The sequence below is a fragment of the Numida meleagris genome, chromosome 20 (assembly GCF_002078875.1).
Source record: "Numida meleagris isolate 19003 breed g44 Domestic line chromosome 20, NumMel1.0, whole genome shotgun sequence".
Lineage (NCBI taxonomy): Eukaryota > Metazoa > Chordata > Aves > Galliformes > Numididae > Numida > Numida meleagris.
This window is the reverse complement of record NC_034428.1, coordinates 2,612,155-2,725,894: the sequence shown is the minus strand read 5'-3', so window position 1 is coordinate 2,725,894 and position 113,740 is coordinate 2,612,155. Positions and strand designations below refer to the sequence as shown.

The following is a 113,740-nucleotide window of genomic DNA, read 5'->3' as shown; positions in this document are numbered from 1 at the left end:
GACACAGCGCCGTGCATCCCACGTCACGTTGGCCCAAAGAGGCCATCACCTCTCTAGATGAAATCAGCACCGGGGATTCTAGGCTGTATGTAAAAGGTGTGCATGCGTGCGTAGATATATGTGTACATATAGATAGCATGATACCTATATGCTAACGTAGTGACAGCTTCAAAAAGACACAGGGCATCCAGAGGCTGTAGAGGGCAACAGGAAATCTCTCACCAGCTTCCCTGGAATTCGGATTCTGATTAATATCTGCTATCTCTTCTCTAACAGAAGCGCTTTTTTGTTTTGCTTTGGTTTGGTTTCGTTTTGGCTCAAGTGAAGAGGATAATTATTGCTAATGATTTATAGGGCGGTGACAGGCAGAAAGAGAACAGGGTTCAGAAGAATGGCAAAATGTTTTCTTGGGAGAAGCCACACTCGGGCGGCTCTCTGGCTTTGTCAACATTAAGTGCTGCTTTCTGCAATGGAATCAATATTGCTTTATGCTATCCTAGAACCAGATGCCCTGGTCTACTAATACAACAATACCATCCACGTTAATACATGCTGGTAGTGAGTGACTGGGACCATAACGCAGCGTCTTGCGTCAGTGCTAGTGCAAAAAGAGAAGTTCTTGTTATTCCAACCTGAGCTCACGGCAGCCTCAGCCTCCTAAAGCCCATGGGGCACACGGAGAGGATTGCCGCTGACTTTGCTCTCCAATCTGGGCGCTGAAATAAGCGAAAGCAGCACCCGAGGGGGAATGGAAAACACAGGGGGCGGTCAGGTTTCCTGAAGGTTAATCCTGCTGGAACCTATAGGCCGGGACAGGATCTCCTCATCCCCAGCTGCCAGCTGGAAAGCAAGACGGGGAGGTTTTCTCATTGTGCCTACAGCAGGTAGAATATCTGTAACGCCGCTGCTTGGCCGATGCAAATCAATGCGTTGTGCGACGTGCGCCTCGTCGGCCCAGCTCCTGGGTTCAGGAACCCGAGGGCTCTCTCTGCCTTCTATGTGAATTTGCATCTTTCGTAGCCCCTCTGCTTTTAATTGCTGCTTACAGCTGCCCATTAGAGCTGCCGCCAGCAGTTTCTGCCTTCGCAAGGGAAAATGTGACTGTGCATTCCTTCCTACCATCATAGTTTAATTCCTTACTTTGGGAAACACCCCCCAGCAGGAAGAAGTAAGGCTTCAGAAGGCAGGAACTGCCGCTGGAAAGAGGATTTGTGATTATTTTACGCTGATATCGGGCCCTTCCAGGTCACACAACTGTGGCAGGTGTGCTGTGAGAAGAGAGGAGAATACGTTACGAAAGATAACACCGTGAAACTCACCATCAGCTTAACAGAACCCTAACAAAGCAAGTAAAAATCAGAACAAAAGTGGAAGGTGGAAAGAAAAGCATTAGAATTTCTGCCATTCAATTCCTTTACCCGGGAAGTGTTGATGGCATCGGAGGTTTTAAGGTCTCGGGGTTAAGATAAGCGTTCTGTCTTGGAGTTTGGGAACCTTAGACTCTAGCAATTCCTCCGTGGGGTGCTCGTGGTAAGAACAGGGATCGAGAGGCGGGGTGTGACCTCGCCGTTACGAAGGTGTGGGCAGGGTATGTAAACTAGCACGAGAGTGGTATTTGTGCAGGCTTTCAGGAACCATCAGCTCAAAAACTTCCTGGAGCGAGAACGGAAGGCATGGCGGATCCCTCCCCACCAACGGTGTCTTAGTCCCATTAGAATTCCCCAGATTTCTGTTGATATTCTTCTTCATTAATGCTAACGATCTTCCTTGATGGGTCATAGGAGCCTCTCATGCCAGACTTATTCCCCCAGTGTCCACCTCCTTCCGCTCCCGCAGCGCTTTGTTTGCACGAAGGGCGCTGCAGTTTGCCTCGGGATGGATGTCTGGATCAATTAACCGGGGAAGCTACGTGCAACATAAAGGCCTGAGCATGGCAGGGAAGGCTGAGGTGTCTTTCCAACCCCTGCCACACCGTGCTGCCCTGCCAGAGCGGTGCGTAAACCCATCCTTGTGAAACATGCACATGAGAAAGTTTGAGCAGAATGGGAAATGTCACAAGGCAAGCCACGCTCTCGGCGATGGCAAGGAGTGTCTTCCTTTGTGGCCAGTGCCCCGATGAGGTCCTTTATTCTAAAAGTGTGGTCCCAAAATCTTCAAATATTAAAGATGCTCTCTCTTTCTGCGCTCGCTGAATGCAGTCTCTATGCAGTTCTGATTTAAAACATTCCACCTCTTCCCAGTCCCACCGCTCCAGCTCTGCTGCTCCGTCACCGCTCCCACCTGAGCCTCCTGCTGACCTTCGTGCCCGCCCAGCCCCAGGAACAGCCTTCCGTGTTCATTGTGCTCTGACAGACGCAGCACGTGGATGTGGGTCTGGGGTAGGAGATCCATTCTGCGGAGTGGTGGCCGGTGGGCAGCATCGGTAACTGTGGGACCGACGCTTCCAAAAGGGGGAGATAGCAAAGTGAGGGGTTAATGTGCTGTAGGTCAGTTTCGTTCCAGCTCAACCCCAACGGCCAGTGGATCCGGTTCCAGGGCTCCACCGAGTTCCTGCACAACCCCTGATTAAACAGGAAAAACCTGTGAATTGTTGGCTTTGGATCCCGGGCTGGGGATGGAGCGCGCTTGAGTAACATGCATGCTTCAGGATTTCATTTAAATTTCTCAAGCCTCGGAGGAAAGGGAAGAAACCTAGGCCTTTCTACAAGAAGGGGAAAAAGATCTAATCTGTTTACACCCCGCATTCCTTACGTTCCTTTGATAGTCTGCTACTATAAAAGCCCTCGGTCCCACCTACGGCACAAGGTTAGCTTTGCTGCAGCTCCACTAAATCTTTCTGAAAAGGCAGACGTGACCTGGTGTACCCGGAGGTCCGGCTTTACTCGGACACCGGTGCAGCAGAGTTGGCTGTGATTACGTACGGATCAGAGCAGACCCATTTTCTCCTTCAGAGGAGATACGCACCCGCCCACCTTGTTTCAGAAAGGCTCCTTTTCCTGGTAAGAACTTAAAAGTGTCCTGGAATGGGAATGCCCTTCTTGGAAGACGAAGCTCTTTCCCCTGCTCCCTCCCCTCTGTTTGAACGCGATGACTCAAGCTTGGTGCAAATCCAAGGCAAATAGAAGGTGCGGGCGCCGGCCGCTGGTTAACTCCTGAGTTGCTGCGAACAGAGATCACCAAGCAGACCCAAGCTGCTTCCTAGGGTGTGGGCTCTGGCCCTCTCTTCCCAATCCCTTCCAGGACTCTGTGGTCTGGACACTTTCCAGCCATGACGCTGGAGGAGTAGGTGGGAGCCGGGGATTTCGTATCTTCTGCTGCATCGGTTTTCAGACCATTCCCCCTGCTGCAGTCATAGCAGTGGAGTTAACAGCACCTGGCTCGCCGAGGTTTGCTTTCCCATGTGCGGGTTCAGAACGGGGCCAAACGTTGGGTTATTTTTGTTCCTGTAGTGCCACTGCGTCAAACCGTTGGAATCCATCAGCAGCGCTGCGCTGGTGGAAGTCGGGTCGGAACCCACGAAGCGTGAGCACGGGGCAACTATTCTGCCATGTCCAAGCCACGACAGTCTTCCGTGGACTGAAGCAGAACGTTAGGAAATGGTGTTGGCACGTGGGGAAGGGGCAGGGGGACCTACAGCTGACCTACGTGTAGCCAGGGCCGAGAGCCTGAACGCAGATGCAGGGCTTTGGAGTGAAGCTGAGGGGCAACGCGTGGCATGGTTGGGTCCATTTCGCTAGCAGGAGGTGAGGATGCTGCAGCGCTGCTCTCTGAGGCGGATGGGCTTCTTCCCCTTTTGGACTCGACAGCGTGAGCAGCAAAAGGAGGCTTTTCTTTGGGTGGTGGGAGGAAAACAGAACGGAACCCAAACCCCTCTGTAGCGATGCCACAAATGCCGAGTGAAATGTCTGCAGGGAGACGGTGCAGCCCCGGCGCTCTGCAGTACTTAACTCCTTGCTTTCAAAGTGCATTCGGTCTGTCTTGAACTCACAGGGCAAAGAGATTAACTTCTGCCTTCAATGGAAGGACAGAAGTGTCGTGCATTTTACTTATCTTCCCGTGAACACATTTCTCTAGCTTTGCTTTGAGAAGTCATCGAACAAATCAGCGGCTCTGACGATTAACATTGAAAATAAGGGTACATTTTGCATATCTAAACATTAATATCCTGTCAGGTGTCTCTGAAACAAAGACAGTATGAGGAAGAAAGGCCACCTGAATATCAAAAGCTTCCATTGGATCTAATCTAAGCTCGGTGATCAGCATTTCATAACCAAAAAGTGATTTGAATAGTACAGCTCAAATCACGACTTCCTTCCGCGATTTGCCACAGCTCTGATTTTTATTTGCAAACGAAGGCACGAACGCAGCAATATCTGCTTGGACATTAAAATATTTCTGGAAAACAGCCAGAATGTAATGGAACAAATCCTGAAAGGGTTCCAAAAAAATATAATCACCCATGGAAACAATTTGAATGCTCCCCAAGGGGACACGAGTGGCAAATCGCGTTGTTACAGTCATCTGTCAAAGGAAGAGAGAAGCGAACCAAGCGCCTTACAAAGCTCAAAATAAAGGCTCAGGAAAAGGCTGTGTTCCTAAAGGAAGAAGGTAGAAGTATTTCCTTCCAATATGAACACTTAAACGGACTTCTCCAAGGATAGTGTACAAAACCGATCTCAGCCCTTAAGTACTGCCTAACTTCTTACAGCGTTCTTCTTGTTTCATCATTTGCATCCCTTGGCTTCCATTTGTCATTTGTTTTGCTGCTTCTGTTTCCCCAGAGGTACCTCATCTCTAAGGAATGAGAGGTTTTGAGCCAATGCCTGGAGGCCCCGTGTTAATTTGTTTTATGGCCCTTTTCTCCAAGCTCTTCCCTCCTGTTTTCCGCAAGCTGCAATTCCTTTTTCATCTAGAGTAGCCATTTGAATCAGCGAGTTGAAAACATCGCCATCAATCACGTTCATGCTCCAGTCTAATTTTCAAGTGTCCAAGTGATTTAGAAACTGGATTTCCATTTGTAGGAGTGATCAAAGCCTCTCTGCCGGATTTGAAGGCATTTTGGAGTTTATGTCCATTTATCTGAAGGAGAGTTCAGTTCCTAAACACATGCCGTGACGATGTTATGCCTTAGGGCTGCCATCCTCAAAGGCATGTCGCTTTCCAGCATCTGCTGAAATCATAGGTTCTATGAGAGAAGAATTCAGGTGTTCCGAGATTTGTTTTGCAACATTATGCTCTAAATTCAGCGACAGACTATTTTTTAAATCCCAAGATCTACAGCTAAAAGAAATAAATATTAGCGCAGACAGAAGTTCCTCATCTCCTTCTCTGCCTTCGGTCTCTTTCCCCTCTCCTTCCCCCCATCTTCCCTTGTCTAGGCAGGATTCAGCTCTCGAGGTACGTGAAGGAATACTGTCCCCTAAGCCCTTATTTCAGGCACTACCTGGAAAGGGCTCGTCTTTAAAATAATTCAAGGCCACTGGAGAAGCAGCTGTTCCAAACTCACGCTCATCTAAATGATGTGGATCCCAATGACTTGACACCATCTGACCTAGGACCACCGTGTCCTTGTCAGAAGAGTTGGATCAGCCGTGCCACGTGGCATCTGGAAGTCCCATCCCACCTTTGGCTTTAACATACTTCGTTTTCAACAAACTGTTTACTGTTCTGCTTCCCCACAATCAAAGAAACAGCAGCAGCTATAGGCAGACATCACCCAAACAGACTTAGGCCTGCCATCGGGAACTTGCCAACCTGTACCCAAGCTGCTAACCCGGCTGTCTGGGCTACAGTCGTATCAAGATTGAATAAGTGACCCATTAAAAAAGGACAGGGAATTCAACTGCGCCGAGACCTCATCGGTCATGCTTTAAATGACAGACAGAATAAAGCATTCTCCCGCAGCTCTGAACTGCAGATTAGCTCATCTGTCATTCAGAGATTCTTTTTGTTTTTGTCAATAAGCTACAGGTTCGACAGAAGGAGGGGTTGAACCCAACAAAACTCTTCTGTCCAATGTCAATAAGCAGGACACACAGAAGTACCAAATAAATTATTAAAGTAGTTAATTTTCATGCTTCTTGAGGACTTAAAAAATTGGTACAAGATAACCTATTAACCGGACAGCCAACCTCTTGATGAATACCATACACCATGCACACAATTTTAAGCGACAGAAGAACAAGTGAGAGCAGACATCTAAAAACAAATAAGTACACTGATGCGTTGTTATGGGCTCATTTTCCCCCTTAAGTGAAAATTATTGCTAATTGCTAATACAACTGGATAAAAAGTAAGAGCAGAATGAGTTACGTTCCATTGATCCTCCTTCCCTTTGCTTCTTTAAGAAGACAGGGAATCAGGTGAGATTGCAAAAGAGAAATTGCGTATTCCATGATGTTTCAGTAGTCTTGCAGCATGACTCTTGCTTTACAAATAAAATGCAATAATCCCAGTGTGTTGCAAAGAGAACGGCCAGAGAAAGATGCAGTCTCCCTGGTGACCCCATTTACTGCTTCTGTTGCAATGGGAATTCTGCACGCTGTGGTGCTGTTTGGGTTGCTTCGTGGCATCTTGCTGTAAGCAGCAAAAGAAGCGTTGGATAGAAAGCAGCAAGATGAGTGATGGCTCTTGGCAGGTTCATTCATCAACAGCACTATTACTCATTTCATACATTGCCACCAGCTAACGTAGCAAAAACACGGCAAGGAAAACGTGCCTAACAAATGATTGCTTCATTTATTGAAAGGGTCGTGTACACCGGTGCAATAAGCTTTTACAAAGCACGTCAGTGCAGGAAAATGATCAGAAAGCTGTGGAATCAATGACAAAAAGGACAGGAGGGCCTTGATAGGTTGCCCCGTTCCCGTGTCCTAGGTAGGACGAACTTTCCTGTATCTTACTGCCACTCTTTAAGATGTACAATGATTAATTTTGAGAAAACCGGTTGAAAAGTTCCTGGTGTTTGTCAAACAGCACGTCGAAGCTAGCAAAAGGTTAATAATGCACCAGTCATGTTTTCCATCCGATAGTTGGTAATTAACAAATATCACGGCCAAGACACCTCAGATTAAGCAATCAAGAAGCCATAAAGAGATATCCAGTTGCAGTCATTCACATTTCAGCTCATTTGCTCAGAAAGAACCGTTCCGATCAGAGCAGGGTGCAGCGGCCAGGGCACCCCGCGCCGCTCACCTACAGCATGGCACGTGTGCTCGGCGCTCTGCAGCAGCAGCTGCACGCCTCCACCTCCAAAGGTTTTGTTCTCCTTTGTGGTATGCGAGCATTTCTCAGCGGTGAGTCAAGGCCAGGATTCCCCTACAGAGCGCCGTGCAGCACAGGGCAGCACCGTGCACCTGGCTTCGCCCTATCCAGTGGCTACTTAGGGTTTTCCAGATCTGCTTTCTGCTTGGAAAGAACTCGAGCCAAAATTCCTGACCGGTCATAGTTCACTTCATCATTAATAACTCGGGGAGGTCTTTTGTAAATTTCATATGCAGGGGAATGCTGGTAAGCACAATCACATCAGTGTTAAACAAACCAATGGTTAAAAACAGTCACTCTCGACTTAAATACTGCGAGCAAAAAGAAGATGTTGATCCCAAGCTTTTGAGCCTCGAGCAACTTGAAGTATCAGTGGAAGAACACCACCTGTGGAGCTTTGTCTTCCTTTAAATCTTTTTGTATATATACATATGAACAAAGAAACAGCCCACGACAAATCTAAAACCCCAGTTATGGTGGAGTTTCACTCTCCTTATTGTGCCGATACCTTCCTATCAGTTCTAAAGACACACAGACACGTGGTCATGCTCAGTCTGCATGAACACATTAAGGCTGAGCTCGTGATGCTTGATCTGCTTCGACACTGCTTCATGCTGGAGCAGATAGAAAGTGTGGTGACCTAAGGATGGTGAGCTAAGACAAGCAGACCTTCACGTTCATCTCCAGCGTTGTTTAGAAGAACTCTTCGCCACCCGCCAGATCCAAACTGTGATGACTAAGGTTGTTATCCTTAATGGATGCTGTGCAGTTCTGAGTTTGCTTGAGGCAGGGAGGGGGGAGGCAAGGAGGGAGCTGGGGGAGACGCTAGCAGGAGGTGTTCTGTGTAAGTGCCAAAGAAAGGAAAAAAAAAACAAACAGTAAGCAGATGCTTGCATGGTCCTGAAAATGCAGGAGAAAATTGGTAGTATGTGAAGTCACTGGGAAATTGGAAATGTCCCATTGGGTCAATGAGGGTTATGCCTGGGCATACTTGTACCCAGCTTTAACACCACAGCCTCACACTAAGAGTACTTATGCTGGGAACCATGAAACAGCTTGAGGAGAACTGCCAGAATCTGATTTCGTCCAGCTGGGTGGCGAGAAGGCGGTTTGGCTCCTACTCTTCCTCCTTTTCTTTATTTGCACTAGCTTCCACTGTCACGATCCTCCCCTCGCGGCCAGCCCTCAGCAAGAAGCCCGATGGGAGGAGTAAGGGTGCCAAGTTCCTCCCTGGCTGTTGGTGGGTGACTCACGGAGCTTCCCAGCCACCACCACCCCTTCCTGCCGGCGCTCGGCGAGGGCTGACTCAGGTGTGCCGGGAACCGCGCTCCCTGCGCCTTCAGTGGGGGCTACGTGGAGGGTGCCAGGAGGGAAAGGGACGTGTCGGAACTCGCTGCTTCGCCGGCAGCGAGGCTCCTTTTACATAGAGAGTGCTTTGTTCGGAGCTGGAAGGTAAAGAAGGAAATTCAGAGTCTCTGAACAGCTGCCGGACAGCGCCAAACGTTCCCAGTAGGGCCCAGTGAAAATCTCTCCTTGTGCTGTTGGGTGTCCCGCAGGGTTAGCGAGGTGACGGCCAGGGAAGGGAAGTTTCTCTTCCCCTGGCGCTTCCCCTGGATTCACACCGCACAGCCGCAGCTGAGCGCGGTCTGCCCGGGCACGCAGAGGGCAATCGCGCCCAACCACCACGTGGTGGGACTGAAGGGCAGCAGCACGCGACCCTATGTCCAAAGGATCCGCGTTCTGCAGGAAAAATAGCAGCTCTCAGGCCAGCCTTTTTCATCCCAATTAAACCTGAGTGGTGGTATAAGGACCAAAGGTCTGGGCTCCACGGATACCATCAAGCTAGAGAAGAAACACAGGAAACGAGCAGAATTCCTTTTTCTTTTCTGAAATATTTTATAGCAGTGTGCGGCACCAAAATCAGATTTAGATGAAAACAAGCTACCTCTCTTCACCTGGCCTATGAACCAGCAGATCCTACTCTACACGTCTGCTATTTCTCCTGGCTAGAGCATTTCCTATAGCCTGCTTTGTCCCCCAGTCCGTGAGGAAGACGTGGAAGTGGTGAATCATTTGAGAGCTAAAAAAAAAGACGTGTCATGACTGATCACTTCAGTCCTGCTGCTTTATCGAGCTCACAATTGCGTTTAATGTCCAGAGTGGCCTGTTCTGGCATGCCAGCATCACTTGGGGTTATGCTCTGCCTTCCTCTTCCCTAGATCTCTTTATTTTTTTTCACATGGCAGTGCTGATGACTTAAGACACATTTTATTTAACTCTTCTATTGGCAAAAGCTGCTGTGAGGTGTGCTTGCATGGGGCAGGCTGTGAACGTAATGGTCTCCCCATCTGCTTGCTTTAAAAGAAAGGGGAAAAAAAAAAAGGTTTAACCCCATCTGACAGCTGATGTAAGGCTCAGCCCTTCTCCCCTCCCCAGTAATCACATTATTCACTGGGATGGAAAAACAGAGCCGGTGTTCATTTCCTCCATTCCCACACCTTGCAACCCGGCACAAGCTCCTGCCACCTCTTGCCCTTCAGGGACCAATTACTGCAGGTGAAACCGAACGCAGGAGCAGTGTTGCTAGGGGTGGGAGGTGGGGACTGGGACTTAACGCAACTTTGGAAGCCCAGCAAGAAATCCAGATGGGCAACTGCAAGCCTCCTAGAAAGGAAAGCTGGGGGCGATTTGGAAATGGCATGTATAGGGGCTGCTGGGGCCGTCCCCAGGGCACGCAGCTTTGAGGAGGATGCTGCCTGCGCAGGAGTGGTGCAGCACCGGGGGCCTTCAAGCTTTATTCCTTGCAGTATTCTTTCCCATCCGTGTGGTGACACTGTCAGAATCCAACCTGTTACTGGAGGTAGATAGAGGGCGAGCTTGAAGAATTCGAACTCGGTGCATCTAGGCTTCTGTAGATGGGCCTCAGAGCGATGGAGTGGCTTGTGTTCTCCTCCTCATGCCTCTGACCCCTCTGTTCCCTCTGACTGAGACGGAGAAATGAGCCACAAACAGTTTTAAAAACATGTAAGAAAGCAAAAGCTGCTACCACGGAGGAGATGCAGGACAGCACCGCGTTCTCCCCGCTTCTTTATTTCTCAGTTTTCCTCCCTCAGCGCAGAGCACGTGGGCACAGCTCCCACTGTCTGCAAACATCTTGGATCTTGTGCGCCTGTATCACAACTTCTTCCTCGAGAAACAGCCCCTTTCCAGCTTTGTTCCTGTAATTACAGCGCGACACAGGATGGACGGGGAGAGGAGGGCCGTAATTAGGATCCGTTCAAAAAAGCATTTCCTGTGCTGAGCACAGATCTCCTGCCAGCGCTGCCGCTGCTGTCTCCCGACCGCTCATTCTGCACGCAGTGCCAGCTGTCACCAAGCCACGCTTCGCCTCCTTTTTGCTTTGTGCAAAACCTTGATTTTCCCTTTTTTTCCCCCCCCATCCCTTTCCCTGGTGGCACTGTCAAGCGAAGCTCGCTGTACGACGGCACTGCTCCGTGCGGCTCTAGCGTCTTTCATCTCAAGGTTTAATGCTGCATTCAAGCATTGCCTGTGAACTATCTACATTTTAATTTTTCTTCATTTTGTGGTTGGGCGCGCTCGTCTTTCTTGGGTTATTTTGTCACACTTTAGTCCAAAGCTGCGCCTTTGGAGACTGTGGATGCATTTCTCTCTGTGAATAGCTGCCATTTGCGGTGAGAGGTGTAGAAAAATGCGGCATTTTGACTCCTGGGAGCGTCCTGACGTTAAAGAACAGCCAGCGACCTGAAGATGCTCCTTCCAGAAGGGATTTTCCATGTTGGCAGACAAAGGACTGCTGTAGTTTCTGCAGCAATCTCCAAGGCAGTGGCTTCCAGTGCGGTGTAGAACCACGCCTACGATGGAGGAATAATCATAGAATCCTAGTATTGCCTAGGTTGGAAACGACCTTCAAGATCATCAAGTCCAACCTCAGTCTAACCATGCTGCCCTAACCCTAACAACCCACTGCATAGAATCGTAGATAAGGATGATTCCTTTTCCAAATCACCACATTGCAGGTTCCTGCAATGACAAACCCGTGTCACAACAAGAAAAATAGGTCAGGTTTTCCTTCAGTGTAACGCCTTGGGGACAGGCTGACATCTGAGATTCATGCAACTGATGCACCGCTTCCTTAATACTAATAAATTGTTTTTATGGGAAAGAAAGATCAGCACTGCTCCCCCGTCGGCGAGCTGAAAAGTGTAACATTGCTAAGCACATCTCTAACACTGAACGTGCAATTTGTAAAGCCTAGCATTTCCTAACACCTACCAGGTTGGATAAGTTGTTTTGTGTTTTTATTGTTTTTACTATTTGGCATCCAAATGTGCGCAGTCCGCGAAGCAGCGCTTAGCTTCCTCATTTGAATGATCCGTGCACAGTTGATCCCTGCTTTACAAATGGCATTCTGCTCACTCGTTGCTGGCTGCGTTGGTTCCGGGAGCTCATGGAGAACTGTGATGCTGTAGCTCTCTTCCTGCAGGCCTCATCCACACTACGTGTTGGTCTTCTTTCCTGACTTTCTTTCGTGTCCTCTTCTCTGAGGACAAGGCTTGATACTTCTTGCCCTGATAGAATCACAGGATCACTGAGGCTGGAAAAGACCTCTAAGATCAACCTGTCCAACCGTCCACCTACCACCAGCATTGCCCACCGAACCATGTCCCTAAGGATTATGTCCAACCTTTCCTTAGACACCTCCGTGACAGTGACTCCCCACCTCCCTGGGCAGCCCGTGCCAATGCATCACTGCTCCTTCAGAGAAGAAATTCTTCCTAATATCCAACCTGATGACACACTCACCATCTGAAACCCGTATAAAATAGATCTAAAAGGCATCCTATCAGGTCGCATGCTTGTCCCGCTGTGTCACTGCCTCGCTAATGCTGCTCCATGTGAGCAGGCAAGACTGTGTCAAAGATGAATGATCAAGGTAACTGAGCACCCATTCACGTGTTTTTCAGTTATCCCACATCTCGGGAACTCTCTCAGGATTCCAGAATCGGTTGGACTTACCTGAGCCTGCTCTACCTATTGAAACATACGGTTGCCAACAGTGTGGATAGCAGCAGGTAACCAGAGTTTCTAAGGAAAGAGAGGCCCTCTCCCATCTCGGTTTTAACATTGGAGACAGGTTCAGATCAAAACTAACCTCAGAATCTCAACCAAGTTCAGTCACCGGCCGCAAAGCAGCACCTGTGCCTGATGTTCCCAAGCATAAAACCTCTGCCTGTGTCACACGAGCAAAGGGATTTGGCAGCGGGGCCCTTGGAACAACTCAGGCTGAGACACAGTTGGCCCCTGGGCACAGAGCGGTGGCTGCAGGCTGTGACACTGAGCTGGGCACTGCCATGCTCTGAGCCAAACAGGTTTGCGTTGCTCAGCAAGATGACCTGCGGCTGACCCCTCCAGACACCGTCTCTGCGCTGCATGCTCGCAGACTAATGTTGTTTAGAGATTGGCCAAGCTCATGAGGTCATCTCATTCTTACAGACGCTTTTGGACTGCTGTGCGTGGCACTGGCGAATTGGCTTTGAAATACCCCTTGCATCCCACTTCCATGATGAAGACTCCATTCCCAGGGCCAAGTTCTCTGCACCGCTCCGAGCGTTCCCTTTTGGATGGTGGCTGCTCCGTGGCTGCTTGCCCACCCAGATGACGGCTTAGAAAATGGACGTGGATCTGCACTGACCTCTGCCTCAGGAAGCAGGTGAGTGCTGCAGCTTCTGCAGATGAGAAGCTTAAGGTCTGCTCAGCTCTCATGGCACTAGGAAAATCCCAGCGTGGCTCAGGAGGCTCGGATCAGGCCGCTCACTGTTCTTGCAGAGCCCTCCTGCCCTCGCCACGCAAACCCCAGCTCAGCATGACAGCGCCTTTCTTCACCCCAGACCGGTAATCAAACAATCAATGTGCAAATCCAGCCCAACCCAGAGAAATAATTTGCACAAAACAAAGCAGCAGGGTCGCCCGTCCAATAAGGCAGGGCAGACTGCTTTGATTTCTTCAGTTTTAAAGCGTTTCTTAGCAGGTAGGGCTGAATGCAGCTGATCTTTGCTGATCAGGGCGTTAGGTCTGTTTTTGCTATGCAGCGGTCTGTTGTTTTAAACAACAACCTGTTGGTAGCAGACCCGAGTGAAAAAGCACCAGGAAACAAGAGTTCCAAAGCTGCTCAGGAAGGCGGTGTGTTTGTTCAGCATTGCACGGATTTCTGTGTCAGAGGAGATGGTTGCACGCATCAAGCCATGAATTAGCCGAGGCTTTTTTTGTTTCTTTTGCCTCACCATTTTATCATCATTAAAAATTGCAGGCTCAGAGCTTTGAAATCGCTTCGTTGCGTTATTGTTGCAAGGGGAAGGTGTGTTTCTCTCGGGTAACGCAACTGGTTTCTGCCTCCACCAGAGTGCACAGCAGGAGGAGCCGGGAGCAGGTATTCCTGCAGCGCTGGAAAACAGCAGCAGCTCTGCAGGCACGTCTCTGAGTGAGATGCAGGCACTGCCTTCTGCTGTGGCTTGGCATGTGAAAGCAGCCCAGCCCAAATCCTGGCAACACAGACCAGCAGCTTAGAGATAATCCTCAAGGACCCAGTCTTTAAGAAAGGGGCTCATTTTTCCTCCCAGTTGGTCTCTAAGTATCTGCAGGTAGGAAATACAGCGGGAGCTGCTTATCAATGACAGTCATCTGTGTTTGTGGGTGTGAATCAAGGCTCAGCTGCACACAGGACGTTTGCTTATCCACAGCTATTTGAACACGGAAAAGAGCAGGCAACTTCTCAGAACCCAGCTTGGCAGGGGTGTTAAGGACCTGTCTCAGTGCAGCTGCCAGGGCCTTTCCTGCACATTCAGAGCCGCTCCAAACAGAGGAAAGACGTTCTGCGTGTGGTCCGAGGAAACCTCGGCGAGGAAGGTGCAGCCAGGCTTTGAGCTTCATGGGAAAGATATGAAAAAAAGCTATGAGGGATTGAGCAATGCCATGGCCAGGTACCAAACTGCAATGTGCAGGGAAGGAAGTGGCCAGCCTACGTTGTACCCGAGTTGGCCATGGCCATCCTTAGATGTGTGTTCCCAAAGCCAGCGACCAAACTCCTGCAGTCCTCAGTGTGAGCAGGTTTGGGTGTAATAACGTAGCCAACATTGTCCAAAGTAGTATTTCAGATGGGTGGGTTTTTTCCCACTGATCCCAACAATATACAGCTTTTTAGGTTCTTTTTAGTATGTTTTGGGTCTTGCAGCTGGCTCTGCGTTACAAGATTCTGCTCCCTCTGCTCTTGCTGTAATCTGGAGCTTGCGTGCTCTTGGGAGTGAAAATTATGCCCATTGTTCTACTTTTGTGGGTACTTGTGCTGCAGTTCACTGACTTGATCCGCAGCAAACCTGTTTGTAACTGCAGATCTCAAGTGGAAGATTGTTCAAAAGGTAAGGTGTGTCTCCCTGATTAGCTGAGTTGAAGTCACCTGACCCTGAACAAATAGTTCCTGACCTGAATTTTACGTTGACTTTATTTACTTAATATAGAAACGTTAAAATTGGGCTGCAGTGGGCTGTGTGCCTTTAACCGTTTCCTTTCTTTCCTATCATTTGTAGGCTGATGGAGGATCGAGCTTAGGAACAGTCGTGAAACACAGAGCTGTGCTGGGGATGTGGTGATGCTGCTGTCGCCTCAGTTTTCCTTTACGGATTCATCAGCTTGCCAGGTGGAGGGTTTCAAGAAAGCAGGTACATGCAAAGCTGTTACAACACCCAGTGGAAGCCCAAGGGGAGGGAGACGCTTACTCATGGAGCCGTACCACGGGCTGATGATTCAGAAGCCTGCGTGCCACCAGCTCTGCACAGCGAGCTTCCTTGGGAGGCAGCGCACGAGCAGGAGGAAGGTGCTGACTCTCCTGGTAGTGCTCACTCCTGGCACGAGGCGGTGGTGAAGTCAGGGCTCTATTTGCACTGTCACGCGATGCAATTAGGAAAGATCTGCTCCTTCTGTCACTGCTGTCTGAACCAGCAAGCCTGTATCGGAATGGAAACCGTCTCCGTGTGGGCAGAGGTGTTGACGGTGCCACTTGGTTGCCCAATAGGTTCCTGATTACATATTAAGCTGGTCCAAAGGGAAGAGGAATACTGTTTGCTCTAATGAAAAGATACAGTTTGTGGGCGAGGAGAAGGAAACCAGATCAATGGTCAGAGTTTCTCTGCTGGACTGTGACAGCTGGAAGAGCTTGGCTGCTGCTGCTAATTCTTGATAGGCATGTATAGACAAATAGCGTGTGAGCCATTCCTCCTCCTCGTGTGATCTTCACTGAGCTTTCTCTCAGCCTCCCTTTACCTATAATACATGCTATAGTGTTTGAGGAAGTCGGTCCATCATTCCAGTGGTAGTGTGGCATTTGCAGCTGGTGCCTGCATTGAGGCCTTGGTACTGGGGTGCGTCCACGTGCCCTCCTGCAGGCTCACCCAGCCTTGCCAGACTTGGCCCGTCCACTCGAGCAGCTCGCAATCTCACTTGGTTCTAGAAATCCGTATTTTCAGAGCAAAGGTCCGTGTGAAGAGGAAGAGTGATGAGGGAGACAACGTGAAATGGAAGTGCAAGCAGAAGGGAGAACATTTGTCAGAGCTGCTTGCGGAGCCATTGATGTGGCCACCAGCGCTGGGCTCCATTTACCTGCCCAGTTGCTGGGCCTGCCTGAATGTACCAGAGATTAGTAGGGCAGGAAAACACCTGCTTCCACTTAACCGATACAAGAGGAAACAAAAGGCAAGAAAAGCTATGGCCTGAGCAACGCAGGACTGGATGAAAGGTAATATGCAGCTTCAGATTGGCAGTTGGCAGCCATAACCCTCAATTTAAAGCAGCTGAGAGTCCCAGCTCTTTAGATCTGAAATCTTGCTGCTATGAAGATGAAAGACTTTGTTTTCCCTCCTTTTTTTTTTTTTTTTTCCCCTCCTCCCTTTTTTTCTTCTTCTTTTCATTCAACTGTGGCCAAATGATGAATAGGCAGATGGGAGTCCGGGCAAACCCAGGTGCCAGGCTGCTATGCTGGATAATAGGCAGCAAGGAGGGGCAGGTAACTGCCAGAAGGAAAGGCAGAAACATTCAGATCCTCATACACGAGCTCAGGGACCCCTTCCTCTTTCCCCTGGGGGAAGATGAAGTTGTCTGGGACTCTGATGTCCACAGAATAGGCTTCAGTGTAGACATGGGACTGACATTCTGGTGATAGAAAAGAAAGGAACTGAGTTTGGCGAGGGATGCTGCTCAGCATCTCTTCAAGCAGGGCTTTGAGGAAGGCTTTTTAAGTTTGAGTCTCAAAATTAATGTGTTGAACTGACTATTCAGAAGGTGAGCAAACCTGGGCTCAGCGTCGTTTGAAGTACGCCGTCAGGAGGCTCTTGGTTTTCCTCTGTTTGCTTTGACCGGAGCCAGAACGCTTCTTCTGGCTGCTAACAAACAGGTTACACCAGGGAGACCCACCACAACGCCGCAGACTGGGCCCCTTGAAGTGATTAAAGGCAGAGCCCATGGGGCTCTCTTTGGTGCCAGGGTAGGGTTTTTGTGCTTGTGTATAGGGTAGGGCAGGGAGGATGCCTTACCTTTCCCTTCTTCACCAGCTTGTGCCCCGCGGAAGTGTAATTTAAGCCTGGCAGATCGGACGGTTGGCCTTAAGTTTGTGTGTTTACAAAGAGGGGGGCAAACAGAAGGGAAGGACTGCAAGATTATAAAACTTTCTTTCCGTGTTCAAATAAAGCCTGACTCACCTGCCCACCACGTGTGTCATCACTGGAGCAGTAAAGAAACAGTGAAACGTACCTGAGACCTTGCACACCACCACTGGCTAAACGTGTTTTAGCTGCAGCGTTTGGCTGCATGCAAGCTGTCCCTCCAGGTTATTGTACTGCTGCAAAGAGCAATACGCTTCTCCCCTCCTCCTTTGCTTGCTTAACTTGTTAAGACATGGAAGGTTCCTCCTGCTATGACTCCTCTTCCTGACCTGACAGGTGGTGCCTTGAGCTGAACTTTGCTCTCACAAACAGGGCTGAGTTTCACAGATCAGCCTCCCATGGAGTGGACTCACCCATCTGCCCAGAACTTAGTAATTCCAGCAAGGTGCACTGCTGCGGCCGTGCCCGGTGCTGAGCCGAGTGCAGGCGCTCGCTGCACAAGCAAACAAGGTGCAAGGATTCCACGTGCTTAATCTCATGCCTCTAACTCTATAGACTGTGCAACGAGCTGCTGGGCACAGGTACGGAGATGAAAGAGGTGGAGGCGATGCAGGAAGTGATACTGCTGTCTGCAGCCCTCAGATGAAAAGAGCCAACACCTGTATGGATCTGCCCCGCTGTGACCCCTTCCTGCAGGGCTGTGCGAGGAACAAAGAGCTGTAATATTGGATCAGAAGTCCGGCGTGCTTGGCAGCCTGTTTTCCGCAGCTACATGATAGGAACTTAGCAAAAAGAAAGAGGAATGAGCTGCTAAGAAGAATGGCTGTGAGACGGTTTGTTGATAGGAGGTGTTTCTTCCCAACATGAGTAGTGCTCCATTGGAACCCTGTGGCGAGGAGCACTGCATCCTTTCTTTATCCAGTCCAAAGCCGTTCTCTATAGCAGTGGTTTGTGTTTTCATGTGAGCATCCACTTCCTACCAAACTTTTGGTGTCAGTGACATCCTGTGGTGTAGGGCTGTATGGATCTGTACCTGGGTTTGGGGTGGTTTTCGGGGCAGGGTTCCCACCTGCTTTAGCTTATCTGCATTTATCCGAGGAGGAATTATTGATGTGTTTGGTGTGCTGCCGAGTGCTCGTGGCCCAGATGCAGCCCATTCGTTCCAATAACGGCAGAAACGAACGTTTCAGCAGTAGGTGTAACAAGCAGCACGTTAATCTTTTTAAAGATGAAAAATATGTAATGAGGTCCTCTCTGCTGTGCTTCATGGAGATTTATAAAGTGCGGAGCCAACACCTTCAGCAGAAATACATCATTACAGCGTGCCAGGAATTAAATCTCATGTCTTAGGTAGCTTATATTTCTGGCATTATAATAAGTGAATAAATAGACACAGAAGGCAGGCAAGGGTTTGTCCAGTCTGCTGGTGTCACCTCTTGTGTTCAGGCTTGACTTTCCGAGGCCATAAAGCCGTGGTGAAACCTCACTTCAGCATCATGGGAAACCATTTGTTTACTATTGCTGCATTAGAAAAGAATAGGAGAGGCTCAGCTGGCTGGATCATTATAAGGCACCAGTGGGTATTGTATGGCTTAGTCCTCTCCTTAATGTTCTTATGCTGTAAATCATTTATTGGGAACTTGGGTACGTCTGAGTCCAGCCGGTACATAACTATTTCTGATATAAAGGGACTGTTTGGAGTTAAACAACTTTTGAAGAATAGAAATGAAAACTGTTTTCAGTTTCACAGGCTTATGTGGCAGTGTAATCCTCCTGCTGTAAATAGCTGTACTGATGGAAATAGGAAGGCATGAAAAATCAAAGCACTGGGCTGGAACACAATAGAGTGGATGTTCTGGCTCTGCTACAGATTTTTCTATATGATGTTAAGCAAGTCACTTCGGCTCTGTTAATCCCTCTGGTTCAATTCCTCCCATATAAAAGTGTGCTTATTCTTTATAGACAACTTCAGGCCAACATCATGACTGTTGTAAGGTACACGGGCACGGTGCCGATGGGCTGAATAATATCCCAGACACGAAGCCGAGCCTCATCCCAAAGACAGATTGGAGGTTCGTTACATTAACATATATGAGATTGTCAAGGGGGATCTTTAGGGATGTCAAAGAATTTTGCAGACAAAATCAGCATCGCTCTCATTACAATGCCAGAAGAAAGTCTCCCTGGCCTGCAGCTTCCAGTGTGCAAAAGATGAGAAAATAACCAGCCCGAAGCAAGGTACAACAGCCACACACAGGTAGGACTGAGATGACAGAGAAGTGTTTAGGATTACCATCAAACAAGTATGTCATATGTAAATATTCTCTGTTTGCAAACAAATGGCTCTTGTGTACTAACCAAGGCCAGGGTGTAGATTATTGCTGATAATAAGTTTGCTGTTGTTGTTGTTGTGATAACAGAGAGGCTTGTTTGCAGGCTTTCTTGGTCTTATTCTGCAGAAAGACATGGTTGACTTATTCCATCACAAAACTCAGTCTTCTGTGTTGCCCCTAGAGGCCAGGTAGAAAGGAATAAATGAACAGAGGACAGAAAAAATGCAACTGTGGGGAAATGGGATTTGGGTGGCGGAGTTGCCAAGCGTCCCGTTCTCTTGGAGTGGAGTTTACTGACCATTGCTCAGACCTTGGGTTGGCTTTGATAGGACCCTGAAAAAAAAAAAAGAAAGAGAGAACGGGAGTGGTTCCCAGGCTGTTAAACAGGTAGGATGGAGATGGAAGGGGTGGCTCGTGCTGTACGGAGGGGGAAAGATGTGAATTTGGTTTGGTTGTTCTGGGGGAGGTGAGATCCAGGTTTGCATCACACCTGCTAACAGAACTCGGCCATGCCCCCAGGGGCTGTGTCCCACCTCCCAGTCACGGTGCATTTATCCCACTGGGGAACAGTGCTGAGGAGGCTGGTAGTTTCCTATAGATTATAGATGCTATCTATGCTAACTACGCCTGCCAACGAATCGGAGGCTGAAATGCTGTATTTGGAAAGCTATTTATTAACTTTGGCTTTTAAATTCTTCTGAGGGCGCACAAACGCAGGATCAGATACTGCAGGCGTAAATTTCTTCTCCAGATGCTGTGGGCTAGACTTGTCCCAGGCGAAAACGTGTGTCTGGAAGCTACAGCTCTAGCAAGGGAGAGAAGAAAGGGAAAAAGGCAGCGTGCTCAGAAGCGCAGCCCAGAGCATAATCAAACTGCAAACTGCAGAAACCCTTGCAGGAGAAATCAGTCTTTTGCAACAAAAGGTTTCCAAGGTTTCTCTTGAGTTAGCTGTGAGGATAAGTCATTTCTTAGGGGAATTCTTCTGCCAGTTGGGTTAATTAACATGATAATGTGTTGTTTCATTAGCTACATCTTTCATGGGAAATATGAGTGTTTCCTTCATAACAAGGAGAAAACATTTCGCTTGTTTTTCTTTTTTTTCAAGACACTGCTGAGAATTTACAGCAAACTTCCTTGAAAGGGGCTGCAAAAGCTACATAGAAAGTAAGTCACTGTTTGGCTTTGTGTTATTTTAAGTGCTGTTACTAATCATGATTAGGGCTGAGCACCAGTTCTGTGTAAGCCCTTTTTGCACATCCCTCAACACTTTCAAAACAAGGTTATGTCGTGGAAGAGACTCCACTTGTCAGCATCCCAGAAGCATTCTGTGCAGGGAAGGGGAAACAGGGATTTTTCTCAGCATCGAGAATGGAATTTCTATCCGACCTATCCAGGAGTGAATACCAGCAGTCTGAGCTGGCGTGTGCTGAGATTGTTGGGTTTTCAGTCACAGTAGCCCTGAAAGGATGTAGTAATCCAGGGCCAGGTCGGATGGGGCCCTGGGCAGCCTGATCTGGTGGTTGGCAACCCTGGTTGGAGCTCGATGATCATTAAGGTCCCTTCCAACCGAAGCCATTGCATGGTTCTATGAATCCAGCTGTAGGCCTCTGCTCTTACTAGCCTGTGCACCAGGACACCGGAGTTCTGGTCGGACTCTTTTGTTAGTTTCTGAAATTATTCCACTTGCCAAGACTAAACAAAGGTGGGATCCAAGCCGCTGCTTTCAAAGATAAAGAAATAATCAGCTCTTGTGGATTCACCAGCAAAATCACGGCTGTGTCCTACAGAAAGTCCTCGCATCTCTTTGTGCCTTATGTTGCCCCAGTGTACTTTACATCCTTCACTCGGGAAAGCAGTCAGCAACCCAGCAACGTACTGCTGTTGCAGGTTAGGTGACCGAGGTGGGTTTCAGTGAAACAACCACATTTCTCATTCAACAGGTGTTCTATTCCGGCCGACGGAACAGCCCTGCAATATTTCTCAGCACCGAACCGGTGGCTCCGCGTCACGCCAGCCTTCGGGGTGCCGGGGAGGAGCGTGAGGTGGAGCAGGAGCACCGGATCGGAGCCCACGCTCGGTAAATAATCGATTCTTTGTTCGAGACAAGCAGCGGGGAGGCTGAGTGCCCCCGGAGAGGCCGCCTCGGCTCAGGGCTGAGGCCCGGCCGGCCGCTCCCCACGGAGGACACACCTGTTGGGGGCCAGCGGCCGCAGATTGGCTGGGCGCGAGGAATGCACCTGCGCAGGGAGGGGTGAAGGACTACATGTAAGACGAGCCCGTAGACACTCGCCGTCTCTTCTCAATTCCAGCTTAAACAAGCAGCAGAGCTCCGGGCTGCGAAGAAAGCCACGCGTGGTTTAATCCTTTTGCTTTCTTTTTTTTTTTTTTTTTTTGCTTTCTTTTTTTTTTTTTTTAATTTTCTATTTTTTAATTCGGTTAGATTTCGGTAGGCCGAGAGCACTTTGAGTTGCGTTGTTTTTTTCAGGTACGGTTCTATTTTTTATTATTATTTTTTTTTTTTGCTCCCTTCGCTCCGTGTGAATCTCGCTGCGAACGCCTCTCGCTCCGAGTTCGTCTTTTCCAGGACATGGGGAAGATCGGAAGACGAAAGCCCCGCCGTGCACCCGCGATGGTCACTGCGTCCTTTTGGTTGCCCCCTCGAAGGCTGGTGATCTTGGTTTGGGAAAAGGTGCTGTGCATTCAGCGCCGAAGTTGCTTGAATTGTGTGTGTGTTCGTGGTACTGGTAAGCCACGGTGTCCAGGTACTGTGGTAGCAATGATCTGAGTAGCACGCGGCATGACTTCTTCAGTGCTTTTCATACCTCTGTTCGTCCTCTCCACTTCACTTTTTCGCAGGGCTCTGTCCTCTTTTTTCTTCCTCCTTTTCTCCCCAGGTGGATTAAAGAGGGTTTTGTTGTCGGGATCAGGTTTTGTCTGCTCAGTTCTGGGGGAGGGGGAGCGGCGCATGAATCCAGCGTTCATTTTCCAACCAGCCAAACCAGTCAGGGCAGGCAGAGCAGAACCAAGAAACCAAATAGGAGGGAGCCATGGGGGAAAGCCAGTTTCACCCAGGTGTCCTGGAGAGCTTGGAAAAAAGACTCCATCTGAGAAGTCTTACGGCAACTGAAATGGGACGGTATAAAATTGGGGAGATCCATCCAAAGAGACGCATTGCATTTCAACGAGGACCCAGCTTGGGCAGTGCTAACGGTGACCTTTGAAATGCAGCACGCTAATGGGCTCCTTCTCCTTTTCTTTGTGGTGATTGCCATTTTTCAATTAGATTCTAAATCAGTTGCCATCTTAACGTATTTTACTGCAACCACAAAACGCCCGACCCTCTTGTTTTAGTGGGTTCTTTGGAGCAGGAATTAATTCCTCAGCTTCAGCGCTGGAAGTGAAGGAAGGAGATCTGGAACTTTTCAGACCACCTCGCTGTGGTGGAAGCGAAGGGGAGGTCTCGCCCTTCCTCACTCATCGCTTTCCGCTCATGGCACGGAGGAGCCATTTTGGGTTCGTTTTGTTTATTCTGTTCTTACCCGAGGCTTTTTCGTGTGTGTGTGCATGACCAAACGAGCACCATTAGGGCTTCTCGCTCTCGCTGCCAGCCCGACCAGCCCCTGCTTGCACTGCCTGCTCGGACACCGGGGAGCAGGAGACAAAACAAAGCGCTTGGCTGCCTGGTGAGGTGCGAGCCTGCTCGTGGGCTGCTTCCACAGACGGGAAGATGGAGGCACCTAAAAAAGCTCCTTTTTGGCTCCTCGTTGGGCTGGCAGCTGGAGGGCGACGCTGTTGACGTGGTAAATTTGGATGAGGAGAGAGAGGTGTTTTGTAAGCAAGCAGGCTCCGTGTGTAACGCAGCCGACCGGATTCAGGAAGAGGCGCTGGGCTGGCTTTGCAGACACTTTGCAGTCAGCAGAAAATGTTTGCTCACGCGGTCCCTCCACCCCTCCACTGAAATGGCCTTCGAGAAGGTTCTGCAAGGCGCCGAGTTGGGCCAGCCAGAGCCAGGGGATGGGGCTTGTCCTGAGCCTGCCCTGATTGAATACTGCTGGATTCGGCTGGTTTCAAAAAGGTCTTTAATTTCTGAAAAAATTCGTCCAATTTGCATGAAATGCTGCTGGATTACTTACCCCCTCCTTTTCACTGAGGCTAGTTCTTGATTTTTGTTTTTATTCTTGCCTATATCTTCTCTCTGTAATTGCAAATATTGCCTAAATCACATTCCTTTGAAAGAAAAAGTTAGAGGCTTTCGTTTTGTTCTAGACTGCTCTGACAGAAGATTAGTTTGTGCTTGCTCGAGTCTCAGAGAACTGCATGACGACTGAAAAACTGCATGCCCTGTTTATGCACAAATACCAAGCCAGATATGAGCTTTTATCCATTCCCTCTTGACTTTTCAAATTCAGTACCGGTTTCAGTCCTTTTAATTGGTTTAGATCCCTTTTTTAATTTAGCTGGCATTGCGGCTGTGCCTGACGCTCAGTGCCCACGCAGAGCTGGAGGTTGGTACGTGCAAGACTTCTGCAAGTACCTTCGCTTGTGGGTGTCTAAAGGGCTCTCAAAATTAATTTGAATTTAATCATTGAGTTATTAGAAGTCATTACTGAATGAGAATTTGAGCTCTGAAAAGGCACCGTTCCACATACGGGTAACTAAATTGAAGCAACTCAAAGAAAAGCACAGAAATGCCAGGATTCGGGAAAGTATTAGCTAAATTCTGAATTCTGTCTCCTTCTCCCATTCTGCCCAGCAAGCGATGAGCCTGGTGAAGGCATAATAAGTTCTCAGAATAATTATATCACTCACCATTATGATCATGGCTGTATTAATACATTTCAGGAACGCTAACAGTCAGAACGTACAAATCTGGCACCTGAGTGCTGGGGCTGGCCAGCAGCAAACTCTATTCTCCAGATACAGTGATGCCATCCAGTGTTTCCAAGAGATCAGGGGCTCAGTGCTTCTCCTGCCCTTGTTAACACCAAGTGCAGTGCTGCTCTGTGCAGGGAATGAGCTGAGGGGCTGCAGGTCCCAGAGCTGGCCTGACCTGCTGACACAGATTTACCAGTGCAGGCTGCTGTGTAAAAATTGAGCTAAGCTTCATTTCAGAAAGAAAAGAAAAATCCTCTCCAGAACAATGCTTTTAATTTAATCAGGTCCAAAGTGAATGAAAGGGCACATTAAAATATGCTTGTATGACCACATGCCAGCTGATGGTAGCGTTTGGAAATCGCTTCCATGAGATAGCCATAGAGCTGTAAAAACTCTCCTAGGCTTCCCCTTTTGTATGGAGGTTTGCTCATGTAGGAAATAGGGTTTTCTTTGTGTCCTCAATCTGAAAAAAAAAATGGAGAAAGGTTGAAGCGCTAATTTTCTACATTTCTAACAAAATAAAGCACATAATGGGATTTCAAATTGCAAAAAATGCAAATTGGACATATAAAACGAGTGCAATCAGGTGTTAATTTGTTAGATATTTTGTTTGCAAAACAAGTTAATTAGAATGTCCTTACCATATTTCGGGCAGGGGAAAGTGGCCTGAGGAAATCACATTTTACAGTCGGGACGCGCATTTCACATTAATTAGTTTTTCTTTTAAGGGCTGTGTCATTAGAGTCTGATAAGTCGGCGTTAGAGGCTTACTTTTTATTTTAATCTTTGGTGGTGGTGGAAGGAATGGCAATCAATGAGCCAAGCAAACTCCAGAAACAACCTGGTTCGTGCTGATGCGTTTAAGCTCCCAGCTAAGCCTGGCTGTCCTTTCCAGCTCCAGGTACAGCTTTTATCTGATGGAGCTCGAGATATAAAGGCTTAAGTTTCACATGCTTTGTTCTTTTCATCGTCCGTGCCTATTGATTAAGGCTCACCCTGCAGGTTAACCAACAAGTAATTTTTCCCCCCACTGGAGCTGCATTCCTTTCCCGACCTGCAGCTGCCTGGGCAAAGCCGGGCACCTCCGTGTCCCCCCTGGCATATCTGATACCCGATTAATGGATACCCCATTGTTTTAGGGCTGGGGGAACTTTGAGGAGCAAGTGGGGGAGGCGGTAGGAAGCAGAAAAGGGGAGGAGAAAGAAAGGTAATGCAGGTACAAACCTAATTACTCCCGATGTTTAAAAAAAAAAAGGGGGTGGGGTTCACTTAAGTTCCTTGTTTTCCACTCCTCTTCAGTCATTCTTTCCTTTTTTTCTCAAGGCCTGAACATTGGTAATAGTGGTGATGATTAACTAAATGAAGTCGGTAACCTGGGCGACCATTAGGGTGGTTTTATATTTCATGGGTACCGCATAGCCGGAGAAAGCACGCCGTTGAGGACTCGGAAAATCGAGATGGGGCGTTTGGGATTTTTCGGTGGTGGTTTGGATTTTTGTTTCGGGTCCTTTCTTGGATTGCGCTGCGTTGCTTTGCGTTTTGTGCCTGGCTGGTCCACAACGGTAAGGCTCCGACCGCCTTCCCCCGCGCTCCCTTCTGCTCCCACCTTTCTCGTTCCTTCTCTTCATGACCTGTTGCTTCTGAAAGATCCTGGGCACGACCAAAGTGCTCGGGCCCACCCGGAAAATACTCTGCTGGGGAGAAGGAGGGAGGATTAACTTCTCAATATATCGGATATACGGTAGATTAATCGCCTTGGAGATATATTTGTTTTTGATGATGCATCTCAGACTTGCCCTGCTTCTGTCATTAAGAGTCAGTGCTATTCCCTCGAGACAAAGCATTTAATTTTGAGTTGTCACCACATTGCCTTGAGTGAACTAAAGGCAGGTGCTGCCTTCTGCAGAACAAGAAGTTTTCCTAACTCTCACGAATCGCTCGTTGAGCAGGCAGTGGTAACGTCAGCAGCAAGCTGGTGTGATAGCTCGCGCCATTTTTTGGTAAATACGAACAATTTACCTGCTCTGTAGGTAGTAAATAAGTCTCACTGAAAGCAGACAAGAAAAATGAGCTGAAATTTATTAGCACCGTGTGGCAGAAGTAGGCTATCAGTCCCTAACAAACTAGTTTTATTTTGTGAACTAGGTGGAAAAAAAATGTGTGGGATTTTGTATTTCGAGCTGGTTACGGAATCCCTAATTCCTCTGAAATTTGGGCTGTGCCTCTTGGGGGCACTGGCCCCATAGCTGGTCATTGCGAGCACCGTGTTGGCTGGAGCAGAAGGCTGCGGTGTGCATTCCAACCACGGCCAATTCCTGGCAGCTCTTGTAGTAAAGAAAAAGAATTGTGAACGTTCTGTCTGTCCTGCAGACAGGTTGGCACATGCTGAAGTGAAGACCCAAATGCGTTTCTCAAAATATCACACAAAATTGCAGTGAACCATTTCAGCCAGTTTTTTATAAAATCATTTTCCTAACTCTTATTTGTTGCTATCAAACTTCTACTGTAGCAGCTACTCCAGGTGCTAAACCCACGATAAAGCTAATTTTTGGGTCTCAGACTTACGATGATAAGAGCTGTGTAACCTCTTTAGCAGTTTTTGGTATTATGGATATACACCGTCTTAGGATTGATGTTGGTCCTTTGACTGCCAATATAGCCATAAAATCCCAAGTATATATTTCCTTTGAACTTGTTCTCTACAATTCACTTTTGAAACTTGTTTCCTATATAAAGTTTCTCCAATGGTACTAAGGAGAAAAAGAACTTAAATAGATGCAATGTTGTGCAGAAGAAAACACAAAGGCTCCTTCTCTTGTTCTGTATCCCATTAGTGGCAGCTCTTCGGGAAACCAAGCAGACCATTGTTATTTTAATGGGAGGTCTTGGAGATTATTTCACAATTTTTGTCTTCTACAATGTTAGATTTTCTTTGTGTCCCCACAAAACCTCCCATTTCCACTGCACAGTGCTGATGGGTAGGTCATCAATGATAAAAAGTTTTAAAAAGAAAATTCACCAGCCATTGCTGGGTTGATTAATGATTAACGCAAGAGCAAGGCATGAGGACTGTGTATTAGAACTACATTATGCAGCTAAGAAAAATGTGCCTTCGTAGTAGTCATCTTGGCATGCTACCATTGCCCAGCTTATATGTGAACACTATGCAGGGTTGCAGAATTTCGTGGGCTGTTTTTCTTTCTGTTTAACTCCAGGTGTGTTCTGCTGGTTGGCTCAATCTGCAGGTGTTTGTCTGGGGTGGGAGTGACTGCTGAGGACGTCGGTGTAGCATGGGTTGATGCATGGGGAAGGTGCTGTCTGCTGCTCCATTGGAAGTGCCACGTTGACAAAGCATGCCAACAGTGTGTTCTCTTGATACAAACAGAGTCTGTGTTTTTAGTGGAAACTGAGCCGGTGAACTTACAAAGAACATATGCAATGTGAGGGCTTTCAGGATCCCAGTCTAGGGCATCACAGGACTTTTGAGAACAGGGAATAGATGTGAAAGAGGCATGCAGGAAGGGCTGTATGGCTTTACAGGTCTGCTCCAACTTCTGGCTGCATAATATTGCCCATTAGTAGTAATACACTGGGAGCTGAATCCTGCTCTAGGCTGACGTTCCTGATGTGGCATGAATGAATAGTAGAGGAGCTGGCACGTCAAGAAAAGGATTTTAATTAAAAAATATTTTTCCATTCCTAAAAGGAGAAGTGGGAAATCAAATAATGGACTGAGGCTTTTCGCTCTTCCATGGTAATCCAGACTGGTATTATGTCTTTCAGCATGCGTGAAGGGAATTGGTTGATCCAGTTGCATTTCTTTAAGGACAGGTAAATTGCAGCAGCACTGCCCTTGCAGATTTCTTAACCTTTTGTTTGCAATTGCAAAAGGGAGGATAAGAAATGAGGGAGCTTTAAATGAAGGGGGAAAGCCACGGTTCTCTCCAGGTCCTTGGAGAAGTGCCTGAACACCTCGCTGCTATCTCTGCTGATGAAGCACAGCCATTGCCCCCCTCACACACCTTGCTTCTGCAGCCCTGAACACATCCAATGCACTCACCTTGCTTTATGGAAGCAACTCTGACCTTTTGAGCAGCATTAGTGAAAGGGCAGTTCTAGTGAGAGCTGGAGATAAGCTTAGAGCTAGTTTGGCCTCAAGGAGTTTTTTCCCTTATTGGGAAACGTGTCAAAGTCAGGAGGGTGAAAAAGGCTTTAAAAGAAGTGGCCCTGAAAAAATTCCTCATTTCTTGTCCCTCCTGACTTTCCTCTTTGTTTACACCTGCTGTGGAGAGAACCACCTCTCTTCATTCTGGATGCTCTCCATCTCTGGTGAGCAGGAGGGATGTGAAGAGCTGATGTAATGCTGCTCACCAGGTACCGTGGGCACCGGTTTGGTCTGGGTACACAAAGAGCTGCCCTGGTGAATCTCTTGTCAAGATTTGGATTTCATACTTTTGAGGAACTCTTTCATGGCATTGATGTACGTGTCTTCTGGCTTGAACATGCGTCTTGCTCAGTGTAACGCCTCTCAGATTGTTGAAAGGTTTCAGTTGTAAGAAATGGGCTTGGGAGAGATCCACCGAGGATCATGCCAGTGTCCTTTCCTGCTGAGTTGATTCCCAGAGCATCATAGACAAGATGGTGATTGACTTACGTTGTCCTAATGGCATCATGAGATGGCATCAGAAATACAAAGTGAGGCTGGTAAAGGCCCTGAAGCCTGATGCAGAGGGAGAGGGGTGGCTCAGGGCCTTTTCCAGCGGAGCGCAGACAATCTGCAAGGATGCAGCTCTTGCCACTTCTCGTCTCACGATAGGTGTGTAAATTCAAATATGTGATTCCACACTCCCCCTCTGATGCAATAAGATATATCACATCATAGCGCACATCTGTATTTGCTAGGAGCTCTGGGTCTGAGGATCCATCACCTCTCTTCTCTGAGTAGTTTATGAAATCAATGCAATTGAGTATTTTTCCCCTAATTGTAACCAAGCACCATGTAAGTTCTCTAAACTGCACTCCAGAAAATTTTTGCTCTAATATCAAGCAAGCACGGTTTTGATACATAGCAACCAGATCTGTTAACACAGCCTGAGGTTTTGTTGTCTGGAAATCCTCCATTCTAACTATCACATCGAGCATGTAGGCTACTTCAGACAAAGAGCTATTGTTCGGTTCTTCTTGTTGACTTTCTCCATACCGTGTTATGGAAGCAGAAAAGACACTTTCTTTTCTAATGGTTACGAGGAGCACATCTGTTTGCTAGCTGCCTCAGGGAAGCTTTACCTTTCCTGATACTTACCTAACAGCAACGGGCCAGTGGGGTTCAGTGCAGTCTTGTTAGAAATAACAGAAGAAAAACAAGCACAACATGCAAAAGTGACTCCAACCCTCCCTCCGTTCCCCAAATTTTTTGGCAGCAATCTTTTTTGTTATTCCTAGGAAGTCAAAATGGATGGGGGAACCACGGGTGTAATTATATTTAAATGCCAATACTGGGGCACGGCCCGCAGTACAAGACCTGAAAAGTTGTGCACGGCAGTCTCAGGTAAAAGCTCTCGTAATGCAACTTGTTTGCATCTGACTTTGACTTGTCTTTCTCTTAAGTGAATCTTGAGGCAGTGTTAAAGGACTTACAGTGTAGTGACCCATCAGTAATGTCAGGTGACGTGCAGAAAGACGTGGCAGACGGACGTGCCTTAAACTGGTGAGATTCCAGTTGCATCAGTGGCTTCTTGTATCATTTCATCACGTTTCGGTCCAGCTGTTTTTCACTTTATCTCCACCACCTTTCAGTCCCGCTGTTCAATGGCCGCAGTGCTGCTGAGAGGTTGGGAAGGGCTCTGACCTTCCTGAGGCTTTGAGATTTCCAGCAAGCTTCAGAACACCATGGACGGTGTGTTAGTCTTGGCTTTGCAAAGGTATTCAATGCCAACGCCGAGCCTCTTTGTGCTGAAAAAGCTGTAGTCATGTGCCTGGCTGCCGCAGAGATTTTGAGAACTCGGTGTGTGCTTTTAACATCACGCATCAATATTGTAAAAATCTACTCTACAAAAGCCTTGTGAACAGGGAGAGGACTGAAGCCCTCTCAGCGTTTAAAACAACGTGGTTTCCTTGTAATAACCGCGCTCTGTAAGGTCTTTGGATTTCCGAAGAAAAACAAATCTGATTAAAAGATGACTGAAAGAATCAGCAAATGTTAATTGCGTAATAAAAACGTAGATAAAGCTTGCATGGTTGGAGGTACTGGAAGAAAGGTAAGAGTTATTATGCCTGAGTCTGTAAAGGTGCTGCATTGCTTCCTGGATTTTGCTTCTCCCCACATTTTAAATTTACTGTAGCAGGTAGGGCTGTAACTGCCCATCCCTCAAATGCCATCTTGCCACAGTTCGCAGCTGCTGAGTGCGTGCCATTAGGTGGAAATAGAAGTAAGGACTCTTCGTGGTAAGTGACAGCAGTTGATAACTGAGGAAATCTCAAGGGAAGGACAGCTATAGGTTGTATTCCTTTTTTTTTGTTTTTCCTTTCTCTTTTTTTCTTCTCCAAACAGCGAGGCTTTCTAGCTTGTGCTATATCTGCTGCTTGTAGACCATGATCCTGAGATGCCATTACCATCTTACTGGGCAGCATTGGATGTTTTCTGTTTTTCTAATACTGCCTGGTAATGATGATTATGGTGTTTCGTGTACAACGTGGAAAAGTTCAACAGCGAATTTGGAAGCAGAGGTCAGTGGCCAATAGAGAAACCCAAGCCTGACTGACCACCTTTGCTTGGGGAGATTTGACAAATTTATCATGAAATGCTTCAGGTTACAGAATGAAGGGTAAAAGCAAATAGAAGAAAGTCTCCTTCCTGTAGAATTATGAAATAATCCCAGAGTGAGCATGGGAACAGAAAATCGTGCAGAATATAGAGCATAGCACGTGTTTGATATTGCAATGACAGAATACATTCAAATGAAAATGCTGAGTATTGTAGCATTCAGACGAATGCAAGTGCTCTTCTCCAATTATATTCTATTTACTTTCAAGCCATGTTAGCTTTCCAGAGAACAAAAGCAAACACATTAGCAAAAATTAGCATTTGAGTTTTCTAGTTTATAGTTTTCCCTCCAAATCAAAATGTTCTTCTAATCTAAATATAAGATAATTTAAGGAACAGACAGCTGAAATCAATAGGGGAGCTTAGTTTTTCAGCCTTGCTATTATCATTTGCTCTGTCCTTTTCACATCAGCTCCTCCAGACTTCTCTCCTCCAGCGGAAAGCTCCAATAGCAAAACCGCTTGTTTTAAAACCTTCAGCTTTTAAGTAACGTTTTTTATTTTTATACAGATGGCTTTTTAATGCCAATTTCTCACTTCTTGGTGAGAAAGTGGGGCTGTTCTTAAGCACCACTCTCCCCTAATGGTTTTCATTATTTTGGTGGACTAACACTACAATGTGCTTTAAGGTGGCATGGACCTGATTCTTACTCCGTGGGGTTTCTTTCCATAAATTGGTGGTACTGCTTAAAGTCATTAGGAAAGAACTAGCTCAGTCTAAAAGGACTTACTGCAAGAAAGCTGCCTTCAGTGGTTCACAGATGCTTTTTGTTTCTTTCTGAGAATTAAGGCAATACAGGAAGCTTTACTCCTCCAGTTATCAGATACTGGAGGTGCAGTCTGAAAGCTATCACCAAGAAGGGATATTGCTGCTGATAGATGCTTTTATCGGGCACGGGGTGCTGTGGGCAGGTGTGTCAGTGTCCCTGGCAGGTAGGAAACACTCCAGAACACAGCAGCCCCACACACAAACCCAGGCTCCTTATGGGTCCTGGTGTACTGCAGTGTTTAATTAAGCACAGAGGGCTGCTTGGTCTGTGAATGCCCATCAGAAGTGCAAAGCCATTCACAGACACACAGCCTGGGTGAGATGTGTTGCGTGACAGTTTAGACCTATACAAAGCTTGCACCTACCGTGTGAAACGCTGTGCCAGGGCCACAAAGACTTGCGAGTACCTTAGGGCTATGATAAATATGCATGCAGCAGAGCAGTGAGGCTCAAAGCAGAGCACTCCTGCTACTGAACCATAGTGCCTGAGAGGTACAGCCAGCTCCAAGGGGCCAGGGAAGGAGCAAACCCTGCTGCCCCTCCTGCATGGAGAGAGGGTCAGCGGCAGCCAGAACCCCAGCATCCCTACCATGGCACAGAGCTCTTAGCTAACAGAACGCCTCGTGGCTCAGAACTGGGCTAGATTTCTACAGCAAACCTCTGGAAAAGATAAAATGAAGCAAAGCAGGCAGCTACCCTTCATCTTCGTCATTAGCATTCATTATGCTTAATTACATTACCAACAACTGCACACCTAGGTCCCCTGTCACTTTGATTTAAGATTCAAATTCGTCTGCGACCCTTCAACTCCAGCTGTACAATAAAGTAATGTCAGTGAACTGTATTAAATGCTGGGTTATCTCTGACACATTTTTGTGCCCTTCTTAGTGCTGATTTGTTTGTACACCAGATTTCAGTTTGTTGTTTTAATTGATTGGAAAGACTCAGAGTGCTGGTACTTCTGTGAATCAAAAGGGAGAAGGGAATGAGGAAACCTAGAAACCAAAGGAAGGAAATCTTCCTTCTCTTACCTTGTACTGAAATAGAACCTAATCTTGTGTTTCTATTTTAGATTTTCAGTACATCAACTTTCTGTATCATCTTTGTCTCCTGAAATCCACCACGAACTTCAAATTATCTTTCAGCACCAAACGTCTTCCTTCTGCCCATCCCATATCTGGTAAATTATTGACATGCCCGGTGATGTAAGACAATCTTTCTCAAGCCACTTCCATTAGTTTTTACGGGCCACTGACATCCTGAAGAATGTGGACTCATTAAAATAGATGCTCCATTTCTCCAGCTGCTGGACAGACGATGGTCCTCTGTGGGCATCTTACTAGACAGTGCTGGATTTCTTGGATCTATTCTAACACTGTCTGGTAACGATGTTTAAAGGGTGAACCAAACAACACCATGCGTCAGGAGGAGTTCTCAGAGAAAGACACTGTGCCACGATTTAGGCCGAATTGGAACATTTGGCCAAGAGGGTAAGGATGTTGGCTATCGTATTAATGAGTATTTTTAGGCATAGCAAATCGTTATGATCGCAAATAGTTATGATAAAGAAGCTGCTGGAAACCACCCTGCTAGGCATTCCTACTGCAGTAAAGAAGGTGAGGTGCATGCTAGCTCTAGCACACAAATGCACGCCTTCTCAGAAGCACAGCACTGCACAATCCCTCCAAACGGTGGGGTTAGGGCTACTGGGTATTTGTATGGCCCAGCTCTTGCCCAGGGGGCTGAAAGATTTGCTGGTAGCTTGCCGTGCTTGGCCGTGAGAGGCGCTCAGGGCAGGATGCTGGTGGTAAAGGTCGTTCTTCCCAATTACAGTTCAATTACCTCCATGGCTGAACAGCCTGTGAACTTTCAACCTTCTAACCTGCCCTGTTGCAGGCAGCGCTGGCAGCATATGGAGCAGGTGGGTTAATCGCTCTAATCATTCCATTAAGAAACAAAGCAATTTAACCCAGGCAAGGAACAAGTACTGAATGCAGAACATGAACATGCCAGCTCCCCAGCCAGTGCGAGTTAATGGTGCTGCATGAACACGTGCTGATGTGCAGCCTCGCATCTCTGCTTGGGTCCTGCCTCGACATCCATAGTTGTATCGGTATGATGGGGCAACTAGAGTGGGGCCACTAAAAAATGAAATTCAGTCTGCACGCAGCTCAGAGAGAAGGTCAACCTAAAGTCTGGAGCTGCCTGGACCTTAGGATCATATCCCAGTTCTATTCCACATTTAAAGCATTGATTTCCTTTGGAAGATGATGATCTAGAGCAGTAGAGTTAACAAACCAGTAACTTTGACTTCATCCAAATCCGAATGAAAATTTGGGCACGGCCTACCTCCAGAGAATAAGAATTCAAGGCAGGACTCATTAACAGGCCACTGTACGAGCTGAGACTCACCCTTACACAAGGAGCGTTGGTGCATTTCTCAAAGAACATCAAGTTTTGGGGTTCCTGGGGACCCGCTCTGGTGTGGGATAGCGCACAGACCTGGTGCTGGTTTTTCAGAATTGCGCCCATTGGTTTTCAGCTCCTTTCTGTAAGAAACATAGGGGAACATTACACACAAGCTTGGACCACATGCTCCTCTCCCCAGCTCTTTCTACAGGCTCCCGGGACTGCTCTGTGCTTGAATCACAGCACTAAAACCTTTTCCTCATCCTCAGCTTATTGCTAATCCCCTCCTTCCCGGATAAAACAGGTACAGCAGCCCAGTGGCACGCAAGCAAAAAAACTCTCAGTGCCTTTTCAACCCTGTCCAGGATGCTGTCGTACCAAAACTACCGCGTAATACAGGAACAGTAGAAAAATGAACCAAAGGCAGCTCCCACAGAGGTGCTCTTGCCCTTGCAGGTTGCAGTTCTCAGGAAAACGAGGGCAGGAGGGAGCAGAGGAGCATTCTTTGGTGATTAGCCTCTGTGTGACTTATTAACTGGCTCACAAGGGATTGAGGAAATGGTGTGAAATTTGAGTGATTCTGCAAATTGGCTTTTAACAAGCATTTAAATAAGATGAATTGGAGCACGCACCCAACTCCCATCCATCTTCTCTTCTTAAAACTCGAGATGGATGCTAACCCTGGATGGAATAAAAAAAAAAAATAATAAAAAAGGAAGATAACAGTAATTGGGCATCCCCGGCATGCACAGGGATGTCACCTTAAGTTAAAAAGGGAAAAAAGCAGTGGAACCAAGGAAATTCCCCTGCCCTCCCTCATGCTGATTTATGCCTAGGAAAGCGTCCACTCAGCCTTATCAGGGCGAGAACAGTGAGTCATGGGAGTCAGGAGCAACCCAGCGAAATCCCCTCGGCCTCAGTATCTTTCCCTCCCTCCCCTTCTCCCACCGACATTCAGCTTGCTTAGCTCAGTCTCATAGCAGAGCAATTCCACGGGCAGAACTGATGCTCACTGCGCTAGAAGAGCTAAGACCCAGTCTGCATTAGGCTTCACTCGGGCTGGGGGTTCAGTATCGATGAGCACACAGCTGTGGGGGGCAGCTGAACCACATCTGCATCCCTGCTGGGTGATGGAGCTGCAGCACACGGGGATGGCAAGCAAGCATTTCACAGCAACGTGGATGTGGAGGATGGAGCCGGGGGTAAGTTAAGCAAGTTCTTTACAGTATGTTTTAGTTCTCATGCCAGCGAACTGCAAACAGTGGCGTTCTCACGATTGTACTGCCTGTATTTCAAGTTAAATATTTACTGGTTACTGATGTGTCTATGGGAGAGGCCCTCGGCCTTTCCCCGCCCCATCACTGTAGTCCTGGAGCTGAAAGAAGTGCTTTCCTGTTGGTTTCCTTTAGCCTGCTGATTGCTGTCTTACCAGGCAAAGTTAGATCTAGCTATTTCTGTCTAATACTGTCTGGTAATGCCGTCAATCGCATCGGCAAAAGTCTTCATCTTGACAGAAACACGGAGGGAAAAGCTGGCTTCTGTCAGAAGAACCAAGGAGGTTTGGTGCCCGGGCCTTCTCGCTGAGCCTGGGCTTGTGCTGAAAGCTCATCCACACGCACTGCTTCTGTTAGCAGCCAAGATGTGCTGTAAAGCACACGCGGGAGATGAGGAAAGTCAAAGAGCAGGCGGTGAGCACGTAGGCAGGGCAGGCAGGTAGGGCAGGCTCCTGTGCAGCTAACTGCACGTTGGTGACTTTTGGACCCCTTATCAGATTTCTCTGAAATGCGATGGGCAGAGCTGTACCAACCCAATGGCAATGAGAAAGCCTTCCTTCAGGAAAACAACCCACTGGGGCAGAGGCCGGCATTGCCCAGGACAGAGTGAGCTCAGCTGGGGCTGAGTGCTCCTGTGCTCAGCACAGAAAGCTGAAAGCAGAAAGGTGCTTAAGACATTTCTCTGAGTGAATTTAGGCCATTTTGCCATCTGAGTTCACTCTCTGCTCAAGCAGCTGCTCCCGTTAGGAAATAATTTGTTAGATGAGCAGAACTTAACAGCAGATCAGTACATCCTGCTACTACACTGCTACTTCAGATAAGGGCTACTTAATTTTTATGCCGCTAGAAAAGTGCTTCTTAAAAGCGTCATTAAAAAAAGGGTCTGCAAAGCCCTCGGTTCAGCACATCTTCTGTTCGGGATGTGGTTAAGTTATGCAGTAGGAAGGCGGACTTCCTGAAGAGCGCTCTGGTTCTCTACCAGCCAAAATTCGTCCTGCCCCTAATGAGAGCCAAGCAATAAGCTGTGCCAGCTGCAGGGTTTCAGAGCAGCGCAGCAGGATGTATTCCCGACCTCACCTGAGGAGCACCCCGAGGCACGAGAACAAGGATGGCACAGCTCTATCCTCCAGCCCAGTCTCACTCAATTGTCAGGAATTTCCCATTAGGAAACCTCCCTGCCCCACACTGCTCAGACAGTGCAGATGGTATCTGTGTCCTGCTCGCAGTGACTCATGCTGGCAAGTCTCATTTTGCAGGGTACAAGTGATAGCCCTTTCCATAGTGCAGCTCTTTCACAGGAACTTGCTGCTTCCTTTGATATATTGCAGCGTCTCCTCTAGACAATTTTACACATTTTCAGTGCCATCCCTGAACTGCAGCTGCTGGATTCCTTGTTTTCCTTTCCTCTGTGTGCTCTCCTCATCCAACACCTCTGCATTTCACAGGAGTTGGAGTCTCTCATCAAAGTTCCCGTTTCTGTTTCTCTCTGGTGCTCAAGTGTCCCTTTGGAATTCAGGCGTTCCTTGAAATGAAAGGAGCCTGACCTTTCGGCAGCACTGCCCTTGGCTGGTTATCTTTAAAAGAAGTGAAAACAAGAACTACCTCCATCTTCATAAAATGGGTTCTTGGTAAGTTGGTAATACCGAAAAACAAACAAGCAACGCAATGTCCCGGTTAGGTGGTTTTAAAGGGAAATATGTACAACACATTCTCAAAGAGACTGAGGATACAACTACAGTCCTTAACACTGTGTTCACATATTTCTTTTACTAACTGCTGCAATCACGATGATGAATATTTTCACTGTTTTTTTTAATCACTAGAATCCACATGTGTGGACAAACATTCCAAGGTTTTCTGCACGGAAATAGGAAGAAAAGTTCCCCTGGCTGCTATCACATAAATGCATGTGTATGCCCTACCTAGTACTGAACTTGCTGCTTCAATGCCTTAGAGTTTATGCTTTGTTAAGCTTTTAAACTCTGTATTTAATAAAAGACTTATTTGGAAACAATACAGAGTTGTGCTTGCCTCCCATGATACATACACACTGTTGATGCTTCCCAGTGCTGCTCATCAGGAGGAAGAGCTCCAGAACCGGCCGTGTTTGCTGTCACAATGCCACAGTCCATTAATGCTGCACCCTTCATCTCACCAGACCAACACTCTGCACACATTGCAATCAAACTGCCGTGTGTTACCTGCATGTTACCTTGGGAAAGCTCAGACACACACAGAAATTAACTTGTTCAGACAATTGCAGGAGAAAATAACCAAGAGACTTTGTTGTAGGCTCCAAGTATTCAGGCATCTCATTTGGCTTTAACTTAGCAACATTAATGTTTAACATACTGCCATAGCAATGTATGTGCTTAAAAGAAAGTCCAGCATCTCCTTCCCCCCCCCCCCCGTAATTAAGGATTTTAAAAACAAGCGAACGTAAAACAGGCATTTCTAAAAGGCAGCAGAGAAAAGGCGAAGAAAAAGCATTAATTATCCCAACATTTTGCATGAATCAAAACATTTAACTGGAAAAACAGCTTGAACTCTGCTAAATACACGGTGACTCATCACGGAGCAATAAAAAGTTCAGTTCGTTAAGAACAGCTCCCATCAACCATAAGCGTGGGGAAAGCCCAACCAACACCGAGCATGGCTCTCGGTTCGGTACGGGCGTTCCACACCCCAGGAGCAGCCCCGGAATGCTGCCTGGATCCTGGGTGCCATGAAAGCCACAGCTCCTTGCCCCCTTCAGAAGCCCTGCTGGGAGAAGCACTTTGCTTTCTCCTTTGTCGGTTTATTTCAGGAGAGGTGGGTGGGTGGGGTGAGCTCCCAGGGCTGTAAATTTAACGAGCACATCTTGGCACAACTGCTGCAATCTGAACTGATTCAGGAGCAAAGTTCAGGGCATTTACACTACAGAAGCTCCGAGCGCATAACATGATTGTTTTACTCGACTAAAGTGGATTTAAGTACGAGTTGCTTAAGAAATAACATACTCTTACCAAACTACCTGCCTTTTTCAAGACAACAGCGTTTCCCCCTCCCCACGGATAGCACACAGGATCAAAACTACTCCTAAATTCAGGTTACTGTGCCCCTAGGGCCAGCAGGGCGCTCAGAGTGGGTCTGGAGCAACCAATGGGTCTATACAGAGAAAGGTTCCCTTTTAATCTCGGTGTCCGAAGGCAAATCACTTAATGGGCCGCATTAAACCATTACCTGGCTCCCTGCAATTGGAAGCCAACACCAGGGAGAGGCTGAGCAAACACTCCGGGGAGAAGCAGCCTCATTTGGATTGCTAATTTTATTTGCATACCAAACACCACTTTAAACAAACCCATTTGGATTTCTGTGCGCGAGCCTAACTCATTATTCGCTATCTGCTATTTGATGACTGGGAGCCTACCCTTTCAATAAACACTTGCAGCGTGCGAGAAAGAGCTCTGGCTACAGGGAGCCCTGAACAAAAGTGGGATGCGAAGTTAAAAACACGCAGCGCTCGGCTCGCTGCCTCCTCCTTGGCCTTCATCTCCTTAAAGCGGGGCCCGAAATCAAGGGCTGCTCTGGAACTGCTGGGAACAAAGGCACTGCCTGTACATATAAACAACAAGCAGAAGACAGGAGGGAGCTTGAGCTGACTGCAGTAGTATGCTCAACAAAGGGAGCTAGCATGCATTTAACTCTTACCTAACAGGAACCAAGAAGTTTTAGATGATGGGACCGAGGGCACTCCCATTCCTCGTTGGATCCCATTTTTCCTGGGGCAGCAGAGAGCTCTTGAGTCCATGGAAATAAATGCTGAAAGTCATTTTTCCCATCGCTCAGAGGTGAACAGCCATTTGTGAAACCCACAGCCATTCCATGCTGAGGCTGTCCACTCCCTTTGGCCTTTTATAGCTAGTTAGTGACCAGCTGAGCCCACCCTGGCCATCAACATGACCAGCTCAGCTGATGGGTGCTAACTGAGCATCTTATTAAGACACATAACAAGGGAACCTTCCTCACCTCAAGCTGTAAGAGGCAGGGTGAGCAGCTCCAAATGGCCAGCGATGCCAAATAAACGCTCTCCATGGTGATAAAATATAAATAGCTCGCAGCATGGCCCGTGGGATGGTCCTTGTGGTTTGTGCAAGTGGTGATTGACAACACGCAGGAAAATTTGGCCCTGTCTGATGGCGTGAAGCAACTGCTTTTGTAGCTCGTTTTGCAAGGAACTCACAGCGACAGATGGGGCCCTGTCAGGGTTTGAAGCGCTCACAAGGCAGAGAGAGAAATAACCGGGCTGATACAGAGCCAACGGCAATCAGATTGCCCCAACACTCCGCTTCAGGGATTGCTTTTTCTCCCCTCCTCATGCCCATCTTGAATTTTGTAGGAATTCTGGAAGTCGGCTCTCCTGGCAGGAAACCAGCACCGTGCTTCTGGGACTGGTTCCTCCAGCTCCCGCTGGTTTCCGTGAGTTATGGCTCGGTCCTGTTTCCTGGTTTTTCTTCTGGCACAATATAACACAGGCAAAGCAAACAGGTGGCAGGTAAAAGGCTGATCGTTACTGGGCTTTGTTGTGTGGCACAGAACAAAGGCTGTGCTCACAAAGGCTCCTATCCCTGGCACGTAGCAGTGTCACCAAGCCCCAGCCTTTCAGTGGTTCTGTGGCCTTTCTGGGAGATAGGAAGAAGTGCTGGAGGTTGGCACAGGTCAACGCTGTGTTGCTGTTCACAGGGCTTACAGGCAGCCTGGTGTCACCTCTCTCCCATGGCCACCAAATGCAGAGGTTCTGCACTATTACCAGCTGGTTCCCCTGAGCCACAGAGCAAACATCCTGCACTCACTCGTTCTTCGTTGCAAGTAGCCCTCTGCTTTGTTCTTCGCAAAGCCATCTGCTGTGCAGAGCTCTGACAGAAGTGGATGTTGTGTTCCACTTGCAGCCAAGCACCTGCAGCAGCAAAGAGCCATCCACAGCATGGCCAACTGGAAAAAAAACGCAGTGGGCTCTCTGTGGTCTTCCCACAAACAAAGGACCTGGCAGGTTTTCTGCAAGCCTGGGGGCCAGGGCAGGTTGCAGAGCCTACCTTGGATGCTGTGCTGAGGACAGTTTATGCCAATAAATGGGAAAAGCCAGGGGAACAGGAAAGTTCATGCTCATCTGGGTGGGAGCTGGAGGGCTGCTGAGGTGTCAGGAGGGAAATGGCTGAAATGTGTTCAGGTGGAGCCCTCGGTCTATTTGTGGAAAAGGTGAGCAGAGTGTGACCTGTCCTCCTTGACGCCTACCAGCAGGTAATTGGCAAAAGTCACATACAAGAGCTGTTTGCTTTCTTTCTTTCCCACCTTTCTTTCTGCCGCTGCCACACCTTAGGGGCTGGATTTGGCTTCAGCCACTTGTCCCTTCTTAAATCACAGCTCTGAATCAGAACAAGAGCAAAATGTCAGGAATGGGTCAGTACAAACATAAAGCTGTACCGATAAAGCAGAAGAGAGAGGGAGTACATTTTCTAGGAAGTATTCCCAGTTTTCTCAGAACACCAACACAAAGCCAGCTGAAACCCATGGAAGATTCACTGGGCTTCAGGCCAACCTCCTTTCCCCACGACTGCAGAATCTTTCCCCTTGTGACCCACTGAGCTCGTGCTTTTGCTGCTGCTCTCAAGCAGGAGTGCAGGTGCTCATCAATCATAGAATCATAGAGGTAGGAAAAGACCACTAAGACTATCTAGTCCAACCATCAATGCTGAAAGATGGCCCTGCTATGGAACCGTAGAACCATTCAGGTTGGAAAAAAACCCTTAAGATCGTTAATCCCAACCATCAACCTAATGCTGTGATAAATCTGGAACCACTGTGCAGAGAATTCACCTACACAAAATGAGCTCTCATTCAGCAACCAGCTCGAGAGCTTGGATTGTCTACTCCTACCTCCCCAGCTCCGTTCAGAATTCAGCCTGGGGTTAATCATTAATTCCCCTGAGTCTGCGGCCCACATGCCTGAGAGCTGGGAGCAGGGCAGAGCTCTGCGCTGCCATACAGTGCACAGCCTCACCCGTGCTTTGGTTCAGGGTGGGAGGCCCAAGGATGCCTTATTTAATAAACACGTCACAGTAGTTCACGTTTACTGATTATTGTGAAAGTCCACAGTACGTAAATACCTTTCTATCATACAGGTGAGAAGACCAAAGCTTGAAAGAGCGTATGAGTTTCTCGCATCTCACATTGGCTTCTCCCTTCCTGACGGGGCCGTAGCTCCTTGGAAAAGCATCGCTGCTGCTAGAAAAGAGCAATACAACGGTAGGAGGTAAAAAAAAAAAACAACAATAAAAACCATACAGATCAACCACATCTTGGCTCCAGAGATACTTTGGGAATTGTTTTGTTTGCATGGGTTGAGGGGAAGCAGCTTCCCAAACAATGTTTGCTATTCTGACCCTCAGCGTGCAGTGGAGAAGGGCAGTTGGAGCGCACACAGCAGTGCATGAGTCACTCCCCAGGCAGCTCTGAACACAGGAGATCGCCCCGATAGCGCCCGCTCCCACGGCTCAGTACCTTCCCAGCAGGACAGCCCCAGGCCTGCACACTGCAACCAGGAGCCAGGGGAGCTCCAAGTCTTCCCTCCTCAACTAGCTGTAGTTTTCCGTCCCTGGATTGCATCCATTCCTAGCAAGAAGTGCCGAAAAGCCCACGGCAGGGGGTTGGAACTGGATGGTCTTTAGTGTCCCTTCCAACCCACACCAGTCTATGACAAGTGTGATATTGCTATAGTAATACTCACTGCCACGTGTTTGTGCCCTGCGTGCTCTGGCAGATCCAGCCATTGGGCGGTTAAAGAGGAAGATGCAAAACCTCCAAGCTCTGCACTTGCCAGGGTCAGTTCCTTGTCCTTCATACGGAGCCCATAGGGTTTCCAGAAACCTGATTTCCAAAATCGAGGACTCAGACGTTGTTTGTGTAGCAAATCATGGCACAGAAACCCTTTGGCAGAAGAACTACCTTGAATTAAACATGTACAGTCTTAGCGTAGCTATAACTGTGCCTGTGCCAGCAACACACATTCTTTTCTATTGCACATTAATTTTTGAGAGTAGTTTTCCAACATCATAAGGATTATACAGTCTCTTTGGCTGTCATTTCTGGTGTTTAAGCCGACTGGGCAAGTTGTGCAAAACTCAGCAGATTTTGGAGGCATTGCATTCCTGCAGGCTGAGTGGCAGTGGGGCTGAATACCTCCAACCTGCCCAAAGCAGCAGCCACGACTCCCTTTGCGCTACGGTTAGCACTCCAAACAGAAAAGAGCAGGAAAACAGGTGTCTGAAGTGCATTTAAAATGGCCTGCGTTAGGCTCACAAAATACAGGGTATAAATCAATCCTTCACGTTCCTCTGGTTGTAACCTCTCGTTTCTGTGCCTCCTTCACTGCAGCTTCTTCCCCCCCCAAGCAATGAGGCAGCGTTTCCTAGAGGGTGTCACGCTGGCTGGAAGCATTGCGACACGGCCAGCCTCCCGCTGCACGCTGCTCCCCGGGTGACCGAGCTGGGTTGGATGCCAGAGGGAACGCAGGAAGGTGGAAGAGACAGCCAGGACAGGACCCTGCCCTGCTCCGTGGGAGCTCCAGAGGCATTGTGTGCACCAGCAGGAAAATACAGAGAACGTTCCCAAAGGTCGCAGTGACACCAGGACGAGCGCCAGCGTATTCACGCTGCCTGGACAGAGGCTGACCCAGAGCCAAACCCCCACCTTCCACCCTCTTTTTTTTCACCTCTTTCTCAGTGGGCGAGGGGAGGTGACCTCATCTGGAAACACTTGTTTTTTTTCCCTCTCCTGGATTTTTGCCTTTTGTGGCATTGCAGGTGCTGCTGCCCAATGCGGCCGAAGTTCTCTGGGCTCACTGCAGACCTTGCGTGGCTCTATCTGTTGGTGCTAACCCTGGGGGGTTAGCAGAGTTAGAGGAGTTCAAGGCCACTTAAAGTGGCCTTTCTGTCTTTATGTTATTGACCAAGGTTCCGTAAGGGCCAGAAGCCGTTATTATTGCTGGTTTGGTGGCACACAGCAGCTGCCTGAAAAAAAAAAAAAAACAAGGGCCCATTGTGTCAGCCACTTTTCGCTGCACTCAGACAATTCACAATTTAATAAAAACAAAAACGTGAGGGAGGAGAGACTCCTGGGGGAACGGTGATTTGCCAAAGTCACAAAATGGGTCATCTCATCATAAAACTGGCAACAGGTTCTCTGCATTTGGTTAGGACTGGGAGAAGGAGCCAAAACCACGGGACTGTTGCTTTTCTTTACTTATCCCAGCATTCCCAGACTCTTTGAAACATGTAGAGGTTTGGGATGATGTGGGAATGCAGGACTATGCTCTTCCTGCCTTTCTTTCCTCCTCCTTCCCTTCGCATCCCATTAATCCCCAATTACTGGAGGCTGCAGCCCAGTGACAGAGTACAACTTCCCCAGGGAATCAGTGACCAATTCTTGGCAGTCCTCGGGGAGAAATGTCAGCATTTTGCTTCTGGCCTCCAGGATGCTCTTTAGAAGTTTGCAGAAGGATTTGCCTCCGTAAGCTACAGAAGTGAAAGGCCTTAGGAGGATTTAGAGCACCGATTTTTGCCCTGCCAGCAGCTTTGATAATTTGATTTAGTCCTGACAAATGAAACAGCGCATGCTGCACCGCACCGACTCCCGTATTTGTAGAACCCCCAGGCATTCCAGCAGCAGAACCCCTCACCAGGCAGCTGTTGCTAGGAGCTGAGCTGTGTTTGTAGCACCGGAGGCTGTGGGATGGCAGAGCAGCGTGGGTGCCCGAGCCACTCGCGGGGCCCCACCACCCCTCCACCAATGCCAACAGGACACCTGAGCTCCTCAGAGCCAGAACCTGCTCCATCCCAGGACGCTTTTGTGCTTCCCAAGCTGCTTGCGACCTGTCCAGAAGTCAAGTGCATGTCCTCCAAGCTGAAGGAAGGACGGGGAGCAATTAAAGCTCTCCTAAAATGCTTAGAAACAGCCGAGCGCAGGTTAGAATTTCCATTATTTTTGTTAGCATAGGGTGTGGGTTTAGCCCCTGCAGGAAGGGGCTGAAAGGCAGCAAGGTGTGGCCATGCAGAATGGCTCCCTGATCTCCGTGGAGCACTTTTTACACTTGTCCTTGTGTCAAATAGTTGCCAACCCCACGTCCAACCATTATCCTGGGTTATGGCTTCTATCTCCATCAGGAACAGCTCATTTGCTGTTTTAACATCCATTGCAAAGACTGAAAAAATGGGTTTTCAAGCTTCAAAGCTTCCTGTCTGTCATTTATCCCAAGGCTGAACACCGAACCCCAGAGCTGCAAGGTGGGCCCAAGCCCCACAATGAGCTCCCGATGGTTAGGAAGCAGAGAGAACACAGAGACACGACACAGAAGACAGCCTACAGCTCAGGGCCACCCCAAAGCTGTAGGTAGAAACTAGAGATGGCGCATTCCCAACTAAACAACTGTAGCAAAATAAGGGGAAGAAAAATCTGCCAGAGGTGGGGAAATGGATCAGCTGAGCAAAGACAAAGGCCCCTCACACACTTCCCAAGTGCCGACCAGGATCTTCCCTCTTGCAGCCCGGGCTCTGCAATGGCCTCTGTGCCACCCAAGAGGAAAAGGAACACCAGGCCCAAGCGACAGGGACGTCACCAACAGCAGGCGCAATCCTTATCGGCTGACAGAGGTAAATCTTGTGCCCTCGTTTTTAACCATTAGTTGTGCCAAGTCTTACAGCCAAGGTCTGAGTCGATACCAAGACCAAGAGGGTTTCATCTTCTACACCTAGCCAAAGTGCCGGCCACCAGCTTACAGCGTTACTGCAGGCAGACTGCACACAATTTATGCCTTTTTCAGGTAAACCCTGTGACAATATTTCTGCTAGCTCTGAAGTGGAGCTTGACAAAGCCAGACCTCGTGAGAACAGAACGTGTGGTAAGGCACACCCTCAAGAGAAACAGCCAGAACTGATACAAGAAGTGCCAGTGGCATCGGGACCATATTTTTATATCAGTGGATCTAACGGAGCGGGACTGTAAGTAGGTCCTCAGCAGTATATGACAATACATGAAATTGCACTACATCATCCGTCATCCACTGGCCTAGAAACATTTCCTTTTGACTTTAGGTATTGCCAGAATGACACATTCAAAGGATAGTTTAAGAATAAATTATTCCATTCAAGATGGAAATTGCCCAGTGGGTGGTCAACTATGGTAAAGTAGCTAACTGCTACCTCTACACAAGAGACTAAGTACTTCTACTCATTTAATGAGAGTTCTCTGTTTGGGTTGTTCTGAAATCACTTAGCTACTCCACATAGCAAATCTGCCAGCATCATCACAAGATCTAGGCACCACTGCTGTTGATCAACCTTTTGTTGCCCTAAATGCACTGAAAACAAAAATAAGAGGACATTTCTGCCCAAGAAGAATAGCCAGATCAGAAGTCCCATCTTTTACTTCTTGAGTTCTTTCCAGTATAGTGACATTCTTCTCTAGATGTTGTTACCAACAAACACTACAGAATCTCTGCTGTAAGCAGCACATCCCTTGCTATGTGTCCAAGCTTTGTCTACAAATAGCTTTTCCTGTTGCTATCTGTCATCTCTTCCTGCACTCCTCAGCAGAGAGGCTCCTTATTAACACTGGACCGTAATGCAAAACATTCCTATTCCACGGGTACTTGCATCCTAATTGAAGCAACCCTGATGAAAAGGTACAAGTTCTCATTAGCCCTGCAGAATTACAACATCCTGAGCATCCTCAGTCATGAGTTCAGAGCAGCAGGTCCACTTGCAGCCACTCTAATTAACGTTTCCCACCTTATTCCCCACCCAGGGGTTCTTGGGGGTGTTAGGTGAAGCTAACAGGGGAAATTGTTAGTAGTTCAGGGGATGTGAGCTAACTTGGTCTTCGCTGCTGAAAAGGAGGCTATTTTGCTATTTTGTTTTCCATATGCAGTGTGAGCATCTATTGCCAGAGCAGAGGCTGGCAGCGTATCTATGACAACAGAAGACAGGATTACGCGCTGAAATGGTGTGAGATCAAGTGCCGAGAGACCTATTATCATTTCAAAGAAGGTAGAGGTGCCAGTGGGCCTCGAGTGGGAGAGGGCAGTGGGAAAAATGAGAGAATGCTGGACTTGTGGCTCCCAGGGCAGAGGTCACCTGCGGGGTAGGAGAAACAGGTAACCTCAACTTCTTGGCAGACCTCAGCAGGGATATTGGAGCTGGATTGCCATGGTGATTAAAGAAAGGGTTTTAGACAAGAGAATGGCTTGGGGAGAAAAGATACCATTGAAATGAACTGCACACAAAGCATCATAATCACTTTTGAAATGCAGCCCTCCCTCTGTGGGTTGGAGCTCGCAGGCGGCAATAGGACTGACACTGTTCCACAGCACAGCAGCAGCTGGCACCTCACCAGCCTGGTCAAAACTTTGCATACGTATAGAGGGTGCCCCACATACACAGGCACCCCCTGCTACTGCCTTCAAGGAAATGGGCAGCACCCAGGTCAGCATCACCCTTCAGGTTCTGCTGCACGAGACAACGAGGGCAAGCTTTCTTTTCCCCTCATCCAGGTGAACAGCTGCTCTACCAGATTCCCAACAACACAGTCCTCACCAGCAAGACTGGGCTTTTATCCTGCCTGCGAGAGCAAGAGCGAGTGATGAGAAAGATCAGCTGCAGCTCTAATCCCAAGTAAGAGCTCTCACTTCATTGCACCTTGAGCAGAAACACGCGCCGAGCAAAAGTGAGAGCACATAAAAAAGGACACAAAGCATAAGGGTTTTTTTCTTATTGTCTAGAAAAATCATTTCCCCAGAGGAATAAGCATGTCAGACAGGGTTTTCAACTTGTATTTGACTCTCTCATAGGTTACTGAAGATGGAAGAATTCTTTCCAGAATCTTTTCGCTTGGACTTAAAAGAAGAGAGAAATGCCTTTTTTGAGCTTTGCAAAGGTGAGTTGTCTTCATCAAGGTAGCAACCGGCTTATATGTTCCTCTAAGTTCATACATATAAATACATACAGAGTAACACTCACTGATGTGAGATGTGTCTATCAACAATGATGTGCGTACAAAGCCCACTAACTGGCACACCAGAGTTTCACACCCCACGCATTGCTGTAACAGACTCACTCTCTCTCTGCAGAAGAAGAGATTTGGATCTGCAAACCAAGTTGCTCTAACCAAGGTCGAGGAATTTTCCTGCTGAAAAATCCTGCTGCTGTCACCACCCTGCAAGCCAAGCTCTACAGCTCTGAGGGAGACCTACCCAGTAAGAGGGTGCCCTGCAGGGCTCCCAAGACGAGAATAGTGCAAAGGTAGAGATCGAAGCCTGGCAAATGTATGAGTAGTGTGCTTAATTAAGCCATACCAGCCTCAGTGTATTATATTGTTCCATAGGTATTCAGGGTGTTTACACCACATCTTTCCATCAACCTATGAGATTTTGTTTTGTGGGAGAGGCTATTTCTCTGGTTAGTCTGTCTTGTATCCACACTTCAGTCATTTCAGGGTGGGTCTTTGCCATCAGAAAGATTTGGTTACCTTTGTCTGGAAATTTAAGCGTGACTTCAAAAGGCCAGGTGCTACTGTTCCATGCATGACAAAAGCCTTGTGCAAAGTTATTTAAACTAGGTACTATCCCACCTTCCTACACAATGCAGGCATTTTACAAACTGTACAGCTGTTCAATCTATTCCGCACAATCTAATAAAATATCTCAGATATCTTCCAAAATCTGCCCCATTGCTATGGAAGTCTAGACCTCAATCAGTGGCTAGCAGTCATTAAAAAACTGGGTTTGGATTGTTTGCTTTTGTGATCCTTGCAGGAATGAAAGAACCATCCAGGTTCTTCCCTGTAGAGCACGATGTTGCTCTGGCCATAAAAGCAGTGGTGCTGTATGAAGGGCTCTTTGTGTTCTGATGTAAACGATCTATATTCCCCAGTAAATATTAGTAAATCTTTAATTACCTTCCACTCCAAAGACTCAGCACCGCTTCTTTGCCTCTAGTCCGTTCCCAGCACTTCTGGCCTCTCCTCTGGGCACCGTCTGCCTCTGAAAGAAGGACAAACAGCTTTGTTACGTGGCGTAAAACCAACCGGCTGCAGGGTTTTGTGCAAGCTTTGAGCTGCCATGTGTTACAGCTGCCTGTTGGTGACATGTCTTGACACCCTCACAGGTACATTGACCAACCTCTGCTCCTGGAAGGGAAGAAGTTTGACGTCCGGTCCTACCTCCTCATTGCCTGCACAGCACCGTATGTGTTATTTTTTGCCCAGGGCTATGTCCGGCTGACCTGTAGCAATTACGATGCCACGTCTGATGATCTGACTGTTCATCTCACCAACCAGGTAAACTCAGTGCATTTAGTTCAGAAGAAGAGCAGAGGAGTTGACAGGGAAGGGACACAAAAAAGACCTGTGAAAGGCTGAAGATCTGCCTCGTGTAGGCAAACTCCATGCACCCAAGAAATGGAGATTGGCTTATGGTCAGGCTGAAGAGAAGTGATACTACAGGATGGGGCTCACTCTCTGCAATGGACCAATGCTCTGCTTATGCTGACAATTTCTGTCCCTGGACCAATTTTCCTCCAGTATTCTCTCATAGACCATAGGTCTCTTAGGAGAAGCCTTTGACCGTGGCTACCTAGAACAAACAAGCCTTTTAGTCTTGGCTAAAGACCTGGCTGTTCCTGTTGAGCTAAATGTGATAATCAGTGATGTAAGGTACAGATGCATTCTTCAAGAGCCATCATTCTTAAATTGCCGCCTTGGCTTCCCTTCCTTCTCAAATGAGATCTGTGCACCAGAACTGTTCCGGCTCACATTCCCATCCTACTTCTTAAGAAGCCTTTCTTATTTCAATCTGAGTTTGTTCCTTCCTACAAGGCTCTTCAGTAGTTAGCATCAGATGGAAGAAAATGGTTTGCTCTAAAGCCCCTCTCCCAGTATAACGCTGTGTTTGGGAGCTGGCAAAATATGTCTTAGGGCAAAACATGCATCAGACAAGCCCACTTCAGTTCTTGTTGGGGTTTTATGGTTCCTGTACAAGTACAGTTCAGCACAGCAGATTATAGTTGCTTCCTGCAATATATGCTATTATCAGTGTGCCACTTGTTTTCCTGGAATAGTTTGTTTGCTCAGGTAGAGAGCTATCCACATGGGAATTCAGGTGCTTGGGTAGGATCCCATGGCACAAGCAATATTAAACAAAGGACAGGTGTTTATCAGCAGGACATGAATTACCTGGGAGGAGGGAAACAAAATCTACAGGAGCAGTTGGTAAGAAGCCAGGCTTCAAGTCACAGTGGATTCTGCCCCCATTCCCTTCCTACCCCAGCAGTGATAAGTTCCAGCTGACCTAGGGGTTAATGAGACAGAGGAACGGGCACCTGCTCAGGGTCAGGTCTGCTGCTGCTTCCCTCCATGTCAATAGCATGATCCTGGCTCTCCCCAGCTCCATCCCTGGAACAATGCAGCATAGAGGGATGTCTGCCATGCATGTTTCCTGTTACTCTTTACTGCCAGAAATGTAATCCTCCCCTCACTCTGTTCCCCACCTCGCAGTACATGCAGAAGAAGAACTCCCTCTACAGCCAGCTGAAGGATGAGACAGTTTGGCGGATGGAGCACTTCAACAGCTACATTAATGAGAAGTTTAGGAAAACCAATGGTCTCCCCCAGGACTGGGTTTTCACTGTGTTTACTGTGAGTACAGGCAAGTCTGTGGTGTGCTAGTCTGCCTAGCCTAATTAGGGTGATGGGAATAGGGACAAAAGCCTTCTGTTCAAGGTAGTCCCCAAGGAAACATATGTACCAAGTGAGAAGGCACTGATGGTCCCGTGATAACCAGTTGCCTGCAGATGATAAACAGAAGTCAAGACACAGAGTTTAATTTCAGTGGTTAATAAAATGGGTAAACTGCTGATAAAGAGAGGGGGCTTTCTTCAACTCAAAGTGGACACACATACAGTTTCCAAAACACAGCCTCCATCCAAATCTAGAAGGGAAGAAAAAGTGCCCCTAAACTGAGAGGAGACCAATGACTTGCAGTGACTCCTGTGCCCTTGGCACTGACAATGATTAGTTATCCCTGTTCCCTATCTTTCAGAAAAGGATGCAGCAGATCATGTTGCAGTGCTTCCTGGCAGCCAAGCACAAACTGGATCGTAAACTGGGCTACTTTGATCTCATTGGCTGTGACTTTTTAATTGATGAAAACTTTAAGGTATGCATAAAATATTGCCAAATACTAAGTATCATATTGGCCAGATGTCTAATGCTAGCAACGTAGAATGGTTGACGCAAGCTCTGGCACTAGGCATTAAACAGAGCGTTCACTCAGACAGCTGTGAAGGGCAGGATTCATTTCTTTCTCCAGTTCCATTGTCCACCATAGTGCACACGTATTGCACTAAGAAACCCTGGCATTAACAGCTCCAGAGGGGAAGTAAAATATTTACTGCAGCAGAAATTGCTCTGTGCAGAATTTTCACAGAAAAGTGGAGTAGTGAAAAATATGAGAATCTTAATATCTACTCAGTTCATAGTGAAAGTAAGGGAATTTTAACGCCATTCAGTATTTTTCTGTCTAGAAACCAAACATGACAGATAATTGGCCAGCATAATTCAGTTTGTAATGCTTCTAATGCCACATGAAGAATACTGATTTACACGAGCTCAGTATCCAAGAATGAATTTGCCTTCACTACCCTGCAGAATCAGTCATTATCGATTCAGATGTCAGCATCAGCACCTCCACATTCACTGCAGGTTTACCATTTAGCAATAGGTTAGCCCATCAAGTCTCTAAAACCTGCTAGAATTACAGCTCAAACTCATGAAGAGTGAACGAAATGCAGAGAAGGAAAGCTAGAAGAAAGGGAAAGGGAAATGCTAAGTACAGTGATTGGACTGCTTTCAGTGCAGGCGGACCTTCGAAACCACCTGGTCTAAACATAACAGAAAGCCATCTGGCAGATTTTGCTGTTGCTAAAGCAGAAAGGAACTCGAACTTATTCCAGCAAAGTACAGTGGGAACAACGAACCCTATGAAAGAATGGAATTAATGTATGCAGCACCGGGCAAGGCACCCAGACAATGGCCTCCTTTGTACAGGGAAGTCAATGGCAAGGGGGAGTAAATGGGAAAGATACAGAAACTGGTGCTTCTCAAATTTCAGAAGCAATTGTCTTTTGCAATGTTGGCATGCAAAGCCCTGGCTGTGCAAACTTTAAGTAGAATGGAAGATCCGATATCACTCTATTGTGGCAATCCCTACCTGGCCAGTTAAAAACTTCAGTAACTAAAGACCATTACATCTCCATGCATTTCACATACGGAGGGAAAAACAAGAGGTGTTTCTTGACAAGCATAATCTAAAGAAGTGATGTGGATTTCAGGATACTTAGTAGTGATGCAGTCAGTTGGGACTGCCATCCTATTTGATGACACCTGTAGAATTTGCTTCGCGTTGATTTAACACGGTCTTGTGTTTGGTTCTATGCCTCATCACGCTATTCCCACTTCCTTATCTTCCTGAGATAAAAATGCCCCCAGTATCATTCCTGATAATTTCTGAAGGCCCTGCAGTATCCCAGTCTAGTTCTTGAAGGTGTTTCCCCACCTCGCAGTTCTTAGGAGCGTGGGCCATGAAAGCAGAGCCTGCAGAGAAACCACAGCTTTCACCTGAGCTTTGCACCTTCATGTGCAGGATGAGAAGAAGGGGAGAGAGAGCAAAAGTGAGGGATGTGGTTCTACTGTTACTTTTATTTCCCCCCCTTTCTGGTTTCTGGGGCTTCCCTGTGCTGTGTTGTAAACGCCAAAGCTAATACACAGCTTAGGACCCAGCCATTTAAGCGCTCAAGGAACCTGCTTTCAGAAAGCATTGCATCAGCTGTGCAAAAGGGCTCTGCAAAGGAATGCTGGGAAGATAGATGCCTAAATTTTTTATCAGCCATAAAGAGATTCAGCTATCTATCACCTGAGAACAGACTGAACATAGATAAGCCATTTGCCAATTTGTGACAGGGGTATATAAAATAAGATAACCCTCGTTAAAGCAGGGAGGGTCCCTTTGATTGGAATGACACAGCTTTTCACTCACCCCAGCACTAGGAGATACCACACGGATGCTGCAGAGCTGGGAGTGCCACTGCAGGTCACGATCATGAAACATCTGACAAAAACCAGAGAAAACAGAACCCCACTGGCTACACACCAGATGCAGGGAGGAGGCTCAGGTGCTCAAATTCTATATGAAATCTCCATGAATGGTACGCTGGATTTGCTGGATCTTGGCTTTATTCTCTCTGTTCTTCCTGAAACAGAACAAAAGACATTTCTTAACGTGCCCAGTTGTTAAGAGGTTAAGAGCATTTAAAACAACTGTGAAACACACTGATACAATAATAGGGAGCGTAGGAGATAGACAGTATAATAGATGTGAACACCTCCTCCTGTTTGTTTTGAAGGAGAAGAAACCAAAACCTAGTCAAGACAATTACAAAGGTTCATTGAGTTTGTCTGTCAGCAGAAAACCTTATGAACTTCTAATAGGAAAAAGGAAATTTGCTCAGAAATAAGAGAGCTTGCCAAGAAAAATAAACGTAACATAGGTGCCCTCTGTTGGCATCTGCAGAGCAGGTTATTTCTCAGCAGCTGTCCCAGTTCTTCTCTGGAAAAAAAAAATCAGCCACAGACATGTCAGCACCCTCACTTACCAGCCTTCTCTGAAATACTGCACTGAAACAAATGTGAAGTGAAAATTATTGTCACGCCTTATTCTCAGCAAAATGAAGTGCAAAAGTGAAAGCAATCGCATTGCCAAATTCTACCACCCACATTTCTCAGTTACTTGCAGGCAAACCCATTGCTGCTTCAGGAAAAGAAAACAAAACAAAACCACCACACTATTTGTGTCTCTCAACATCAATTAAAAGAGAGTAAAATTTGCCTGGGGCCGTTGCATGATTAAACATCCTTCCTGAAAAAAAAAACATCAAATAGATCCTATACGTCTTCTAAGCAAGATGCAGCACCATATGGTAAAGGCAGGAAGTGAACAGAAGAGTTTCTCTTATGACAGGAAAAAGAAATAGTAAACAGAATCACTTTGAATTGAACTGTTTGCTTTCGCATAGACTTGCAACTGGACCATCACGTGCCACAGCTCAGAGCTGCAGACTTCAGCACGACAAAAGGAAGTAGAGCTGATATTGGAATAGACATGCAAATATCTCCTATGGCTTCTACCTAAAACCAAAGCTTACCCAGGAAATCAAGGACAGGGGTTAACTGAGAGCTTGGTGCTGTGCTTCCTTGGTCTTGACCCATGTCCAGCCCAAATCAAGATATGATTACTAGATTCCTTGTAACTTCTTTCATGTTATTCAAAAAACTTGAAAGCATTACAGACATTGGTATGTTAAGAGAAAAAAACAGTGCCTTTGCACACCCACAGAGCAGGAGTTTAACCTAAACTGTATCAGCTAAAAACACAAAATAATGAGCAGTGTTGTTCTCAAGTATTGAAATGCAACGATTGCTCCAGTCCCTGAGAAAATGCTGTCTTACCTTAGTCCATGTTAGAGGATCCTGTCGGGATTTATTAATACTCCCGGCACCTCCAGCTGCTCACTAAGTCAGTAAAATGGCATTGCTGCAGCTCTGAGGAGATCCAACCTGATTTCTTGGTTGTCATTCGCCTTTCCTAGGTCTGGCTTCTAGAAATGAATGCAAACCCTGCATTGCACACCAACTGCAAAGTCTTGAGAGACATCATCCCCGGCATCATCTACGAGAGTCTCGGTAAGCGGAGAAGTCACAGGGCGGCCAGTAACGAGCAATCACATCACACCACTGCTTGTCAGAGGAAAGGCTCCTGCTGATACCATTTGTAGCTCCAGAATAGCCCTGGAATAAAGATACCTTGATGCTGAGTTTGTAGGTCACGCAAAAGGCAGTGAGAATTCTACCCAATGCAGACACAGTAAAGCTATGGTCTCGTTAGAAATAAGTGGTTAATTTTTTTTTTTAATTATTATTTTTAGAAAGAATTTGATGAGTTTGGGTGCACGTTGCCATCAGCCCACCTCCTAACTGCAGATCTCTTCCAGATCTGGTTCTCGAGATCTTCACCAAGTGCCTCAAGGGGAAGAGCGTGCTGCCTTTGAAGACACGCTGCCACTTTGTGCTTCTCTACAACGAGGATGCTGCAGACCCGGGCCAGAAGCAACCCTGGAAGCTCAGCACCAGGTCGTGCACAGGACGGTACCTGAGGCCACAGCCAGAGAGCACTGGGCACTTCAGGTACAGCCCTGCCAAAGCTGCAGGCCTGTCCCCAGGAGCTCAGCTGCTTCAGAAGAAAGGGTGCCTTGCTGCCTCCAAAGGGCTGTCAACGAGCTGTCCTAACCATACCGCACGTGCAACAGTTTGACCACCCACACCGAGTCACAGAACAAGAGCGTTTTCACAAGCGATACAAAGAAAAATAAAAGTTAAACTTGTACATGCTATGCATATCATGCTCTTTTTCACCTGGTAGAAACAGGCAGGTGTCAACCTCAGCTGAAAACCAGTAACTGTGAGTGCTAACAGTTCTGCAGAAAGCAACGCTTCCATCAGTAGTTAAAGTAGTTAAAGAGTAGTTAAGAAAACGAGACACGCTAAAACCCACCCTTCCAAAAGCAATGCTGATGTGACAGCGCAACCCAGAACTCTTAATAAAGTCTTTCTAGAAAAAGGCAAGGAGAGCTGCTGAAAGACCAAATCCAAGGCTTAACGTGGAACCCCCTCAGCTGGTCCTGCAGCTCCCGATAGCTGGCCGCCAGCTGCACACCCAGCTCCTCCCTCACCAGATGTGCCTCGCACATTCAACCTCACCTCATTAAGAACCTCTTTCGGTTTTCGTTTGGCTGAGGTGACAGCTATGCAGCAGCACATGCTTATCGCATCGGGCCATCAGCTCTGAAGGAAGCAATGACGCCTGGGGGACCTAGGAGACAAGAAGCGGGGGGAGAGAGGTTTAAAACCCACAGGAAACGCTTTCACGTCTCGGGTGCTGCCACTTCTAAGCCAAGAAGTATTTAAATGAACAGCAAGTGCAGGGTGCATGCGTGCTTCCTTCCCGTCCCATGCTCACCCTGAGCGACTGCCATTCATGCGATCCCCGGAGCGCAGCAGCGCTTTGAAGCTAGCGCCGGAGGACGAGGCGGGCGCTGAGCCAGCATGGGATGCTGCAGCCTGAGCGCCAGGCACGCTGGTTCTGCAGGAGAAAGCCAGGATGAGGTGGAGCTGTTGAAGACAGGCAGGACCAGGTAGGGAGCAGTTCTTTGAGGGGGTGAGAAACACCAGCTGTCTTTGCTCAAACAGCAAGACATTCAGTGCTGGCAACTGAAACCCGGTGGCTGTTTTTGCTCGCCAAAAAATGACTCCCTTGAGAGCTTTCTCTTCTTCCCCTTTTCTAGCCAGAATTTACAGTAACGCTAAATGTCGGATACTTCTTCTAACCAGAGCTTGCTTGCTTCTCCTTAACAGGCCCTCTTAGGTGTCACAGCCTTTTAGGGTAAAGGGCCAGCATTTGAGAAACTATAGGTGGAAACATCTCCTCCTGCCATGGAGGTAACCCTTCTGCTGGGGGCAATCGCCACCACCCGCTCGGCTCGTGCTCTGTCAGTAGCAGACTGTTTTGGTCCCTGTCACACGGCAGGGTCAGCCTGCAGGCCTGGCAGGATCCATCAGATCCATCCGCAGCCTCAGCCCTTCCCACATCTTGCTTGGCAGATGCCTTGAACCTCCAGCCATGAAGATTCAGCAGCGTCCCAGATAAGCTGTGGTTTCTCCCCGTTAGCTAACATCCAGTGCAGATAAGGCCATTGTCTCTACCTCCTTACCTACCACAAAGAAAGAAAATAAATTTCCCCTCCTCTTTCTTGTGGTCTTTTGTATCTGGGCTGAGCTACGTTTCCTTCCATAATTTCACCAGGAACTGCAGTTATTCTTTCCCTGTCTATTTAGGCAGGCACACAGAGTGCCCTCATCATCCCTACGCATCCTTCCCACGCAATGCCAGGAGAAAACCGGGAGCCTAAATGCTCTGATGAATTTTAGGCTATGGTATCTGCTTGAAGTAAGGGGTTCTTTGGCGACATCTTCACCTCAGCTTCAGCTTTGCTATTCCTTGGCATGCCTGTTTTCTGATTCTGCATCTGCTGCATTTTTTTTCCCCTAGAGTTCACTGAGCTGTAACCAGCGGTATTCCAGTTTAAAATAGAATACTCTAAAATACAAAAAACTTATGCCAGAAATCCATAAGTGTGTCTGCTGACTGAGCATGAATTATTCTCTCTTTTAAGCATGTAAATGTTTTTCTATGCCTTTCCACGTTCTCTTCCATTTCAGAAAATGGTCCATTTCAGATGGCCAGAGTGAGGGATCCCTGCATCCTAAGGACCCTACAGCTCCCACAAAGACAGAAGGGGTGAGTATGAGCAGGGTTACACAGGCAAAGATTCATATGTAGCACACCAAGGAAGAAATCACGAGCCTATTCATCACAGTTTCTGCTCTACAAATTCACATGCAAGAAAGTCCATCACCACAATCAGTGCAGGGAACTTTTCCCGGGACCGTGTTTTATCACCACAGCTGAGAACATGCACTGAGAGAGGGGAAGTGATCTATGCCAAGTCACGTATTGACGTCAGCATCCAAATCTCCCATGGTCTGGATTGCAAAAATTACCCACTCTCTCTTTTAGCTTATTTATACATCACCATTGTTTGACTCTAGTTTCTATTTTTTTTCTCTTCTAATTGCCTCTACAGGATATTCCTGGTGTCATTTCAGAAAGAAATACTCACTATTTTGTCTTTTTTCCAGGCAGAAACACTGTCGGGAAGAACACAGGAGGAACTGCTGAACTTGTTGATCACTCAGCCCATCGCTGGCTGGGAAGGGAAGAACATTCATTCTCCTGGGGAGATCGTTTGGTCCTCCTGGGTTTCTCTGAGAAGTTATCACATGGAGGTAATCATCGTCACACATCGTACCACCACGGTACTATGCAGGGCATTTTTCCCTTGGGAGACAAAAGATGAGCTAAATTTGAATTTCAAGTGTCCAGCCCAAACTACTGTCCAACCACAGTGCTTGACCGAAGCCACAGTTTGCCCTTTTTTTTTCCCCTCCCAAGAGTTAATGCCAATATGTTCAATTTTTATTTCCCCAACGCCAGCAAGAGCTGAAAGGATTTCATAGCAACTTGCTTGAGCAGCATGACTTTTTTTACATTCCTTCTGATAAAAATATCCTTTCTGTCAGAGGCTTTTTTTATTCTTTTCCCCTAAGAGATAACATTGTAATGGTTGCAAATTTGTACGTGTGACGCTCAAGCCCTCTCCAGAGGAACTGGGGCTGAGCAGTGAAACCACTGAGGTGTGACAGTCCTTACAGGGGTGTTGATGAAATCAGAAGAAGGAACTGAGACCTGCTCTAACTTTGCCATGGATTCACGCCTCTTTAAGCACACGCTCATTTATCTGAGAAGACAACATAAAATTACGAAGTAGAACCATTAAATCATTTGAGTTGGAAGGGACCTTTGAAGGTCATCTAGCCCCACTCCCTTGCAATAAACAGGGACACCCAGAGCCCAGTCCAGCCCAATCTTGAATGCCTTCAGCCAAAGCGTGATGTAGCAGTGCAAGCCAGCCCAGCAGTTACACACTGCAGAGCTCCCCGTCATCCTGCAGACAGCTGTCAATCAGCACTGCATCTGGCTATGCACCAATACTGCAGGAGGAGAGAGGAAGGCAAAGTGGAGAGCTTTGAAGAAATGTGATTTCCTTTTACTTTAAAAAAAACTGAAACGTTGTGGAGGAAAAATGTAACTGTTCTTATTTCAACAGGAGATGTCTGAATGCTACCTTGTGCTGACCTCCTTCCACTTGCTGATTCTTTCTGTGGATCACACAAATAAGGCGTTTGTTTATGAGGTAAAGCACAGGAATCCTTCTGTGTCCTGCATTCATGCTCATTTTCAAGGTTTCCCAAATATCTCTTTATGCTCGCAGCTCTAGCATATGCATGGCAAAAGGAGAGCTTACTCCTCGGTGCTGTGCCAAGAGCAAGGCTCAGGATGGAGCACACATGTTCCGGCCCCACGAGCCAAGGCAGACACTTCACTGATTTCATGGGAGCTTTGGCATATTTTCTAGGACAGTAGCTCAAAATTCTCTATTTTTTTCAGCTTATTTTGAATAGGGAAGAGCGTCTGCTCCAGAGATTGAAGAGGAAGTGCCAGTTTCTATTTATATGATATTCTATAATTTTAGCTGGCCTCTTATCACAGCCGCCTTGCTTTCCCAAGGAGAGGGAGCGCAGCTCCCTACCAGCGAGCTAAGCATCAACCAGAAGACATCAAAAGAAGGTGATAAGAACAGGAGGTGACAGGAGAAGGAGAGCTCGGAAAGGTATAGGAGGGGGCAGGCACAGGGTGCCAAAGAGATGCGTCCAGGAGAGCTGCCCTCAGCACTGCAATGCCTTCTGGTGGCTTTGGTACACGTCCGAGGATCCTAGATGTGAGAAAAGAAGCCAAATTAAGAGACTTCCTAGCTACAGGATGGAGGTTCTTGAGCTGTATAACATTGGAGATGATAAAATTCCAAGTCCCTCCACTAGCCGAATGGAGAAAGAGGATGACACAGAAAAGTGGTCATCATTTTATGAAATAAAGGATCCCAAATGAGGACGAAGCCACTTTGTCTTTAATGTGAATGTCTCCTTTGCTGGCACAGCTGGGGAGCATGGGGGAGGAATTAAAGAGGGGGAAGCTGCAAGGCAGATAAAACTGCATCTAGTTCACACAAGGTACTTGGTTATTCCTACCAATTGACCTTTAACACCATTCCCCACCACACCAGGGTCTCCTTCCTCTTGCTGGGATGCGCCTGAGGGAAGTTGTGACTGCCATCAGCTACACCTTTGAAATTTCTGGTAAGCCTGCTGGACAGCTCCTGGAGGGGCTGCGACAGTCACAGAATCCACCCGCTGGGTTCAAACGTAGACCACAGTCCCCGCTTTTCCTCAGAGCCAGGGCGTCTTGTGTTTTTGCACAGGGGCCATGATAGAGTCCCGGCTCATTTGCTGCCAGAATTCGGCTGACTTTGAGAAATGGATTCAGCACCTCCAGAACCAAATCAAGATGGCAAATGCTAACTACTCGGCCAGTCCCGCCAGTAATATCTCTTTCCTGGTAAGTAAGTCGGTGGTGGAGAATAGATGTATAGAGAAGGGGCTGAAAACAGCAAACAGTGGCAGCTTTGGAAATGGAAAGGATTTTCAGGGATCTCTAGAATACAGGCTGGAACTGAACAGTAATTGTATTCCAGGGTGCTGTAGATTCTGTCTAGGCTAAAATAATCTTGCTACCCAACACGTTTTATCACTGAACGCTTGCAAATGCTGCTCTCTGTTCATGAGAGGTTTTTGACACGCTACCGATTGTTTTTCTTCACGAGATGTAGCTGCTACACTGCTAAAAAATTTAAATTTCCTCTTAGTTACAGCCAAAAAAACAAGACTTGCTCTTCAATACATGCTGTCACACAAAACTTGTAAATACATGCTTACAAAACATACTGCAACATCCACAAGAGTCACAAGATGGCAGGATTACACTGCTAGCACCGCATGGACCTGGCTTAGGGCATTCAGACAATGTCCTCCCAAAGCTTTCACTCACATTGTTGTAAGCTCAGGTTCCTAAAGTGTACTAATCAACTGGAGAGCCAACTTGCCTTTTCTCCTTCCCTAGTGCTATTTATTAACAGTGTAATTGAGGTTTCCCTCCTTGTCTTTAAACATCCACTCAGCTGCCCTTGATGTCTAGCATGGCCTAGTCTCCAGGGTAGCACTGTACTTTAGCCATACCTAACTATCTTCTGTTTTGGATAACCTAAATACTTTTACCACGCTGTAATCCTGAAAAAACATCATACTTTGTCTTTTATCGCTCTTTGCTTCATCTTAAAAAAAATAATAATTCATGAAGGTGCCGTGTGACATGAAGTGGAAGAAAAGGGAGCTGATGAGACATCTCTTGTGTAACACCATTCTGAAATGGGAAGGAAAACCAATTCAGCATATGGGAAGGATTCAGTATCTGACCACGGTGCAAGTGGCTACTGGCTGCATGGGGGTAATGTATTCCACTCTGATATTTGGATGGCTTTGAACAGGTTCAAAGCAGTGAATCTTTGGCATCACGTGGGACTGTTGTTAAAAAAATAAGTAAATAAGAAGGCTGTAAAGTGTAGTTCCCCCCAGAAAATGTTTTGCAGCTTTATGACTGTTGTTCCTGGGTGGTATTATGCCTTTGGCAGGCTACAGAAAAGGTAGCATGAGGCCAATTTTGTTCAAAGTCCCACAGCATTAAACAAACAAAAGGAAATGCAAAAGGTTGCTTTTCTGAGAGCCACTTCTGAGAACTCCATCTGGTCAGTTGCAGTCAACTTCCAAAGAATCTGGGAGGGGGAGTCCGCTCCCTTCCCACTACACAGAAAGGACAGCATTTTCTAAACACTCTCTTATGGGAACATAGCTGACGTATTCTAAAAAATATACAGATGAACAACACAGATAAGATACCACAAGATGAGCTAAGCTGAGTAAGAAATACAAAGAACAGTGTCTATGGCTAGCACACTACCTAAGGTGTTGCCAGTCTCTAAACACCCCTTTTCCACAGGACTCTAAGGAAAGGCTGTTGGTCCTGTTCCCAGAAGACCTGCTTTTCCTCTCTGTGGATGAAACGAAAACTACAATCACATATGAGGTAAAGGGAAACAGTAGAAATGGTCAAGTAAGTACAGAACTAAGATCAGGTGAACAGCTCTGGGTGATGAAAATAAATAGCAAGGAGAAAAAGAAAGAGCGCACAGAAAAGCAATGTTTTCCTTTTCTTTTTTTGAAGGGAAAACTCCCCTTGAATGGAATCCAGGCAAAGGAGAAATCCACTGTGCTGGGAAGGTTACAGCTTGAAATTACAGGTAAGTCCAAGAAAGATGAGAGCAGCAAACAGAGGTTCACTCCAAACATCAGGAGACATGTCTTTACCTGGAGGGTGACCCAGCACAGGCTGCTCGGAAAGGCTGTCCTCAACCTTGGAGGTTCTCAGAATCTGCCAGGATGTGGTCCTGGGTGCCCCTGCTGACCCAGAGGTGCCTCCAGCCCCACCACGTTGGGGTTCTGATAAGAAACAAACACCACTGGTGCTCAAGTTTGCTCTGAGGATGGCTTATTTGGGCATTTTTCTTCTTGCAGCTGCACAGAGCAGCTCAGGTTTGCAGAAACCCATTCCAGTAGCAGTTTCTGGCAGGAAAGACTGCTTTTATAAGAAACAAAGAGCCTTCCAATGCCCAGCAGATTCAGCACAGAATGCATCTCACAGCCGTGACATTTGGATCTACCACAGGGGACAGTACCTAGTTAAAATCAGATTCCATTCCTAGCTGTAACCAGACAGATGCTCTTCAGGGGCTCCTTGTGTTTCTGGTTGCTAAACTGTAATAGCTCTCTGTGCTTCCTTCCTTGGTCCAGCAGCCAGCCCAGACCCCAAACCTTCATCTTTTCTATCATGGGGAATTCTCAGCCTTCTTGTGGTTAAAAGCAAAATCAACTTGACGGTCAGATGCTGGCTCTAGGGAGAGGATCTAACCTTGTGTGGGAACAGCCCTTGTGATTTCCCTTGCTATAGCCATTTGCATCCAGCACCTGTTCCCTGCTAATGTCTTGCAGGAAGCCTGACAGAACCAATCCTTATCAATTGTTCCACAGCAGAAGATTACGAAAAATTACTCTTCCACCTACAGAAGGTATTTTTTTTTCAGACACATTTGTGACTCTCTAGCGTATGAGTATTTGACAGAGAACGTTCACGTTAAAACAGTATAAGAACGTTCACGTTAAAACAGTATATTCACATGATAAAATTATGTTCTGGCTATCTGTTCCAGCCAGAGAAAAACCTTGATACTGTGACACTCCAGCCACCACCGATCATCCCTAAGAAATCCTGGCAATATCATTAGGACGTCAGCATGCACTGACAAGAGGGTACGTGAATATGAGCCCAACAGAAAGTGAAGAGGCTGCAAAAATGAAAAAGAATGGATTAGAAATTGGAAACCAAGCTTCTTTCAGACTGAGAGGTGAATAAGGACCTGCACATGAATTACCTGCACTGGCTGCTGTTTTGAATGAGCCATTGCAATTGATGTACGACTATGTGATTCTGACCTCAGCTGTACATATGCCTCAATGAGAAATCTTCCTCAATTTGCTTGCTATATTTATTGCCTGATCCTTTTCAGAAAAAAAAGAAACATTGTAAAATACTCTGTAAATAATACAAATAAACCCATTAACCTGTGCTTAAACCATGTAGCAAAGCAGCGTTCACACTTAACAACTTTCCAGCCTCATTCAGGTAGCCATTTGCTTTGAAAAATCATCACTTTTCTTTGAATGACAGCACAGAGCAATACTGCGTGGTGAATAATCCCTTTCCAATTGCTTTCCTTCCTTGCCTAAACCAAGAATGTGTCCCCATAGTCTCCTTACTGCCTTCTACCCTCCAAGACAAACAACCCAAACATCGCCAGGTCAAATTAAATCTGTTCCTTTTGACGCTTTCAAAATATTTCATTTCAATTTTGAACACCTTCAGAATCATCTTTACACTCTACGTAAACGTGGCAATGAAAGTGAAGTGTTGCTGCGAACCAGAATAATTAAGCATTTCGTTTCATACACGTGCTCTCAGTTACCTGCAGGCTAACCATCCAGGCTGCATCCAGGGGATGTCTGCAAAGTCACCTGAATAAGCTTTGCGTGGTCCCATGCTCCCTATTTTATCTCATCTTTCCATCTATGCAGCCTACACTGGCCACCTGTAAATCAAGGAAATGGAAAGCTGGGCATACTGTAAAACAAGACACTTGAACAGCTCTGGAAAAAATCAAAGAAAAGTACGTCCACAAGCAAAATAAATTATAACTTTTCCTCATAAGCTTTCCCAACCTCCACCAGGTTGGGCTGAACCTGGGGAAAAAAAAATAAATCGAAAGTTATTCAGGAAAATAAGTGCAATTTCCCTTTCTTTAAGAAAAAAAAGAAGGAAGCCCTGTGAAAACACTTTCTTTTACCTTCTCCGGTTTCAAAATCCTAATAATTTGCTGAGAACACGAGCAGACAAATTCAGCATAACAAAACGCTGCCTGCACAAATCCTTAGTGACTTTCTGTTTGAGCAAAACCTCTACTATGAGAACACGTTTCTGTATTTCAGGCGGTTCTCTTATCCTTTAACTCTTTCGCTCTTTTTTTTTTGTTGTTTTTCTTTTTGCAGCTAAAATATTTAGAAATCCCCAGAGCTCGGTGCAGCCCCAAACACTGCTGATCATCACTTATCTAATCTTTTTGAGCCTGTATGTGTAATACACACAGCAGTTGGAGATTAAGCAAATGACTACATTAAGGGGTATTACCTTACTCTCCTAACCGCTACCCTGCATTTCCTAAAACTGCGTGGGAAGGTCTTCTTGTGATTAGGAGCAGCAAGCCACTTCTAAGTATCAAACTTCGTTGCAAACCAAGTTTAAGAGCTTTTTGTTTTAGCAGGGTGAATCTTGTTACACATTTACACAGAGGAGTCCTGAAGAACTGTAGATTCAAGCAAAAATTTAGCTGTAGACATCTCGTGGATGTTAATGATTTGAGGGAAAAGCCTCTCTTAATTAAAGCCCACACCAAGTGATCAAGCTGAAGCTCAACTGAGAACTCGAGAAGCCATGAGCTCTGGGATTTGAGGTGAAAGTTAGGCCATGGTTCAACTCAAATGTTGTAGAAATGCTGTAACAGAGCACTGATAATATAAAGCTATGGCCCTTTCTGAATGGAAACTGAAAGGGATTTCTCACAAGCTCACTCTTCTGAGCTGATAGCTTTCTTTTTCTTTGATGCAAAGTACAGCTCCTTTACTGGAATGCTCCAAGGCTTAAATGATTCACACTTTGGGTTTTTCCCTTTTAATTTGAGCTCTAAGAAGCCAGGAAACCGGTTGCTTTTTCCATCAATTACCAGCCATAAAGGCAGGTGGTTAGGTAAGTATGAAGAACTGCTCTTCAAGGTAGGCATATAGAAATCTGAGAGGCCACTGTGCAAATTTTCCGTGATTCTTCTGGCTCTGTTCATCATGTTTCAATATTAACTGGCAATTACTGTTGGCTGTTCAACACCCACAGCCCAGAAAGTCTTCCACACCTCACCAAAATTTGCCCAAAACGTTGCCATAGGCAGGGACTTCATCTTGATACTTGAAGCTTTCTTCCTCCAAATAGCATGTTCTGTTGCTTATTAGTTTTGCTCAAGATGATGTTGTTTCTCTGCCACTGTGAGCAACAGAAAAAGTGGTCAGCCAGAGTTTCCTGTTACTTTGGTTGCTGGTTGCTGAAATTCCGGCTTAGCCACCAGTCAGGAAATGTTAAGCCATTTACTCAAAAAAAGAGAAAAAAACCAATTACACCAATCAGAAATATGACAGAAGAGTCCGGGGGTACGTTATTAAAACAGCCAAAGTTCTGCAAGACAGAAGTGAACTGGGAAAGTAAAACTGAATTACTCTCAGGAACTTTGAAATGACCTAAAGATTGAAATCCTTTCTTTCCAGTTGGCTTAATTATATCAAATAGACACTTCATTCAATTGTCAAGTTTATTTTACCTTTACAGCAGGTCACAACTCAACATCTAGTTGAAAAACACACTGTATTAAAAAATGAAGGGTCCATACAGAGCAGAGACCAAACGTGGCCAGCACAGGAGAAATAAGAAGAGCCTTGTCCAGCAGGAGTTCAGACTTCTGAGTACATTAGATCCCATAGTACACCTGCTTACAAGGCAGAGCCAGCCCTACACTTCAAACTAAGCGTAAAACTCACACATCAAACTAAGTCCTATTTCATCCATTCCAATGCTTGGCACCTTCCCTTGGATGAATCTCCAGTTCACCTCAGTTAAAAATCTGCATATTTCTCAATGCAATGGAAGAAAGTACTTTTGAAATGAATTTTACATAGTGATATCTATGGGGAAAATTATCAGCAATGAGCAAAATAAACAGCAGGATCAAAGAAGGCAAAAATACATTGAAAGTACCATTAAACTCCACAGTACGCTTTTGTGGTTGAGAACTATCACTTTTTCCATTTTATATGATGGGAAAGCTAAGGTATAAGGACGTCAGCAATCCTACATGCAATGACAGGGAAGTTATAAGATTAAAACTAGAGCTATGAAGGAATGCATTATAGTGGATACGGATAACCCTTTGTACTTCATTTCTCCCTACAACTATTTCACCCAGTTGTATGATCTCCCAGTGCATAACAACAACAAAAACAACAGCAACAAGGTAACTCCTCTTCATATAATCACTGAAGAAATGTTCAGCAACAAAAGAATGCCCAAAAATCATGAAATTCATGCTTCAGGTCTATTCAAGCTTGCCAAGAAGGTCCTCCTTCAAAAAAAGGCTTCAAGAAACACCAGCTGGAAATAAACAGCCTTGGCGCACAGAGCTACATGACTAGGTTAGAAATGAAACACTCCACTTTTCAGGATCTGCTTTTCAAGAGATCTTGTAACCCACATCTGTGGAGACAATACCTTTAAGTTACAGTAGCTGTGAAATACAAGGCCTGCTTATAACAGCATGGCATTCAGACTTGGAATAAACCCCTTTGAGCATTTCATTTCATTGATCAATAGAAATTTCAATATTCTGTTGGGAGTTAACTTACAAGCCCTTTCTCGCTTATGTCACCTGAAAGAACTGGTGAGGAAACAGATGTAAGGGGTGCAATGTGAGATATTCATAAACTTTTATGCAAAGGCTGACTCAAACTCCTTTTTGTCCAGAACTGGTTTAGTCATGAGCCTGCTCCAAGCAGCCTTCTCCAGAGTATATTAAGTCTTGTCTTTCTCTAGACAGCATGATTCTCACTAGAAGCCTCTTTTATTTAATTCAGGATTGCAGGTACCAAAGGTTGCTGAGCTATAGAAGAGAACAGGGATAAAAATTACTTCTGTTGCAACTGGAGAGTGGTCCATGGATTAAAATTAATGGCCCTCTGCTGCCTAACAAGGAGGACCCTACAGGTAATATCATGTTTCCTGTAGCGACTGATGGTGGAACATCGGTCTTTTATGTACCTATCAGTTTGGGGGAGCATCACACAAGAGTGTGCAGAAGATGCAAAGTGGAATAATAATGACAGAAAGGGTCCCTAGTTCTAAACTGCATTAAAAAGAGCATCAACAAAAGATTAAAACAAAAACCAAAAAAACCCATAACTCAAACTGTACAAAGCAATGCAGCTGAACAGAACGTCAGCCTGACCTAGCAGGTTGTTTCTAAATGCTAGGTTTGTTAAGAAGAATCAAAGCAAGACATGGTCCCACACCACATCCTCATCTACAAATTGGAGAGAGAGAGAGATCTGAAGGGTGGACTATACAATGGATAAGGAATTGGTTGGATGGTCACAGCCCGAGGGTTGTGGTCAGTGGCTCTATGTCCAGGTGGAGGCTGACAATGAGTGGTATCCCCCAGGGGCCTATCCTGGGACCAGTGCTCTTCAGCATCTTCATCAGTGACACAGACAGCGGGATTGAGCTCACTCTCTTGCGCTGGAACGAGCTGCCCAGGGAGGTGGTGGAGTCACCGTCCCTGGAGGTTCAAGACATGTTTAGATATAGCATTGAGAGACATGGTTTATTGGTGGTTAGAGACAGGGGTTATTGATGGTAGGTGGATGGTTGGACTAGGTGATCTTGTAGGTCTTTTCCAACCTAGTTAATTCTATGATTCTATGATTCTCAGCAAGTTGAGTGATGCAGTGAGTGCCAAGCCGAGTGGTGCTGCTGATACAGCAGAAGGAAGTAATGCCCTCCAGAGGGACCTGGACAGGTTTGAAAAGTGAGCCCATGAGAACTTAATGAGGTTCAACAAGGCCAAGCACAAAGTGCTGCACTTGGGTCAGGGCAATCCCAGCTACGTGTACATACTGAGAAGAACTCAAGGAGAACAGCCCTCTCTGGAGAAGGACTTGAGGTTCTAGCAGATGAAAAGCTGGACATGAGTCAGCAGTGTGTGCTTGCAGCCTGGAAGGTCTCATTCCTAGAGATGTTCCAGGCCAGGCTGGATAGGGCCCTGGGCACCAAGATCTAGTGCCTGATTTAGCCGTTGGCAACCCTTCCCACTGTAGGGGAGCTGTACTAGATGATCTCTCAGGTCTCTTCCAACCCAAGCCATTCCAGGATTCTATGAAAACTTCCCCCAAATCCATTCCTTATTTCTATGTACATAATGATTCCTACGCACCCAGACCCTCCCTTCTGTTCATTTTGCAGCTCAGCTCCTCATTCTCACAGCACGCTGCAGTTTATCTGTTCTCAGTGTAGACTCGGAGGCTGGAAATAGTAAGGTTTCTCTTCCAGTATTTTGTCTCCATGTTCTTCTTCTGGAAACTGGCAGCTGTAAGTCTCTTCCCTGTGGTGGGATGGTTGGGGAGCCAGCGGCAGCCTGGAGAAGTTATGTTCCACATCTGCAGTGAGAATAAGCAAAAGCACTGCACATGCAAGAGGTCTTCATACAGCTCAGTTGCCCCATTCCATCTTTCAGCACAGACCCACCCTGAAGAGGGGGGCAAAGATACAGGTGAGGCACTGCATCTTGGTTTAACTAAGTAACTAGCCCAGAAATCATACAGCAAATCAGTTATTTATTCAACTTACTCCTTTCCGAATCAGGAGCAACGGACACATTGTTCTGCAATGAAAAACCACAGAGAGGCCCACAAAGCACACTTACTGTCAACTGCGTGGTGTTTTTCTTTCTTCAGAGACCATATGCAGAGATGCAAGAAGAAGGTCAGCAAGATGAGAACAAACAAACCCGCTGCAGTAATGACGGCCAGGACAGTGGTGTACAGAGAATCACGTGTAATATTATCTGCAATTAAACATGTAATACAGAATAAGAAAATGCGTGCCCAGACAACTGGGCAAGGAAAGGCAGTGCTAACAAGGAAATTTCAAGGTTAAATTCCTCTTTCTGTGGAAATTTATTAGCCTGGGATACAAGCAGCGCCGTTGTTAGCAATAAAACTGAGGTGCTCCCAGGCAAAGGTGCAATGGGTCGCTACCCGTGGTAAGCAGCATTCATGCAAAAAACAGCACTATCACTTGCTCTATCTACTCTGTTTTGATTTTTGCTCTTTAGGGGGATTTGCCTTCAATGTTTTCTTGAAAAGCAGTACAAACCTAATTTTCACACTTCTGTCAGCCTCACAGAAATTAAAAGTAGCACCTTTCAGGAGCTTCTCTCAGTAGATCCAACAATTTCTCTGAATGAAGGGCGTGGATCTCAAAGGTACCTCTAGGGGTAAGGGAAAGGTAGAGTCAGCAGCTTTCTTTGATATTTAGTACCTCCAAAGCTCGCAATCAGTCATTCCTGTGCAGTTTGATTCACGAAGAGACACGCAGTTTCAGTACTGAGTGTTGTGGACTGAACAAATACCTGTAAAGGAACTGAATGATCCACTAAACTACTGTCTTTCTGAGAAAAATCTAGCAAAGCAGCAGTAGAGGTTCAGTGGAAAACTGAAGTTTCCTAGCTGTGCTCTCTATTCAAGGGCAGTTGCTGGTCTTCTCTGTCTCTTTATTGCTGACAGTGTTTTTGTGGCATAATCTTTGCCTGGGTCAGCAGTTCTAGCTTGTATTAATGCTGCAAGAGACGTAACAGTCATTTTCAAAGCAAACTTGCATGATAGCGAGCTCTGGATGGTAACTATGCAAGAAGTCAACAAATGAAGACACGCAGAGAGAAAGGGGAGGCTCAAAGAAACAAAGCATTGTGAGCAGATACCTTGGTCCAAATATTTAACCAGGTAGCCACATAAAGCATTGTGTGTGCTGTTGCCTTTCTTGATTGTTAGAAGTCCAGATCTTTCACAACTAAAAGAAGAAAGAGTCATATTAGAATGCTGCTGCCCTTTCTTTCATTCCTTCATAGCCTTTTTCCTTGGCTTCCTGTCTTGCTTCCCACAGCTCTTTCCACAGCTTGTTTCCTTTGTTTCTTTTTCATGGCATTGCAGGTAAAATTACGGCTGCCCCCTAAGAAGATAACACTAGATCAAAACTGTTTATATGCATACTTTTTTTTTTAGTTTTTGGTACAAGTGACGTCCATATTTGTCATAATTTTGCATCAGTTTGTGCTAGACTTAAAAGCAGGCTTAGTACATAGCAGCTTACTTTAAGGTTCGCTTTGAGATTGGCTAAAAAGCCAGAAGATAAATGTGTACTGCTGAATTTAAAAAGCCTATCATTTAATCTCACTGGTGATCTCATCTTTGATTCAATTTACCAGTCTAAATATTAATATTTGACGAATTTGTCGTTACCATGGAATAAAAATATCAATACTTACTCAGTCCAGCCTTGGCACCAGCTGTTCTTACCATTAGAATACGTTCCTTTCTCACATGGTTTACATGAGTATGTGTAGTCAACAATGCCTATAAGGAAAGGGAACATGAACTATTTGTGGTCAGTGCCTTTACCAAAAGACCCTGAGGTACAGCAGTTTAGAGGACTCTTTCTGCTTTACAAATCACACCCCTTGAGAAACGCACAAGCATCTCTTGCCAGTTTTGCATTTTTGGACATGTATGGGTGTTAGTCACTGAGGCCATGATATCAATACCATTTCTCTCCTTTGTACCACAAGCCTTCCCAAAAGTGGATTAAAGTAAGTGAATGAAACTGTAGCTCAGCAAGCTACTTATACTAAGCTTTGCCTTTTAGACACATCTGTGTTTCTTTAGTTACCTAGCCTAACCAGCTCCTGGCCCTCTGGACATTCAGTTTTTTTGCAGGAGGAACAGGACCTATCAGCACAACTGAATCCCTGAGGACACTTGCAGTCTGCATCCTGAGTTTCTTCACATGGGCTGTTGCCTCCTGTAAAGAAGAAAAAGAATTTAGAGTTGCCTTTGTAACTGAAATGCATTTCACCATTACTCTTACCGGCCGACGCACCTGAAACACATTAAGAACCCATCCAGTCAGTTCTCAGAATGCTGCCAGAGCTCCTCTCAGCCAAGCTCAACATCATTAGAGCAGAGATGCTCAAAAGACCCTTGGCCAGTGAAGCTCAAGTTTCTTTTCCGTGCCCTTCTTAGCAGCAGCTGTGACCTTCTACACTCTGCTGGAAGAAGGGAGTCTAAATCTAAGCCATAAAACCAACATGCTTCCTATTCTGTCTCCAGAGGAATTCTACTGTGAACTTTGCCTGTGCTCCACAAATGTCATCTCTAATTCTGAGGCTCCTGGGTTCATGAAAGCAAAGGAGTGACTGCACCTACTGATCCCATCAGCAAACAGTTCTATCAAGCAGTTCTTCCAACAGTTGGAGACCAGTTAAAGGAAAATACTATTCAACTCTAAAGTTTTGTGACCCTAAAGAAAAAGAAAGTGAGGGAAATGTTTAAAAAACCACAGCAAGTTGCAAAGATTATTTCCGGAGATTGGTGATGGAATGTACAGGTCTACCAGGAACTGCCCACAGTTTCCTCCGCTCACCTCTAGCCTCCTCTTATTGGTCTTGATAACGTAATGAAGGTAGCAAAAAAAAAAAAAAAAAAAAGAAACAGCTTTAGGATGCTTCTTTCTCTCTGTATATTGCTAGTGGAGGATTCTGGAGCAGATCCCACCAAGCAACGAGTCTCCTACTTCACACTATATAACTTGATCTCAGTGGGAGAGGGAATACTCTGGGGTCTTGATAGTACCTCTGGCAAGTGCTACGTGGGAGGGAGCAGCCTTTCAGACTGCATGGAACAAGCAATTCTCCAGCTACTGAGCAGAGGCAATCCGTAAAGCAGCAGGGACCCTCTCCCTCACTGTACATACTCGTTTTCTGCAACCCTTTGCTGACCTGAAGAGGTCTCAGTAAGGAACTGAACGGTTTTTCTAAAAGCTCATTCAGCCCCATCTCCTCCATAACCACCACCAGGTCCCATGTCCTACTTGTCCCTGAGATAATGAACACACTGCCTCCTGCAATCCCTTTCCTACCACAGAGCAAGAAGCACAGGCACAGAACAAACCTTCAACACACATCCATTCTGAAGCTAAAGCACATTTTGAATTTAGTGGGGCAGGAAGGAAATCCTCGTGGTTTTGTTTTGCATACACCGTTACTCAAAACATACACACACGAAAGAAGACAAACACATCGTTCTCTTACCTGTTCTGGAGGTGCATTTGGGGCAGCATTTCTTCACACCCTTTGAAGTCACTCTCAGCTCGCCATTAGGGCACGATGTTGCCAGAGTCTGCTCTGCCCAATCCCACAGGCACACTGCCAGCAGCAAGCAAGCTCGAGTCTTGAGGAGACCGACTTCTCTTCTCCGTACAGTCATGTCTCAAGCTAAACAGCCCCAAAGCAAGAGAGGGTGGGCTCGTATCAGGACTTCCCCTGCAAAAATTCTCTTTCACCTAAGACTATGGGAAGGCACTGAGCTTTTTGTAGTTGCTGTGCTTGCTCTTCCTGGTTCTTTAGGGGCGGGGAAAAGCCTTTGCTTTGCACCATCAGATGCTTAGAGGGCTAAGCAATCGTGCACCAGTGACTCGAATAAGGGTAGGAGCATGATGTAGGATCACAATTTGATTTTCAGTGGATTTTGAAAGTTGATAATCAATGCAAACTAAAGCGTCGTGTGAACTTCAGACTGTTTAATTTCAGCTTATAGCTCCTAGAGAATTCCGAAACGCTCAAGAATTTAGCTATCAAATATGCATTATACAGTAAGGCCACCCATCCACGCATGTTTTCCTGACTCTGTTCATTGTTTTCAAGTTCCTTACACTTGCTCAGCAGACCCTTATTTTCCATAGCTGATGTAACTCCATACAGGCACCATGAAATCAAGACCAGCCCTGATACCAAAACTGAGAATAGTTGCAGAGGAGCATGCAGCTCCTCTGCCCTCACCTTCCTGTGATGCAGGTAGCAGAAAACAGCTCCTCAACAAAACTATACCAAAACTACACATAGGTGTAGACATACTGCATGAAGTCATGACCTGCAGCTTGATTTAAATTCCACACTGTCTTGTCTTCTGCAAACACATATGCACGCTTCCATCACTGCTTTATGCTTTTTTTTGTGGTTACACTTACGTGCATGGCAAAGATAATATTTAAAATCCAACCCTGTTCTCAACTGAACTGATGAATTCAGACACAGAAGGAGCTTTGAATGGATTCTTTTCCACACTGCATGTGATGACACATAGGTCAAGGCAAAGGAGAATCAGACTTGAGAGATGAGTTCCTGTGGAAAATACCATACCTTGGCATTTGACTTGCTCTTCATATGGCTTGCTATACTGTTTCCTTAGTTTAATACAAGCCAATGAAGCCTAAATAAGTTTCCCACACAGACACTATTGTTGTTCCTTTGCTGTGTTCTATGCTTTCTTCCTGAAGATTCATCTACAGGTCTCAAAGAGTAGGTCAAGCAGCACATGCTTCACTTAGTCCTTGGTCTATTCAGGCACCTACCTACCTGTGTTCCTGTCATGAGGTAGAAGCAGTCAGGTAAGTTTGGTATGCAATAGATCCTTCTAGGTGGAACCTTTCTGTCAAAAGCTTGCATCCAATCTAGCTGCAAGCAGGCTAAAGGCCAAGAGAACCTGTGGTTTGGTAGCTTTTTTTCCCCTCCCCGATAAAACACCCTCAGAAGGCCAACAGCTGTTCTTCTGAAACTGCAAGCCTGCTAGTTTGTATGCCAGCCAGACAGGAGATCCCCTCTTCTTCCCTCACAGCACTGCTCCCCACAATTCCGTGGCCCGTGTCCCCCACGCTACACAGAAACACAGAGACACTCAGCCTGCTGCTGCCCAGCTGGCCACCAAGTGCTGGAATTCATGACTTTTGGGTTCAGTTACCCGCGTTAGGGTTCTCGCCACCAGCTCAAACAGCATGACAAGTGTTGGGCAACACAGAAAGCCACAAGTAGCAGTGGGGGCTTCTCTTGGCCAGAAAACAAGGTGCAGTCAGCAGCACACAGTCCTCTGCCTCATCCTCTGAAGAAGGTGAGGGTCATAAGAGCCTTAAGACTCAGCAGTCTTACAGTCAACTCAAATTATTAGGCAAAAACACCACGTGCTGCAATACGTTCTGTAGACTAACCAGTTATGACCACTTCTGAAATGCACACCAGCCCTGACCAACTCTGAGGATATTTACATTATCCCTAGATTGGGTCAAAATAGGATGAGAATAAAGAGAATTTATTTCAAATTCCTGACCATGGCTACATTAAGATTCACCCCAGGGCATTCTGACCGCAACACTGCTGGTCTTTATCACAGTAGGAATCGATCACTTCTTTTCCTCCACTTTTTTGGAATGTTGGGGCTCTCTGAATTGGTCTTTACATGTCTTCATTCTTGAAGAAGTATTACAGTTGTGTACAAGTATTGTCAGACAATGGAACGTTACAGTCAGAAAACTGACAAATACAGCAAGAATAAAACACCACAGTCAGCAGCGACCTTTCAGAAACAACTCAATTGTCTACCTTCAAAATCTTCAGAAAAACCGCGAAGCTAATCTTACCTGTCTCTGAGGTAGTGACATTTCATCTGCTGACTTCTTTCTTGCTCAGTCCCATATATGACATATGTCAATGCTGCCAGGCCTCATGCTGTTTCCCAATCCAGAGGCCTGTAGTTTCTGCATGCTTCTGTAGTTTCCGTGTGACCTGTGTTCAAAATTACAAGGTCATAAGAAGCAGCGTGGTCTCCATGGTTGCCTGAGCACGTATTTCATGCCATGATTTCTCCTTTGCACAAAGTAGGAAGGCATAGCACTACCTAGAACAGGCAAAGACACGAAGCTGAGATGTTCAGAAATACCTCAGGGTTCAGAGTTTGCTGCTGCCATTGTCCCTTCTAAGAGACACTCTGCAAGGAACTGTACTGGAGTTCAAGCTGAATGGTCTCTGATGCTCTAGTTCTTCAGCCTTGGACAAAGGGGTCATTCTTTTACAACTGTCTCCAAGAAATGAGCCTTGATTCTGAGTGTGGAGCCACAATGCCTCAAGAACCCTGGGGAAGATGGATTTCTTCTCTGGAGTCATTGGAGCTACCTGTTTGCTGGCTGTTTGGGGAAAAAAAAACAACATAACCACTTCTCAAATGTAACTATTTCTTGTGAGTCCAGTGGCTTTACAGACGCTGCTTGGTCTCAGTGCCATCAGTGATAAGTCAGGTTCCCTGATATTGGCCAAAGCAGCAAACAATGTAGTTCTACAATTGAAAGGTTATTCACATGAAATCTACGTACCTTCTTGAATGACTCATAATAGAGCAAGGTAGAAGTTGCCTTATTAGCTCTATCTCATAAGCTCCTTTTGTCCCACAGTAGGTAACTCCATCGGTAGCTAGAGGATTCACATAGTTATAGCCAAGTTCTGTAAAACAATCTGCCAGTCTTTATTATAGAGGTCTTTGCTATCCCATGACAGCTACAGGAGGGTTATCTCACGTGTGGTGAGATGACTTGCTGTACCAGGGAGCCTGAACAGAGCAGCAGCAGCTCTGGAGCGCTGCAGGACATGTAGAAAAGCAGATGGGGCATGGTAAGCCTGGTGTCACAGGGACATAAATCTGTTGACTCCTTTCTTGATCAGCTGGATATCATATGACATACAACAACATCCAAAGGCTAGGGAAGAAAAAGCTTACAGAACAACTCAACCGCAGTGGGAAACTAGAAGACAAAGTTGTCACATGCTCCTTTCAGCTCTGCTGGACTAACTTTTAGCCCAGCATCAAGACTTTGGACTAAGTGGAACTGGCAACCCCGTAGCTCCCGGAGCCTGGGGTACTTGTAGTGCCTGTTCAGTGCCTGCCCTCTTTTGGCACATGGGGAGCATTACTGCCCTGCAGACCTGTGACAATAAGGCTGCAGTTGTAGCAGCACAAGCGGTTCACATGGTGGCACATGTGAGTTTCTAGGAAAGTTCAAATTTTCCTCACCTGGAAAAAAATTATCCAGACCCCTGGATCCTACCTTTGAGCAGCACTAAGGAGCCTGCAGCACATGTACAGCAGAGCTCTGCTTTAGCCTATGAAATGAGTCACCCCTCTGAGTTGCCTACAGCCTAGCCACCAAAAGCAGCAACTCCTGGAAAAAGTGGGAGCAGAGGCTGTAATGTAACAGTGACATTTCATAAATGGAAACTTTATGAAACCAGACACAGGCAAGAAACTCACTCCTTGACGTTAACAAGCTGTGCCTTTGCTCCCCAGCTCATCACCGGGCACTGTGTGTTATCAGAAAAAGTGATCTCTCTGAAGTCTCTCATGGAAAACTTCAGTCATTTTGATACACTTCCAGGTCAAAGGTAACGCGATAATGACAAGAAAGTGCGTGATAGAAGAAATCTGCAGTAGCCACGAGTGAGCAGTTGTCATATATTTTAGGAGGAAAAGGTAAAACAGACAAAAGAGGAAGATTGTTTTTCCTGTTTTCTGTAGCAGTCTTATGACCCAGCCTCTCTCTCTCCAGGGCAGGAATTTCAAACAACAAAAAAAAGTAACGTGCTGGCCCCACAGCCTTTAAGTCATGGCTAGTGCAGCTAAATATTGTGCAGTTGAATTATTAGCGGAAAAAACTGGCTTTATCTTTACTTCAAAATACAAAATTATAGGCATTTTAGTCTGTTTTATAGGCAGTTCTTAGGATAATCAACAGGCCAAATTTTAGTGACAATATTCACGCAGGAAGTTTTGCAAGTGCTTAAATGTCTTCCCAATTCAGGGCTCTGTGGCAACTACAACGCATTTACCTTATAAATCCTGTAACTTTACCAACTGCTCCGCCAAGTAGCTCAAATTAAAACCGTGGTTTGCAGAATTAAAGAAGCTAACTGGCACCTTTACTATTAGCAAGAGAGGTCTGTAGAGAAGAACTGACACTGTGTAATATTGGGGAAAAAAGCAGTATAGCCTTATCGATATCAGCTCATAGTAGTAGCACAGCTCCACTTGTATCTCTGAAAAAAAGGGGAACTCTGACAGTTGAAAAACAGGAACTCGCTTTGTGACACAGGCTCCTATCTCTGAGAAGGGAAAGTTCCACTTCTGGCACGTTAAGACGACACTAATGTGGGCAGAAAGCAGCACCAAGGTGTTCAGGATTCTCTGCTTATTATTAACTGGGGGGTTTTACAGCTTGCTTGTTCCACAGTTTTCATTCTGGAATGAGAAACCTGAGTAGAATTTTGACAGAAAAGCAACAAGGCCGAACATGGTATTTTTCAAATATTATTACGTTGGATACAAAAGTCCGCCAGCAGTACAGCCAGAACAGGTGGGCTCATGCTGCATCAGCACACACGCCTTCAGCCACGCGGCATGCTGGATTTTTCCCAGTTTTCCTCACTGATGAGCAAGTGCAGGTTGTGCTCAGCTGCCCTAGCTTGGCTGTGCACTTCCAGGGCCATCAGCAAGTCCTTCTCCAGAAGGAACGAGTCACCCAGGCCCTAGTTTCCAGGATATCTGATCAAGAGGTTACAGGAGGACACAGAAAACCAGTGCACCTGGGCACGTTCCTGTGCAGCTCAGCCAGAGGGCAGAAAATAAGTAAAATTCACAGAACCAGCTGCAAATAAACCCACACCACAGAGCCTCTGTGGTCCTATGGCACCACCTCCGCCAACACTTCCTCTGTTCCTGTGGGCTGCATTTTTACCATTAAGTCACAGCGAGCTCATTAGGTATTTGTGCCTGGCTCAGTTACGTTGAAAGCACGGTACTAACTCTGTTGGCTCCAAAGTGCAGCCTACAAACCTTTTCAGTATCCTGTTCCTGAGAACTGGTTGGGTGTTCCCAGGAATCCTCTTGGATTCATTCACTGCACTCTGCCACCCAGTTCACAGTGAGATGACAGTATCTAAACCACAGCACGCTTCCCAAGAAGAACTTGGACTCTACCTTTTTGAAGGGGCTGATCCTTATCTCAAACCTCCCAGCAGCTCTCAGGTCAGAACAGCTACCAGGCACTACGTACGGAGCAAACCTGCTTGCTCGCTTCACCCAGAGGCAAAACAGCACACCAACCTAAAGTCTGCTAAGCCACAGGTTTGACCATTTGGTGATCCTGTTTTTTGGGAGTATTAGACTTGAAGCAAAGCAATGTACATCTCTAAGCCATTCCTGCAGCTTAGGTCGCTGTGATCAGATCCAAACAATACAGTGATGTTTACTGTAGGTCACTGTCCATGGGATCAGGCTGTACCCACTGCAGTCAGCGGCTATGATGCTGCAACAATAGGGCCTAAGTAAGCTTAATTAGCAAGTAATAGAGCACCTTCCATTGTGCTAGTAAAATCACAAGATGTCACTCCAGGTCAGAATGAACAGCAGAGTCTCAAACGTCCCCATGTGACCTTAACAAAACAACTGGGCCATAGGAATCATTTTTAGTAGTCAGATGCCCCAAAGTAGAGGAACCTACTGAAAAGTCAACGCACATCTTATGCTCCAGCCCAGATTCAGTCAATCACACTGGAATGACACTGTTGGCTTCCTTGTATTCTCTAATCATACACGTCATACACACGCACCTAGCCACTGCCACAATTTATTCGAAAAAGTCACTGCTATTCTTCATATATAATACAAACGTTTACATACATTGTATATGCACTTCAAAATAGGAAGCCAATAAGTACACCATATGTATAACATATACCAAAACATATGTTTAAAAACATGATTCTCAACCAACAGTTGTATTCTTGAATACAGTTCCTTCCGCATACTTTGACATATGCTTTAATACTGTGTGCATAAAATACCTATTACATCTTACAAGCTACCTACTAAGGAGTATTTTAAGTGGTACATCTGAATTATATAAGTTTCAAGCTCACTTCTCCAACTTTTACACTGAGGTATTTAAATTACAACAAAAGCTATCCACAATAACACTTAAGTTCTCTCTCAGGCATTGTTTTGAACGTGCTATCTAAAATGCTCTCACCAAGACAGATTCTGATTAACTCGTGGAAAAAAAAAAGCCATGACAGAAGTAAAACTCATTCTGTACAGTATGCAGGCAAACAAACAGGCGTGCTTCAACTGCGTGCAGGCCACGTGAGGAACATTTCTTCAGTTCTGAATGGAGGTTCCACTGACAGCACATTCAAAGTGAGCATCCATACAGTCAAAGCACAGTTTATGTATCTATCCACTATTACATCATCTTCATACATCTTTGCTACAGTGCAACCCTTGAAGGTCCATATGGACAGCTCTGTTGAAAGTTCAGCTCTTCTCATCAAGAAGTGAACATCTGGGGAGTTACTATCACCAAGTTATCATTCACCAGCAGAAGTAGTTCTACGTGTCCATGTACATCTACTAAATCTAAGACATAAGAAGGTTTACCCCAAATCCAAACTACTGTCTGGAACCAAGCTCGCTCCCGCGTTTCTCCCTGCATCCACATTACTTTGAAGCAAGCAATCAAATCCCACAAAAGCAGTTTAAACTAAACTATTTGACTGCAGAGAAGTTCGAGTTTGACTGAAGCAGACTTGCTGGGGACAGCCACGCCAGGGTATTCAGCTCAACAGAACATCCACAAAGAGGAAACAAAAAGCATGCTGACTGCACAGAGCTTATAGACAAAACATGAGTTATACACAGCTACTTCCAGAGTCTACAGCACAGACAAGTTGCATCCTGCCTTCCCCCCTCCTTTGAACTTTACAGTTTCCAGTAATAACGTTCTAAAATAAGATACCATTCCCTTTGCCCTCTGGTAGCAAATACACACATTCTACTTCTGATACACATGAGGATCTCTATAGATGTTCTGAACACTTGGAGATCTGCAGCTATTTCAAAGTCATAAATAATTCTATTTGCTGGTCTGTGGGGATACTGCTCAATACTTTCCATGACATTTTCTCAATGGGTCTGCCTTGAAGACAGGCAGATAGGAAAGAAATGGCACTAAATAGCCATTTCTCAACAGTCACTTAAAAACCACCACCAGAATTAGCAGCTATGACAACTGTCCCTGGAGCCACAGATGACATATACCACTCGTTTTGAGGGAGAAGCAAAAAAGCTGAAAAAAATGGAAGAACAAAGGAAGCTGGCTAGGCTCATCTGTGGAGATTCTCCACCTAGAAGGCAAAGTACTCCACTGGGAGTTAGTCTGAAACACTCAAAATGGCTGCACTGAGATGTGCTCTGCTTAGCATCTCGAAGTTGCAGGACAAGATATTACTTATAAAAGCAGGTCTTTTGATTTTCCATTTGTCAGCCTGCTCAATGATTCAGTCTGCTTAGTGCTTCACAAAGACTTTCTGCTTTCCAAAGACAGTTTGCTTCCACTGCATACATAATTGGTTAGAAATGCACAAAGGACTGTATAAACTCAGGCTTGGCACCAGCAATGCTGCACACAGGAGCTACCTCAGGAAAAAGAATCATGGTTCACTAAGAACAGCTACAATGCCTAAGGGCCACTCAATGAGACCCAAAGAAACTGAAGTACAATTAAACAGTTAACACACACCCACACGTATAGCCACTGAAAATTCTGTCGCATTTGTTGTTACAATAGATTGGCTCAGAAATGCAGGATGCAGTGAAGTGATGTGGAGTCAGTTTTTTATGAGACTGGAATTGGAGTCAACTTGTTCTTCCTGGATAGGAATTCGAAAGCTCCTTTCTGAAAGACACAAAATAGAGAAATACTGTACAAAGCAGATGGGGAACGAAAAGAAAAGTCATGGGCTTCCCTGGTTTCACGGATGAGTAGGCACCTACGGGCGACATTTGGGTCAGTGGTTGTCCTTCTAGTCTGTCCTAACAAAGAACAAGTGTAGGAAACAAGGCAAATACACTTTACTCCATGAATAGAACATGAGGCAAGAACCAGGTTGCCACTTAATTACAAATATAGAGGTCAGTTCTTCACAGTCAAGCCTTTCCTGTGTTTGTAAGAGCCAGGTGAAGAAAATTAACTTTCACAGAGGCAAAATAACCTACAACGTACTCCTTAAAAACTTGCTTTTGGATCCTCACTGTTCTGAACAGAATTCCATGCACAAATTAGTTTTGTTGTTGTTGTTTGTTTTTGCAGGGACTACGGGGGAAAGAAGATGGGAAATAAAAATCAGAGAGAAAGAAGAATGCAAATCAAGTCAGTTAATGATGTGTATGTTTTAAGGATTCACATCAAATGCTGTACAGGAACAATTTCACACCATTTCCATCAGCACACTATAAACTCAATCCTTCCACACAGCAACAGACAACGGAATCTGTGCTTTGTAACAACAGCAACTTGAGGCAGTATGACCTCCAGCACGTCAGGACTAAGAAGAAGATTGAACACTGGCATTAACTGCAGATGATGCTGTCCTACTCTGCCAAGTAGACTTCATTATGACGGAAATGATCAAAGTTCAAGTAAGGGGCCCTGATTATTCTCTTTCTTATTTATTTTTCTCCCTGAAAAGTAACTTACTTAGATGGTCGTTCCTGCAAGGCCTCCTCTTGGTCTCTCTTTTGGCTGCTTGGATAATCAACATGAAAATGGATATTCCAGACACCATAAGCAGTATCAGACAAATCAGGATAAGTGACAGAGACCCTGGAAAAACAAAATAAAAGGAAAGTACATTAGCAGTGACTTATGATTTTAGATGGAATTTCCACAGCTTTCTAGCTTCAAAAGGAGGAACTTCAGATCTCATACTAGCAATCAGCTAGAAGGACAGTGACCCTGAACCACAAAGCCCAAAAGTCCCACATTTCAAGAAAACTAGCAGATAGTCTGGAACCCTGTGAAGGCCTTCCTTAAAGACTGGGTAAAGTACAGATAAGCGTTCTGAGAAAGACCAGTTTCTGATGAAATCAGCTTCAAGTGAAAATTCTCAATCAGTTCTCAGAGTGACTAGGTTTGATCATGCCCTCCCCTTACCCCAGTTAGTGCCTGTGGGGCTGTTCGCATCCGGGCAAACAACAACAGGGTTCACACTGGGTTTGGAGGGTGAAGGCACTGCAGTCGATGTATTATTCCCGTAGTAGTTGGTGGAAAGATGCAAAGTAGGTGTTGCACTTTGAGAGGTAGCTGGCTGTGTCACATTGTCACTGCAAACAGCATTATCTGATTTTGTTCCTGCTCGAAGAGTCTTTTTCCCAATAGCACTGCAGCTAGAGACGTAAAATACATGACTTAGTTTTTCAAGTAGTTACAGTAACGACCTTATAAGCCACCTCCGTGGAACAAGTGAATGAAAAATTGTGAACCTCATTTTATCAATGCAAACTCAGGCTTCACCTTTTCTAGGTTCTACAGATATGTAAATAAGTAGTAAGTTAATCACAAGTTATTACTGGAAAAAATGAAGTTCTGCTTTACTTACCATCTGTGCACATAGCACCCTTGAAGCACAGCTGCACTTTGAAAGGGAACTTTTTGCTACAGACATCTCTAGATCTTTAAAAAGGGGTGCATGTTTTGATGTTTTAAGCAAAAAGAGGAAAGGCAGAAGGCGGACGGACGCCTCAAGTCAGTACACAGACTGCTCAAGGCTCCTAGGTCCTCAGCAACATGGTTTTACTGCATCTGCTGCTGGTTTACTGTACAGATCATGACTTGAGCATTAATTGCTACAGAGTAAAACCCAAACCATTGTTCCGAATGTGTTGGGATGAGTGATACGTACTTGGTCCAAGGCTGACAATTTTCATTTCCTCCCGTGGAATAAAACCCTTCACGACACGGTATGCATTCTGAAAAAAAAAAAAAAGCAAAATTGGAGTTCAGTTAGCAACATAACTGTATAGCAGCTCTGAGGTAGTTACACTAACAGCTTGTAGAACACATCCAACAAAACCCACAGCCTACAGAAACCATAAACTATCCTGGGACAGAAGTAACACAACATGCTCAGAGGTTCATTTTAGTCTGCAACTAGCAAGGATTTCCGCTTTCTCTACAGCCTAATTATGGATATTAATGGGCAGAGCATTGCAATTTCTGACAGCTCAAATTACAGGGCAGCAGTTTGCACAACTGCCCTGCTATAATACTTGCTTTGAGATACAATTAAACAAATGACGACAGCTTTTGTACTAGAAATAGCAACATCTGGAGCGGAGGCACCAAGTTGGAGAGTCTCATACATCCCTAGCTTACCACTTCCCAGTGTATATCCTTCAGCTGGCATGTAACCTGGAATACACTTGCAAATTCTGTCAGAGGTCTTCTCACACTTCTTCACTTCCACGCTTCCCTTCTCTAGGAACAGCAGAATAAAGGAGAAAGGAAAATACAAACCATCAGTTAATCACTACTCGGGGCCCACCAGTTGTGTGTAGAAACACTCTGCAGACACTGCAAAGGACAAAGTTCTGCAGCAATTCTTGAGATGCCAGTTTTCAGGCAGTACAAGCCTGCTTTCCTTCAAAAGCTCTATCACCAATATCAATCAGGAGATCAATCAGCTACTGAAACTATAAACCCAGGAAGTTTTTGGACTTGGTCTTCTCAAAGACAGGCTGTATGACATCAGCCTTTGAGGAGCTCAAAAGGATGAGAAAGCATATGAAGACCAGCTCCCTCCCGAATTCATATCCAGAACTGACCTCAGTACAACTGACTTACTAGTGTTGCAGACCGTACAACTCTGGCAAAACTTGTGACTGTACTCAGCGCTGAAGTAATTGTCCTGACAGGGGGCACAAACTGTGTCTGTTGTTGCTGTGCAGCGGCTTCTCATTCTTTCACCTAAAATACAGGCAACACAGGAGGAACAGATTGTTATAAGGAGGAAATCCTCTTCGTTATCACGCACTACAACTAATTGTCCAGGAAGTCACAGTTTCGCTTACAACTCTGGCTGAAACATTGAGTAGATTTACACACGCCAGAATCCCTAGAACAGCTGTTGGATAGCATCAGACCTATTCTTACAGGTCTTTTCCAACCTAGCTAATTCTATGATTCTAAATTAAGCAGTGAACACAGGCTAGCAGAGGCCTGGTGACTTGCAAAGAGCTGAGAGCCCAGATGAATCTCCCAGAGCATTTGAAGCATCACTTCTCCAGACCACTTCTTCATATGGTTTAGATACGAGGGTTTGCAGCCAGCGTCAGTTGGAGAAAGTAAGAAAAAAAGCATTTTTTAATCATAGTATCATCTGTTATATGTGTAATACTGTAGCTTTGTGCGACAGATCCTGCCTTCCCTTGTGAGGTATTTCATGCAATCCAACTCAACGCTAGCATTCTTAAAGCCCATTAGGCATGAATGAATGGGCCTGAATTTTCATTTTTATCTATATCAGCATCCATCAGCATCAAATACATTGCTAGCTCCATTTCATACACAGAAACAGAACGAGATGGAAGGCAGGCATTTCTTACAACTCCAAACAGCATAGGTGCATTATATATTGCATTTAGAACCAAATTCTGAACATCTGCACCCATAGATACCAGCCTGTTCATACGAAGCACATTCACAGATCAGATTTATGCACTGGGATGCCAAGGTTAGCAAGCAAAACCACTTGCCCAAAGAAAAGCAGCATGTTAATGGCCAAACTCAGAGAAGGAATCAATTTCCTCTCTCTCACTAGCTTCTCTTCATACAGCACAGGCTGCAGGAACTACGAACAGCTTTAATGACTAGGAGTCTTACAGCTGAAATTAAGCATTACCCTTAACTAATCCTTATTCTCAGAGATCATCTCTTTCATTTTGGTCCTCCATCTTGCAGGTCAACAAGGAGAAACAAGATCGTTTAGATATAAAGGATTCTCTTGACCTGTAGGCAAGCATGCATTTCCTTAAACTGTGTCCAAAAACATTCAGATTTCATTAGTTTGGGGAATCACACAGTAATGCAAATGCCTGAAGTTTTAGGTTTCATATTGAACACAAACTTATCACAACTGGCATCTCTGAAGACAACACCATGTTCAACTTCTACCGCAGCAGATCGCACAGTACTGATTTAGTGCAGTAGACAATTGTGAAAAGAGGAAGCACCTTCGTAGAATTTGCTCACAGGCTAACAAGAAAAAATAGTTGGGCACCTATCATTTATAATTCTTCAGTTTTTAATAGTTTTTCTTTATCTTTTTCCTTTACAAACACCAAGCCTTAAGTAGAATAAGCCTTGCTAGAAAAAGAAGTTTATAAAATACCTACAAGCAAGAGAGCAAGCTAAAGTTTGGGTTTTCTTTTTTTTGCCATTATTCAAGATTTCTGGGTTGAAATCCTTTTTAATAGGTAACAGTAACAATTCCTACCATCTTTTCTCAGATAACACTCCCACAGTGAAAACACACCAGACTGACACAGGAGGTAAACTGAGCCACAGAAATGAAGTGTAGCATCCCTAGAGAAGATTCATAAATTGGGTAAGTTACAAAATAACCTGTCTGCCTAAAATGATGAAAAATCCTCCAGTGATTTTTTTCCCCCCACATTCTGCTTCCTAATTCGAGTATTTTCATCGAGATGTTTTCCACCACTAGCAAGTTATTAACTGATGGATATTATATCAAACAAGTAGAATATATGTACAGCAGAGGTTACTTACCAGGTGCACAGTCCTTGCAGCATTTTGTACCAAAGGGATATTCATGCTCTTTGCATTTCAATCCCAAGCAATGGGTAAAAGTGACCGCCAGCAGCAAGAACAAAACAGTAGAAAAACGCAAGTAAAAACCTGCAGCCAGCATCACGTAGCCCTGCTGTCCTAGGGAAGGAAACTCTGCTCTGTCAGTAGCAAACTCTTGGAGGAGCTGATTGTAAACCACTGGCAACCAGAACAAATTCTTATGTCAGCTGCTGGGAAATTCCCAGTATGTGTTCCACGCCCTCACATTTCTTCCCACCCAATAGGCAAGCCCATTTTAAGTAGTTCAGAACTGTATTCAGAGGCAGAAAGATGGAATGCTAAGTAGCATTACAAAAAGGCTATCACTTAGTCTTAAAAGGGAGCGCCTCTGGCCAGGTACACACCTCTCTGCCAACTGCTACAGCACGCAGTTTAAACGTCAGGAGAACTACAAGAAATGATCCTTGTTACTGTAAAGAGGAAAATTAAAGCAATATCAAGGCACCATCAGAAAATCATTACACATCAGAGGCACAGGTAAAAGGAAACAGCCCACGGAGACTCACTCCCTAACAAGCAAGCAACAGTAACTCTCCCCTCAGTGCCCTGTAACAGTAGATCTGTCACTTTTACTCCTGCATAAAAACCAATATTGTTAGTACCTTTCTCTTATTCAGAAGAGTCACCTTCATATTGTCCTCCAAACGAGCAAAAGCTGCAAATGAGACGTGCTCGTACAGTTTTCATCTGGACTTGTAACATCACACTCCCTGCACTGCCATGGAGGAGAGATATGTATGCTCCTGACTCAAAAATAGAGACTGGCGTCACTTTTACCATTTGCTCCAACAGAAGGAAATTTTTCCAGTAGAGGCGTGCTCTGTGAAAGCAAAAGGATGCAATATTTATGTACCAGTTATCTTTGATGCCTATTTTGTTCCCCATAGTACAGGCATTGCAGTCTGCCCCCCACCTAAAGAAGGACATGCCGTGTGATCACCTTAGTCTCTAGTAGGAATTAATGAGTTTCATTTTCCAGGTTCATTACTGGAATTTTACTAACACAGGACCCAACCTGAAAGGTCTTCCCGTGCCAAGAGACTTCAACAACTCTTACATAAAGCCCAAGTAAATGAGACCTCCTACAGTAACCGGATATTTTATTTTCATCAGTTAAAAACACATCCTAGACTGTCCAAAGCGGATCTACTGTCCATTTACACGTCAACATGAAAGATTTGACTGGAACAGACTTACGCTTGGACTCCCAGTTAGCCTGCAGAACCAGAAAGGACTGAACAGCAATACCCTCGGCCTATTTTAGCTGGAATGCTGCTTTTCATTTCTTCAATTTCTGTGAGATTGTTTAAGCTTGGCAGGGAAGACAGAATACTAAGACGCTAGTTTTCTACTTCTCCTATTTTCCAAGTATTCTGGAAAACAATCACTATGGAAAAGAAGTTACACCTGAAAGCCAATCCTTCCAAAAGGAAGCAGAGCTGAGAAAGTAAAGCAGCCGAACTTCAACCACCCTCACACTCAATCTGCACGTGCGAGATATCCAAATCTCCTTCCCATGTAGTATTGCACTCAGTGCCACATAAGTGGCTTTATGCCTCATCAGTCGGTTATTCCCCCAGCAATAGACTTCTTTTTTTCCCTAATAAGAAACTGAAAACGCAAACTCATGATATTCAGAAGCAAGGTACGGTTAAAAGTCTGCTACCTATAATTAAACAGAAAACTCCCAAAACGTTACATCAGCAATGAAGCACTCACGTTCTTGTTAAGGATGCTTTAATACAAATGAAATTGTCCTCTGATGGGTTTCAATTCTTCCCATTCATTGAGAAACCCAAAACCACCAACATTTCCAAACCACAAAGAAAAATACTCAATACAAAAAGATAAATGTATGTCAAGACTCTGAAACAAGCCATTTAACAAAAACCAAAAAAAAAAGTAGGGAATACTGAAACAGAAAGACAGTAATAATTATATTTACATTATATTAAGAGAATAAATTTAATCAAATATAACATCTTGATTGGATTTTTCAGGCAACCCCTCAGAAAGAGGGCTTTTACAATAAAGATGAAACCAGCGTAAAAATACTTTATTTAGACAGTAGTGGGTATGACCTTTGCGTTACACGAGGCTGTCAGAGATTACCCAAAAAGAGACTGATTAAAAAACCTTCTCAAGTGCTGACTGTACTTTGCTCTGTCAAAAGCAATTCAGAAAGTAAAGAAAGTATTTCTCCCAACCTTAACATTCGTGAGCTCATCGGCGTCGCTAATTTGCACGGAAACAAGTGACTACACCACTCTCAACAACAAGTCTTAGCTCAGTACAAATCGTACATCTAGGTGAAGCCCCTTGCTCTGTGCAACCTCTGAAGTCCACACAGAAAAAAACCTGGCACCAGTTTACTTTTCAAGTTGATGCAGAAGAGATCTAACATTTAAAGCAAGTTCTTTTCCCAGGTCTTAAAGAAGTTCAGTCATGGCAGGAGAACCTGGATTAAATTCTCAACAATGCATAGCTAGGTTGAGATGCCTTGAAAAACATACTGGATTATCACAGATGAACGAGGAATCTCAGGAATATGGCTATCATCTTTTCTCCTGACTCATGAATACCTGCAACAGTTACTGGAAATAGATTATGTGAACAGCATTTGCTGGAACTACCTCCTATAACTAGTCAACAACAGTGTTCAACAGTTAAGCGAAGTAAAATCCAGTAAGAACTGAATCTCAAGACACAAATAATGATAACAACCAAGTAACCCATTGATACTGAGTACAGATATCATTAAATGTGCATTGATTACACAAATCAGTAGAACAATAAGAAAGAACTGAGCGTGACTGGAAAAAAACACACATAGCAAGAACAGTCCAGGCAGTAGCATCCTGATACAATTTACTGATTTTCTTAATTAAAAAAAACACCAAAACTTTGAAATGGATACGACCGTAAACAAAATACAGATGGATAATTTGCTGAGCAAAACAGAAGTATTCCCAATCAGTCTATGTATGGATATCCTCATGAGGTTAGAACACTTATCTGAACCATAGTCCCCTTTACAAAAGCCAACATCTTTCAGTGTTTATTGGTGATTTCCCATGGATCAGCAGCTATGAGGGCAACAAGAGAAGTTAAATATTTAAGATGCCTCCACCAAATGCAATTAGCCAAAAGCAGCTGGAACTTCAGCTGGATTAACCGTATAAGACAGGGCGAACTCACCTAGTCCAGTACCTGCCTCGTTATTTTTGGACTTTCTTTGTAATTTTACATACCAAAGGCAAGAAAGCTGTAGATCTTCTATACGGACGGAAGGTTTTTTAGTCTAGTACAACACAGTACGCATATAACACAGATAGCAGCAAGGAAACTTTGTGAGTGTTGATTTTTTTCTGGGCTTTTTTTTTTTTTTTTTTTCAAAAGCAGGAAAGTGCTTCAGAGCTCTGGAAAAGCGAGCAAGGTCAGAACTCCTCATGGACATTACGTGCATAGTCCATAAGTTTGCTGCCCGTGAAGTATTCGCTGTATTTCAGGATCTCCTCCAGCTCTAAGTGATGGTTTTGATTTTCATCTGCGACCGCTATCATTTGCTTCGCTTCATTTAGGGCATTGTACTCATTCATAGGATCCATGTATTCCTAGAACGAGAAAATTATCGGCAATCACTCAGAACACATACGTCTTTTGGTAGATTCTTCAGTGGACAGAATTATTTGGAGAAGATCCCTACATCTACACACAAGTCTAAAAAGGCCACGAACCAGACTCTATACTTGAAAACGTAATTTTAAAGTAAGAAAAACACTCTGAAAGACACAAGATCTCTGCTGTCTTCTAGTCTATGGGGCCCCAGAGCTGCTTAATTTTACTTCTGATATTGTTTTGCTTTTTTTAAATGAACACATCGCCAGTTACTTGCTTTGTAAGTATGACTCACCGTCCTATTAAATGAAATCCGTGACTTGTTTTCATGCACTACATATCCATGCAAGCATCTACATTACAAAGAAAACAAACCCTAAAAGCATACCTATGAATAACAGCAATGCTAGGAAAACTCCTCCTTCTTCCAAGAAAAAGCATTACAACATCCTTCCTCCAAACACCACGGAACAGTACCACAGTCCAAAATCTGGTAGACTGTTCATTCAAATATTTCTGGACTTCATGAACCCTAAAGCAGCCTCAATCCTGTATTTAAAAAACACCTGCTGATTCTAAGAACACTGGAACTATTTGATGGAGACTTACCTCCAGCTCTTCCATTGTGACAATACCATCGTGGTTAGCATCAATGACCTCCTCAAATTCCTTCTTTCTGTCTTTTACCCAATCATCATCAATGTCCTGAGCTTGCTGGTTCTCTACAGTACCGACAGGTAATGAAATGAACTCTGAAAGGGTAAGTTTCTTATCTCCATCTTGATCTACAACAGAAATACACAGTAACTGAAACTCACTTGTTTAACGTCCACTAGAGATGAGATATTCCTTCACGTTAGAGATATCACTAGTACAGTCGGCCTGGTTTCAGCAGACCACAGTCCTGACCATGCCACATAAGAATTGGCTACCATTTATACCTTTGGTTAGCAGAAAGCTCTATTATGGCACCCACACAGTTTGCATACTGGTCAGTATGCAAAAAACAAAGTATGCAACCATGTCTGAAAGATACACCAGCTGGCAGGCTAGCTATTGATTTATTTTATAGTTGCTGTTCATTTTCATTTATTTATAAAGAATTTGTCACAGCATGAAGTTTATGACAGCTATCTCCAGCCTCCTATCAGAATTCAAGTAAATGAACCTTCACAAAAGACTGTCTACTGGAATTCTGTGCGTGCACATTATGCACTGAAGTATCACTTGGAAACTCCATATTTACTAAATCAAGTACTAGCAAAGTAGGAGTTCACTTATTTCTTTTTTTCTTTCCTCCCCCCCCCCAAGCATGCCCAACTACTGACTCCATAGGAAAAATATTAGTGAAAAAAAAAATCAGTGAAAACCTCAACCATGTATTTCCACTTTCAGGAGTGTGTATCACAACTCTCACATGGTTGCTACGCTACAGAAACACAAAGCAAGTGTTGCCTTCTCACCGAGCATTCACATCAATATTTTACAATATTTTAATTTCATTAGATGCTTTCTCCTATTGCTACGCAGACCCTACAACAGAGCAACACTGGTGTCAGAAGTGGTGTCAGCTGAGCTGCTCTCTAAGAAGCACTCAGAATACCTTTGTAATATTATAATTCTGTGCTGCTCTTTAACAAGCAGAGGCTAAATCTAGTCTTGAATAATACACAGACAACTCTAGAGAGATGCCAGCATTTGTGCTAACAGAATATGCATAGAACACAGTAAACAAGACGTGCCAGAACTCCACACTGAGCCATGACACTACAGTGCTCTAACAACACCTTCCAAGAAAAACATCTATTAAAATGCTATACCCAAATCCCGGATGATTTCTTTCACCATAAACTTCAGCATTCCCCTGCTGTGCTCTGGATGAAGAAAGGACAAGAATTCTTCTTCATTCAGTAACATATCAGGAGGTGGGTTGTCAGCTTGGTACCACCGATCCTTCAGGTTATCTAAAACTTCCTGTGCTGGAAATTTAAGAAGATTAAAACCATATGTTTAAGCTATTCACAGTTTTTAAAATATATCATCTTCCACCAATTATTGTTTAAACGAGGATGACTTATGAAGCAGTCACTTCACAGCTCAGCTTCCAAGGAAAATTGAAACAGCATCCAGTACTTCAGCCTAAGAACTTGAATTGTTGGAACTATGAGAGATTTAAGAGGGTAACTCTACAGAAGAAATACAGATGCTATGCAAAGCATCACAAAATACATTTAGTTCCCAGTTAATTCAGGATATAAGCACTCATTACTCCTTTCGGCTGCCTTGTCTGTTCTGTATCAAATACACAAGTGCTGGTTCTTAGTAAGATGAAAATATATATTTATCCTCCAAAGAACAAGCCAAGTCTAAGCATACATGTACAAATAAACACATCAGAACCATTAATCATTTTACAACTCCACCTATTTCATCTTACATCATGCCAACAAGCACTTTTTTAAGTGAAATTTTCCTAAATTCAAATGAAGTTCATAATTTAAACGTGAGTTTCCACTAAAACTATACCACTGACTTGATGAAAAGTCACCCTGCAACACACTGCACGAACATTACACGCAGCAGTGGTCCTGAGCATAACCAAACAGGAAAACAATACCTGTGCAGAGCATTCTTCCTCTGGTGTAGGCATTTTCTAAATGACACATTGGAAAAAAAAAATACAGTCTGTGGCATACCATATCTGTAAGATGTACTAACAAACATGAAAAATGAAGCACTGGTATTTCACAAGTTGCAAAGAAGCTCTGAAAGACCACAGTCACTGCATAACATAAATATTTTTTTAATGTAATGAGCCGACTTCGATATCTCCAGCATGCTTTTGGTTGCATGAGTTACAATAGAAACAGAAGCAGGCATGGTAGCATCTACACTTTTCTGAAATGATAGTTGCAATTACAAGTTAAGCCTTCAGTACTTTTTTTTTCTTTTGAGAAGAGTAAAGAAATTCTTTGGAGTCTTAATATGAATCTCAAAGTAAGTTTGTAAATGGAAAGATTCAGTTATTTCAAAAACACCAGTTTGCACTGGATAATCAGATTACGAAACCTTAGAAGTCAGAAGACAGTCTCCCCCTTTGCCTGCCTTTCTTTTCAAGTCCTTAATGAAATTCAACTGTCACTGATCAGTTGAAACCGCAGTTGTCTGCCTAAGTTAAACCAAGCTGCGTCCCCAGTTTTGACCTGACGTCTAAACTGTAACATGCTGGAGATCATCATCAGCTTCCAACTAAGACTTAGACCATGCCTTATGATTCCAATGTTCAGTTATTTTCTATGGCACAGGTATTAAAAGTACTTTAACACAGCACTGGAGAACAAAAATAAGTTTAGCCTATCATCTTCAGCAAGAAATAGAGAGTTAATTTGGTTTTCCAAAAAAAAGGCTTGTTACCCAGGTAGAAAAGTTATATACATACTTCCCATATGCAGTACATCTTTTATCTGATGAGCATTCTTGTAAACTGTAGCTATTAACCACACTGCCATAGAATATGCTACACAGGTGTTTTCCCTGCCATAGAACTCAAAGGCCCATTTGCATTTTAGTTGCTTTTTGATAAGTGGAAAATAAAACCCATTTTTAAATGACTAATTCCTGCAAGGAAAGGCTAAGGCTTGATGTTTTACTTAACAATAAATTTGAATACTTTTAGATGTGGGAAAGTTAATCTCTAGCATTGCCATGTTTGCAACAAGTCAGATTCAAATGAAAGTTTCAAAAGTAGTAAGGAAGAAATGATAAATCTCACTGATCTGAAGAATCTCTCAGCAGAGAACTTAGATGAAACACGAAACAATCGTTAGGTAACCTACTGCTATTAAATTCTAGAATCCTTTGCAGTGCCTGAGTGCCTGTTGGAACAGAACACCTGACATACATACATAGATACATACTGTATCTGCATAAATAATCCTCAATTTTAGAGCAGAAATCAGGTACTTCCAGCTACTTGTCACCTGAGGCAACAGGGAAGCTGGTACTCCAGGTAACAACACAATGGTCCACAGATAACACAGGTTAACAAATTTCAGCAGACCACTAAACACAGATACCTGGAACTGTTCAAATAGGAAGTAGCAAATAAGGAACCAATTTTCAGTGTTCAATATTTGTATCGAGCGTTGGGAGGGCAGATTTGATTTAGAAACCATTCTAGTATTTCTGCCTTGTAGCTCACACATTCTGCTTTTGCAAGAGGCAGCAGAACAACTAAAACAGGAGTCTCACATTAAGAATAGTTCTGACACTCAGGCTTTAGGAAAGTAAATAAATAAAATTAAAAACAGCCAACCACACTCCAACAGTCTCCACTTACTCTCTTCGTCTATTTTCAGCTCTTCGTTGTTTTTGATCTTCTCTGCAATCTCTTTTTCATTATGTCCTTTACTTGCCAAAAATTTAATTTTATATTCATCCCAGGAAACGTGACCTGTAGGAGAGAACCATATCTCAGACATGACTTAGTATATTTAAAATGTGAACTTTGGGTCCCATTTCTTAACAAGACCATCACACTAAACCTCATGAACAGTAACATGACAGCTGCCACCTGATTCACTTTCCTGTTTCCTTACAGCTGACAGGCCTTGTGAAAATAATCTATTTATGTCACAGGAGGAAGAAGAAACTCTTATCTTACCATCACCATCAGGGTCCACAGCTCGGAAATGCATTTTATTCTCTTCCACAGCTTCCTGGAAATGTTCATCTGTCTTTTCCATGATCCAGCGCTGCATCTCTTTAGCGCTTATCTTTTTATCATTATCTATATCCACTCTATGAAGGAATAGCAGACAAGATTTACTTTTTTTTTTTTTTAAAACTCAAGGGATTATACGTAGGATTAATACAGAAGACCGCATACACTCTGGGCTTACAGCAGAGAAGCACACACAATAGGCAGCTCCCTTGTTTTTCAACATCCATCTTTCTACAACCAGGAACAGCTAGGTAACTACCTGGTTCAAAAACATTCTACCACATTTCACTTTGCCATAAGTTAACTCATTGTGATACTATGCTTTTGAGTACGTTTTTAGAGGAAACTACAAATACTGATGGTATCCTAATGCTTCAGAATTGCCAACTGCAAGCTCTTGCAGACTTTCACTACTGTGACAAATTTCTACCCTAAAAATCTCCCAAACCAGTAACTCCCTCTCAATTTATCTTTCTAAATCTCTTTTACTTTGGTTTTCCAAGGTGTCTGAAGCTTACAGATAAGCTGCCTTCACGTGTCTGCCTCGATCGCGTCATAGTTTTTTTGCAACCACCAATAACAATGAAAATGTAAGGTGATCATCCTTGGTGCAAGGATTTCCAAACAATTTCATACTTGGTAGACCTTATAAGTAAGACCATTGTAAGACCTTATAAGGGGTAAAAAAAAAAAAAAAAAAATCACGTTGCCTTGATGACCCCTTGATCTCTGGTAACACATTACAGGTAATACACTTTAATTCCTAATTTATCACATTTCAAAAGCTCTGCACATACATTTGTTCCCATAATTTTAGTGCTAGCAGGCTCGCTTTGCCTTGTCAAAATATGCACCTGTACAGTGCTGTTGAGCAACACTTACATACCTGTTGAGAAACACTCATGCTGACAATCTAGTCAGTGAGACAAATAATAGTTACGTCCAACCTGACAATCCACTGCTCTCCCCCATGTCCTACCAATACCGTTTTATCAAGACAGACTGTCAAACGAGCAATGCCATTAATACTCATTTCATTAACAAGAACATAAAAATAACAGCTGAACAAAGACAATAACCTGCCGCTTTGGGGTTTTTTTTTCAGCATATCATTAAGTATTTCATTAAAAAAAACGATAACAATGTTTAAAACTGAAATCAGTAACATTTAAAAGGCAAGATTCTATTTAAAGCAAAACAAAACCACTCTGATTCAAAAAGATAAAGGCTGCCAAGTTGTTTTTTTCTTTAAATTGAACTAGTGTTAAAGCGTTATCACTGAAACTCTAGCTATTCAATGTGTATGCATTTAAATGTCACCTAAATGTTAAAGGCTTCAGACAAATAACAACCCTAGCATCCGATCTGCTGAAACACATTATCACTGCTTTTAAATATTGTAAACACATACTTCTACCTATTTATGCACAGACTCAGCAGCTTTTCACCAAACAGCAAGATCAGTAAAACGGTCTTGTTCCACTTGTGTCACCTTGCACTCACCAGGTGAGCAATGTGGGTTTTGATATGGAGTAGGTGCTAACAGAAACGAGAAGGGAAAACAAAGCGCTTTCCACCTCAATGCTTTATGTTCTAGTTTCTTTAGATCAAAGCTCTCAAACTTACTGCTTCCACACTGTCAGTAAGAAGAAAGGCAACAAACATCCCATTTAACGCTCTCAATGAACGTACACCACTGTTCTGCTAGCACAATACAAATCAGAGCCAAGAAAACCTAACTTGGTCATGCTTCCTGTACAAGTATTGATTAGTTCTCTGATTGAAAGCACCATCTCAAGACTGCAGGAATTTCGGGCTGTCAGGCGCTATTTCCTGAGCTGGCAGATAAGAAGGCTTCTATAAAGCCCTACAGTAAGGGCTGCATTGAAGATGTCAAGCCTGGAAGAACAGCTGTTAAACACTTGAGCCCCATTTCTCAAGCACAAGCCATTAAAAAAAAAAAAATCAGACTTCCGTGGCCACCTGTCTGAAAGTATTATTAATAAAGAGCTGGCCACTCAGATTTTCAGACTCACGCTTTCGGGTTCCTCGATGACAACAAGGCAATGTGGGGGGAGCGAGGCAGCAGCGTGCTCACCCACAGAGCTAAGGAAAAGGTGTATCTTGATCACCAAGTACATACTGCGTTAGAGTTGGCCTCTGTTCCATCCAAATAATGGAAAAATGATCCAGGAAAATGTTTTTAAAAACCAGAAGCCAAAGGAAAGTGCTACTTAAATCACAGGAGATACAAAAAAGTAATTAGATGCCTTTTCCTAACAAATTTAGAACTACAAATTAGGGAGCACACATTACTTAAAACCTTCCAAGTGCACAAAGTACAAACTCTTTTTAATTGAACAATACAGAACTGTAATCAGAATAGAAGATACGAAAAACAGGACAGCTTAGAACACCCCCAGTAGAAATACAAACTGTTATGCTATGAAACAAACTTGGAACTAGGCAAGGGAGCATGGGAAAGAGGGATGTGGGATGCCAAAACCATTCAGTATGCAAAGCCTATAAGAATAAATCAATTAATGTTTAACAAAGAAAAAAATGCCTGTATGTAGTAGTAGTTAACAGAAGGTGTATTTAAGCCTCTGACCTGACCTATTACCTTCAAGACAAGTCACTCAGCTAACACCAAGATTTTTGTTGATAAAACACAATACTGGAGCTGCAAGTGACTGAAAACATCAGCAAAATGCAAATCCTAGAAGGGCACTCAACGTTCAAACTCATAAAAGCAGCTCCATCACCAAAAGCATTCTGACAAAAAAAAGCCACGCATTTTACACTACTAAACAAAACTCTCATGAATTCATCAGTTTGAATTGATGAACTTGAATTAGTACTGAAGAGATGCGATTCAGTTTACAAGGTAATTTGCCCTTAAAACCAAGGCTCACCAAACTGAATTCCAATACCCAATGCCATTGATTTCACAGAACGGCTTAGCTTGGAAGCAACCTTAAAATCACGTAGATCCAGCCCTGCTGCTACGGGCAAGGCTGTTAACCACTAGATCAGACACTAGATCAGGCTGCTCAGTGATATCACCATAAATAGATTCAATTGCTTTCAACATCCTTCCTCCTCTTCCTTTCCTCCCATAAAGGCTCACCTACGTATGCCCAACTACAGCATACTGTAAGAGAACTATTTATAGATTCCCAGCTAATTTAAGTAGAGACTTCAGCTTCTCTTCTCCTTCCCCATGTCACTTAAGGCCCTCTCACACACTTGCTTTGCCTGACAGTACCCAACACCCGCCCTTGGCAGGGAATGAAGGCTACAAGATACACCTCAGATTTCTGCATCATGCCCTACCTTCGCAGGGCTATGTGGAAGTATGCATTCACTTGTAACAAGTCACTTCTGCAAATCAGTAAGGCTTGCCCTTCCAGTAAACAGTGACTTCCGAAACTGAAATACAGCATTATGAAATGCTCTTGTTCTTTCAGTAACACATAGGAGCTAGAAAAACAACATTTGGGAAGCTTTGCTTCCACGTTTAGCCTTTATTTTCAGTAATCCTACTAGACAAGATTTAATGCTTTGAACTGAGTACCCTCAATCACATGGTCACACCTCTATCTCAGCTTTCATTAACAAAAACAAGTGGAGGTTTCCTTTAAGCCTTGAAATAAAACATTTCCACAGCATCTGTACACCCGTGACTCAATAGCTTTTCCCAAATGCATTTCTCTCTTCCCTCAGCCTTTAAGAAAATGTCTAGAAAACCAAATTCTTCAGAATGTATTTATGTATTTCTAATCTGATCATCTGACAGAATGCAATTTCAAGTGCACAAACGAAGTTCCTCTTGAATCCAATTGCTCTAAGCTGCCTAAAACAACCTCTTTGGTAACACACAAAGAGAAACAAACAGAACTTGCAATTGTGAATGACACACTACTAAGCACCACCTGAATGTTTCCAACAAACATATGGCAATAAAGAAACTGAAAGCTTCTCACCACAATCTTGCTATTTACATCTGCATGCATCCCACCAATAAAGTTAGCAGTCTGAATACCATACCACGTCGCAAAGAACTGTATATAGAAAAGGCAGCCTGGTCGTCCTATTTGCTTTAGCTGCCTTTACTCAGGGGAACACAAGTTAAAAAGAATAAAAAATAGAAAAGCAGTGCTGATATTGGACCCTTTTTCCCTGCTAACAAAAAGGTTACCTAAAAAGAAAGTTCTGCTAAGCCTTCTCATTTCATCTCAAATATACAAACAGCACCACATCAACATTACCAGTGTCATCCAAGCTGTTACAAAATTAATTCCTCAATGGCAATGATGGGAAATAAAGCTAACTCTGCCATCTAGTGGTGCTGTGGTTCAACCTGGCAGCAGCTCAGCACCACACACCTGCTTGCTCACTCTCCCCAGGTGGGATGGGGAGGAGAATTGAAAGGTGCAAGTCCAAGAACTCACGAGCTGACACAAAGACAGCTTAACAGGTAAAGCTAAAGTCAGTGTGCAAGCAAAGCAAAGCAGAACAAAGCATTCATTCACTACTTCCCACCTGCAGGCAAGTGCCCAGCCACTTCCAGGAAAGCAGGGTTCACCACGCAATAGTTTCTTGGGAAGACAAATACCAGCACTCCAAATTTACAGCAAAGCAATGTAGCGTACTACTGCTAGAACGAAATCCTTCCTCAAGTCATTAACACAAGCATCCTATCATCAGGAAACTCTTCCTCACTAATTCCTTACTCTAAATTACAGATGTCATAGATTATTCACGGAGAAACTAGGAAAAAAATAATATTACTTTTCTCATCTAAAGCAGCTATGGACATATTTTCACAAAAAAACAATACATTTATTCATACATTTTACTAGATCACAGCACCAATCCTGAATGAATACTGCTTGTGACTCCCAATGCTAACATTCTCACTCCTACAAGTGCTTTTTACAAGCGTGTTACTACCTACGGAAGTAAAACACACTGCTCACAGAATAACACCCCCCTCTCCCATCAATACAATTTTTAAATAGCACAGAAAATTTTACAAATTTTACTCAGAAGCTTACTTTGAGAAGATGACCATGAGCTTCTTCCTGTTTTTTCTGGGTTCTGAATCTTCCTCAAACTCCTCCATCTCCTTCCCCAGAAAAACTTCTTGATGAAATTCTTTGTTGAGATGTCCATCCATCTCCATTTTGACCCCATTCAAATGATCTGGGGGCAAGATCTCATTCTCATCCTTACCATCAGCTGGCTTCTCTTTGAGGGCCGAATTATTTGCAGGCCTTGCATAAACATCCATCAGAAGAAATACAAACAAAAGGGACAAATACAGAGATCCCAAACTGCAGAGGAAGGCCTGCCTCGACATCATTGTTTTTCCTTTTTGTTCAAAATATTGGCTGATTACATAACCTAAAGACAGAAAGGAAAAAAAAACACGCAAGTTAAAAACTGCAGAACATCATGTCATTAACAAATCTTCTCCCTGAGTTCAGAAGAACACGTGCACAAATACACTGAAAGAATATACTCTCTGAAGAGAGCACTGGCCCTGCACTGGGGCCCTGGGCAGTCTGACCTGGTGGGGAACACCCAGCCCACAGCAGGGGTTGGAACTGGATGGGTTTTAGGATTGCCCAAACCATTCTAGGGTCCTATGGCCATAAAGCTCTGTTAAACAAAACATACACAACAAGGAACTGAACTGCGTCAGATTTCAGCCTGCACAGCTGTGATCTCTATCAGAGGACTTTGGATTGCTAATGGCCTAGCACTGCTAGGAGCACCAACCTCAGGTGTTCCAGATCAGCCGATCTGAGAGCTACGACACAGGGGCTGCTCGAAGCACGGTGGCCTCAGCATCACCTCTATAGAAAGTCTGAACGGCAGAAAGAAGTTTTGGGGAAGAGCGGCCCGAAAGGAACACTGTGACAAACGGCACCGCGTGCAGAGCAGCTGAGCATACACAAAGCAGGGGCAGACACGCCTCCTGCCACCTGCCTGCTGCTGAGGGAAAATCGCTGCCACGTACGAGCTCGCAGGCCTCAGAGACAGGGAACAAACTCACAGCCCGACACACACGGCCCTCAGGGGCACAGAGACCCGAGGCAGAGCCGGAGGACGCGCCCAGCCCGGGGAGGACTCGCGCGCTGACCGTTAAATCTCCTCAGGAGGAGGACGCTCCCCTCACAGGACCATGACCTCAGAACACTGACAGAGCGGTCCTATGCGGCCTCACCACCGCCCCCCCACAAGTCGTCTCGCCCCCACAGCCCCGGTACCTGTGCGGGACGCGGCGGCTCCTCATTCCCGACCCGGCTCCCTACAGCACAGCAAAAAAAAAATACAGACGAACCCGCTCCCGCCCCTCAGGAGGTTACAGCCACAAGAAGCGACCGGGACGAACCTGCGCTGCGCCGGAAGTACGTCACGCGCCGTGCGTGCGTGCGTGCGTGAGGGGCGGCAACTGCCATCTTGGAGCCGGGCAGGGGGGTGCCCTGAGGGCCTCGCGGCCGCCATTTCCCCTCCTGGCTCAGCCGTCTGCTGCCAGATTTCGAGGTCTTGATAAAGAGGGGAGGCAGAACACTGCTACTGCGGATCTGAGTGTATTTACTCGCACGATGCCGGCAACCCTTGTGAAACGAGACCGTCACCTATCCAGCTAACACACAAATGAGCTCCGCCCGCTCCCTCTGCGCCCGCCCCAGCGGCCTGCGTGGCACGGCGCGCCCTCAACCAAAATGGCAGCGCGCGGGCTTCGCCTGCCCTGTTGCAAGATGGCTGCCGCCGTGCGCTGCTGTGTGTGGGCCGGGACGGGAGGCGGGGCCGCGCCACACGGCGGCGGCGGGCGGAGCGGTAGGGGCTTCGCGCAGCGGGGCCGCGCCGGAGGCTCGGCAGGTAGGGTGGGCCTGCGCCGATGCTTCTCTGATTGAAAGAAAAGGCTGGAAGGAGCCGTGAAGGGCAGGCGAAGCGCGGTGAGGGCTCCCGCAGGAAGCTTGTCCCCTCTCAGAGGCCGTACCCCGCTCAGCTCCTGCCGTTCCCGCCTAAATTTTTGGTGTGTGTGAGGGGGGAGTCCGGGCCTCGAGGCCTGCAGGCTCCATGAAGCTGCTGCGCCTGCTGTGCCGCCACAAGACGGCCCTTGGCCTGGGTGGCCTGTCGCTCTTCGCCGTGGTCCTGCTTTACCTGGCCAAGTGTACCTCCGAGGGCCTGCGGCCGCTGCCAGCCCCCCGGGGACTACCCCACCAACAGCCCCCACTGCCATGGGGTGCCAGGGGGCCGCCTGCCATCCCGCCGCCTTCCCCTCCTCAGGAGTCGGCCTTCTTGGCGGTGCTCATCACCAGCGGCCCCAAGTACACCGAGCGCCGCAGCATCATCCGCAGCACCTGGCTGGCAGCGGCCGGCCGCCCTCCTCACGACAACATCTGGAGCCGCTTCGTCATCGGCACGGGTGGGCTGGGGGCCGAGGAGCTGCGGAGCCTGGAGCTGGAGCAGAGCCGGCATAGGGACCTCCTTCTCCTGCCGGAGCTGAGGGATTCCTACGAGAATTTGACCGCCAAAGTGCTGGCCACGTACGTCTGGCTGGATCTGCACCTTGACTTCCAGTTCGTCCTGAAGGCCGACGACGATACGTTTGTACGCTTGGATGTGCTGGTGGAAGATCTGAGAGCCAAGGAGCCACGTCGCCTCTATTGGGGCTTCTTTTCTGGCCGTGGTCGAGTGAAATCTGGTGGCAAGTGGAAAGAGAGTGCGTGGGTGCTCTGTGACTACTACCTGCCGTACGCCCTGGGTGGAGGTTATGTGCTTTCTGCAGATCTGGTGCACTATCTGCGGCTCAACAGAGACTACCTGAACATGTGGCAGAGCGAGGATGTCTCCCTGGGGGTCTGGTTGGCTCCCATTGATGTGAAAAGAGTGCACGACCCTCGTTTTGACACTGAGTATAAGTCACGGGGTTGCAACAATAAGTACATAGTAACGCATAAGCAAAGCATCGAGGACATGCTGGAAAAGCACCAGACCTTGGCTAAAGAAGGGAAGCTCTGTAAGGAGGAGGTTAAGCTCAGGCTTTCCTACATGTATGACTGGGGAGTGCCACCTTCCCAGTGTTGCCAAAGGAAGGATGGCATCCCCTGAAAGTCTGAGGAAGGAAAAGGCGGATTATTACTGGACTCTCTGAGCTGGGTTACTGTTATCTGGGGCAAATCCCAATAACTAGGGCTTAAAAATTACTCAAAAGATTTTGCACGATTCATTATGTCACAGTCAATGAAACCCTGCAACTCCTGAGAGCTACTGGTGTGGCATGATGTAAAGTTGTTTATAAAAGAGAAAGATATGACAAAAACCTGGAAAGGCTCACATTACAGGATTGAAGGCAAATCATAGGTTGCAAGAGGGATAGTAGAGAATTCTGGGGGAGATAATTTGGATCAAAAGCTGCTAGAAGATTTTTAACAGATTCTATGATATATTTGCTAAAGATTGTGGCAGGCCTTTACACTGTAAGATTGTGAAACTAACATCTGGTATTTATTTACTGGCGAGCAACAATTGTCAGTTTGGCAAGGTTTGAAAATTCGAATGCGGACGCAAATTGGTTGCTCTTGCCAGTGGGAACAGGTGTCTGTCACAAGCATTGAAGTAAGGAGAACAAATTTGCACCAGATATTCACGTTAGGGGAGGGAGAGAGTCTGTTCTTTGGAGAGTGCTCTGATTTACAGGAATAGAATTATTAGACCTTCTGTGTAACTTGTCTCTTTTTGTTGTTGTTTTAAAGACAGCTTGTACATAAATTATCTGGCAGCTACAGAGTAAATCTGTATTTAGAAAGGTGGATGAGTTATGGCATTTGGCAGGTAGAGTATATTATCATATTTGGGGGCAAATAGTTATGCTACAAAACTAGCCTTCAGTTGTTAGGCATAGGTGTTGTTCTTAGCTTATTGTCCAAACCCAATATGTATGAAGAAGCATTCCGCCCGAACAGCAAATAATCCTACTACTGCACAGTCAGATGCTGTAGCCTTCGGATTTATATTATTATTCTAGAGCACTTGGGTACAAGATATGTTAGCAGGATTAGGTCAGTGGAGGGTATTCAGAAGTCAAAAAGATTGCCCTAAATTGGATAGCTCAGATAAGAAAGCAAACTCCATGTATAGTCAAGATTATCATTTATAGGCTGCTCTGATTATCATTTAGAGGAAGGGTGTTGTTTTACCCCTGAATTTTGAGGGCAGCCCTGTCTGAAGGCAGCCTTTTCTCCTCTTTCAGGAGCTGCATTGTGCTCTAAGGAAACAAATTTCCCAACAGTCTCATTCCTTCCTTCTCCCCAGTAGTACCTCATTGTGGCACAGAAATAATTTTACTGAAGGTCTAAGTTAATTGCTCAAGTGATATGTCAGTAAATAGGATTATTTCCCTTCGTCCTGTCTGCTCTACAAATAATTCTAGCGCTGACAGAGCTTGTCATCACTGAGTACAATACTGAGCAGTAACTGCAGACTGGACTTTCTTGACTTGTGGAACAGGTCAAGAACACTTACACAATTTCACCATCTTACTTACCCTCAAACTTTTAGGTAGGCCTGTGATTCCAACACTTTTGAATGGCAGATGCTCTAGTACACCGGTGTTTTTTTCCAGTAGTGCAGAGCCACTGACTTCCAAGGACCTTTGTCAGCAACAGATCTTTCAGTATGAGCAGTTTTTACTTCTGTGCCTGAATGGCATGTTCCCAACCATCAGTTTTACCTGGTTGTTGCACGCTGCACTTTCATACAGTTCCCATCATTTCCTCCTCTCTCTGGGCTTGTGTCTGCTCTCACCTGCAGAAAGGCACAAATTGCAAAGGAAAAAAAACCAAAACATTGCCAGTATCTTTAGTTTCATTTCTTAAATTACCAAGTTAGCAATTCATACCAAAGGAATAGAGGTTGTTATTTTGTTATTCTTCTCTTGTTTTGATTAAATTATTGGGGATTAAGTCTTCTGCAAAGGATGATTTTCCAGTATGAAAATCTGAATGAATCCAGCTTCCCTCTGAAACAAATTTAACTAATTAAGGTACTGGAAATAAGTTATTTTAGCATGTGTCCATTCCAATGCATGTCCACGTATTGACAGGCAGATGTGCTTTTCAGCAAGTTGTGTCATTCCAAAACAATAATTTAATATTAAACAAGATTGCAGGAAATTTAAATTGGTTCTAGCATTTTAAAAATACCTACTTGTTCTTTGGGGTAAACCAGTGTTGTGTGTATATATGTGATTAAATGCTTGTAATGTGAGTATTTATAAATATCGAAAACGTGTTCTGTATAGGAAAAGTAAGGTAGTTAGATGTCACGTTTTAAATTTGTTTACACAAGTACTTTGCTGTCCATGAGAATTGTGTATCAAGCAGTGCTTGAGTTTGTTGGTCTACAGGCCGTTATTTAAAGTCCTGGGATCTGAAGGGTGGGCCAAAAATCTGCTTCATGTCTCTGGAGCTAGTGAGAGCGTGCTGCTCAGCACCCAGACCTGTGTCCATGATGGTGGGAGTTGTTTACATTGCTAACTTAGGCTCCCCTTACCTGCCTCCGACAGTTGTCACTGGGAGCAGCGTTCACCAAGGAGGAGTGCTGAGTCTCCATCCAATGTCTGACCCATGGAAAACACGATGCACGCAAATACTTGATAGCTGTGCAATTCCCTTGAGCGGTTTCTCACGCCTTCTTTATTATTTAGGTAGTTGGAGGTGATCTGATACTTGAAAAACCACGATGTAATTGTTGCCTCTCTTAAGTCAGCGCAAGGAGGCTGACTTCCGTGGGTCCAGCATCTGAGGGGGTGTTCCTCTGCGTCTGGGAAACACCATTTGTTGGTCTGCATCAGCTAGATCAGAATGGAAAGTTTAGTTGCAAAAACTGAAAACCGAATGATCCAGAAACATAGAGATTTTTATGGCATTCTTAGTGGCAATGGGTTATCGGTACATTGGCTTTTTGGTTTTTAAGTGGTGCTTCTGCTGGTTTCCTATTCATAAGCGCTCTGTACTTTTAACATTATTGGGAGTGTGCAGAAAAATGAGCACTTCAGCTTTTCTAGACATCAGTGATGACACACCAGAAGTCGTGCAGGTGTGTAGAGTTTATAAGTTCGTATTGGTATCCATGTAGGACTACCACTGAGTCAATCTGCAAGACCATTGAGCTATTTATTATCATCAGGTTCTTCAAAAGAATAAATGAATCAGGCATTTAGCATTCTTCCAGAGGCAACAAATAGAGAAATTCATTGTTCATAAGATATTTTCTCTGGCTGCATCTAAACTTCAGTACTGAAATATTTAAAGCTGACAACAGCATAAACTCAACTAGAAATTAGGTTTTATTTTAAAGCGATACACAACGCCTCATTCTCCTTCTCCTTTAGTGTGTAAGAAGGAGTAGCTCAATCATTTCAATACGAAATGAACAGCTCAAACCTTTGCGTTTCCAAGAATTCCTACGGTCAGTTTCAATTAAAAAGCCAAACTTATAAATACCATTCCTCAAGCTGAATGCTTCCTTTCCCAACTATCCAGTCTTGTCCATGTGACGCTTGCTTAAATACAGCTTCTGCATGTCGTGCTTCTGACAAACGTTACATTTTTCGTAGTTGAAATACCTCATTTTGAACATTTCAATCTGTATTCCTTATCTGTTAGTGCTAGCTTGGCAGATTTCACTAAGAGCACAGCAGCACAGGCAGGTGATTAAGGTTTGCATTTCTATTCCTTGCTGTTCAGCTCCAGCATCACAGTTGAAACATGTTCTTGCTATTGCTGCGTGCTTGACAAACTGTCAACACCTCTGCTGCTCTGTGTTTAATTTAGAACACGCTGCCTGCGAGACTCCAATCTGTTGCTACATGTACCTGTGCAAGATGTGCTTTTGCCCTAGAACTGGATCTAGTTTATGCCAGCATAACATGCCTGCTATTACTTTCTAATACAGACCACGTCGGTACTGACGGGTGAAACATGGAGCTGGATCTGTTCCCTATAGCCTACTTGAAGCTGAAGGATGTTACGTGATAAGTGTGCCTTTATGAAGCAGAATTGAGGTACTGTGCTGAGTATATTTTAAACAGTTGAATGAAATTGCACTTTTTTTTTTTTTTTTTTTGCAGCTGTATAACCTTGCTGTTTGGGGGTAGGGAGTGGCACAGTACTTGCTCAGCATTTATATAGGGAATAAACTGCTGGAAACCTGCGATTGATGATGACAACATTTGGTAATTGTATGAGTATATTGTATAGGTATTTATGTCCTTCCATATATGCCGTTATTGGCCAAAGGGTCTGTGTGCTGTGATTTTTAATAAAAAAATACTTTTGCTGTAGAGGCGACTGCTTGTTCTGCTTAAAGAAAAATAATGCTAGGATTGCTTAGTAATGTGTGATCTCCTTGTTTAGAGAAATAGTAATTTCAGTGGTAAATCAAGTTAAAGAGATCTTGTCCATCGCAAATCCTGTACTCTAGGTAAAACCACGTTTTAACTAGTAACCATTAGTAACTTCGGGTGCATTGTGAAGGCTTAGGGGTCAACAAGTGATGTCAGCAGGATCAGGATCTCACGTCAACCCTCTTTCTTCTGCTGTTCAAAGGTAGCAAGGAGGCAGCCGCAGCAGCGTGAGATCAGGGAAGTGAGCGTTTGACCCCAGCTCAGGGTCAGGACAAACATGGTTGGTCTCCTGTTTTGAGATACGTATTGTGCCCATGTGGTGCCTGGAGTCATAGCGAAAGAACGATCTGCAGTTATCGGTCCCCATCGATTTCTGAGGAAGCCATGGAGAAATGAGTCGGACCAGCAAAGCTGCTGGTAAGCACTATGAATTATGCATTATTTGCTCTGCTCAGGGCCTAGCCGCCCTGTCTCTAAAATGTTGTCCCTGGGACATGGTGGGATCTCGTTGCTCAAAGCCTCGTTACAAGCGCAGTCATCCAATTCCACAGAAAGCTACTTCAGAAATGGTTCCAAGGCCAAACGACCTAAAGCAAATAAAGGCACAACTGCAAGGCCTTGAACCTGAGATGAGGAGTTATTTTGCTACATGATGTTAGGTGTGTGAGTTCCAACACAAACGATCAAATTGCTGTTGAAGCGAACAGAAGGAAGAGGAGACTGACAAATAATGCAAGTCAAGGGAACTAATTCAAAGCACACCGCCCAAACCAGATATACGTGGGGATTTCTGCCAGTTACCGAGCAAGCTGCCTAAAAATAGGATTTATGGATCACAGAAAAATAGAGGAGCAGCCAGTGTCCAAGGGCAGGCAGGGTTTTGTTTCACAAGGCAAACACACCAGCTTGGGTGAAGGGACTGCTCTGGGACCACACAGGGAGCCTGCAGCAGGATGAAACTGGAGCAGCTCTCCTGGCTTATCCTGAAAGCTGCTGCCTTCCTCTGGTTGAGGAGAAAGCTGAGCAAGTCTTACACACAGCCAGCTAGCATGAGTTCTTCCCTTCGCAGTGAGGATGCCAGAGCCCTACAAATCCATCCGATTTTCAGCCTGCTTGTGGCAGCAGAACTGAGCCAGCCAACCATCACTTTCTTACAGCAGCTTTGCCTCCGTCAGTAGCTTCCCCATGGACATTTCAGCACTCTGTGCAGACTGTCAGGGAGTTACAATGGCAGATGTCAGCCCCCACACGCACAAAATGAGCCCTTTGGGTGGCTCTCCATCAAACACCGGGGTTGTTTGCCCCAAACAGGCACTCACGCAGCAGGAGGGAAGCAAACAAACAGGGCTGAGGTGGTCCCACCAGCTGAACGCCTGCGGCCAGCACACAGCACCGGGACCTCCAAGCAAGATTTCAGAGTGATTTTCTCATAATTCAAGCCTCCGGAACAGACAAACAATGCATTGTGTCTCCTCTGAATGCAAACCCACCTCTTTCACAAGAGCCCAGCTAGAGGAGCACCGCTCGAAGCCCACCAGCCTCAGCCCAAGCACGCCCTCCCCTCTCTCCCTTGCTTATTTCCACCAAGTCTCACACATTACAGCCATCTGCCCCAAGTTGCTCCCACCCTGATGTCCTTATCACCACCCAAACACTCCACATAAACAAACAAGCCGGACCAAAGCAAACAAGAGACCCGCAGAGCTTTTCCCTACTGCTTTTAAACGCCATCACTGCCCTCAAGGAGGGAGCTGGGAAGGAGCCAAGGAGCTGCAGATGTGGACCAGACCCAATCATTTCAAAGGGACATTAAGTAGCGTGGATGTTGTCCATCTGTTCTCCCGTGTGTTCTGACTATTTTTAAATGTGTTTTCTTCCCGACTACAATCTCTCACCGCTATATAGCGAGCTCACTAATTTTTGTATCTTTACAATAAAAAAAAAATCTTTAATTTCTCATAATAACAAATTAGAAAAATATTTTTAGTTGCTTAAGTCAGAACTTAGAGGAAAAAAATCTGTTGGGAATTCCTGTTCCGTGGGTTGCTTGCCCTATTGTGATTCAGTCGCTAGATGTCACCATGCGTCTTTTAGAGCACAAAACGGGACAAGTTCCTCTTTTAATTAAATAAATCCAGTTTTGGGGGATCTTCATCAAGAAATGATGATCAGCAACCTGATTGAGATGCGCGTGTCCGTGTTCAGGGCGGGGGAGTTGGGGACCTTGAAAGGTCCCTTCCAACTCAAACCATTCTATGAAATAAATGTGGGTTTCACCAGCTCAGAATGCAACTGATTTAAGTGTTCAGATTTCCCTGTTTCAAGGGAAACTCTCCCCTAAAATTTTCGAGGAAGAAATCCCAAAGCGCACGCCTCCTTCTTGAACTCTTGGTTTGATTAAAGGAGATGTAGAAATGCAACGTATTGAAACTTCCCAGCACGCTAACTGAATGTAGGAGCTTCTCAGGAGAGACCTTGCTAGAATAAGGAACTAATTGCTCATTATATTTATCTGTCAGCTCTGGAGCTTTGAGCAGGAGGAGCCCAGGATGAGCGGAGCCACGGTGGGGCTGCACCCCAGTGGTGCTGGACACGACCCAGAAATGTTTTATGTTTTAGTGAGACAGAGTGGTTGATCCGTTGTTGATCTGTCATAGCCTTATGCTTTCATACTCAAACATGGCTTGAAATCCAAACTTCAGCCATACTTTCCACATCCTCTCCACCTTCTTTTTTCTTTTTTTTTTTTTTTAAATTATTGTTGGGTTCAACGAAACATAAAAAAAAAAAAAAAGTGGAAAAATCTAGACGCTGATTCATCCTTTGATGGCAACTCAACAAGCCACATCCACCCCCCTGCTGCCCACTGTTGGATGCTGGCTTCTGACTTCTGGAGACGCCAAGATCACCTCTGCAAGGCAGCACGCAGGTTGGCATAGGGACTAATGGACACCACCTCATTTAAGGCCACATCCCCACCTTGTGCTGGTCCTCCTAATTCCCTGCCTTGCTTGACAGCCAAGACCAGGGAATGTGAGCCCTGTTACAGCATCCATTTATTTTCTAGGCTGATGTGCAGTACTGAAATCTGCAGTGTTGGGTAAGTGGAGGACTCCCACACCAAGTGCCTCCAGTGCAAAGAGCACTTGTATTTAAACAACAGCGGGGACTGGAAAATTAATAACATTGCCTTTTTTAAATAAAGAGAAAGGTTGTTGTTGTTGCTGGTGATCAATTGATCTGGGATGATGCCAAATGGCTCCGGTTGGCTTTGAAGCATTGTAGCACAAGACACTGCAAAAACATTTATCCAGAGCAGATCCTAGCCACAAGAGTTACAAATATTTACTTTATGTATTTACTTTAGAGAAAGACTCAAGCCAGAGATAGTAGATCTTGATTGCAAACATAGCAGCAACTGAGGTGCTAAGAATTGGAGTTTGGGGTCTGATCTTTCTGATCTTATCTTGTCTAATAAATTTGTCTTTCTTTTCATGCCTTGGCCTCAGTAAAACAAATGCTCTGCACCCCAGAAAACATCCATACAACGGCATCATGCTGCACTCCACTAAAATCAAGGAGCCAGGAGCTAACCCAGACTTAGAGAAGCTTCTGTATCTTTTGTCATTCCTTGGCCTTCAATGCCCTGAGCTCTGGGTGCCGTGCATCTGCTATTCAGGGAGAATCCAGTGGAAATAGCTGTTGAAACGAAAGCACCAACTACTCCGTGCCTCAGTTTCTCTCTCAGCAAAATGATAACAGCATTATCTCCTCCAAGGGTGTTGTGAAGCAAAGCTAAGCAAAGCTACCAAAGACTGCCAACATCCAGGCATGGCTGGATCTGGGGATGCGTGTGATTATCTTACGCTTTATAAAAGGCCAATCTGGCTCCTGAAAAGCTCCATCAAAGCAAAACCCAGAGCTGGAAGGTTTATGAGGACAGGGAAAGGGGTAAGAAAACAATAACCAAGATCTAATTTCTTAGGAGTAACGGATAGTCCCGGGAGGATATAATTGAAGTCTGTAATAGCTGCAGATAAGATCAGGCTGAGTTACTATTTTCAGCCAGTCTGAGACATCAGGACTGGAGGCACCGAAATAAATTCTAAAACCTGAGACAAATGAAACGCAGTCATCAAGAATCTGCAGGGTCTCAAAGAAAGAGAGAAAGGGAGAGAGACAGCGAGAAATACATCAATATTGCATCGGGTGGAACTAGCCACCAGGCAGACTGTGCTGTCCCGACTGTCCTAAGTGCTGGGGTCACTAAGGAAGCGAGAGGTGTTTGTTTGGGGAAGGACTGAGATGAAAAGGAGGAGCCTGAAGGGGTAAAATGACCTTGATTTTCATTCCAGCTGTGATAGGGGGAACTTTATCCTCATTACAGTGCACCAGCGACAGCTCTCCGCTCCATTTGCTTTTGGAAATGAGCAGGGCACGACAACAAAAGAGCCAAGTTCAGAGCAGGGAGTTGCACCAGGCTGATCTGTAGGAGCCCACGGAAGCGGGCAATGGCCGTATGAAGAAAGCTTCTCCCAGAGGGGAACCTGGTCACCGTGCCATGGTCCATAGGCCTGGAAGTGCTCATCTGAGGACCCCAAAACACACTCCCTGCACTACCAAGGCAGTGGGGCATGCCTTCAGCTGCCTCTTTCCAAACACAAGCTAAGGACCCACGGCAATGGGCTTGTTTAGCCTGGAGAAGAATAGATTGGGAGGGCCTAACAGCGAGCTACCGATACCTGAGAGGTCATTGAGAAGATTGATCCAGGCCTCCTGTGTGGCAGGAGGACAAGAGGCAATGGGCCTGAAATAAGAAAGGTTCTGAGTGGATTTATAGAAAATTATCATCATGCCAAAAGTACTGAAACGGTTTGTTGTGCAGTCTCCATCTAGGGAGGTTTTCAAAACCCAACCAACCAATGCCCTGAGTAACCTGGTGCGCCCCCAAAGCTGACCGATGAGCAATAGGTTGGGCTGGAGATCTCCTGAAGTCTCTTCCAGCCTGACTTCTCTTAAGACTGACAGCATCTGCCTCCACTCATCGCTGGCATGCACAGAGATCAGCCTTGGCCAGGGCACATGACAAATGGGAGATTACATCACCGGGCAGCAGAACACTTGGGAGACATCCCATCGCTCGCTTTACATCAGTTCCACATTGGCTTGTGCAGAGAGCACCCCACCCAACCCATGTGGATCTGCTCACTTCCTACCTCTGACAGCTTGTTTATTCAAAAGCATTTGGCTCTCAATGCCTTGCAGATGAAATAAGAGATCAAAGGCCCTAATTTCCTTTCCTCCCACTGCATTCCCCTTCCACATTCAGGCAAGGGTTCACGTTGACCAAGGAGCTCTTCATGGCCTGAGAAGCGCAGTTCTGAAGAACCCCCAGCAAAGGAACGGGCGCTTCCATTGAGCTCAGGCACTAATTGGGACTCTCATTGCCAGAGAACTTCTCAGGCTCTACCTGCCCTGGCTTCTATTAGGAAGGTTGGTGCGATGGAGTGATTTCAGAAAGGAATATCACAGGAAGACCGCAATAACAGCACCACAGCATCCCTCACACCCAAGCATGCTCTGCCTCCTCCATAAGCTTAACACAATCAGCCCATGAGCCCACTCCTTGAATTGTTCGTTCCTCTCCTGCCTGCAAACAACCTGTGATTCACTGATTTCTTTCTAAGCAAACACGCAACCCCTTCCATGCAATCAGAGGTTGTTTACTTCCCGGCTTCCCCTTTCATGTGAGGCCTGTGGCTTTCCATTTCTCTTCAGGCATCGAGCACTAATTTCACTTGGCTTTTGTCAGAGAAATGGGCTGGAACAAAGAGCTATAAACAACTAGATCAGTAACACTTATGTTTATTTAAAAGGCAGTTTTGTGGGTTTTTTTCACTGTCTTTTTTTTTTTTTTTTTTTAACTCTTGAATCCCAGCATATTTCTGCAGCTGTGTAGTTTCTCTCTCTGGCTTTGCAGAAAGAGAAAATGAAGGAAGAAAAACAAACAAACAAACAAAAAAATGTATTACCTACAGAATTTAGGATAACACGATCATTTAGTGCTCACTGATCCTGCACTTCACCAGCACGGTGCACACACCTGCATTTGGAGGCTCATGCCCTTATTGCAAATGAAGTTAGTTGACAGGTTCGAGGTAAGGGAATGGGAAGAACACAGTTGGTGGGCGAAGCGAGAACAATCCAGCGAAATGAGCTTGGGCAAAATGTGTTGTAAACTAGCTGCACTGCTAACAGTCACAAACCGTGGGTTCAGCAGGGATGAGAACCTGAAGGGCGCAGCCAGAAACCCACCTGGATTTACAGTCAAAGCTGGAGATGTCATTTTAATATTACGATTTTCCACTGAACATTTTGTGGCCATGAAGGTTTTCCTCTCATTGCCGCAAAGCAGGTGGAAATGAAATGCCCCTCTCAGGTGGGGGATTGGGGTCGTTGGGTCTGTTTTACCTTGGCTGCCTACCAGAGCTGAAGCACTGCCTGTGCCCAGCCCCAAACCAGCCCTCAAGCTCTGCATGGAGAGCACTGCGCTATCCCACTGCTGAACCCTCCTCTTTCTGAAGCTCTCAGATTTGCACAGAGCATTTTTTTGTCCTTGGGGAATGTTGGAAGGAAAACAGTGTTGTCGATAACTGTGAATTGCACTAATTGGGATATTTAATACTTGGTTGCAATTGCACTGGTGCTGAAACCTTCGTACCCTGGCTATAAAAGACCCTAGTGTCAGAAATACAGTAGAGTTTTTCATGCCAACTGCTGTTCTGGGTTATGGCTCCAGTCTGGCTGCATTGCTCGGTGAAATATGTTATTAGAAAATTAAACCAACAAAGACGACGTTACAGCAGTGCTCAGCCTGAGCCCAACCCACAGAGGACTGAGACATCCATCACAGAGCAAGGCATCACATCCCAGGTCCGCCTCGGTGCTGGCCTCATCCTGCAGTGGCATGGAAGTTTTTTGCTTCCTCTCCTCTGTCCCTGTTCCCAGCGATGTGCTGGGACATAGCAGCCTTTGACTAAGATCCTGCTACGTGCCCTCCTCTCCACTCAGGGCCACTTGCAAGAAACATGACATCACCCACTCCTGAGAACCCATCCAAAATACGGCAGCTATGCCAAGGCCACCAGCAAGGAAGAAAGCATCCCAATCATGACTCCTTTTTGTTTGGACTGGGCTCGTTTTTGGATTGCTTACTGGTGACAGAGGCTTCGTGGACCACTGCATTGAGTGCCATTTAGTCCAACTCATGCCATGCTCACTCCAAGCAATGCAACTCACACACAGGGCTCTCCCAGCTGAGCCAAAACTCACTGGAGATGGCATGAAATTTCACAATCAAGAAGAAAAGAAGAGAAACTGCCACTCCATGTGCTAGACAAAAGTTGATTTTTGCAAGCTACTATTTGTTAGCAAAGGGAGTTTAGGTGCTGGGGCAGAAGATCGGTATTTGATGTGTTATTTCCTCTGCCAATAAACCAAAGCGATGGATCCACTTCGCACCTGGCTGATCATTTAGAGTCTCCACTACATTAAATGAAGCCAATTGATTTTCCTTTTTCCTCCCGTGTACTTGCAAGAGCTGCAGAACAACAGAAAGAGAGCATGACCATCAAACCTATGAGGCTTTCCCCCCTCTGATCCTGCACTGCTGCTCAGCCAAGCTTT

General features: G+C 45.3%; 6 protein-coding genes and 2 long non-coding RNA genes across 25 annotated transcripts; 4 read left to right on the top strand and 4 right to left on the bottom strand.

The window, feature by feature from the left end:
- LOC110408710 lies at positions 6,562–37,429 on the top strand. The gene is made up of 3 exons (XR_002444510.1): positions 6,562–14,696; positions 14,865–19,188; positions 20,370–37,429. It is a non-coding gene; the product is annotated as an uncharacterized LOC110408710 (long non-coding RNA).
- LOC110408708 lies at positions 23,340–54,135 on the bottom strand. 12 transcript variants are annotated; one of them, XR_002444508.1, is made up of 10 exons: positions 54,002–54,135; positions 52,533–52,746; positions 48,398–48,482; positions 42,177–43,458; positions 41,557–41,674; positions 39,422–40,815; positions 37,461–39,192; positions 34,143–34,279; positions 25,364–25,830; positions 24,468–24,602 (listed from the first exon to the last, which is right to left on the bottom strand). It is a non-coding gene; the product is annotated as an uncharacterized LOC110408708 (long non-coding RNA). The 12 variants fall into 12 exon arrangements; XR_002444499.1 differs by having other exon boundaries at positions 23,340–24,602; positions 37,461–40,815; positions 42,177–42,394; XR_002444504.1 differs by having other exon boundaries at positions 23,340–24,602; positions 37,461–40,815; positions 42,177–42,316.
- TTLL10 (tubulin tyrosine ligase like 10) lies at positions 44,132–54,965 on the top strand. Its single transcript, XM_021417709.1, is given in 13 exon segments — positions 44,132–44,412; positions 44,990–45,096; positions 45,267–45,444; positions 46,373–46,491; positions 46,995–47,115; positions 47,292–47,377; positions 47,571–47,742; positions 48,607–48,778; positions 49,994–50,134; positions 50,538–50,654; positions 54,142–54,235; positions 54,544–54,762; positions 54,765–54,965. Coding segments are annotated over 13 exon segments (1,833 nt in total). The 5' UTR covers positions 44,132–44,179; the 3' UTR covers positions 54,839–54,965.
- Positions 55,384–62,868, top strand: LOC110408703. Its single transcript, XM_021417713.1, has 11 exons — positions 55,384–55,743; positions 56,828–56,906; positions 57,308–57,454; positions 58,336–58,422; positions 59,350–59,422; positions 59,545–59,681; positions 60,480–60,626; positions 61,176–61,262; positions 61,401–61,476; positions 62,225–62,301; positions 62,443–62,868. Exons 1-11 carry the CDS (start codon positions 55,655–55,657, stop codon positions 62,515–62,517), a joined length of 1,074 nt encoding a protein of 357 aa, XP_021273388.1. The 5' UTR covers positions 55,384–55,654; the 3' UTR covers positions 62,518–62,868.
- On the bottom strand, positions 57,365–78,004 carry TNFRSF18 (TNF receptor superfamily member 18). 2 transcript variants are annotated; one of them, XR_002444497.1, is made up of 7 exons: positions 71,800–74,152; positions 70,380–70,511; positions 69,979–70,066; positions 69,415–69,503; positions 68,359–68,499; positions 67,870–68,092; positions 57,365–57,506 (listed from the first exon to the last, which is right to left on the bottom strand). XR_002444497.1 is itself a non-coding variant. In XM_021417718.1 (7 exons), the coding sequence occupies exons 2-7, from the start codon at positions 71,972–71,974 to the stop codon at positions 67,941–67,943; spliced, it is 777 nt and encodes a 258-aa protein (XP_021273393.1). In that variant the 5' UTR covers positions 71,975–71,982; positions 74,178–78,004; the 3' UTR covers positions 65,186–67,940. The 2 variants fall into 2 exon arrangements, 1 of the variants encoding a protein (XP_021273393.1); XM_021417718.1 differs by lacking the exon at positions 57,365–57,506 and adding an exon at positions 74,178–78,004 and having other exon boundaries at positions 65,186–68,092; positions 71,800–71,982.
- Positions 78,194–86,852, bottom strand: TNFRSF4 (TNF receptor superfamily member 4). 3 transcript variants are annotated; one of them, XM_021417716.1, is made up of 8 exons: positions 85,889–86,852; positions 85,206–85,253; positions 83,262–83,384; positions 82,794–82,895; positions 82,321–82,387; positions 81,573–81,805; positions 81,117–81,242; positions 78,194–80,315 (listed from the first exon to the last, which is right to left on the bottom strand). In XM_021417716.1, the coding sequence occupies exons 3-8, from the start codon at positions 83,374–83,376 to the stop codon at positions 80,248–80,250; spliced, it is 711 nt and encodes a 236-aa protein (XP_021273391.1). In that variant the 5' UTR covers positions 83,377–83,384; positions 85,206–85,253; positions 85,889–86,852; the 3' UTR covers positions 78,194–80,247. The 3 variants fall into 3 exon arrangements, with proteins under 3 accessions (XP_021273391.1, XP_021273390.1, XP_021273392.1); XM_021417715.1 differs by having other exon boundaries at positions 85,206–86,852; XM_021417717.1 differs by lacking the exon at positions 85,206–85,253.
- Positions 87,329–100,112, bottom strand: SDF4 (stromal cell derived factor 4). 2 transcript variants are annotated; one of them, XM_021417711.1, is made up of 7 exons: positions 100,031–100,112; positions 98,688–99,036; positions 93,568–93,704; positions 93,244–93,357; positions 90,725–90,883; positions 89,514–89,689; positions 87,329–88,900 (listed from the first exon to the last, which is right to left on the bottom strand). In XM_021417711.1, exons 1-7 carry the CDS (start codon positions 100,095–100,097, stop codon positions 88,724–88,726), a joined length of 1,179 nt encoding a protein of 392 aa, XP_021273386.1. In that variant the 5' UTR covers positions 100,098–100,112; the 3' UTR covers positions 87,329–88,723. The 2 variants fall into 2 exon arrangements, with proteins under 2 accessions (XP_021273386.1, XP_021273387.1); XM_021417712.1 differs by having other exon boundaries at positions 99,906–100,042.
- On the top strand, positions 100,249–108,806 carry B3GALT6 (beta-1,3-galactosyltransferase 6). 3 transcript variants are annotated; one of them, XR_002444495.1, is made up of 2 exons: positions 100,249–105,712; positions 106,261–108,806. XR_002444495.1 is itself a non-coding variant. In XM_021417714.1 (1 exon), the coding sequence occupies exon 1, from the start codon at positions 100,723–100,725 to the stop codon at positions 101,755–101,757; it is 1,035 nt and encodes a 344-aa protein (XP_021273389.1). In that variant the 5' UTR covers positions 100,249–100,722; the 3' UTR covers positions 101,758–105,991. The 3 variants fall into 3 exon arrangements, 1 of the variants encoding a protein (XP_021273389.1); XR_002444494.1 differs by having other exon boundaries at positions 106,257–108,806; XM_021417714.1 differs by lacking the exon at positions 106,261–108,806 and having other exon boundaries at positions 100,249–105,991.

Bases quoted from the DNA above. Each gene is read 5' to 3' on its own strand.
- TNFRSF18 (XM_021417718.1), bottom strand. From the start codon at position 71,974: ATGACTGTACGGAGAAGAGAAGTCGGTCTCCTCAAGACTCGAGCTTGC. The intron at 70,512-71,799 runs GTAAGAGAACGA...TCTTCTTTACAG, and splicing joins CAAATGCACCTCCAGAACAG to GAGGCAACAGCCCATGTGAA. The intron at 70,067-70,379 runs GTAACTAAAGAA...CTTTCCTTATAG, and splicing joins CCAGGAGCTGGTTAGGCTAG to GCATTGTTGACTACACATAC.
- B3GALT6 (XM_021417714.1), top strand. From the start codon at position 100,723: ATGAAGCTGCTGCGCCTGCTGTGCCGCCACAAGACGGCCCTTGGCCTG.
- LOC110408703 (XM_021417713.1), top strand. From the start codon at position 55,655: ATGGGATGCTGCAGCCTGAGCGCCAGGCACGCTGGTTCTGCAGGAGAA. The intron at 58,423-59,349 runs GTAAAGCACAGG...CCACCACACCAG, and splicing joins ATAAGGCGTTTGTTTATGAG to GGTCTCCTTCCTCTTGCTGG. The intron at 59,682-60,479 runs GTAAGTAAGTCG...TAATTCATGAAG, and splicing joins CCAGTAATATCTCTTTCCTG to GTGCCGTGTGACATGAAGTG.
- SDF4 (XM_021417711.1), bottom strand. From the start codon at position 100,097: ATGGCAGTTGCCGCCCCTCACGCACGCACGCACGCACGGCGCGTGACG. The intron at 93,358-93,567 runs GTAAGATAAGAG...TCTCTCCTACAG, and splicing joins TGTGGACCCTGATGGTGATG to GTCACGTTTCCTGGGATGAA. The intron at 88,901-89,513 runs GTAAGTCTCCAT...TTCTCGTTCTAG, and splicing joins TCACAATGGAAGAGCTGGAG to GAATACATGGATCCTATGAA.
- TNFRSF4 (XM_021417715.1), bottom strand. From the start codon at position 85,347: ATGCTGGCTGCAGGTTTTTACTTGCGTTTTTCTACTGTTTTGTTCTTG. The intron at 83,385-85,205 runs GTAAGTAACCTC...CCTGTATTTTAG, and splicing joins CTGCAAGGACTGTGCACCTG to GTGAAAGAATGAGAAGCCGC. The intron at 82,388-82,793 runs GTAAGCTAGGGA...TTTTTTTTTCAG, and splicing joins AGGATATACACTGGGAAGTG to AATGCATACCGTGTCGTGAA.